This window comes from Malaya genurostris, chromosome 1, assembly GCF_030247185.1.
Source record: "Malaya genurostris strain Urasoe2022 chromosome 1, Malgen_1.1, whole genome shotgun sequence".
Classification (NCBI taxonomy): Eukaryota; Metazoa; Arthropoda; class Insecta; order Diptera; family Culicidae; genus Malaya; species Malaya genurostris.
The window spans coordinates 96945712-97089890 of NC_080570.1; the positions used below are offsets into that span (position 1 = coordinate 96945712).

Consider the following 144179-nt stretch of genomic DNA (forward strand, 5'->3'; position numbering starts at 1 on the left):
GGAAAAGTGATGGGAGCGTGTCAGTTTTTTCGTATTCACGACATCCAGTTATGTCTCTGACATTACCCACCCGCCTTTTTCAAGAAGTATATACATCGTATTCAGAAACTGACCGTGACGGTGAATACTTTTCTTTCATACCTGCATTTTTCAACTCCGTCATTTTAAAAAACTCATTAAAAATCGTAGACGCCTCAAAGCTTAATTTAAAAAATATTTAGTTAAATTTCCGTTTATTATTATTGAAAAATAAGACGCTAACAGACAGGCGCGTGCGCAGGAATCATTGATGGTGTGGGGGGAAGGGGGGGGGGGGTAGTTCAAGGGATGGATCAAGGGAGAGTTCAAGGGAGAGTTCAAGGGAGGGGTCAAAAGGGGGGGAGAGGTTCAAGGGGAATGAGGATTCAAAGGAGTGAGGACGGTTCAACAGGTCAGGAAGGAGCAAAAATTTGAAAGAAAATTAAATTTATTTGATCTTTTATATAAAAAATACTCTATTGCTCATGGAACATGGAACAGTTTGGTCCGATTGACTTGGAATTTTGACACAATATTTTTTAAATGTTAAACTACAAGAAAATGTAAGAACAAAACGATTTTCCGAAACTGTTTATTCCTTACTCCCCCTTTCATAAATCTACTTTGCCTAAAGCATGGAAGTCTTCTTTTCTTGTATCAATATTTAAATCCAGTAAAAAATCAAACATTCGGAACTACCCTGGAATAGCTATTATTTCATGCATTCCAAAATTATTTGAAAAATTTGTAAACGAAAAACTTTTTCACCAACTGAAGAATGTAATAACTAACAAACAGCATGGCTTTTTCAAAGGCCACTCAACTACAACAAATCTCCTAGAATTTATGACATTCACTCTGAACGCAATTAACGCCGGCAACCACGTAGAAACTCTTTACGCGGACTTTAGTAAAGCTTTCGACCGTACTAATGGTGTGTCACATTACTTCCATACAAACTACAAAAATATGGCATAGAACATAGCCTTCTGGAGCTTCAATCATACTTAACGAATCGTGTACAAGTAGTTTGCTTCCAAAACATGAACTCTGAACCAATTTATGTAACATCTGGTGTACCTCAGGTCTCTCACCTAGGGCCTCTTCTTTGCATTTTACATATACAAAAATCTAAAAGAGCTTATATATGCAAACGACATGAAACTTTTCATGAAAACTAAAAATATCAACAACTCTGTAATATTCCAGAACGAAATCAATATATTCCACATTTGGTGCTGCAAAAGTTACAATGTAAAAAATGTAAATTAATAACTTTCAGTGGGAATAACAAAACCTACATACCCACACGTAGATATGTTTTTAGGAAAATAGTAGAAAAAAATAAAATTGTACGAGATTTAGGTGTAATCTTGGTTTCCAAGCTAATATTTGTGGAACATTACAATAAAATAATCAATAAAGACCCATATACTATGAAATTGCTATACAGTACATATATCAGACCCATTTTTGAATATTGCAGCCTAGTAGGGAATCCATAAAAATATTATTCACAAAAACGCATGGAATATATCCAAAAACAATTTCTTTTAAATGCACTTCGTAAATTAAACAGGACAGCATTTCCTCTACCATCATATGAAGCACGCTGCATGCTCATCAATATACAAAAACTTAAAGAACGCCGTGACTTTGCAATGCTTTATTTTATCAGCGACATTACTTCTCAACGGATTCAATCAGCCATTACTATCGCACATTATTTTGTTTACACATGCATTTTACAGAAAATCAATTTTTTTTAATAACTATTTATTGGAATATGAGTTAAAATTAAATTATTAAGATTTAAATTGGGTGTTCAGCCACAAGTGGTGACTTTTCAGCCCTATTATATATATGATTTGGTTATTACCATGAGGACATTATTTGCTTCCGCAATTCTGAGAATTTTGTGTAAGGAAAATTCTAAACCTACTTGTATTGTGTAATGGGGAAAAGGAACTTATATACTAACTTACTAACTAATACAGAGAGCGAATTGAAGCGAATTCAATTGAAGATTGCATCGATTTTTGTCGGAATTTGCTTATAATATTATGTGACATTACATCTAATGGTTCTATATTTGTGAGTCTGTGTAACTCATTTGTACTAAACCAGGGAGGACGCTTCAAAATCATTTTCAGAATTTTATTCTGAATCCTTTGAAGCGTTTTCTTCCTGGTGGAACAACAACTCGACCAAATTGGTACTGCATAAAGCTTGGCTGGTCTGAAAATTTGTTTATAAATTAACAACTTGTTTTTTAGACAGAGCTTAGAATTTCTGTTTATAAGAGGATATAAACATTTAATATATTTATTACACTTTGCCTGGATTCCTTCAATGTGATCCTTGAAAGTGAGTTTTTTGTCATACGTTAAAGCTAAGTATTTAGTTTGATCAGACCATGTCAATTCCAAGACATTCAATTTGAGAATGTGATTATTGTTTGGTTTAAGAAAAGAAGCTCTTGGCTTATGAGGAAAGATAATTAATTGCGTTTTTGCTGCATTTGGTTTAATTACCATTTTGACAGATAAGCACTGAAAATATTTAAACTTCTTTGTAGGCGACTGCAGATCACTCTTAGATTTCTACCTGTGGCTAACAGACTTGTGTCGTCACAGAATAGCGATTTCTGACAACCAACGGTTAGATTTGGAAGATCAGAAGTGAAAATATTATACAAGATTGGAGCTACGCTCGAACCCTGCGGAACACCGGCTCGTACGAGTAGCAATTCAGATTTACAATTCTGATAGCTAACCTGAAGAGTACGATCAGTTAAATAATTTTGAATCATTTTGATCAAATAAATAGAAAACTGGAAATCAGACATTTTTGCTATTAAACCTTTGTGCCAAACACTGTCGAATTTCTAGGTCTAGAAGAGCAACTCCAGTGGATAACCCAGAAGATTTATTTGCTTTTATCATGTTCGTTACTCTGACAAGTTGATGAGTAGTTGAATGTTCAGACATCATTGTCAACAAGATATTTTTTTAAAAGTTTACTGATAGAAGAAAGTAAGCTAATTGGTCGATAACTTGATGTTTCTACTGGGTTTTTATCAGGTTTGAGGATAGGAATTACTTTAGCGTTTTTCCATCTTTTTGGAAAGTAAGCTAATGAAAAACACTTGTTGAAAATTTCTATCAGGAGTCTCAAGGCAACATCGGGAAGATTTTTAATAAAAATATTAAAAATTACATCATTACCAGGAGCCTTCATGTTTTTAAGTTTCCTAATAATTGATTTAATTTCATCATAATTCGTCTCAATAATGTCATCGTGTGATAACACTTGGGTTGAAATATGCTCATATTTCAGTGAGACTTCATTATCAATAGGACTCACAACGTTCAAATTAAAATTGTGTACACTCTCGAACTGCTGAGCAAGTTTTTGAACTTTTTCGCCATTTGTAAGAAGTATTTGATTTCCTTCCTTGAGAGGAGGAGTTGGTTTTGAAGTTTCTTAAGAACCTTAGAAATTTTCCAGAAAGTTTTAGATATGGTTTAATTTGTTCAACTTCTTTAGCGAAATTTTCATTTCGCAAAAGAGTAAATCTATGTTTAATTTCTTTTTGTAAATCCTTAACTATGTTTTTCATAGCAGGATCGCGAGAACGTTGATATTGTCGTCGACGAACATTCTTCAACCGAATGAGCAGTTGAAGATTTGCTGTGTCGATGTCCGGAGAATTTTCTAAAATAGTTTCATGATCCACATGATTTTCAATGTGAGATCGTTAATCCAACCAATTAGCTCTATGATAGTTGAATATAGAACTAATTGGATTAATTAAAGCTTCGTTGGAAAGTCTGAATGTTACAGGAAGATGATCTGAGTCAAAGTCAGTATGTGTAATCGGTTCACTACAAATGTGACTTTGATCCGTTAGAACCAGATCAATTTTAGACGGGTTTTTCACGTAAGAGAAACAAGTCGGATTACTGGGATGAAGAACTGTGAAGTAACCAGCTGAGAGTTGATTATGAAGTATTTTACCATTACTGTTATTTTGCCTACAATTCCACTGGACATGCTTAGCATTTAAGTCCCCTATCACGAAAAATTTCGGTCGATATCTTGTGAGTTTTTGCAAATCGCCTTTAAAGAAATTTAATTGTTCGCCGGTGCATTGGAATGGCAAATATGCTCCAGCGATGAAATAAATTCCATGAATGCTTTCAACTTCGATTCCCAAGTTTTCAATAACTTTAGTATTGAAAGAAGGTAAAATTCGATGTTTAATTTGCTGTTGGACAAAAATGGCAACTCCACCACCCATTCCAGTAAACCTGTCAAATCGATGAAGCTCATAATGTGGATTATTTTTCAATTTGACATTTGGTTTAAGAAAAGTTTCTGTCACAATGGCAATATGGATTTTGTGAACTTCGAGAAAATTATAAAATGCATCTTCACTCGATTTCAAAGATCGAGCATTCCAATTTAAAATATTCAAATAATTATTTAACATCACTGTTAAATTTTAAATTCATTATAATATTATTTGCAAATTGCCATCCGATTTGAAATGCTTCAAAAAGTGATGAAGTCGAATTCATTTGGATGATCATTTGAAAAAGTTGATCTTGTAGGTAGATCATTTTATTTTCAGTAATATCGCCTAAATCGACTTCATTTAAAGAAGCGAATGACATTGAAGAAATATTTGGACAGTTGTTCTTGTTTTCGTATTATTCACGCTCGAAAATGTCTGTTTATGTGCCCAATTCTCGCCATTTGCGGTGATGCTGTTCTGAGTGAAAGAACGTGTCGGGAGTGGTTTCAACATTTTAAAAATGGTGATTTCGATGTCGAAGACAAACATGATGGTGGATAGGAAAAAACCTTCAAAGATGAATAACAATTTAATACGAGCTCTTAAAACCGGGTGAAACCATCACAGGAGATCGCTACCGAACGCAACTGATGCGCCTTAGTCGTGCGCTAAAAGTAAAGCTGCCACAGTATCAAGAGCGACATGGCAAAGTCATCCTCCAACACGAGCTTGGCCTCACGTCGCAAAAGTGGTCAAAAAGTACCTGGAAACGCTGAAATGGGAAGTCTTGCCCCACCCGCCGTATTCCCCAGATGTCGCCCCTTCTGACTTCCACCTATTCCGTTCGATGGCACACGGCCTGGCAGATCAACATTTTCAATCCTTCGAAGAGTTGGAAAAATGGATTGCTTCATGGATAGCGTCAAAAAAGGACTCCTTTTTTCGAGCCGGGATCCGAAAATTTCCGGAAAGATGAAAGAAAGTTGTCGCTAGCGACGGACAATACTTTGAATAATACATCTGTAAGCACTTTTTCGCAATAAAGCTTTAAATTTTGGAAAAAAACGGCGGAAGCAAAGTTGTACACCTAATTGATGTAGTGGGTGTCCATTACACATTCACTAGACACAGACTGTTGTTATTTTATTTTTTTTTGCGATATTCACCCAACCAGAGACCATTTTTATAGAAACAGAAAATGAAAATTATAAAATGATGGCACTCAAGGGAAAGTAAGGATGTGAATATATAGAACGGAAAGGTGAGACGTGACAGAGGGTCATTTTAAGCAAGTAGAAATCTTTTGGTAACTTATCTTTTACCTTCTACCAGAGGAGTCGGGCATCTAAACAATGCGAATCACCCGAGTCTCTGGTATGTCGGAAAGTAGTGATAAAGGTCTTTTACCATCTACTATCCGAACCGGGTTATTTTAAATATTGGTAAAATTCACATGTCATTATAATGTATTTTACATAGCATTTATCTCAAGTCATGCTATCTTATATGATAATTTAATTTTTTTCACGTTTTCATTTAATAATCAAGGCTTACCATGAAAAATAATTATACGTGATGATTATATTGATTTTTGTCACCTAAACATCGTGAATATACTATGTATAGTTTTAGCATTACCTCAACAAGATTGTTTACTACATGATTGTATATTAGATTCAATATACAACGCGAAAAACAGATGGATGGACGCGAAAAACAGATTAAGGGAACGGTAGAAAAAAGAAATTGCGACAAAAAATCCATAAAGACGGGAATCGAACCCTTAACTTATTCTTATCCGGAAAAAACCATTATTCCAACAAACTACTTTCATGAAAAGTGCAATTGCTATTATTTTCGACAAAGTTAGTTGCACGATTATATGGAGCGGAAAAGCATCAAATCCGTTATCAATTCTGTTTTCAATAAATACACTTAATTAATTTGCATAACGAAACATAGTTTATACAAATTATATAAAAAGGAGCCGAAAAATAACAGTTTCTAAACATCTATAATTAAAGCAATATAATAATTCGGGAAAGAACGTTCTGCTCACGGACTCTTTGGAACACAAATCAGACTGCAGATAAAACGTGTCACACAAAGAAAAGTTGATGTTAAACAAATCGCCAGCTTTGCTGAACCGCAAATTGTTTGATAATGAGTTATAAATTCTCTGGACAAAAGATGATAAAAATTTAACAGTTTCGCATTACTGACTAGTTTTTAACTCGTACAACAAATTCTTAGTTAGCATCCCCAGTACAATGTAAACTGAACATCATCTCACCCTAATGAACTCGCGCCGTACCAGTCCACAGTTGCTTTCGACGTGGCATGTACTTTCAATGTATCACATGACGATCGCTGCCATTAAAATTTATTCGTCTAGATTGTTTTCCTCTCTCCATACGGTTGATTCCATGCAGCATTTCACCGTTATACATTGTATCGCTACTTTAGTAGTTTTATTAATTAAGGCAGAAACATTAGAAAAAATGGCGCATACAACATTAAGAAGTATGTATTTTTAATAGCTATGACAACTATGTTTTAAAAGACCAATAATTAGATGGTTATCGATACATATTGATAATTTGAGATGTTTTTTTGTATAGTATATTTCACCGGTTGAACATAGCATGGAAATTGGATACAAGCAGTGCTTTGGCGGAACATTGTGGCACAGATTGAATCTTGAAGGAAGATTAGGTAATGTAGTATGTAATAATCATTCTTACCACCCAGAACAACAGGGTAAGCAAGGTCTTACCAGATTTTACTAGTTCCGATTATCAGTTTTTTGGTAACTTGTTTTTAATTCCTCACTACTGACCCGAATATATTTTTGGTTTCCGGTTCCCTTTGTACCTTTTTTATAAATATACAAAGTAGGTATATAATTCGCTTAGGCCGCGGGTAGGGTCTAACGCCTTTGAAAAATCATTTATTATTTTCTTTATATTTTCTTATAGTAAAACATTTGAAGAATTTTCTGTGAAATTTTCAAGCCTATTGGAACGAAACTCTGGAAGTTATGGACCTTTATCTAAAGACTGTTCCAGAAAGTATGGACGCAAGCAAACACCGCTGCCATTTCGCAATGGTTCAGAATCTGTCAATTTTTATGGCTGCGTCCTGCTGTTTACACTCTTCTCTAACCACTTGTGCAGTTGTTATTCATTATTCGTTTTCATTAGTTTGTTTCGAAATGCGTGGACAGCAGCAGAACAACGAAGAAAAATGTGTACAAATGGTGCACAGAACGCGGACTGTGACTGAGAAAGATAGCAAAAATGGAAGGAGTAAGTGAAAAAGCCGTGCGAAATGCAATCAGGAAGTTCGGTGAGGATAAACACCTTTGAGGATAAACCGAAAACGGGTCGAAAAAAAGGTCCTGCTAACCCTCAGTTGGATAAACGTATAATGAAGGCGTTCGAGCAAAAAAAAGGAGGTTTCAGTTCGGGATGTGGCCAAAAAAGTGGGCACTTCGAAGTCAAATGTTCTTCGTGCTAAAGAACGTTTGAATCTTCGAACCTATAAGAAGTAGAAACAACCAAAACGTAGTCCGAAACAAGAAGCATCGATCAGGCCGAGGGTTCGAAAGCTGTACAATATGATTCTTGCTGGAAATTTGAACTGCATAATCATGGACGACGAAACCTACGTGAAACTCGATTATAAATCCTTGCCGGAACCACAATGTTATACGGTGCGTTGTCTTCTGGCCAGATCTTGCTTCTTGCCATTACTCGAAATCAACGGTAAAATGGTATACTACCAAAAATGTCACTTTCGTCCCAAAAGACATGAATCCACCAAATAGCCCACAACTTCGACCAACTGAGGAATTTTGGGCATTAACGAAGGCACATCTTAGGAAATATGTCTCGGTAGCCGAAATCATTCAACAGCTCGAAAAAGATTGGAAAAAAGTGTCAAAACTTGTCTCCAAGAAGTCTGTATGGAATTTAATGAGGAACATTCGCAATAAGGTCCCCAGCTAGTCTACAATGGCTAAGTAGCAAATGTTGAGAATAATATTCTGTTGTTGTAGTCTAATATTATCAGTATATCGAATAAAATTTGAATATCTAACACTTGTGAATTATTTACAGCGATTTCAAAGTGCGTCCATACTTTCTGGGACAGTCTTTATACTATCTCATTCTACGAAGAAGCAAGAGCTTGGCGCACAGGCCCAAGATTTCTACTTCGATTGACTTCAAAACTTGACAAAACATTCTTGCAATGTTTCGTTATAATAAATTATAAGAATCCGATGTTTTTTTGAAAATGTTAGACCCTAGGGGCTCCCTGGAGTAATTAATTGTTTCCATTGATTTTATAGACAAAAACCTTTAAGGCCATCGTCCAAGTACCATGCGCGCGAGTGGTTTTAGGAAATTTTCGATGGAAATTTTGAAAAATTTGAGAAAAACAAAAACATACAAAAAATTACAAAAAAAGCTCAAGAAAAAAATTACAAAAAAAGCTCATTTTTTCAGTGCTATTTTTGATAAGACTCGGAAAATCCTCCGAATTTTCCAGCCATTTTCACCCTGTAGATAGATAAAAGTATTTCAAAGGTCTGTATGTTTTTGGTTTTGTCAAATTTTTCAAAATTTCCATCGAAAATTTCCTAAAACCACCCGCGCGCACGGTACTTGGACGATGGCCTTAAATGCGTTTTCCTCGAAAGCAGGTTTTTAAGGTCCGTGTCCATCGTCATTCGAAAACTACTGCACCAATTTTTTCATATTTTGCACACACTTTCTACATGAAAAACCAGACCCCAACATTTTCCTTTTCGTTGTTTGTTACTTTGGGGAGGTTCAACAGCTACAAAATGGTGGATGTTTTCGTGAAAAATCGTAGTTTTCACTTTGAACAACCACCAAAAATTAAAAAAAAAGTCAAACAGAAACGTTGGGGTCTAGAAAAACTTCTACTCTAAATATGCTGCGTTCATTTGTTCACTTCTGATTAGTCTGCGCTGAGATACAGTGGACAACGGCAAATCTTGATTTTTAAGAAGCGTTCTCCAAAATACATATTCACCGACTTATTTCTCAATACTTTTCCACGAAAAAATTACAAAAGGTTGGTCGAATGATGCTTTTTATCATGAAAAACATTTGAATTTATTTCGTTGAACAATAATTCTGGAAAAAATTCACAAAAATGATGATTTTTTTCATCGTTTTCATATTGAACACACTTTACCCTATAACTCCGGAACCGGAAGTCGGATTCGGATGAAATTCAGGAATTCCGTACAGGACCGTGGGAATTCGGTCAAACCATCGCTAAGAAAAGTGAGTCCGATCTATTTTGGACCACTATTTCCGGTACTTCCGGAACCGGAGACCGAGAACCAGGATAGTCGGAATCGGTTTGTTTAGTGGCCTACTGATAATAGCTATCGATTTGTGTAGTTTTGAGACCAGTTTAGAAAATAAATTTACGTTTTTTGTTTCGCCGGTTTAAGTGACGGTGTCCAATATAGAACACACTTTTCCCTATAACTCCGGAAACGGATGTCGGATCCGAATGAAATTCAGGAATTCCATATGGAACCGTGAGACCATCCATTTGAATCTAAGTTTGTGGAAATCGGTCAAACCATCGCTGAGAAAAGTGAGTGAGATCCATTTTGGAATATATGACCACTATTTCCGGTACTTCCGGAACCGGAGACCGGGAATCAGGATAACCAGAATCGCTTTCCTTAGTTGCCAACTGATAATGACTATCGATTTGTGTAGTTTTGAGATCAGTTTAAAATTTTTTTTACGTATTTTGTTTCGCCGGTTTAAGTTACTGTGTACAATATTGAACACACTTTACCCTATAACTCCGGAACCGGAAGTCGGATCCGGATGAAATTCAGGAATTCCGTATGGAACCGTGACCTTTTCTTTGAATCTAAGTTTGTCAAAATCGGTTCAGCCATCTCCGAGAAAACCTAGTGAGATTATTTGACACATACACATACATACATACATACACAGACATTGATCAGCTCGATGAACTGAGTCGAATGGTATATGACATATGGCCCTCCTGGCCAATTATTACTAGTCAGTTTTTCAAGTGATTGCATAACCTTTCTATATGATAAAGGTAAAAAGATTAAAAATGTTCCAAATTTAGATACCTTATCATAATGTCAACCAATTGAGTCGAAGATTGTAAGAATCCGTCAACTATTCACGAAGATATCGATTTTTTCGCCATATCCCAGTAATTGAACTTTTGAACTAATCATGATGAAACTTTCAAACTCGAACCCGATCTTTTACCTTAAAATAGAAAACTTTTACCCTGTCCCGACTCGAACCCAAGATTAGTTTATCTTCCTGACCCGTACCCTTTAAAGAAACAAAACTCTTTACCCGAACCCGTTGAAACTGAAAAAAATTTGGCATCCATACCAAAACCCAACTAACATACATTTTTCTGTACCCGAACCCGACCAATACCCGTTGGGTTTCGGGTACAAATACCGTGTGAAAGGCATCGACTTACCCATTACGATATATCTGTCCCCCTAAAACGCGTTTTTTTGTTTGTGCTTTAGTGATTATTTTTGCAGTCTAAATGCCTTCAGGAGAATTTTTGATAGGAATTGTCTCATTCTTCAGATATAGGGTAAGGGCTCCCTATTTCATCTCATTTGTAAGGACGTCGCCTTCAAACCTCGATTTAGCCACTAAAATCACTATAACTATTTCATATTACTGCTTCATTCGACATTGCTCCACATTGAGATTTGATTCACATTCCTTGGAAATTAAAATAGTGTTCATAAAACAGCAAAAAACACTTATGAAATGTTCACTACTCTGCTCCTAATTTCATCTCAATAGATTATTATCCATCCTATCGTTGATCCTTTATTCATCCTATAAATTAGCAATGGCGACAGCAATCAAAACGAAATATTCCACTATTACACTCTCAGGTTCAAAATGTCAGAATTCTTCTTAAAAACGGCCAACTATGAGACAACATACGATATTTTTAGAACCAGTTTGAAATCATTTCAACGTTTAAAATTTTTTCAGTCATTTCCGTTACCTTTCGCTTTAAATTTGGTGAACTTTAAATAAACACAAAACTGTGATTGTTACTATTTATTCATTAAAAGCAAAGCCTTGGTATTACATTCCTGTAGTGGAATTTGACCTTCTGTTTCAACAGACTTCACAGCCGATTCAGAGTGTACAGAACCATTGCATGGCTGGTGCTACGATCCTACTGACACTACGAATCCTTCCAGGTCGAGGCTTATTTATTCATTAGCCCTTCTTAAAACAAAGTGTAGAGCCAGAGATGCGATTTATACAGATTTATATGTATTGTATAGATTTTTGCGTTAGCATGCTGATTTAAATCAAAGTACAGACCACTCGCTTGAAAATCGAAATATTTTCTGCGGATACGTCAAGAGAAAAAAAGGGAGTTGTGTGTTGGGCGGGATTGGAACCGCATGTGAGTTGGTGGCAAGTGCATCGACGACAAATAATTAAAAGAAAAGTGAATCGTAAGGAGAAGCCGGGAGGTTAGGTTCTTCTCGCCTTCTTGGAGACACATCGTTCACTTTGTGAGAGCATCGGCCGATCGCTGAGGGTTCACACCCGTCCAGCCGCATTCCGCAGGGGATCCTTGGCTCGAACGTGATAATATACGCATCACACAGCGTAGAGGGTTCCTGTGAGCGCTGGTGCTGTAACCGCGGCGGTCACACAGAAAAACTTGGCAAACCTCGCCGCGCGTGTACCAAGGAAACCGTGGAGAAACCTTTCGGTGGGATCAACCGTCGGCATCGATTCCTCCATTCCACAAATCACAGACCGGTCAATCGGACGCAATCGAGGTGGTCGAAGTTCGGTGGAGCAGGTGTCATTGGCAACGTCACGCCACAATTCACGGACCCAAGTGAACACGGCGGGTCATGTACAGGCGTAGTTTTCCTACGAGACTTCGCAGGCCGGCATCCATGTCAGATCGAGGGCATCCCAAGGAGTCAGCTCCCGAGTCATAAGGCCCGGATGGACTTTGGAAAGGTGATGGTAACACACTAGGTGAGTGATTACGCTGTTTCCCTCAATATTTGTGAACCCTATGACATCATGTTCATTCCTCTTCGTGCTTAGGAATATTTGTTCTGATTTGGGTAGGCAGAGAAACATTCAGTAACAGTTGTCAACTTTTCGTTTTTTGGTTTCTTTCTCTCCAATGCAAACGACTAGAAGCTCTGTTGCATGATGCAATCGCTCTTGTTTGAGTTGAAACTAGCTTTGCGTACAAACCGCAACGCATCCGCTCGCAGTGCCAAATGGTGCGAAACCGGTTTAATGCGTCTTCTCGTCTTGACGACCGGAAGGCAAATGAGAACCTGAGAATTGAGCGTTTGAGGTTTTTAACCACGCAGAAGGTGCGTTCTCCGATGCCGCTGTTTGAATGCGTCTTCTCGCCCCGACGTCTGCTTCCATCCAACGCACAAGAAGAAATGATCGATTTTCGATCACGGTTCCCCTTTTATAACGTTCAATTGAAGATATGTGCCTGAGTACCTCAAAATCGTCGTCCTTGCGCGAAAAACCCAAGCGAAAGTAAAGAGTTTTCCGCATTGTTTCCAAATTTTGAGAAAACTTAATCTTTGAGTTGTTTGTGGTTATATCACACTGTTCAAAATATTATCCTAAATTCCTGATCATATTTTTGATGAAATAGTGAAAGAATTATGTTGCTGCCATTAATACAAGTCGAGATATTCACGATTAAGTTCTGCCCATTCTTCCATATGGCTAATTTTGAAAAGACGCCCCATAGTAAAGTAAGTCGTATTCACGACAAAATTAGACTTTTCTCTCTGAGTATCTATTAGTATTTGATTGCAGTGATTCTTTAAAAGTTTATTAATCAACGGACAAATCACATGTGCAATGACTTACAGAGATATAAAGCACTATCTGTTAACATAATTTTATTAGTGAAAAAAGATAGAGCAGATATAGACTTCCTATGCAACGTAATACATATTTTCTATGAAAATATCTGGCATCTCTGTGCACAGCCGATGAAACACACACACTTCACAGCGTTATGTTGACGTATAGCGGAATGAAACCAGTGCTACTAGATTTGCCACAATCGTTATTTCATTAGTATTTAACACGCTCTTTCTGGTAATATTCGAAGCCAAAACAGTTTTATTAAAATAATAATATCAATAATATAATTAAACTAATGTCATGGATACCAAAAACATACTTTTTGATGATAATTTGAAGAAGAAAAACAATTTTTGTTTTGTAACATTATGAGATAACTTGACAACTTTGCGAAACCAAATGAGATGAAAACAAAGCGCAATCAAGTGAACTAAGTGAAAAATTTTCATCTCATATTTTTGAAGACTTTTATTGCTTGCCGGGTAATTTTTGAAGATTTAAATCGTTAATTAAACAAGTAACAAGTAAACATTACTAATTATGAAGTCATCCAGCATTCAATTGTAGTGTAATTGTGCGAAATAGTGATCATGTTTTGAGACGAATCGATTAGTAGATATTCATAAACATGATGAACTGTAAATCTTGAGACGAAAATGTTTCTTAAATTGAAAAGTGAGTTTTTTTAAATGAAAAAAACGATAACCGAAGAACTTAAAACCATTTCTTTCAATAGGAAAGTGTGACAATAGCTTTTATAATCGTTTTAAAACATTTCACAGTTTGGTTCAGGTAGGTTGTAAAATATTATTCATGTTCAAAGTAATGAGGTGAAGGGATGAGATGGAATTAGGAGCTCAGATGAAATAGGGATGAAACTGTTGCATCCATATTTTCATTATATTTTCAAACGTTTCGATATTACCACGGTTTGTTTTTAGCTACTTAATCTTTCGATTAATGGACGTCTTCAAAATAATACATATATATAATAAATAAATTGTAACGTATTCTCGGTAGCCAGCTACCCATGAATTTACTAAAAAAACAACCCCTTTCTGTGATACATTCGGACGTGCCAGTTTACACTATGTAAAACTACGTGCTATTCTTAAGCAAGTTGTTTAAGAAAAACTTTTTGCAAGCCTAATTGGTTCTGATCAATAACAGAGTAGCAAACACACGGGCGATCTCTAATGCTAATTTCTTGAAAATCATTCAACATGGGTATTTTTGGAACGGATTTGATGAATATGTGGCAGAAACCAGTGTTTGGGGTCGGTCTCGAAATCCATGATGGCTTCCGGTTTATTGGTATTCCTTGAAAACCCCATACAGTAAGGATATTTTCAAAACGGATTTGATGTGTTGGTACCGAAAACAGTTGTTTGAGGTCGATTCTATATCCAAGATGGCAACATCCGGTTTATATATTCTTTGAAAACTCTTACAATGTGAGTAAGGGTTTCCAAGAAATGTCGAAACACCGGAAGTTACCAGGTACTGAATTTCGAAACGAGCTCAAACATTATTATCCAATATGCTCCGAAAATCCCCTTAATTTAAGGGTTTTCAAGGAATATCAATAAACCGGAAGTCGCAATCTTGGATTTCCAAAATACCTCAAGCATCATTTTCCGGAATCTACTCACTAAACCCGTTCCAAAAATACCCATATTGTAGTAGTGTCCATGCAATATAAATGAACCGGAAATCTTACCTCTGTTTACGAAGCAGGTTAGTAAAAAAAGTTTACGTTATTTGGGATTTGTCTCGTACAAAATGATTTCGTTATTTGGGATTTGGTTCGTAAGAAGGGTTACGTAAAAAAGTGTTCATATATTTAAGGTGAAAAATACAAATTAAAAAAATACCATGCGATCACTTTACACATTAGTGCCTACATCTTCCAACCATATTCAAATATCTACTGTTCAAATGACAGGCCGCTCAATTCGAATTATTAGGACTCCAAAATTGTAGTACATCAGATTAAAATATATGATATATAATCTTAAGGACGAACGTCTTTTTTGTAAATTATAGGCGTTACGAAGCGTTACATCCGTTGCTTTTTTGTAAGTTATAGACGTTACGAAGCGTTACATGCGTTACTTTTTTGTAAGTTATAGACTTTATAACAGAGATAAATGAAGAGATCGGCAGGCTGAGGAACAACAAAGCCGCGGATAATGACCAGTTGACAGGAGAGCTGCTCAAACATGGAGGAAAGACACTGGCAAGAGCGCTGCGCTGGAGTACATGAAAAATCGACGAAATTCTGAAAATTTTGAGATTCTTCCTAAATTCTATGAAGTGTTACAAAAACGTAACGCACTTTTTTGTAAGTTATAGACGTTATGAAGCGTTGCATGCGTTACTTTTTTTTGAGTTATGACGTTACGAAGCGTTACATGCGTTACTTTTTTTGTGAGTTTCTGTCAGATATCGTTTTATCGAGGAAGTAAGATAAAGTTTGTATAATCGTTTCCTCAACTAGCATGTGTAGTAAATTTATAAAATAATGAAACACGATCTTGGAAGAGAGAGCTTAAATTTTGAAATAATCGATCCTGTTTTTAGTATACGTTCATTGTAATCAATTGATAAAATCGCCTTGCTTCGCGCTTCTTCAACCGAGGGTAACAAACGAGAACAACCACTTGAATCTGAACTGAGACAGTCTATTGAAAATCCTACACCCTGGCAGGAAACTGCTCTCAAAACATTCAATCAATGTGAAGCAGTGAAACAAATTGTATGAACTGAAAAGTTTTCGTTAAAAGCAAAAAGTTATTCACATTATGCAAATAATGGAGGGTACGAGTGTACGTAGTTATCTAACGATATACAATGAAATGGAAGAGTTTCGCTTTCATTCTCGATTTAGAGTGATATCCTTTTGAAGTGTAGTACTTTTTGGATGCTTTTAATGTTCGGTACATCTTTCTGGGCTGATGGAGTAAATTTTAATTTTTCAAAACTCCTTTTCTGTGACAGCTTTTTGTTCATAGTATTTTCAATTTATCCGCTAAACTCTTCTTGTTGATATGTGAAAACTGTTATTTGTGTTCTCCGTAAATTCTATCAGTATATCTTTTTCATACAATATATTTCGCTGCTTTAATTTAAATCACAATTTCACAAGCGCTTTGCGAAATTGCCATTTATCATTTATCGAAAACGTTTAGTGTATTTGTGGTGTAACAGCTGGCTTTCGGCTCTTTTCCGGTCAACGGGCATCAATGATCCGTGCCCCTCCGTTCACATATTACATATAGGACACGAACTTTTGGCACATATGTTTATGCTGTGGACGGAAATATGAAACGAGCGGATATTGATACGAAGTCAGGAAGAGATAATGGTCATTTCCAATTTTAGCTGGCTGGCCACCAACAGGCAATGCTTTCAAGTACGTGAGCCCCAGTCACATATCCGAATCATGTTTGCACTGTGAAGCCAACTGCCCGCAGCCAGCATGTGAACTTCATAATCAATGATTTTCACATTTCTTTTTGAACCCTTACTTCAATGGTACCTACCACACTACGGAGTGAAGTGTAATCTACTGCCAGTTTGGAGTATTGACAACAGCCAGCAGACATGGCACGAAGCCAAAAAGAACCACGTAGCTCGTTTATAATAAATTAACAAAACCATTTGGCAAATGCCAACACTCCAATAAATCATGACCGACTTTTTCGTCTCAATCAGAGCTTTCAATTTCAATGCCAACGGCCTTCTATCGTATGTTCACACATGACTCGACAAACTGATTAACCTCTGTCTGCACTGGAAGAACGATTCTATCTCCGGTATCAATGAAAAGCTGAACGTGAAGAAAACAGCTTATTCATACGTGAAAGTGAATTCAATCAACTGTTTACGCACGTGCTTGGTTTAATCAAACGTTATTCGACACCATACGATAAAGAAGAAAGTTCAACTATTGTGAAAAGGAGTTATTTATGCGTTGTAACTGATTTGAAATACTAACTTACGTTATACGTAAGATATTGATCATTTTTGTCTGTTTGACAATTTAATAGATTCGTTTTGAAAATAGACTGCCGGAGATTTCTGTGCTTCCGTTGAGCTGCCTCACTAAGAAAGGCTATGCAATCACTTGAAAATTCGACTACTGAAAATTGTGGATGTGTTATATACCATTCGACTCAGTTTGTCGAGTAGGCCAATGTCTATGGAGTAGAGTAAAGTTGAGTCTAAATGAAGAGAAAAAACATCATTTTTGCGTTTTTCAGAACCATTGTTCAACAAAATAAACTGAAACGTTTTGAATAATACAAAGCATCATTCGAAAAACATTTTGTTATTTTTTCTTGGAAAAATATTAGGAAATAAGTCAGTGAAGAGGAATTTTTAGAGTGCTTCTTAAAAATCATGATTTGCGGTGTCGTCTGTATCTCTGCGCAGACTAATTAGAAGTCGCCCAATCATGGCAGCATAGATAGAGTAGATATTTTTCTAGACCCCAACGATTCTGATTGATTTTTTAATTTTTTTTTCGAGTTTTTGGTGGTTCTTTAATGTCAAAACTACGATTTTTCTCGAGAAAATTGGCCTTTTTGTAGCTGTAAAACCTCTCCAAAATAACAAACAACAAAAAGGAAAACGTTGGGGTCTGGTATATTACATGTAGAAAGTGTGTGCAAAATTTGAAAAAAATGGAACAGTTTTTGAATGACGATGGACACGGACTCTCAAAACCTGCTTTCGAGAAAAACTCGCTCAAAGTTTTTGTCTATAAAATCGAAGAAAAATGAGATTTTTTCTGTTGTAATTTGCTATAATCAAATATTGCAAGAATGTTTTGTCAAGTTTTTAAGTCAATCGAAGCAGAAACCTTGGGCTTGTGCACCGAGCTCTTACTTCTTCGAATTATGAGATAAGCAAAGATAAAAGCTCATAACTTGCAGAGTTTTGCTCCGGCTTGAAAATTTAACAGAATATTCTTGAAATCACTAATAGTACTGTTGTTGTACCGTTGAATTCCACTATGTTATGTGACGTCATTACACTCTCACAAAGTCACTATTTTCACAGTCACTATTTTTCCGAAAGTAAACTTATAAAACCGATACACTGAAGAAGGATGCAAATAGCATTCCGAAATACGTATCTGTATTATAACGTTTGAAACACTTTCGAAAAAATAGTGACTGTGAAAATAGTGACTTTGTGAGAGTGTAATGACGTGACATAACATAGTGGAATTCAACGGTACAACAACAGTACTATTAGTGAGAACATTCTACTAACAGCTCAAACAGAAATTTAGTGATTCTTGAAATGTTTTACTATATAGATGATTTTTCAAAAGTGATAGACCCTACCCGCTCCTTAACGCAACGTTTGCATCAAATGGATTCAAACAGCACAGAAAGACTTTTGATCCCTTGTAAATAGCAAGCAATTGACGCGTATTTAGTTTATATTCTTAAGTTTTGAATAAATAATAAAGATTTTCAGTTCTTACCAATGCTTCAGTTAGTTTCAAATGTCCTGTTTCTCACAAATCGTATCCAAATTTTCAGTGTTCGGATCCAGCCAATTAGATCCTTGGAATCTTGCACACATCTGATAATTTTATTTTCTAGATGCTCCAACATAAAAAGCTAATAATAAGAGAAGAAATCTTATTTTTTTTTACATCGAATTCTTTTAGAATGAAACGAAACATACTAATTGCAAAGATTGCTACAGGCGGTTTTTATGAAAACAAGTTTACAAAAATTCTTGATAAATTAACACCAGCTCAAAACTACAAGTTTACAAAAAGTCTTGATAAATTAACACCAGCTCAAAACTAGAACATCAAGCCGGATGACTTGACCTGTTTGAAGGATTATTACCAAATTGATGATGATGGTTCATACTCCTACGAAGGTGTGAGCAGAACGAGTTATCTAAATGATAATTAATATTTTTGCACATATCTAACCAGTAAACAAAAGAAAACGATCTGATTAATCTAGCAGGTATAGATTCTTCTTCAAAAGAACGGCTGACCACAAAAAAATTCGGATTTACTATCCAGGGTTAATCAAGAAAATTTCCAACCCGAGAAGATCCTTGATCACATCAGGAACCGAACCCGATATCTTTACCAGTATCAGACAGTAATTCACCTGGCCCTTCCCGCCGGACCAGTTCATTGCTATACACATCAGCTACGGTGGAGTAACGAGACTGCGGATGAGCAGAGCAAAGCACAATTCCAACAACAACAATAATTTTCGCATTTCAAATAAGTTTTTAAATACCAATCAATTCGCACTCTCTCATTCTGCTACTAAAGCCGAAGGCGACACTCGTTATTTTGACCAAATGTCATCATAGATACACGAAAGCCATATATTTATCTCACCTTTTGATGACCTAGGCTCAAATGAAAGATTTGGTGGTTTAATATTGTGTTATTGAATTTCATCCGGATCCGTTTTTTATTATAGTGCTCTGTCGAAACCGGTCCGAAAGCGGATATAAGAGATCAGATAGGAAGTGATATTGCAGGCGGCTCTCTCACCAGACCTTGCCCTTTCAGATTATCACCAATTTGCGTCGTTGGCACTCGGCGAGTAGCATTTCGCTAACTTCGAGAAGGTCTTTGAATTAATATTTTTTTATGTTTTTTGGATAAAATTTCATACAATAATAGTTATAAGTTTATTTCCAGTTTTAATTTGTTACAGTCTAAAATAATGTTCAGCCCCCTGCCCGAATATCATAGAGTAATTCGAGGAAAGATGGAGTAATAGTGGAGATGGAACTCCTATTACTTATCGTGGAGTTTCTTATTAAATGTAGTGTATGTTTGTATGCGGATGTTTATTCATACAAAAACGAAACATAATACAGGGTTGCGCATAGGATCCGGACACATTTTGTTCTCCGATTACACTAGAACCAAACAAGGGAGGGAGCAACCGAAAACGGCATCGGAAAGTAGAATGATGGTTTATTTTCGTCTAGTAGTTTTCAACAATGGAGCCGTGGAGTGTCGCTCACCGCGTTATGATTTATTTTACACGTTTTTTAAGAATTACAACTATGAGTCATAAGTTACAACTATTCGTGAGTTTAAAAACCTGTTTTAATCCACCTAGTTGTGTGATGATGCCTTTCTCATATCAATCATACTTTCATATATAGTATTGTGGTATTCTTCAAAATAATTTTCTTCGATTCTTGAAAGAATAACCGAAATCGGTTTGTTTGAAAATCGGTTTTTCCATCTCCGAAAAAAGTTGGTGCAATTATTTTCACAATTTTTTCACATTTTACTCCACAACTCCGGAACCGGAAGTCTTATCGAAATAATATTCAGGAATTTTATATGGGACCACAAGACCTTTCATTTGTATTTAAGTTTGTGAAAATCGGTTCGGCCATCCCCGAGAAAAGTTAGTCCAAAAATGTTACATACACACATACGCACATATACACACATACGCACATATACACACATACATACACAGATATTTTGCGTACTCGTCGGTATATGCCTAACTTTGGCCTCGGTTCATAAGTCGGTATCGTTTCATTTCCTCAGAGATGTCCCAACCAATGCGGAGCTCCTCAATTTTGTTTGAATCCGACTTTCGGAATCTGGGTGATGAGTGTTTAAAATTATGTGCCGTCGCTAAAGATGACATTACAAGAACGTTAATATTCAGATTTAAAACCACTCCACTTTGCAAGACATATTAATTGACGGTCGTACGAACCGACTTCAACTAAATTGGTCCCCGGATTTTGGTTCCAGAAATGGTGGTCAAAGTTTCAAAATGGGACTCATCAACTGTTCAGATACAAATAAACCGATTTCGATTTTCGGTTCTGGAAACATTGAATGTAATTTCAAACCGTCGTTCATGTAAAGACAGTAAAAAATATTTTAAATGTGGTTGAAAACGGTTTCAATATTTAGGTTATGCTAGTTGATGATATTTCGCTTCTTTCAGAAGTCAGGGAAAATAATTTGTAAAATACCTCAGCGTTATATATGGAAATATGAGTGGTATGAGAAAGGTACATTACACCACTTGGAGGATTAACACAGATTTTCTTAACGACTATCGACTTGACTGCTATCAATATTCCTTTTTGCCTTTCTCATATAGAAAGGTTATGCAATCACTGTGAAAACCGACTTTTGAACCGAGGCCCGGAGGGCCGAGTGTCATATACCATTCGACTCAGTTCGTCGAGTACGCAAAATGTCTGTGTGTGTATGTGCGTATGTGTGTATGTGACGTTTTTTTGCACTAACTTTTCTCGGAGATGGCTGAACTGATTTTCACAAACTTAGATTCAAATGAAAGGTCTTGTGGTCCCGTACAAAATTCCTGAATATCATTTGGATCCGACTTCTGGTTCGGGAGTTATGGGGTAAAATGTGCAAAAAAAGAAAATATATGTTCTAACTTTTCTCATAGATGGCGCGACCGATTTTCATAAACTTAGGTTCAAATGAAAGGTCCTATGGTCCCATACGTAATTCCTGAATTTCATGCGGATCCGACTTCCGGATCCGGAAATATAGGGTAAAGTGGGTTAAAAATTGTATACCATCACTGAAATGGGGGAAAACCTTAAAAAATTTTCTAAATCGACCTCAAATGTTTTCCAATTGATAGCTTTTATCAGTAGACGGTCAAACAAACCGATTTCGGTTATTCTTTTAAGAATCGAAGAAAATTATTTTGAAGAATACCACAGTATTATATATGATAGTATGATTGATATGAGAAAGGCATCATTACACCACTAGGTGAATTAAAACAGGTTTTTTTTTCATTTTCGTGACGTTAAGCTAACTAGGATGTGAAGATATAGAACAGAAAGGTGAGAAAAATGAAAAATGATCATTTACATTTTTACTTGGCATTGTTGATGTTAAATGAAGTAGCTGACAGCAAAAATTTGATGAACGAAACTTAATTCGGAAAACTTTCTTAAGTCTTCTTGAATGCAAAAAAACGATAAAACGTTAAGTGTAAAAATCGGATGCGGATTTTGTAATTATAAATTCGTATGAAAATACCCCTTTTGCGATAACCACACAGAAAAAGTTTGGATGTAAAACCCGATAAAAACTTAGCCAGTTATTCTGAAACAAATGTTTTTCTTGCAATTCTTACATTCACAGTTTTGACTAAGCTAGAAGTTTTGACTCGAGATCGGAGAATGAATGTGTCCATCATCTTTACATACGACACGTGGTTCTTTATTTATTAATAATCTATATTGCAGCCATACATTATTTGAAGTTAGTTATGGGTTCGATTAGAAAAAAAAGAATAAAATAAAACAGTATTACAGAGCTATCTTTGTTCTGAGAAGCCGTTCCACTTAGGTTCCTTGTCCGTGTGTTTTTTGAGCTAAATCGGTTTATGTGGCAAACGAATCAACCAAATGTTAGAAAAATAACTTCCCCTTATTGATAGGAAGTGCGAGACAGCATCGACCCCATAGTCAAAAGAATGGTTTGCACCGTACCTTTATTCGATTAGGCTTTATGTAAAGTTTTCCTTGAAGCTACGGTAATGGATTTCAGCTTGCTTTTCGAAGGGGCCTTTCATTAATAGGTATTGATGTAAATAGCAAAAGTTTTGCTTTTTATTTCTGCTGTTTTATTCGAAATTGAATCGTTTTCATTTGTTATTGCTTTTATAGCCATTTGGTTAAAACCATTATGACGTTCAATAACCATACTAGATCGCAGTGTAATAGTGTATTGATAGCGGTTTATATGCAGGTTTTACAGCTCCAAAGATAAAATGTTAGTCATAGAATATCCAGTGAACGTTAACGATTGGTTAAGAAATCGACTTAGGTATTTTTATCTATTCGAGAATCAGTAACGGAAATGAATTAAAAAGTGCAAAAAATTCGGCAGCCAACTGCATTTTGGTTATACATAATATGCTTTTTTATAAAAAAAACTGATACTGAAAGTTTACTAAAAATTTACTATGTATCTCTGGAGTATTAATGAGTACAGGTATCAAATTTTACTCATAACTTTGAAAAATTTATTGAATCACACTTAAAGTAAAATTTTGTACATAGCGTCTACTGTAAATTGTTTTATATTTACTTCTCACCGATGCCCATTACCTGAACTTTTTTATTCAAAATCTGCCAACTCTTGTTTGCATCTTATTTGACAACCAAATTTCGTTCTCGCTTGAACTCTTTCGTGTCGCTTAAAGTTTCACCCTTCTTTTTCAATTTGCTCTTGCCATCCAGAACAAGATTTACTTCTTTGAGCACCACAGTGACACAATTGAAGTTGAATCATTGGTTGGTCATATCGAAAATGAAACACAATTAATTTAATGCAGCATTAGAAAAGGCAGCCGCCTGTTTTAGACGGGTGACAAATTTATTGTTTCATGAATTCGATAAATGTATCCAAAAATAATATCAGTGCATAATTGGAAATCATTTGCCACTCGTAGAATTTGCTATCTGAATTTCGCTTTTGTGTTTTACAATTGCCTACAGTTTTTTTGACGTCAGGTTTCGTCGTTAATCAATCATTGCACTTTTCGTCAACGGCCTTACTCATTTAGGCAATCACGAAGTGCAACTACGGGCGGTCTAATTCAGCACAATTTAGAATTTGTTGTGCATTTCAGTTTGTTACTATTTGGAGTAAAAAGTAACCTTCTAAATCGCATATTTGAGCAGACGTGTCAAATTTAAGAAGTGGAAGTTCGTTTATTTATTTATTTATTGAGGATCAGGAAAAAAACCCACTGGAGTTAGTTTTTTGTCAAACTTGCTCTCCAACAGGCATAAAATCTCCTCATCTTTTACATCAACAGATTACAATCATCCAAATGACACATTTTTATTATACTTAAGGTGTAAGGCGCTTCGCTGTGGTCAGGTCGAAGCGAGACAACTCAATGCTTCCTCTTGTTTTATCGCTGAAATTTCACCCTAAATTGCAAATTTCTCCAATACTAACCCATTCACGAAAAATCAAATACATACGATTGTAGATAAATGATTTTACTATGCATTTGGCGAAAAATATCACTTAACTATCGTGCGAGTTTTGTTAAACATTTTGTTGTCATGTGTGTTGACATTGTGAGTGTGCGATAAAATAAGGAAAAACTCATTTTCTCACAACTCGCACGAAAACTTTCTATAAAAACGTTTATCAGGTACAATATACAATATACGAATCGATAGAAAAACTAATTATCTAGAATCGTATGTTCTTGGAATTTCCGTTTTCATCCCCGTTCTCTCGCAATTTTGGGTAAAGTGCGTGAAACCCCGGGATAGGCAGCGAACTTCACCTGACCACGGCGAAGCGCTACCTTGAGGACGGATTAATTCGAATTATCACTCGACCGCACTGATGCAGACAATAGAATACGGAATGACCTTGAAAACAGAATAGTCTGAGAAATTCGGTCATACCATAGAAATCGATATCAGTTTATTGTCGGATTATTTTGTACAATGCTTCCATTGTTTCAAGACCCAGAATCTGGAGTCAGATATAGCCTAAGCGAGTTTATTCGGATGAAAACTATATGAATTTACTGACCGGCAGACGCGGCAACTATGAGGGGGCAAAGCACTTTTTGCCCCCCCCCCCCCCAAAAGATTTATTAAAGGGGCCATGCCCCCTCCAATATTTTGGCAACTGGAATAAATATTAGAAAATTTGCTAGAAATATCTTATGATATTTACCCCTCCGTAATCTTTCATATTTCTTAACTAAGTTACTAAAATTGTTGAACTAATTTTCTACAATGTGAAATGTGCTATACTTTCCCGCTTTCGAATATTGGTTATTACTGGAATAGTAGGGAAAATATTTGTGATTTTTACTTGGTTGCTTTGTTCTAACCTCTCCTTTTCCTTTATAAAAATGCTTTATATATAGCAAAGTTCAATGATCTGTAGTAATAATTTTTTTGTGCCCCCCCAATATTTCATGGAACTTGCCGCCCCTGCTGACCGGTTTGGGGAATTACGCTATTCATGCAAACATACTCTTGGTATTGAAATTTTTACTCATTTTACTTTTAATCAAATTTTATTTTTTGAAAATCGGTTGAACCGCTCTAAGAAAATTGAGTGAATTTTTTTTATGTTAAACATGGCTTTTTGGTCAATTGGTTTCTTGTCAAAACATTTAAACAAACGTATACCCTTCGAAACGTTGGCCCTTAACGAAAAATAAATGTTTTGACGAGAAACCGGTTGACAAAAAAGCCATCTTTTAATTTGAAACAACATCAATTGGTAAATCCATTAGTTCCTTCATTCAAGTATTTTGCTTCGTTACTTTTGACCACTTCTTCCGGAACCGGGAACTGATAGCCAATGTATCCGGAATCAAATTATTGATCATCGACTGACAGGACGTAAACAACACAAGAATAATATAGCGAGCCATACACCTTCAGTTTTCCGGAAAAATGTCCAAATGAACCTTGGGCGGATTAAAAAACTGAAAGATTATCTGAACTGAGCATGTGTAGCGTCAGGTCAGTTTTGCGTTTTGTCTTCATGTCAGTTTCATTTGTTTTTTCATATAGGCACATTATTCTGATTGAAAGAAAACTGACGGACTGAACGATTAGCTGAAGAACTGTTCAGTTAATCGAATGAAACTGAACTCAAGAGCTTCAGTCAATAAATCTGAATAATCTTCAAAGTTTATATGAGTTTAATTTGGATTCAGATTTCGTGAAATAAGTGAGTGCTTACTTTCCTGTGAAGTTATGATGAAATTCAGGTCACGAACTATCGTCCATTAAAAGTCGATGAAAAGTACACGCAATTTTCTGAGATCTCTAATATATCTAACGCCTAAAAAAATCAGTTCACATAACACAACTACACATACAATACTTTAACAAAATGCAGATTTCTTACCGTTCTTTTCCCTTGCGCACATGTGTTTTGTAATTTTTACTCAGTTGTTGCTTGATGTACTTTCGGATATATGTTATTAAGAAAACAGATTAACTTTTCAAATCGTTTATTTCATGTTATTTGTTGTCGGTTCTAGTGTATCATGACGATCTTACAGATATTCGTATTTACATAATTTGTAATCGCAGATACAGTTGTATTACAATTTCATTGTGTTTTATAACACATTTGCATTTCAATTGTAGGTGTTCTTCGTTGCCGAATCATTTTAAACAATGGTATAGTAATTCTTTTTTCTAGCGGGAATATACTTTTTCCGTCAATTGGCTAAATTTTTATGGTTGCATTTATTTATGTTGTTTATCTACCATTGTTCAGCATTGTTTCAACAGATGTTGAAATATGTGCCTTTGACATGAAATATGTTATAATTACTATCTCTTTACGTCGTAACAATAAGCGCCACATTTTTATTCTTAATAAAAACTTTTTTATAATATGTCATACACTCTCATATTTTTCATTCATAATACTTCATAAAATGATGCGGTTTAATATTCGTACTGAATATGAATATAGTTTGTATGAACGTGTGTGTATGGTTTTTAACGATACTGTCTTCACCTGTTCACCTATTTGAAATATTTGTTTGGCACATACTTTTAAAATATACAGTTATTTATTTCTTTGACCATGTTATGATTGAGCCAGCGTGTAGAAGCAGCTAGCGGAAGAGTTGTGGAAAACAGTCGCAAGTTCCTCGCACATTGGGTTGGATAGTGATGAGCAGTCTCACCGGGATATCTCAATTTATTAATGATAACAATTTCTGTCGCAGATGGAAAGCTGTAAATACATAACAGTAGAAGAATGTGATTGATACGCTTTAGACCAGCTGCCATTTTCAGACATGTTGTAAAGCAATCGGTTGGTTGCAAAACAAAGAAAATTAAAATCAACGCAGTTTGTCTAAAACAATATTTATTTTTGAGCAAATAAAATTAACATTAACAATAATCTTTTTGAAGCGAACATCAGTGTCATCTTAAGTATTTTCCTTTCATTTTGAAAATCATGGTAAAATTTGTTTTTTTCTCCCCGATTATGTCAGAAACAAAGAATTTGGATTGGGTGATGTAAAACCTCTATTGTGGAAACTCTGTGGTAGCGGAATTGATATAGATTTCGGTGTCTAGTTTATAACAACACTCCTTGGCTATAACAACACTCTTGATATAAACATACCATTAAACACATTTTCTCTACGCGAATTTGGAAACATAATCATTCGTCGTTTTGATATATGTTGACGATAAACTATTAACGGCCTAATGTGGATAGTCTTTAACTCATAGTTCTGGTTTTGAAATTTTCCAAAAATCCACGATGAAAAGTTTGCCGGCGTACTTTAGTATTGGTAATACTAGAGTGGCTATAACCAGAGTGACGACATCTCATCCGTAATGCTGGCAACAATTAAAAACATTCCATTGGCTTTACATTGAATTGACAGGTCGTTTGCTCGTTTGGAACTGGTAGCTGTCATTCCAAACGAACAGCTGTCGCCACTCTGATTATAGTCACTCTAGGTAATACCACCCTTTTATTTTTGTAGTGATGCCAAACATCATTAGAAAAAAACCCACTGCACTAAAAATAGTTTTATTTCCTATTAGTCGCACATTGATATAGTTAAAATTACGGATCAAAACCACTTTCGTCACCATCTAAAACTTCAATATTTTTTCAAATAACGATAACATTTCTCATTATTTCCATTTTAAACATTCCCTTATTTCCATTTCAAACGTTGCTTCCCCTTAAAGTTATCCGCAACTCCGTTGTTTTATTTATCGTCACAATGGAATGCAAAAAAAAAAACAAACAGTTCAAGTATTGCTATATTTTCAAAATGCCTCATCCATCTAAGAAAAGGAAAGCAGCGCTCATTCGCGACAATCAAAAGAAAAATAGATGGAATACGTAGATAGAGTGTGTTCCGGGTAGTGAGTATGTGCGGGACTCATCAGTTCAAGCAGTGGAAGAACTGCCAGAAGTGCCGGTTCAAAATAATACCACGGAATTAAGAAACTGTACTGGATCCAATAATTTAGAATCAATAGGTACACGCATTATTTAAACTCCACTATGGAAACACAAGCATCTTTACATACGTGTAAAGCAGAAACATGCTTAATGTTGGTTGTAAATTCCAGTAATGATACTGATAACATTTTTACTAGTGTTGTGAGAGATGATATTTATTTTGATAAATTATTGACTTTGCATTTTGTCGAAATTTTGCTAATTCTTCGCATTTGATGAAAATGCTAGATGATTTGATCAGCAACACCAGTAAATCTGAACCATTTTCAAAGAATTATTTTTGAAAGTATTTTTTGTAAAACAAAACTGCTGCCCAAATATTCAACCGTGTCTTGTTGGAAAGCGCATTAATTGATTATTATTAGGATAAATTTGTTTTATGGACTACACTGTATAGAAATACATAACTTATGATAAAAAAAGAACCGGAATTTTCATTTTAAAATTCCCGCGCTTGTCAAATCGATAAACTTTTATTCTCTCAACGTTGGCAACATTTTTATACACATTCTGTCAAATTTTGACGCATATCGTACGATTAGTTTTTGTTTGGCGTCTATACAAAGAAGTTGAAAAATTTTCGTGTGGCGATTTTTATAATGGATGAAAATTTAGAACAACGGCCTTCGAAGCGCCATTCGGTCGACTGTTGTGCGGTTTCGACGTCATATTCATAGATCCACACCTAATCACCAGTAATGATGCATTCGATGAATGTGGGGTCACTATCTGCGTTGGAAATCATCTCTTTGGCCACATCAACATGACGCTGTTTTTGAATGAAATTCAGCTTTTTTGGCACCAGCCGAGAAGCGACCCGTTTCAAACCCAAAACATCAGTTAAAATGTGTTCAGCTGATTCATAAGAGATGCCCAACAACACAGAAATCTCTCTAATCGGTACAGAACGATTTTGCAACACAATTTGCTTCGCCGATTCAATGTTTTCTTCAGTAACAGATGTTGTTGGGCGGCCAGGGATCTCATCATGATCCAAGCTTGTACGACCACCTTTGAAACGGTGGTTTTCTAGACACGATTCACCAAAGGCCTTTTCTAACATTTTCAACGTTTCGGAAAACTTAAATCCATTTGCAACACAAAATTTGATGCACGCACGTTTGTTCTACATTTTCAACCATTATAAAAATCGCCACACGAAAATTTTCAACTTCTTTGTATAGACGCCAAACAAAAACTAATCGTACGATATGCGTCAAAATTTGACAGAATGTGTATAAAAGTGTTGCCAACGTTGAGAGAATAAAAGTTTACCGATTGGACAAGCGCGGGAATTTTAATATGAAAATTCCGTTTTTTTTATCATAAGGTACAGTTTATGATATGCGAAAAAAACATCTTTCTCAAATAAAAATAGCGCAGATTGGGACATTGGGTAAATTTTCAGCATTAGGTTTTTCTCCAGTGTCTCATATACGTAACATTATATTCATTTTGTTGGGTAATCTCTTCTATATGATTGTTAATAATATATTTTAATACATTTCAAAACAATCATGGTCAGGGTTTTTTGCCGAAGCGTAACTTTTTCACCATTTTCACCTTTTTTATTAATACAAATAGGTATTTGATTTTTTATGAATATAAAAAATAGGTATATCACACCAACTTTGGAAAACTTTTTCGAGGCCCGGAGGGCATAGTGTCATATACCAATCGATTCAGCTCGACGAACAAATGTTTGTGTGTGCAAAAAAAAGGCGTTTATCTTTTAATATATATATATATATATATATATATATATATATATATATATATATATATATATATATATATATATATATATATATATATATATATATATATATATATATATATATATATATATATATATATATATATATATATATATATATATTTAAATATTCCTTGAAAACCCTTACGATATGGGTATTTTTCGGAACGGATTTGATGATTGAATGCCAGAAATCGATATTTTGGGTCACTTCGAAATCCAAGATGGCGATTTCCGGTTTATTTACATAACATAACATGCGTTTATTTATATAATATAACATGCGTATTTTTGAAAATGGTTTGATGAGTAGATGCAGGAAATTTCAATGAACCAGGTGTCACCATTATGAAATTCGGAACGATATCAAACAATCTTTTCCTGCATCTAGTAATCAAATTCGATCCCAAAATACCAATTTTGTAAACAGGAAGTAGCCATCTTGGATCCTGAAAAAAATCTCAAAGAAGTGTCAATAAACCAGAATACACACCTCAAACATCGTTTTCCGGCATCTATTCATCAAATCCATCTCGAAAATACCCGTATTCTAGGGGTTTCCAGAAAATTTCAAAAACCGGAAGTCGCCATTTTGGATTTTGATACGACCTCAAACATAATTTTCTTTCTTTTACTCTTCACATCCGTTATATTGCGTTTTTTCACATTCATTGCACAAATTTTTAAATCTTAAATCCCAAATAACGCAAACTTTTTTTTATGAACTAACTCGATTTATGAACCCCCGTTTATTTCGTAAGTGAAGGTTTCGGTGTATTTGTGTTCAAAATTTTCAAATCAGCTAAGAAACTTATTGTAAGTGAAATCACTGTCGAAATACACTTGGGGTTATCTCTCAATTTTTAAGCGAACGATTTACAACTTTCGTCAACTGTTCTAGGTACCAAAAGCCACCTACAACAGAAATTACGATCGATAGATAAAACTAGCGGATCAGAACTAAAGCGTGACATGCGTTGTTATTCAAGAATCGTCACTGTCTTATTGAAAAATGAATTTCTCTGACCGGTTCTTTCGATAACAAATATTTAGGAATCAGTCGGACCATAATTCGCAGTCGGATTATAATGTTCAATTGTTTGATGAGTTCCGGATTAACTCGAAAGTATCGTTGGCACTGAGTTCCAATTTAATGAGTTTTAATTCAAACACACTGGTAACGTACAAAACCCAGTCTTTGCTTTTCCACGTTTCGAATGGCATATCTAACGTTAGGTTGGTTTTGAATATTGCCAAGCTCGTTCCACTGAGGCACTGCGGTGTTTTCGAAAACTTTTTCACTTCATTAACTCGTTATCGTTTTACTTCTATGCACAGGAATGGTATGTTTTTTTGCATAATGCGGTAAACTCAGGTCGATTGTAGCTAAGGAAAATTTGAAATGCCGTACTACACAGGGCAGTGTTCAGTAATAGTGCAATTTTTTGATAATTGGGCTTCTAAATAAACTTCAGTTCAAATTTTTTCATTAGTGAATACATATTTTTTATTTTATAATAGGTATATGTGTATTTTGGAGCTATCACCAAAATGAAACGAATGCGATGTTTCTAGTTTAAAGTGGAAATTTGTAATCATATAGACATAGCAGTTTATTTGGCAAATTTTTCTTGATAAACTGATGTTTTTGGCTTCCTCGTAAAGAAAGGTTATGCAATCGCTGTGAAAACCGACTCACTTCGACGAAATCACATCACATACACAATATGTGAATCAAATGAACGAAAAGAGAACGAAAACTCACAACGTTTTCAAAACACAAGATTGGGGCTATTGTACCAATAGTCATCTCACCAGTAGCATCTTTTGCTTGAAATGAGTCTATCTAACAGAGACAGCAGATAACACTCTAGCTAATGGTTTTCGTATGAAATGATATGAGATCCAATCACAAAACAAGTTTCATTCTGCTGCTTGAAAAGTATTACCACCTATTTAACGTAAACTTCTTATACAGGATTGACAAGAGCACACGTTTTCGTTTGGTTTCATCTTCGATCAATCAACCAGCTTTAATTCTAACAAAGTCTTTGTTTCTATAATCAACATTTGAATGGAATCGTTTTTTCACTGAGCTTATTATATGTTGGCCAAAATGTCATAAAATTTATGACACAGACAAGTACGCGATTTTCAAAGCAAATTTTATAACTATTTGAGCTTGTAGGCCTGGCTATTTGATGATCGCAAAAACATTTTACGACTGTGACGGTTTCCGAGCTCTGGCTCTGGAACTAGATTATCAAAAACTCCATCAAAACTTGAATTTTTTTCAATGAAATGTTCATGAGAAAGGCATCATTACATCACAAAGTGGATAAGAACAGGTTTTTATCTTATAGAGTTATCTAGTATTAGCGTAGAAAACTGCTTCTGCGTTTTACAATAATGGCTGTTTTCCTTAGACTGTAAGTAAATCCGTAATCATAGACACTTTACAACGTTAAAGTTCACTTCTTGGATAAAAACACATTTGACAGTTTCGAGATTGTAAATCGCAACATAACAACTTACGTGAGCGGCGCTGGTTTCATCCCGCAGACTATGAAAGTTTAGTTGTGGTGCGAAATGTTTTTTTGTAGAGGAAAGCGGAGAATTTCAAGCCACACTTTAACTGTTGATCAAAAATCGTAGTTTTAGTAAATTGAAAGAATAGAAGTTGAACTTGATTGTTTTGTTAAAAAATATAGTTAAAACACAAAAACACTTTTGGAATTTCGAAAATCACTTGATTATCACAGAGAGTAAATGTCTAATCGGATCGAATGCTAATGAAATTATGCTGACATAATACTTTGGCAGAAGTTTCGTAAATCGATCTATAAATAAAATCAAATAATGACACATTGTTCGAAATTCTCTACCCACTCTATGTTTCGAAGATACATGTACTCATAATGGAAAAAAGATCTCTGGATTAGTATTATTTATTGCACGCCATTGGAATCGATGCATGTTGCCTTTCTTTAAAACTTTCTTTAAAACGCTCAAATGAGAATTTCCTTTCTACTACCCATGTTCGCCATAAATAATGTCGTTAAATTATTACCTGTTTCGTTCAATGACATGTGCACTGAATGAAAGTTTGATAACATCAGGTTATTTAAATTCAATTGTTTATTAAAGTCTGATACACGAAATGTACGCTACAAAAGGATTCACATGTATCATTAGCTTCAAATATTAACATCGTAAATCAATTCTAAGTGATTCTTAGTGAACAAGACAATCGCATTACATGTGCTATGATCCTGATAACTCTGAGAATCATTGTTCCCATTCACCCATAATAAACATATAATTCTTTTAGGGGTTAGCCAAATTTTGTGCTAGGGCACATAACCGTTTTTATTATTTTTACGTTTCGTCTTTGATTCATCAGTGCAGAGCAGTTCAAATTGAACTGCTTAGTGCTAAACTCGGCAGTTCAATTTGAACCGCTAAGCAGACGTAAAGTTTCTGCTACTTACAGAACACTTTTTGTTTTGCAACGAAGTGCAATGTCTTTTCTGACGTGCCGAACGAAAACGTGTTTTCGAATATTTCTGGCCGATGCAGATTTTTGAACTGCTCTGCACTGATGAGTCAAAGACGAAACGTAAAAATAATAAAAATGGTTATGTGCCCTAGCACAAAATTTGGCTAACCCCTGAAGGACCAAACCCGTATTAGCGGTTCAATGCATAGGACGCTGGTCTTACAAACCAGTTGTCGTATGTTCGAGCCCCGACCTGGAAGGGTTCTTAGTGTCAGTAGGATCCATAGCACTAGCCATGCAATGATTCTGCATACTAAGAATCGGCTGCGAAGTCTGTTGAAATAGAAAGGCCAAATTCCACAAAAGGAATGTAATGCCAAGACTTTGCTTAAAGGACCAAACCTGTATCGGCCAGAAATAGTCGAAAACACGTTTTCGTTCGGCACGTCAGAAACGACATTGTACTTCGTTGCAAAACAAAAAAGTGTTCTGTAAGTAGCAGAAACTTTACGTCTGCTTAGCGGTTCAAATTGAACTGCCGAGTTTAGCACAAAGCAGTTCAATTTGAACTGCTCTGCACTGATGAGTCAAAGACGAAACGTAAAAATAATGAAAACGGTTATGTGCCCTAGCACAAAATTTGGCTAACCCCTAAATGACCATACCTGCATCGGCCAGAAATAGTCGAAAACACGTTTTCGTTCGGCACGTCAGAAACGACATTGTACTTCGTTGCAAAACAAAAAAGTGTTCTGTAAGTAGCAGAAACTTTACGTCTGCTTAGCGGTTCAAATTGAACTGCTTAGTACCACCACTGATGAGTCAAAGACGAAACGTAAAAATAATAAAACATATAATTGTTAAAGGAGCATTTAAGTAAATGTATTTGAATATGACGTTTAAACTAAGTCCAATCACGTATTAGAGCTCTCTCTAAAGTTAAAGTTCGCCACTCTCCCCATTAGTTTTTTTTTATTTTAATGAATACATGAACATGTCCTTGAACGTAGATTTACGTGAAGTGACATTCCATTCAGGTGCATCTAATAAGATGCTCTAACCACAATGAAAAAATAATGTAATTTTACGTCTTGAAAGATGCGAAAAAGGAACGTTCAAGCACAATTCACATAAATTTACATACACGAGAATTTAAAAGTAAGTGTTACTATTGATCACAGCTAATTTAGCTGGTTTCTATATAACAACAGACACTACATTTCGTTTTAAATTTGGAACATGCATTGTTCTGTCATCAAATAAAATAATATGTCATGTTTTCGTTTACGTCATTTGCAATCTTAAATTTTTCCATGTGTGCACAGCATGAGAAATACAATAAAACAATAAGTAATTTATCAGGTCATGTTTCAAATTATTCTAACTATTCCAAGAATAATTAGCTGAATGAAGGTTCATGCTTGACATCTGTCGGCAGTTTGTATACTTTTCCAGTAATATGTATTATATGTAAGCGTTTAAAACACAAACAACAATAATTAGATTGAGTTCAAATGAAGACACATGAATTTTATTACTTAATCTCGGAAAAAGATGAAAATATGATTTATACAGCCGAGTACTTGCTAATTGTCTCGCAAAATGTATAATTACTGAGAACCTCGGTAACCCTAAATCTTTTAACTATTAATTATCGCCGAACTTATCCGCAGAGATTTTGCTTTTAGCTCGACAAAAGCGATCCGGATTGAATCATAAATGGACAAATCGTCAGTAATCGACTATAAAAAGGTTTTTTCTTTATTATTGCTTAAAATAATTATCACAAAACCTAAGGTTGTGGAAGAGGAGTAATTTATTAAAGTTGATTTTTATTCAACATACTAAAAAAAAACAAACCACAAAAAACATCACGACTTAAGATAATTATTTCTATTGTTTCCTAACGCCTTTCCCTAGAAATAAGTAGATATTTGTAAATATATATATATATATATATATATATATATATATATATATATATATATATATATATATATATATATATATATATATATATATATATATATATATATATATATATATATATATATATATATATATATATATATATATATATATATATATATATATATATATATATATATATATATATATATATATATATATATATATATATATATATATATATATATATATAAAGTAGTTAGTTTTTGATTTCATTTATCTTTTTACGAAATATTGGAAATATTAATGTTTTATACAATTTACACGTTTTCTAGCCCCACGAGGTGGTGCTGTGCAAAACTGACAAGTGACAAATATCTTACCGAGTTTCAGTAAAAGCTAACTCAAATCTTCGAAATCTCGGCGAACGGATTTGCTGATTTCGGTTTATTTGTTATTTATTGACAAGTTCAGCATAATTTTATGCCAAACTTCGGCAAGAACCGCGCTTTAACGGAATATCAGAATATTGCTTTAATGAATCTCGACAAAGGGCATGTGGATCACTAAACAATTAAAAAAAGGAGAATCTGTTTTAAGTGTGAACCACTGATAGCTGTAGAATAATGTTCATAGAGCTATTGTTATGAGGTTATGTCAATATGATGTCACGAATGAATTCGTGATGAATGAAGTTAATAGTTTTGATAGCTAGCTGTGGTTTGTTTTCGTTTTCCATAACATGTTTTCAATCATAATGAATATGTAAGCTAACCTTCTTTAGCTGTCAAATGATGTTAATTCTGCGAATTTTGTAAGGATATGTCATGTTCGTGTAAAACATAATTAGAATGGTTAAATAGCACATTTTATAAGGTTATGTGATGTACGACCTAATGAAATTTTGTGAAAGTTTTGATCAGTACATCTGAATTATTTTGGATTTAATTATTAAGTTCAAGTAAAGTGTTGTTCGATGAAACATTATCTGAATAAAAAAATACACTACACAACTGTCAGATAAATTTAAATTTTCTTAGATTAATTGAGTAGCATCAATATTGTGTTTGAAGATTTAGTTTTGTATTTAGTAAGTATAAAACCAATACTTACAACTTGTGCACACAGTCCATGGTATTTACACAACTAACAGGTCTACACATAGCTCATACGCACACCAATCAGCAGGGTTAACAGCGGCAATCACAACGATGAGTTAAACAGTACCGTCGACAAACGGATGATGGCACTGCAGCATCGGTGCCAACAGTTCGTATGTTGTACCGTTTTCAAGATTCGCAGCAGTAGCCGAATTAGCACTCGGCGTAGGTGCAGCAGCAGGACAATTAGGAGCTTCATCCCGCCGGACCACGATGATTGATTAAGCAGGCAGGGGTGAGTTCCGCCAATAACAATGGATCCAGCTGCACCAGAAGAACTCATCAGATCATGCTCCGTACCTTGCAGACCCTTGTACAGACGTCCGTTCTTATGGATTTTATTATTCTCCTCGGGTAGGTCAATGTTTGGCGTAGAGTTGATTTCCTATTAGTTTTCGTGGAGTAAATAGAAAGATTCATTATTATTGCGAGCAGGTTCGAGGGCAATGTTTTATCGGGTGAATCTTTGCAACATTGATTAACTATTCTTTGGTCTGATACTTACATCATTAACAGAAGAATCCTCAACGCTGTTCAGTCTATGTGCCGATTTGGTTTTTTTCTGAAGCTCCATCTCTTCAATGCATGCGTGTGGGAGAAATGGGAAATGTGATATACCTTTTTTTGTCGAGAAAGAAATTAAGCTAATTGTTTCCACAGCTTCATCAGTACTTTCAGAGTTTATAATCTCTTTTCGTCGATTGTGATGTGACGGCTCATGAACATTGTGAAAGACAATAGAACACGTTTCGTCATGCAGAACAAGCAGGGGAGCACCGTCGCGTCCTGCAGGTCAATGGGGAACGGAGTCCATTATCCCCGTCATTGTGACTGAGGTAGTGGAATTAATTTCTGGAATGTTAATGCCGAGCATTCAGTATTCTCGATTGTTTGTTTTGTTCACTGTTTGAGCACAATGGGAGCATAACTGTTACCTATGCCGTCGTGACAAGAGTCGGTGGAAGAGTAGCTGCAAAATTTTTACAAAAAATCAACAGAATGCAGCAGAGGTTGAGCGCACATATGCTTTCAAAAAAATGCGCGTTATCCTAGTCATGGTTACCATACCATACAATGGGGAACCACAGTATGGAGGAAAATGTGTGCATGATGATTTTTAATATTTCCATGTGTTTTTACATCGGAGAATTTTCCGCAGTGTGGGTGGAGTACTTTTTTGTTTGGACTCGTGCTGTGGCAGACAAGAGGGAATCCTTTCGCACATTCGAAAATCGTGGTCGTCGTCAGCGAGTAACATCAGGACTGCACGTCAAGTTTTTTTATTGCGCGTATGTTTGTTTGCTACCGTTCCGCTGAAAATGACGCACTAGATTTATCAGGGTTGTCCACTGCGTTTGGAAGAACTATGATAAAAAGTGAATGGATGTACTGAGTTTTCCCCGAACTGTACTTGTTTATCAGTACCATTTGTTGCGTTCGCAACAAATGAAAAAATGAATTATTGTTCTTACTTCGTCTCATGTCGGTCTTTCCATTTTCGTTATAAAACACGAATATCTACTTTCGATTTATTTCATGCCGGCTCACAAATAGAATAAATATCAATTCCTTTTTCTACGAAGTTCTACATTGATGCCTAAATTTGATCGTAATTAAAATTGATTGATTGTTTTAAATCACATGGAAAAGTATTCGGAAAATGAATTATTTTTATTTATAAAGCCGGGGCTAAATATACGATATATAATAATAATAACAATAGTTTTCATAAAGTCATTTTGTGAAGATTGCCTAAATTTAAATGACTACTTGAAAGAGATTGATTGACTACTTGGAAGGATTGATTATTGGAAAAAAGTTATTATAATGGTATTCCCAAAAAACAAACACTAAACTCACGCCACCAACTTTCGACGGTTGGGAGATTAACGTATAAATTCAAATGGCACTTTTGAATTCACCAGTCGAAATTGTTGCCCCGATAACATTTGCCATTTACTTCATGGTTTTTTCAGCGCTTGTTCCTGTACTTTTCACGGTTGCTTCTGTACTTTCTGTACTTATTACTGTACTTTTTGCACCAGTTCCTGTATTTTCTACACCTGTGTACTTTTTATTCTTGTTCCTGGCCTTTCTGTACTTATTCCTAAATTTTATATACCAGTGTCTGTACTTTCTGCATGTGTTTCAGTATCTTCTGTACCAGTTTCTGCACTTTCTGTACCTATTCCAGTGCTGTGTACTTGTTCCTTTACTATCTGTATTTTCTGTGCCTAGTGGAAGGCACATTTTTGACAGTATCGCGACCTTGTCAAAAAAAATGTAAAACTAACGTAACTGCAAAAATTCAGGATTGCATGTTTTGAGTTGTTGCCAACACTACGGATGAGATGCCGTCACTTAAGTTCCTCTTATTTCTGTAACTTTAGCTGTTCTGATGAAATTTGTATCGTTCAAAAGTTATCTTTGGATGGAAATTATTTCAAGCACTCACAAATTCAAAATAATCAAATGACCTATGTAAAAGTCAGTTTCAGAAGAGCTTGGTCATGATTGCTTGGGATTAATAGAGTAGAATATTATGTATTTTTTTTCTCGCACGGTGAGCAGTATTGTTTTTCTGTTCCGTCAAAATGAATTTCAATTAATTGGATTTCAGATTCAGGGTACCAGTACTATTCGAAATAGATTTTCGTGCTCTTACTTTAAAGGTTTCAAAATGACTCAAGTAAAATACATGCAAAAGTCGAAACAGTTTGTGAGCAACTGGATGAATCTTTTCAAAGAGGTGGAAAATTGCACGGAACAGTTCAGTTCAGAACAGTCTCGAATGGAATTAAATCCGTGTTTGAGCCAATTGAAGACGTTTGGCTCAAAAGAAAAACTGAACACAAACAAAATAAAATCCTTTCGAATTCAAATGAATAAGGCTGAGAGCTAAACAGTTTAAGTTAATGGTGATAATTTGACTTTACCACTTGCAAATCTCAATCCGGTTGTCTCTGAATGTATTATCAGCGCATTGTAATAGTAATAGTTGCATCCTTAGTCAAGACAGATATTCACATTTCTGGAATTTTAAGAAAATCTCAAATCATAAAAAAACATGCCCACATTAATCCCTTACTTTTCTAATAGTGGTTTTAAAATTTAGCTTGAAGGTGAACACGAAATATGGACGCATACATACATAATTGATCATGTGGTTCGAAATAGTGAAGCACATGGATCAAGTGACTCGGTAAAATTTCCACACCAAACAGTTCGTTTCGCGCCAAACGATTTTATTAATAATCTTGTATTGACACGTTGCTCTTTAGTTGGAACAACTCGATACGCGCCAAACAATCATCGAAGATCTAGCATGCATTAAGTGGAAATTTTTCAATTTCATGCAAAACAATTTTCTATATTTTCTCCACTTTCCGATGGATTTTATAGCGATCAAAGCAATTGCACGGCAGTTATTTTACTGATAATATCGTTCGGGACATTGTTTAAAATATAATAGAACTTTTTGGTTTGTTTCTTATTCGAAGATATTTATTCATGAATCTTCAATTTCCATTTTGAATCTTCAATTTCCATTTTAATTAAAAGATCCATATATAATCCGATCCATTTATCCAAATAGCTTTCGACGAAATGGCGTATTTCGGCAGAATGGGTCTTGGTGAAATGAAAATATTCTGTGATGATTTATTCTAAACTGTACAAAGGCAAATGACTGATTTGTCTGAAGAATTTTGTTTTGAGGGAAATTTGTTTATTTGTTTATTTGTTTTGAAATATTAGGAGTATTGGAAAACATTACCCGTGCAATTGCGCATTTGAATTTGATACATTCGGATAATAATCCTGTCACCTCCCTACAACAAGAGTAGTCCTGTTTGTGTAAAACTTCTGTGCTAAACATACTTTGGTATAAGCTACAAAGGGCATAGGAAAAGGGGGTGCTATACTTTGCGCCAGAGCTAACCCCATCTTCATCATAACATTGTCCCACACCACTTGAACCCCGAGCTCATCGTTACATATTACTTTTAATGCAAGCGATTTTTTCACCAGCTCCCCAAGGCAACATTTTTGCGCTTTGCTTTTCTCACACATCGTTTGTGCGGCAGAATTATTCATGAACAAATTTCTTTTTTATTGTTCCCTTGTTTGTTGCAAGCACCACAAGATCAGTGGCTCGTTGCACGCAGAGCAGTCTACTAAATTTTGCCTTCCGGTTGGCGCCTCAGCAAATGTATCATGAGACTCACCAGAACTATTTGACGTGATATTTCGATGGTGAAAAAAATCGAAGGTAATTTTCTAGTGTAATCTTGACTAGGCTATAGATCAGGGCGAATCTCTTCCAAAATATTCACAGAGTGCTTTAACTCGTTTAATTTTTGTTATACATTCTATAGGAACTATCTTTAAAATTAGAGTTTTATTAGAGTTATATTCAGTGCCAATGATTTATACTTACCGTACAATCGAATCGTACCCTCGGCATCACCGATACTGTTCTTCGATATGCATTTGTAACCTCCCATATCGGCTTTGTGCAACTTCCGTATAACGAGAGTCATCTGAACTGCGTACATTGAGCTTTCATTTTCATTCATCGAGTAACGATCGTTAGAGATTATCATCTCACCTGTCAATGAAATAATGGAAGAAGTATGAACCAATCTGATAATCGATGCTTCGAAGTCCAAACACAGTACTGTAGAGGATGTCTGTTTGTATATGTTCCTTGTGAAATGTGATGACATTAGGCAAAATGATAGGGGTTACTTCATTCATGTATTGAGTTTCAAACAGAAATTCCTCTCATGAGCTGATTTGATGATACTATGAACGGGAACATGAGTGGAACCCAAATGAATAACTGGAAAGTCGGTTGTTAAAACCTCGGAGCTGGACACGCTTCAAATGTTAACAACTTGTATTTGAACTTAATAAAATTTAGAGTCTTGGACAGTAATTTTGGTTCTACCTTTAATTAAACGAATGCAGTGAATATGAGCTGTTCTAGCGACGTCAATGCTTTTCGGTTTTGTTTATTGATGGTACGGATTAATATCAGTTAAGCTATTACAATACTAGTTTTGTACTGAAAGCGAAAGCTATCGATGTGGTCACAAAATGATCGAGAACAATGTAATGGTATAGAGACGAGTGATTCAAATATGCCAAAATCGTAGACTATCAATGCGTTATAGCAGAATTGTTGTACTTTTAGACCGCCAACATTTGATTCGGAACATCATTAAATGCGCTAAATGTATCTGGAAATTTCCAGTAGTATGAAATAGCCACAAATAATTTAAATTAAAGTTTGCTTAAATGTTGTGTATGAACAACATTAGCATTAAGGTGAAATTCAGTGCCAAAGTAAGGCGCGCAAAATCTCAACCGTATGAATTGAACGAATTATCGTACAAAGCGTATCGTGCAAAACCGACACATATAAATACGGAATATTTTTAGTGGTTGAGTGTAGTAAGCTTATAAATATAGATGAAGAATATTTTATCATTTCTGTATAAAATGTTCAAAACGACGTATGTGACAAAGAGAGATTCTCTTTGTTTATTTAGCAATCCTTCTCTCCAATCATTCACCGATAATAATAACTAAATCTATCATCTTTTAATCTGCTCTGGAGAAATTACCGAAAAAAGCAGGAATACTTCGCAATAATCGAAAGAGAAAGTAAACAAAGAGAATCTCTCATTGTCACATACGTCGTTTTGAACATTTTATACAGAAATGATAAAATATTCTTCATCTATATTTATAAGCTTACTACACTCAACCACTAAAAATATTCCGTATTTATATGTGTCGGTTTTGCACGATACGCTTTGTACGATAATTCGTTCAATTCATACGGTTGAGATTTTGCAGATTTCTAGTGTTTACACTTTTTGTTTACGCTTGGCGAGTGGATATCAATAATTTAATTTTTGAATTCTTAAATTCGGTTTGAGGGTATTCTTTCACATCGCTGCACAATTTGTATTTTCGAAATGGGTTTGAGAAGTAAGTTATTGAAAGTAATGTCATTTTTCCCTATTCCCAATTTAAATTTAGAAATCCTAGAATGAACAATGCATTTTCGTTTTAGTCGGTATTGTCCCCTTCCCAACCCTGTAATTTTTTGCTTTCGTGTGTTCCGCCTTATAATTGTACAAAATTCACACAATTCATCAACTAGTACGTGCGATTATCGATATACGGATGTGTGGAAAAACGTCAGTTTTATTTGTATTCATATCATCCAGTAATGTCTCTGACATTTCCCTTTCGTCTGTTTTTTTCCAAGCAGCTTTGAATCTTAAAAAGAGATTCTTATACTGTCAATACATGAAACTTTGAAATTTATTCGACCGAAGGGTTTGACATAATTTTCTCCGTCGACCAAAGCGCAGCCTTCGTGTTTCTTCAAAACACGGGCGTGTAAGAGCCGACTATTATTATTCATTACTCGATGCGTTTACATTGTTGCATTGAAAGATTAGGTTGCATATTCTGGATGAGAAAAACTACTGAACTTCCGTTCTGGACGACAGAGCAGGATATATTGACCTATAAAATAATAGGTCACCAATGCGCATAATCTCGACCTCAACTAAAACTGATTATTATCGCAACACCTGAAGCGTGACTCAACGTACATACTGTATTGTATCTCGTATTTAAGTTGGCAATCAATTTACGTAAAATGCGAATGAATTCAATTGATTGGTTCAAATATTTATATGAGTTGTTTATATACGATGTATACGGGAAATATCTGCATCGGAGGCACAAATCAGGGTGTTAGACATCATAAAAAAGTATAACAGATGTTGGCATAGCTAATACCAGGAATAATGACTTTTAAAATCAATTAAAGTCAAATCAAAGAAATATGTATCAGTTGTTCAATGTACATTACCAGTCGCAGTTTGTGTGTAGATTAACTTGGTTTCTGGTCAACCCTTATATCAGTGGACATTTTTTTAAAGTCTATATTTCTAGTATTATGAAATAAAATTACACTGTTATGATTTGAGTAGGATGCTAGACCACAATAGGTGACTTTTCAGTCCTTTCATTTACGATAATTTCACAAAAAACGAAATTTCTGCACTTAGTTTTTAGTGTGAAAAGATAGTTCGTTGCAATACCGCATAAGACATATCCATGATTAAAGGGCTAAATATATAAGCGCTTAGGGCATGTTCAGGAGTGTTCTAGTTCTAGATGCATAGTTTATGTCAGTTTTAAAATTTAAATCTAGAAATTATAACAAAATAAACTGGCAGCCCTAGCAGCGTTTTATCTGTGTTTCAAATATAGAAAAAATAGAACGGCAATGTATACCAGTTTTAAATTTGACAGTAGAACTGGTCGAAAAAATAAAACTAAAACGTATTGCTGGGGATACGTTTGTTTCAGTTTCATTTACATTATAGACCACCCATATGAATCTTGCAGCTGCTGAATTTGCTCTTAATATTCTTACTATTTGCTCGAGTTGGCAGTTCAATGCATAGGGCACTGGTCTTATAAGCAAGTTGTCGTATGTTCGAGCCCCGACCTGGAAGGATTCTTAGTCAGTAGGATCGTAGCACCAAGCATACAATGGTTCTGTACATTAGAGATGGTCAGGTAAACATTTTTTTAAAAACGTACTCGATAAAAAATTAAAAGCCAACCTATTTTTTCTGAACCCAAACCCGACCTGCTCCCAACGGGTTCGGGTTCGGGTCGGGTTTCGAGTACAAGTCTCAGGCATTTGACCTCTCTACTGTACTCTATGAATATGCGAATTCCGCAAGAGGAATGCAATACTAAGGCTGCTCCCTACCCTTACCAGTTTGGTAAACATTTTAAATTTTTCATTTCCTTTGCTGTAGCTTAAAATTACAACTATGTGTTTTTTAAATAATTTCATCGGGTGTTTTCGATTCATTGTTATTTTAATGAAAACTATTAATTTTAATAAATAAGATCAAAATTTTTGTAAGCTAAAAACTAGTAAAAATTGTATTCAGTGATTAGTACACGGAAAGACCGAAATCAGCATTTTTGTGAAAATATTAGTTGATTTTCTGATTTTGATTAGTTATTTTTTGAGACAACTAAAAAAATCTTTTTTTTACTAAGTTAGATTTCTAATTCCCTTAGTTCTAATTAATAATAATAAAATATTTGTTGAAATGGTTATTTTTTCAGTTGAATTCACCAATTAAAAGTGCTGTCATTTCTTAGCTAAGACACACGTCATTTCCATTCAACTAATTTTTTAGTTGAATTAGAGAAATAAAACGTTGTTTTCAACCAACGTAAATGGTTGAATTGGTTTTTGCAACTTGCAGCTATATGGCGCTCTGTCACCGAAAAAACGTTAACACCGTAATGACTACTAGCCACTAGATGGCATACTACTACCGAAAAAAATTCAGTCGCGATTGTATTTTCTATATTGGCAGGTATGAATACGATGTTGTATTGGAGGAAAAGACTCTCTCACTGAAAACTTTGAACATTAGGAAAACAAAAACCGAATACAAGTAGTACACCGGACGGCGTAGCCCGGAAGGTTGGAAGATACAAAAAAACATCATTTGACATATACAATTAGAGTGCAACATTCGAAACTCACTTCACTGTTTCGTGTAAAAACATTATTACGCACAATCGCTTCAAATGCGCACAAATTCTGCATTAATACACTTTTCACTAAGATTTTACGTTATTTTTACAAATCGATTTAGAAATTTATATATGGATATATCACAACACAAGCGAAAATCATCAAAACAATTTGCAAGCAGTTTAACAGGACTGTCCTTTTTAGATTTTTAATGGATTGTTTTGCTTTGACATTTCTCATAAGTTTTTGGCTAATAAACTTGTTAATAAAACCCATTTCATTTTTGTTTCCTTTTTGCTGTCCTTCAGTAATGATGGTGATAGATAAATAGAAACAAATTTTCTGATTTTAGTAACAAAATTAGTTGTCAATGAGAATTTCGTGTTGGATTGAAATATTGCTGGTTTGTGTCCAGGATATTCGGCAACTGAATAATAGAGAGAGTTTTTTTTCAACAAAGTAAATTCTGAATTTTAACTAATTTTATAGTTATTTTGGAAATTTTGCTGTTTAAATCAACTAATTCAAAAACAGTAATACGAATTAGGCGCAGAGCTAATTTCGATCGTTCCGTGCGAGTATCATTTTTGGTTTGGTTCAATATGCGATATCAACTGATTTCTGATCAATCACAGGAAACTCATGGGTGGTCAACCGAGCTAAGCTATGCGAAAAATTATTACCAAATTTGAAAAAAAATGTACAGAAATAGTGTTCAAAATTTCAAAATGATCGGTGCAGTAGTTAGTCAATTATTTATTTATTGATTTATGTCCATCGAAAATTCATTAGCATGTTACGTAAAATAAACGCTAACGAAGAAATAGTTTTTATCCTCATCGGCGATGACTGAGCTGCCGGCGTGTGTATGTATTGGAATCCCGGATCTGGGATAGAATCCATTTGGTTGTCGCCGATATTCCTCGCCGAGTTTTCTCCAGTGCCGACGGTACTAGTACGCAGTATTCTTGAATACGAAGTTACAATTTGGGCTCATGTTAACATTGGCCTTTGCTGAGCCCTCATCAACCTACCGACTCTGCTAAAAGACGAGTACTTCTTCAACTCTAATAGAAGTCAATGAAGAAACATAAACGTGTAAAACAGTTTGAGATTTTGAGCACTCAAAATTCTGTATCTCTGGAACCAGAAGCCGGATTGGAATGAAACCTCATCAACCTACCGACTCTGCTAAAAGAGGAGTACTTTTTCAACTCTAATAGAAGTCAATGAAGAAACATAAACGCGTAAAACAGTTTGAGATTTTGAGCACTCAAAATTCTGTATCTCTGGAACGGTTTCTGGTTCCAGAGATAAAGATGAAACCTTTCATTTGATCCATTCTACCGTTTGTAAAGATCGGCCTTTTCATCTCAGGCAAATCTATGTGCGTTATGTTTTGAAATTTTTGGCCGCTGCTTCCGGAACCGTAAACCGGAAACCGATAAAGCCAAGTTTGTATAACAACATAACCTTGAAATTGAAACAGTTTTGAGCCAAGTGGAGAAGATTGTTCTATTTTTGTTACATCGTTACTTCTAATGACGATGAAATTTTCACACACATCACTCTGTGTTTCCCGACCTAGAAGTTAAATCTCAATTGAATTAAATGTCGTATGAAATAATAACACCTTCATTTAAATATAAGTTTATGAAATTTGCCTGTGCTTCCGAAACTGGTGAAATCCTCGGTACGGGCCTGGTGACATATGCTAAAGGCACTAAACGTAAGGTTATAAAATACTTAGAATTATCTGTACTGAAATGAATAATTCCAGGAATTTCATAATTTTCGTTTTTTACATATGCTATGTTGAGTTTATTCCGTTGCGTTCTTGTATGTTTGTAGTTAACCTTCGCAATGGTAATGTCAAGGAGGAGTCTGTCATAGTGCGAATATGGCACTTTTATCGGAGAATCCAGTATCATAATGTTATGAAGGAGCAAGACTCTTTGCAATCGTATGAGTAATGTCCACAATGTGTGCGAAAAAATAAATTCCGGCGCTTTTTTCTGATTTTAATAAATAAATCTCCCATATGGTTGAAAAATAAATTCAAGAAAAGCGAAAGTAATTGTCTAAAACTCTTCCGTTTTCCTTGAAACTGCTCGAAAAAAGTTTTTTCAGTTTCAGCTTACTTCCCACATACATAGATCTATGACATGCATACCAAATTAAATGTACGTAATACGCAAATTTTCAACTCAAGTTAACCAAATAAAATGTACGTAATACACAAATTATCAACACAAGTTAACTTGGTTTACTCTTGATCCTGAAGGATATCAATTGCGTGTTAAGGAAATTGATAGAAATGGAGATTCAATCAAGTTTTATTTTTATGTAGTCAATAAAAATGTTTGTAAAACATAGTTTATCAGAGCACTCTGTATGTTGTGAACAAAATTTTAATAGTTTTTATCGTGCCGGTCCGAATGCTAACGCATTTTGAAGAGCAGAGGGGCTCTAATGATTCGTTCTGCATAATCAATTGAAAAACCGTATTCCGGCTATCTATCATACAAATATATTTTCATACACATGGTTAATTTCAATGGGTGTAATTGGAAATAAATGGTAAACAAATATAATTTAGGATCTCAGTGTTACTGTTTGTGTTTTTGTTGCTAATGATATTCATAAAGCTACAAATGATGCTAATTTTAAAATAAATTAATTTTCTATCGAAGACACGCAGATGCGAAAATATGACCTTCTGTTTCAAATGACTTCCCAGTAGATTCGTAATTGTAGAAGATGATTTGAATGGCATCTGGAAACAATCTAAAAAAACTTGCTCTAAGTAATATCAGACTGCTACCAACTAAAGGAATTTAATTTACGTTTTGCGTGGACAATGCACACGCTTTGCAGGAACATTTTCGAAAGTGCTGTGAACCATTCTAACAAGTTACTTAGAAAAGGTTCTCAGATATCTGCAACTATTGGCGTCATGTTTTGTTTGATAGCTTTTTTAGTGATGCACTTTTATATATCATAGCTTGTTGAAATAAACTTTTCATAATATTGAACATAGTATACAGCTAAAAATGTGAATTGGTATCTTATTGAATTACCATAAATGAAGCGTCGCGGTTCACACAAAGAGCATGTAAAACTTAAACCCGAGATCGTTAAAAAAAACGTCGTTTGGCAGTTCTAATGCTAACATTTAAAAGATTACATATTTTGTCCATACATGCTGTCCTACTTATTATTTTTGTTTGCAAATGCTTTTACGTTTTGCAGCAATCGTTATTTTCCAAATATAGTAAATTGTGCCTTAGTGTCGAAATCTCCTTCATTGAATTTTCGAAACGACTTTTCACATATTCAAAGTGTTAGAGCACGATCTCCATAAACAGCCACAAGCGCACTGCGGCTTCTGGACTCTTTTTTATCTTGATTAAACATTAAAAGCAATTTATGGCACATATGTTAAAATTTTGGTCCGTAAGCCGACATATTTGATGCGCGGAAAGTGTCAACGATAATTCAGCAGTCAATGCAACGAAATGAAATGGCACTTATGTTTTACAACAGCAACAAAAACATCTTTCAGAAGAAGCCGGAAAGTATTTAGTGCACATGATTGTTGTCAACAAAAATCTATTTCTAGTTGAAGATTTACACTTTCTTGAGTTTTTTCAACTAAGTTTTTTGAAATTTTCGTTATATCTCAAAATTTAAAATGGAAAAAAAGCATGATTGAAACCTTGTAGAAAATGCATCAACATCAATTACAGAACTTTATTTTAGTCCAAAAATTTACATAATGGAACAGACAAACAATCCACAGTTTGGTCCAGATACTTCAACTTGAGTCTAGATTGAATATACTTAACGTTATTTCTATTTTACAATTCACGTAGGGCGCCGTTGTTTTTCAAATGTTTGGACTTACCGTTTTCCCGTTGCCAGTAGTTAATTGCCTTCGGTGATGCTTCAACGTTGCAAATTACCGTGACATCGGTTCCTAATGGGGCTCCAACAAGCTGATTCGGCACCTGTATCAAAGGATGAACTGCTCGGAAAATCGGGAAAGAGGAAAAACAATATTTTTCAAAAAGATTCAAAGCTGTTTATTGAAATGGGATTTTTGTTCAAAGCGCATTATGCAGAGGTACTTCAATATTACGAGATCCATTTTTGAGTGTCTAGCTCTATCAGTAGAGCTATACGGGGTTGAGGTATGAAAAAGGGTTGTCTTTTTAACAGGATTGTGCATACATTTTTAACGAGGGTGTCTGGTACCAAGTAATCGTTTACACTATGGACTCGTGAGTGCTTCTGTCGATAGGTGTTAGGTGAAAATCTAATTCATTTATGAAAAAATGTGAAAACAAGTCCGAAACAACGCTACAGCACTTCCAGAGTCAACTATTTATTTCTTTTAAAATTAAATAAAATGCGATTATTGCAGGCACTTAGTATAATTCATTACATAAAACTTGTGAAAATAGCGAGTTTTGGTGTATAACTGTATAGAAAAGCGATCGATTTGACTATAAATCAAAACAAAAGCTGATCTGAGGGAAATAGTCATTTCATTGATCAAGCTACCACATTATTATACCGTTTGTTCGAGCTTCAATCTACTGAGGGAAATGAAATCTGAACCGGTATCTTCGCTATTTGAAAATATGTAAAACTTCTGACAACGCGAAGTGACGAACCGAATCTATCAATTTTCATCTTCATCTTTGAGCCACGCTTATGGCCTGTTGTTATGCGGCAGGCGTAAAGGCATTAGGTTTTATACGAACATGACTCAACCTCACAAAATTAACAGAATGAACTTTTTTTGACAGTCGCCGGTGGTTTGTTTACAGTTAAAAAGTTTATCAGAGGTTCATCGTTTGAATTTAAAAATTGGAAGTCGCCTCACACTAAACAGATTTATACAAATATCGTTCCTTGATGCTGGAAACGCATACAGAGCAATCTTTTTAGTTCTTTTCACTGTGGAACACGTTTTTAACCCTTTCACGACTATGAGATGTTATATTCGCAAAATCCGGCACATAAGCTTTAAAACAATTGTGTTTATGTTTATTGTATTATCTGCGATCTGCGAAAGTTTCATTCGAATATGTTTATTCGTTAAAGAATAATAGGATTTTATTGAATAAGTGACAAAAAATTTCACTTCACAATAACTTTTGGATATTTTTTCATTGTTTCTTTTGGAAAGTAATTTGATTGGTCAAATAGAAGCGAATCATACACACTAGAACAAATCATAAAAATAGTAATTTCTGCAAATTCTACAAATTCTGATCCATATGTGGTATTGTGGTATTCATGCCATATAATTTTATTGAATTATGACGACGATTTCAATTATGTTACCTCTTACCTGACTTTAGCCAATCATTTGAAAAATTGTTTGACCTAACACAGACGATGTATTTGCTATTGAATTGAAAAATCTTCAAAGTTATCGTCGTATGTTTATGTGGGGAAAACGACTCAAATTATGTGGGATAAAATGCATAATGAATAAGTTAATGCATAATGGTGAACAATCTTCCATATGGAAAGCATTCCTTTCGCGAAAGGTCTAAAAGTTTTTTGAATTAAAAATAAACCTTTTTGAGGGTGTATTTTACCCCGTTGGTGTTGCGCAGTTGCCCTGTTGTTTTGATGAATTTTGACAGATCACCCTACCTCTATGTTCAGATACCTGTGACTTCACGCAATTTAAAAGAATATTTTTCACGTCTTAGTATTTTGTTCGGCATTTGTATAAAGGGGAAATTTTTAATGGTTTTGAAAAATTAGATATTTTATATATTTTTCGTAATTATTAGAAAGAATAGTGATTAAAGGTTTTCATATATGGAACAAAGTTTTAATATCATTAGTTAAGATATGAACGACCCGGATAAGTGTGATATAGTTTAAAAATCTTGTTTAAGTATTTTGGCATGCAAAAACCGTATAAAAACCTGAATGCAAAAGCCAAACACGGACTTTTCAACTAAAAAATCATTCCACAACCTCTCTTTTACAAGTACCGGATAAATGAATGTTTTTATCCGATTCTTGCATCCAAAGTTTTTTGCAGACAGCCGAGAGAAATGAGATGCGCTTTTTTTCAATTTCGATCATGTTTTACAAGAATTTGGGTTATTTTTACATTCAAATTGAATCGGGCCGTTCATAAAAGTGATTTCTTGTTTTCGTCACTTATAAGATTATATCTCTGGAACAGAAAGCGTCAGCCATTTAATCTTCGAGCTTGATCAATGATCTAATCGTTACTTTAAAACGATTCTAAGTTTGTTGAAATTGTGCTTTTACACGAGCCTCAACTTGTTGAAATCGGCTTAACCATCTTCGAGAAAATTTAGCGAAGAGAAATAAAAGTGCTTTTTGTCGGTTACGTCACTGATATTATTATATCTTCGGAGCCGGAAGAGCTTTGAACTTGATCAATAAGACTATACTAGCTTTCGAACGAGTCTAAACTTGTAGAAATAGGTTCAGCCATCTCCGACAAAATCGATCGGAAATAACAAAAGGGTGTTTTGTCGGTTAAAGACTGTCCCAGAAAGTATGGACGCAACCAAAAACCGTTGCCATTTCGCAATGGTCCAGAATCTGTCAATTTTTATGGCTGCGTCTTGTTGTTTACACTCTTCTCTAACCACTTGTGCAGTTGTTTATTCGTTTGCTTTAGTTTATTTCGAAATGCGTGGACTTTCAGCAGAACAACTTCGAAAAATGGTGTACAAATGGTGCACAGAACGCGAACTGTCACTGAGAAAGATAGCAAAAATGGAAGGAGTAAGTGAAAAAGCCGTGCGAAATGCAATCAGGAAGTTTGGTGAGGATAACACCTTTGAGGATAAACCGAAAACGGGTCGAAAAAAAGGTCCTGCCAACCCTCAGTTGGATAAACGTATACTGAAGACGTTCGAGCAAAAGAATGAGGTTTCAGTTCGGGATGTGAACAAAAAAGTGGGCACTTCGAATACAGATGTTCTTCGTGCTAAAGAACGTTTGAATCTTATAAGAAGCAGAAACAACCAAAACGTAGTCCAAAACAAGAAGCATCGATCAGACCGAGGGTTCGAAAGCTGTACAATACAATTCTTGCTGGAAATTTGAACTGCATAATCATGGACGACGAAACCTACGTGAAACTCGATTAAAAATCCTTGCCGGGACCACAATATTATACGGTGCGAGAAGGGCAAGTGTTAAACCAATCCGAGACATCGATTGAAGTCGAAAAAATTGGTAAGAAATCTTTGGTCTGGCAAGCAATTTGTAGCTGCGGTAAGATTTCGAAACCCTTTATCACCACTTCTTCAATGAACAGCGAAATATATATCAAGGAATGTTTACACAAACGACTACTACCCATGATTCGAAGCCAAAAGGATCCTGTTGTCTTCTGGCCAGATCTTGCTTCTTGCCACTACTCGAAACCAACGGTAGAATGGTGTACTACCAAATTCGTCCCAAAAGACATGAATCCACCAAATTGCCCACAACATCGACCAATTGAGGAATTTTGGGCATTAACGAAGGCACATCTTAGGAAACATGTCTCGGCAACCGAAACCATTCAACAGTTCGAAAAAGATTGGAAAAAAGTGTCAAAACTTGTCGCCAAGAAGTCTGTACGGAATTTAATGAGGAACGTTCGCAAGAAGGTGCGCCAGCTAGTCTACAATGGCTCAGTAGCAAATGTTGAGAATAATATTCTGTTGTTATAGTCTAATATTATCAGTATATCGAATAAAATTTGAATATCTAACACTTGTGAATTATTTACAGCGATATCAAAGTGCGTCCATACTTTCTGGGACAGTCTTTACGTCATTTATATCGTTATATCGTTTGCGTCCGTGTATGGGTTTTCAATTTATTTTGTCGTGAATACGGCTTACTTTATTTTGTGGTGTATTTTTAAAATTTTGAAAGAATAGAACTTAATCGTCAGTATATGTCGTTGTTCTCAACCCAATAACATATTTATTGCTACGTGCTTTCGGAAATATAATCAGCAATTCATGATAAAATTTTCAGCAGTATTAATTAATCACAAATAACTCAAAATTGAAGTTAAAATGTTTGGTTTCAACGAGTATTAAAGAGAAAAACTCATGACGCTTGTTTGTCTTTTTCGTCCTTGGATGATGGTTCTGATGCAGTGAGCGACATTTCATTTTTGGGTTACCAACTGGGTAGGTATAAAATGTAAAAATGGATGTTTCATTCATTCTAGCCTGCACAGTTGACTTTTAATACCAGTAAATTAATTTTAAAAGATTTTTTTGATATTTTCCTCCGTTCAAATTATTGTAATGCGTACCGTGCGTTCCTCAGCAGGCGATAAATTTTTTACTCTCTTTTGCCCTGTCTGATAAACTTGTGTATTCGAATAAGTGAGTCGTATTTTAGTATAGGTGCACCGTTACAATTCTGGAAGTAAAGAAATAAAATCATGCACAATTCTCACAGTATATCAACTTATGAGAACTATTTAAGATATTCAGAAGTATGAAGTTTTATTCGTATTCACGTCATCCAGTTATGTTTCTGACATTGTCCATCGACTTTTTTTTATACAATTCATGCATTCCAAAATACATTCAGACGTTCAATTAAAACTCATGAAGCCATATATAAATTTATTATTTGATTGATTGACTACCGGGTAAAAAAAATCATAGAGTTGAAACAATTATGTTGCAAAGCAAAACTGGAAACTCAGGCGATGAATATATAAATATTGAGCAAAATCTTAAAGAAAAATTACAGTCAACATTACAAGTGGCTGTTCTACTCGGTTTCTTGAAAATATCGGTAAAGAAAATAATCTATAAAGAAGTAGATTCATCATACCACTTTAAATACTTATTGCAATTAAATTATCAATTTTCAAAACAATTGAAAGTTTTATGGAATATGGATTGTTTGCTCTCTGAAGTCATGGGTGACAAAATTGCAATTACATTCATAATGCTTTAATATTACAAGTCCCTGAACGTGCCGTTCTGAACAGTTTATGTTCATCTTGAAGTTGACAAGGGTCAAACTTTTATTTGCTGCAAATCGCTCCGCTTTAAATTAATTTTGGCCTATAAATTCCGAACACGTTTCGCATAGCAGTGCCACGTTCAGGACTACCGCCCATCATTTGCATGGTAATCTTCGCTGGCACCCCATTCGTTTGCTGTATATGAAAGCAACCCACATGGGTTTGGAGTATTATAGTGTGTTCCACTGTGAATCTTGACAGTAGCTATTGCTGGCCATATCACACAGCAGGGCTGTGGAACTTTGAAGAGCGTGATGAAAGCTGTTTCTACCGCCCTTATTCATCTCAACTTGAGAGCGTTCGCCACTCATATAGAAAGTCAGGTAGTTCCCAGTCGCAGGACCAGTATGGCAAGTGTGAATTGAATTAAATTGAAATTTTACTCTTCATGGTCTGAAGTAGTGTGAGATTTTAATGGGTTTGTCCTGGGACAATGTTGCCATATCTGTGAATTAGATATCGGTAGTCTATAGTCGACGATTGACTTGATTAGTATGAACTACCAGATCTTCTCTTATCAAGGATACACTGGGTGGAGTACAACACCACGTGAACTCTCATATGCATACGATGCATATGAACCGTTTCTCGTTGTAAAATGGATCTCGGCAACAGGGTCGTACTTCCACAAGAAGAAAAAACACTCCGAAATATGGGAAAGAAACCATTAAACTTACAATGTACTTGCAGTTTCATCCGCTTACTAACGGATGGCGGAACACCGTTTGACGCGATGCACATGTACGCACCCATTTCCGAGCGTGTCACCTTTGTAAGCGATAGCATCTCACCTTCCACGATTGTGGCTGCAAACACGAGGAAAACAAACAGCAGTTGAAGAAGCCAGATTAAATTGCAACATGAAGCTCAGTTACTACTTCGGGTTAGTTACCTTTCATCTTCCCATGAGTGCCGTTACGTGCGATTATCTCTCGCCCATCCTCTCTTCGCCAGATGATCTTCGGTTTCGGATAGCCACGTGCTTTGCACACTAATTTGGCCGAGCCGCCCTCTGGAACCATCATATCCCCGGATGTCTCTTCGTAGATGACATCCGGTGGGATCACAACCTCTAGAAATGCAGTCTGTTGAGATTATAATGGATGGTAGTTGTTAGAATTGATGAAGATCCTATAGATTTTCTTTTGAGTAAAATTCAGCAAAACGAATTTTGTCAGTTAACTATCGAATGGGAAATTAAACATAAGACTAAAAAAAGCAAGATCAGAAGATAATGAACAAAACACAATGTATATGATAGAGACAATTTAAATAGTTGATCGATTTTGTAGGGAAGTATTGATTATTGGGAACTATTCTGATGATGCTAGCGGGAAAAAATTAAAATTTATTTTGTCGGATAGTCAAACAAATTGGTGAAAAATGGTTACTTTAAAAAGCATCTTATTTCGATTATGTAGTGTTTTCAGAATCTCGCAATAATATTGGCTTTTAGAAAGTAGTTTTAATACTGTTTGTCATAATGTTCTGGTATCGAAAGGTTCGAATGAAGAAGACAGTGATTCAATTATTCTGAGAGTAACATTTATACAGATAAAAAAGTGAACGTCTCACAATTTTCTAGAATTTCTCTCATTTATTTGGTTCAAATGGAAATAATTTTTTTTTATTAAAATTATTTACTCCAAGAAACTAAAATTTAGTTTGTATTGAGATAAAAACACAGTGATTAAATAAGTTCCCACTTAAAACAATCAATCTTTTTGAGATGTATCCATCAGAAGACCTCTCGAATGTTCTAATGCGTTCGGCATGACCTGAAGTATTGGTATACGTATTCGCATTTGATTCGTTTGCAATTCCTTTGTGTATCCGTAGATTGCAATTGGAAAATATTTCAACAACTTAAAATTCGGATCAGCGATGGGTCGTACTATTAGAGACAGATGTCAAAGAACGCGCGCGGAAAAAACGAGATCATGAGCGAAATCAAGAAGAACTCAAAGGATCATGAGAAACCTTTCAGCTCTCAGTTTCCGTTTGTAGCACAGGGATACTAAGGGGGCCTTTATTGTTCGGGTGATCCGAAGCATTTTTTACAAATGTGTTGAAATAGAAGTTTGCTCTATTCGGCTGAATTGTAGAGCAACTTATATGAAGTAGCTTTGCTAAAGGCATCGTTGTGGTATCTCTGGCGGTTATAGCGTTTTTTTTTAAATTTTTCACTTCTCGTACTTGGTGTCTTTAACATTTTTCAGAGTTTATTAACACTAAATTTCACAACTTCTGAGAAGATTAAAATATTGAGTGCGTGAGTTAGAATTGAGTTTCATGGGACTTTGAGGATTGTAACCTTCTGCTCTGTTTAGCTTTCGTTAAAAAGAGACAAAAATCAATTTGAACAAGAAAAAGTTTTTGATAGAAAAATGGTTGAAAGGGTACTTAACTATCTATCTTGGGACAGAGTTTCATCGAAATAAAAAAAAATACATTTTTGGTAAATCGTCTTTAAATTTTTAAAATCGATTTTTTTCAGTGTAAGACACAATAATTTGATTAATTTAAATCACTCATGTACGACTTTGTTTTGTAGAATTCGTCATTTTTCAACTACACTCAAACCTTTATTTATGCGGGGAAAACGTACTTTATTAAAAAATCACATGCAAAATATCGCAAGCCTTCCAAAATTCGATAAAAAACGTCGAGATCTAGTGCTATCTAAAAAAATTATTTGAAAAAAATCAAATATTTTTATGTTCCAGATCTTTCGTGACAATTCTAAGACAAAACAAGAAAACCGCATTTAAAAGAAACGCAAAGCTTTGATTCACATGAAAAGCCGCATTGATAACCGTATAAAATCATATAAAAAGAGACTTGAGCGCATAGCTATTTGAAGAAAATTGGTAACGATTTTCAATGGAAATATTTGAACAAAAATTAAATAAATTAGAATTTTCTTGAGAGCGCTCTATTTTGATTGATTAATAACTGTGGCACTGAAGCCGCTAGAGGTATTACAAAGGCGTCTGCTGCTTAATATGAGTTTCTCTTTAATTTTGCCCAAGCGAACCTCTATCTCAATATATTCGTAAAATAATATTCGGATCAGCAATTTTAAACATTGTTTATAGAAATTCATTACCTAACACTTGGATCAATAAGTCCCGAGACTAACAATGGAAACAACATTTTTTTAGCAAAATTTTTTTTATTCATCAACATAATCACTTTTTAGGGTGATACAATGGTTCCAACGTTTTTCCAATTTTTTCATGTTTATAAAAAAAATTATCTTTCGCTTCAAAATAAGCTTCAGTTTCAGCGATGACCTCCTCATTGTTTTCATCGACTTGTGGCATGGTGCATTGTCTTGATGAAAATGGATCTTTTTCTCTGCATGTGCGGTCGTTTTTTGCGATTTCCTCCTTCAAACGCACCAGTAAATCAATATAATAATCACTGTTGATCGATTTACCTTTTTCGAGGTAGTCAATGAAAATCGCGCCATGCGTATCCCAAAAAACTGACGCCATGACTTTGCCAGCTGACTGTTGCGTTTTCGGACGGACGCTTCGGACGGCTTTCGCCAGCTGTGCGCAACTCAGATGACTGCCGCTTCGACTCTGGAGTGTAGTGATGTATCCATGTTTCGTCCATGGTCACGTAACGACGCAAGAAATCTTTTTTGTTGCGAGTAAATAGCGATAAACTGCTTTCTGTATCATCGACTCGTTGCTGTTTTTGTTCCATCGAAAGCCAATTGGAAAAAAACCTTTTTCATGCTCAATTTTTCATGAAGGATAGTAAATACACTTCCATATGATATCTGTGTCATCTCAGCAATCTCACGGAGCTTCACTTTACGATCTTTCATTATAATTTTTTGTCACTTCACTCACATTTTCCGGTGTAACGGCTTCCACAGGTCTACCCGAGCGTTCCGCGTCATTTGTGTCGGTACAACCACGTTTAAACTCCGCGAACCACCGACAAATCGTTGCTTTTGATGGACAAGAATCCGGATAACATTTTTCAATCTATTGTTTCGCTTGCACGGTGTTTTTACCCATTAAAAAAACAATGTTTTATCAAAACACGAAACTCGTTTTTTTTCCATTTTTTAAACAAACTACAAAACAACTTTACTTCAACCTCGATAACTCAGCTGTTTCTGGTCGGATCGACTTAAAATTTTGACCCGTTTCAAGCAAAGGTTAGTACTCAAGAAAGACGTGGTTACTGGTTTACTACGAGCGCCATCTCTGCTTTAGTCTCGGGACTTATTGATCCATGTGTTACAAGATTAAGCGACCCAACGAAAGTTGGCACTTTCATATTTTGCTTGAGAATCCGAATTATCATAGCGATTAGACTTGAAACTATGATAATTTACTTTAAAAATAGACTGACTAGGGATAGAAATTATTTGGCAAAACGCATTAGCATTTTGTAAAATGTTTAGCATATTTGTAAAAAAATTGTAAAATGTAAATAAATTTGTAAAATTCGATTTATAAAATTTTAATTATGTTGAACTGTTAGGTGGCGTTAACAGCTCAACGTAAACTGCTGACGCACTGATGAGCTGAATACGAAACGTAAACGTTTAATTCGCCTTTTTTAAGTTCAGTTTTGCAATGGCTGAGCGGAGAAACAGATTGAAAAATCCAAATTAAAGAAAACTTACAAAAAGATGTTTTTTTGGAAAAAAGATACGCTCAGAAGCAGGACTTTAACCTGTGCTCTTACGCATTCTGTGCATATGCGTATACCATTTCCGCCACCTTGAGCTATGGTAGACACAATTCTACAACAACAGCAGTGTACATCGAACAGGTTCTAATTATAGCCGCCTTGGTAGGAGAGTATTTTTTATATCGTTTTTTGCCTTCTCTACTGAGACAGTCGCCGATGATTTTTTTGGAAAATGGTAGGCCCAAAGGCAGTACTCAAATCTGCGATTTTACGCATTTTGTCCACATTCGTTTACCATTTTCGCCACCCTGAATTCAGTTACTTTAAAATTTACTTCTTTTTGCGATTCACAGTGAACATATCAGACCAATTAGTGAAAAAAGATTAAAATGAAGCTATAGGAGTAACTTTTGTTTTTTTGAATAATTCGAAAATTAAGAATTACGAAATTCAAATGATGCAGATTAGAATAATTTGCGTAAATGGAGAAAACATATTTGGCTTTGTTGTTACAAAACATTGAAAAACTAACGAATAAATTATGCTACTAAGAAATTAACAGACTACCTAATCTCATGAAGGATTTATACCAACCTGCATTTTCATCGGATCGGTATTGACCTGGCACATGTACAACCCCCGGTCTTCCATCTTGACATTTCGTATCACCAGTGTCCAGGTGTTGTAGTCATTGTGTGTCACCGATAGTCGTCCGTTATTGGTGATCACATGCTCATGGATTGCCAGGATCGCTTTCGCATCCGCCTTTATCCACGCTACCTGTGTTGGTTGAGTGAGTCAGGTTCATTCCGTATGTGTATGGAGGCAGGGCGATTGTTGCACGACGAGGAAGATTGTAAGCATGAGTTTCATTTTGCAAAAATAGTCTGGCAAAGTGATAAATTTCCAAGGTTTGATGTTTGTTACATACATAAAACAGTAAAAAGGCTCGCGCTGGAGTGCGCTCGCGGGATACGAAAGTTTGGTGTTGATTCAATATGGACATTGAATAGGGTATTAGAAGGGGTGTGCGATGTCGGTGTTGAGTCACTCGGATCTGGGGAAAAGTCGGGAGATAAGCGTTGAGCATGGTGCTGTGCGGTGCTAAAGTGCAGTGAATTATACATTTTATTAGTGGATTTATTTATGCTTTTTGTATCTACGTACAGAATAACAACCAACGGCACAACATATAGAACTACTAGCTAACGGAGAGTTTTTGTACTGAAGAGTGGGAGCAATAAAATGGTTGGTACGAAAGGAAATGTGCGTATGGAATCTTTGTGGTTCCAGACACCAGTTAAACATGCGAGTTTGCATGGGGTCGGATGAAGGTAGATAATTTATAATGGTGCAATTTCGAGGGAAACGCTCTGGATTGTGTTTGTTCGATAGAATTGAGTTTAGAGGAGAGGTAGAAGTGCTCTGTGTGCATACTGTTGGGGTACAGGTAGAGATAGAAAATTAAATAAAATCATTTATATTTGGAGTGCGGTTTCTATGCATGTCGGTTGATATATGTCCTAAATAAAAGTGTCATCACTACGTACCGATACGAATCGATTGAAATAAAGTTGTTGTGTTTTTATTATTTACCTAAACGATCAATACCCCACCAGAGAAGAACAATGTTAATATGTTCATAATTTTGAGCTTATAGCATTGAACTTTTGGACATGTATTGTGGATTAATATGCTTTAATTTGTTTTCAGTTCATCATTTCATAATTTCATCCGACGATATCTGTTATGTCTGAAAGCAATCGTTACCACCAATGAAAACTGGTTAAAATTGGCTAGAGAACTGTTATTTTTGTTGTGCAAACCATTCAGATAACTGCTTGTGAAACCAATTCAAAAACCTGAAAGGTTTATGTTCCAATTCAGTTTTCTTTAAATGACTGTACAATATGTTCAGTTGTGTAGTAAAGTACAGCATTGAAAAGTCCTGGCATTACGTTCCTTTTGTGGAAGATAGCCTTTCTGTTTCAACAGACTACGCGGCCGATTCTTAGTGTACAGAATTATTGCATGGCTAGTAGTACGGTTCTACTAACACTAGGAATCCTTTCAGGTCGGTACACGAACATACGACAACTGGTTTATAAGACCAGTGCCCTATTGATTGAAACGTCAACCCCGGTCACGCGCGTTAGTAAGTTGCGCTTTCCCAATCGCACAATCGTTGCGAAATGAGTTAAAGTATTGCTAATTTCAACTTTACATTACACAAACAAATTTTTGAGAGAATTCAAAATAATTTTATTTACCAAGATAGCAGTAGTTATAATGACGGCTTTCGAAAATCAGTTTCGGGAATGGCATTCAAAGTGGTCGAAAATAGACCTCACATGGTTTTATCCGAAATTGATGAAATGATTAGAATTAACTTAGGTTCAAGTGTAAGCTACATTATGGCTGACTGCTTTTAAACTTTGGTTCAAGTTGCTAATTTTTCCTTACTTTTCAGTACTTTGTTTTTTCGTTTCGACGTTATACCGTTTAATTTTTCGAGAAGGAGAGTCGCTGTGTTTGCTGAATAGATAAAATAGCAATCAGTTGCTTTCATACCCATCCAATGGCAGGATGCCGATGACATGTGCTTTAAAACCCGAGAATGATGACTGACAAGTACTAATAAATTTAAATTTATATTTGATATAAATTTTACAATGTTTCCAATTTTCGATTTTCCAATAGCGCGCTAGAATACTCGAAATGGCTGGAAGCAGCACTACCTACAGAAGAATAGGAGTGATACAATCAAGTGCGATCAAGCGACATATATAGGTCGTCGGTTCCTGATCTCCAAAATGTCAAACATAAAGTTGCTGGTGTGGACCAACTACCGGGGACATTCCGATTTCGCGTACAGTAAGAGACAATCCGGTACCAGCCTGAGTGGAAAATAAGCAATTAAGCGATAGAGCACTATTTTAAAGTAACAAATTTGTGTTCATTTTTTGAATTGGATGCTTTTTTTATGTTAAAATTTGAGGTATGAAATTTTGACTCATTTAATTGAAGTCATAACTTTTAAAATAAATTTGATACATCGGACAAAAAGTTCCCGACTCGACAAAGAAAACGACACTTTTTTTCAAAATTCGATTTTATCCATCAATGCATTTTCCTAGAAAAGCTATAACATTGTTCGTGCGACGGTCAAGCATTTCTACGACAACACTTACTTTAGTAAGCTTATTTTTAAACAATTCGAATTTCATTGCATGAAATTCAACCATCGTTTATGATCAGCTGTGAGAAAATGCAGCATACTCTTTGCAAACTTATTTTTTATATTCAAATACTCATACAGAATATTGAATACGCTTTCTTTTGATATCTTTGCAATGCCAGCTATTTCTTGAAATTTTACTTTTCGATTTTGCATTACGATGGGATGAGCTTTTAAGACGATTTCCAGAATAACAGCCTCATTTGCACGACTCCGTTTGGATTCAGCAAATACCAGTCAATATTATTTGATTTGCTTAAAGCATTGGTCGGATAATACTTATTGAGTCATTTTTCAACATGGACTCCGTACAAGAATGAGTAGGACTTAATCGTGACAGTAACATAATTTTTGCTTCATACTACCGGAAATATGGTCAGCAATTTATGACAAAATTTTCAGTAGTATGAGATAACCACAAGTAACACAAAAATGAAGTGCTCTAAAATGTTTGGTATGAACGATCATTAAGGTGAAATTCAGTGCCAAAATAAGGCGCATAAATTTTCAACTGCATGAATTGAGCGAATAATCGCACAAAGCGTTTCACAATACGGAATATTTTCAGTGATTGAGTGTAAATGGCTTACGACACGTTTTGTTCGCTAGTAAAAGAGATACTAGCTATGTATAGTTGCCCTCGGCATCTTAGAGCTTAGGCGTTGAATTAAAAACAAGCTGCTTACAAACCATGAGTATTTTGAATTGACTAATATGAGGGAGACACATTTGTGAATGTTCTTTAAGACGATAAATTTCGTCATTCAATTCACAACCAAACTACTCTTATAATTGATATTCTCGCATATAGCAAAATTGTTAATTCTTTGTTGCAGACCGAAATCGACGACAACGACCTGCCACTCGCTAATCAAAACTGTATCATAAATCTAACTACCCCCCAGTAACTGGTAATGTCAAAATAAGAATGTTCAAACAATATTCGAAACTGGCAACCCAGATTGACTAGCTGATGATATTTAACCATAACCATGGTTACTGCTCGTCAATTTAACCTTTAGGAACATAAATAAAACAGAATTACTGATATACGCCCTTATTCTGAATAACGGCGTATTGATTTTTCGATCGAATATGGTTCGGTCGAGTCCTAGCTACCTTTGATTTTGCTAGCATTATTAGGAATACGAATGAAATACGATCAAAAAAACGATAAGTCGTTATTCAGAATAAGGGTGATAATCCTAGTTTAATGGACGATCATGAAAACGAAACTTTAATTCTGGTGCCGATGTTTTGGAAACATGTATAGGTATTCTCATTTACAGATATTTTTTTTGAAGAGGTAAAAAGTAATTTCATGTTGAATTTCAATACCATCGTGATTCATTTTATCGCAGCAGTGCTTTAACAAATTTTTTGGAACACCTGCAGTGGTTACTGGAGGAGTCTCTAGCGGAGACCTACATCTCTCAGAAGTACATGATCAATTTCGCAATTGAAGAATTATGTGTCCATCACAGAGTCTGTGCTGTTCAACACTCGAGAAGTAGCAATTACGATTGAATTACTTTCATTTGAACTTACGGCCACTGACAAATAATTCTTGGCCGTATTGATCGTCTTATGGCAAATACTTATTAGCAGTTTCAGAGCAATCAATCAATCCAATTCATGATGCACAATCTGACGAAAATCCCTCTCATCCGTAAACGACACTGACTGTAATTTCAAAACAAGGCTCAGCAATTTTGCTGGTTCTAAACCTGGTCATTCCGGGTACTTAGTTGTGTCATCGTTCTATATCCTAAACCCTAAATCCTAAACTATTTCAGTTAACCTTTCTCAGGAGCGGGTTTGATTCGACGGTTTGTCTTACGTTGTATTCAAGATTATGCCTAAAACTAATTTTTTAGTATACGGAAGCGGCTTCAGTAAAAATCGTGATTTAAACAGTGTATCTATTTATTATAGCGATAAATCTAGCAAATACTAACTCACCCATTCTGGTTAACGACGTATCGATTTTTCGATCGTATCTCATTTGTATTCCTAATAACGCGAGCAAAATCAAAGGTAGTTAAGATTCGATCGAAAAGTCAATACGTCGTTATTCAGAATAAGGGTGACTGTTATTTATTTCACAGGAAACGAAGGTCGAGAGGCATTCCTCGGGATTCCTCGATTATATTTTGTCATATTGACACCCTGCCAGGGCAGCGGCACTTTCCAAACTTTTTTCTGCATTAAATCCTGTCTTTGGTTTTAATTTATATCAAATTTATGAACCACAAATTTTAAATTCGAAACTTTTCATTAAAAAAACGAACATGTCACTGTTTATTTATTTCGATGCAGTAACATGGCGACTATTTCGTTTGGTATAGCAACCAAGACAGTGCTGCTCGAAGAGTATATTTTTTATCATTTCAAGGGGTCGTTCAACATTTGGTAACTTGTGGTGAATCGCTAACAGACAATTTTTATGCCGATTTTTTTTCGGAGTGACTGGTCGTGTCGTCGCTGAAATGTTTTGCATGATGACAGTATAATTTAGTGACACTTTCAATTAGTGACACCGTGTTCTATCAACTATAAAATAATGTTTGTCACTCGAATATGTCGGTCTCAGAAGACGCAAATTTACATGATTTTTTCTAGGTCGGAATCGCAAGAATGAAAGCAGCTCATTATCTATAGTTGTAGTCTTCATTTGAAGCATTCCACCGAATTTTAGTTTGTAACGGAAATTTACAATTTCATATAATGTTTTTCATTTATGTTAGGCATTAATTATTGAAGTTGATTTCAATTTAGTTTTGTTTCAACAGGATTCTATGCACTATAGATACGAAATTTGTTGTTTCAAGCATGTTCATAGTTTTGAGAATTAAACAATATCAACGAACATATTTATATGCTACAAAGTAAAGTGAAATAATAGTCTATAGCTAATAGTTTTTATTGCAATACAGCAAAATTCATTGATTTGTGGGTTTAACGCTGGGAACTTTTTCAACAAGGTCTTTGAATAGGATTTGCGGAAGTGAGTGATGCAATTCAACAGTTAACGGTGCGCTTAATTAAGGTGCAGTAATGGTGCATATTTGATTTGATGCGATTACCACAGTAAAACAGATATAACAGTCCAAGCCAGCGACATAGTAGAACTTTCAGTGTGTATGATTTATTTGTCTGTTGAACAAAGCTCATTGTAAGTTGCTCAATAAAATATTTTGTGGAGGAAAAATGAGATGAAATACGTGAACTGTTATGTCTGCTTGCCTGTGCGACATTTTCCTCAGTTTGTGATTCAACTACGGTGCGTCACTAATTGTCTCTGTTTGGTGCTGGCTCTAAACTAAATTCAAAATAGGTATGTAAAGCAACACAGTGCCGTCGATAGATCAGTGATTCTGTGTACATTAGTAATATCACTGATTCGAATGAGGTGCATTTTTTTGTGGTTCCATACGGTATACTTGCGTGGTGCGATGGTGTTGTTTTACTTTCTGATCAGGTGCGCTGGTGCAATTGCTAAGTGGGGCTTTGGTGCACAGGTGCAAGTAACAGTGCCAGATGCCGGGTATGCGGAGGTGCGAAGAAGTACAATACGGGGGAAACGGTGTTTCGACCACAAAATCAAGGAAGAATTTATACCATATTGAAAAAACCGATACATACCCTGGCAGGAGTTGCCTCCCCACTCACCCTATAACCACCAAGGTTATTCACGACGCACGTAAACGTGGCGTCACGTCCTAAGGAAATGGGAGAGAAAAGAAACGGAAGCAGTTTGAGTTATTGTAAATTTGTCAAAGATTTATTTGGCGCTGCAGTGTAAATTAGTACTGAAATGCGACATATTACAAGACTGTTATCGTTGCAATGGTAAATAGCAGCAGAATCAGTATAGACCGGGTACGAGTTCAGTGCTGGATTAATTGTCAGTCGTAAGAGGTCGCAGTAGTCAGCGCATTCAACTGTATTCACTAGTAGCGAGTCATGTTTTATGTGGCCTTTGATGGGATACAAACCTTTTGCTACCGTAACATTTTCCAGTGGGTATACAAAATCAGGCTCAAATGCTGCCACTGCTGTTGTGGTAATGCGGTTGACGGGTTGAAAGTCCAGTAAGCCATTGTGAAGAGAAAGAGGTAAATTGAAAATCCTACGGTTGGGTTGAAGAGCATTACGTGAAAAGTAATTAATTCAATCTCTTCGCGTTGGGTTTCGATGAAATGTATTGCTGTTTCGTTGTGTGTAAACATTTAGTGAAGTTGAATGTGAACTAAAATAGATGACGTTTTGCTGAATCCTTATGAGGAACTGATTCAGTACTTTTCGTATGTTATAAATTGAATATGTGACTTTCCTATTTTAATTTTAACAGCGAGTATGTGTTATTTTGTCCTTTGACCTCTGAACACCCGACCTTCATTTGATGATTGAATGGTTTTCAAAAATAAACTATTTATAGTTAATTAATTAGATGCTGGTGACGATTGTATAAATTTTTGTTGATTCTATACTGAGTTATCAGTGGAACGATGTGGTTCCAGTGGAACCACAACCTTTCCAGCCAATACATCGAAGACAAGTTTTGAGTGTCGTTTACAAACGTGCATCAAACAAAACAACGAGCCAAGCCTGGCAAGGCATCTGTTCCTCTGGCTAGAAGAGCGACATTTACTTCGCGACTGGGACCATCAACCAGGAAATTTATTGGCAAGTGTGCTTGACAAATCGTCTATTGCCTTTCTTCAAGCACCAATATTCTTCAATTATGGAAACCTGCTGTGAAATTATGCGCCGTGAACATTGTGGTGAAATGAATTCTCCCAACATATCAGTGTTCCGCTAAAAAGAGAAACATTGGCAGTTGTCAGTGAGATTAAATTCAATTGGAGCTTATGCTATCCTAAAACCTTTCATTTGAACCTAGGTTTGTGAGAATTGGCTCAATCATCTCTGAAAAATGGGTGTGTGTTCCATTCTGGGGTTCCATTGAACTCTATGTCGGTACTTATTGCACCGAAAACCGGGGTTCAGTTAAATGAAATAAGTTCGTTCGGCCTTTTACTTACAAGACGCGTGCAGAAGAGGAACATATGGACCGATTTTTTATAATTGCTGAATTTTACGTCTTCATTTATGAATGCACACGTTGGAAATTTGTATACACTAATTATTGTAGTTCGAATTCAGACGAATTTTGAGACTACGAGACATTTTATTTGACTCTAAACTTGAGAAAATCAGCGTAGTCATTACGTAGAAAAGTAAGTTGGGTCCGATTGATAAATTTTTCCATGGCATGGCTAGGCTAAAATCTCCAAATAACAAGAGAAACGTGTCACTTGAGCTAATTATTTCTTATTGTTTAAATCCAACTATCTCGGAGAAAATAGAGTGCATATTTTCGTTAGACACACGTACACACAGACCGATATTTTGCTATATCAAAGAATTGAGTAGAGTGGAATATCACACCTGGCCCTTTGGCATACCCGTTCTATGAGAGTTGTGTCCTTAATTATCTGAAATAGTTTTGTATCAAACTACGAATCTTGTGCACCGTGCATAAACAATAGAAAAGAAATGTTTCATATTATGTATATACATCAGTTCTCAGAATTGTTTGTTTACACACATCAATTGGATTACCGATCTCAGCTGTTCGAATCTCGACAGGTAAAAATAACGTTTCATTTCAGCAGCATTTTAAGGTACTGTTGCCAACAAATAAATCAGTAGAATGACATATTAGTACAATAAAAATGTTCGGTAGTTCTGCTGACCAAAACTCGTCAAAAGAAGCAAAACTTACCGACCGAAGTTTAGTGTGTATGGCCCTCCGGCAAGACAAGAGGTTGGGACAGGTCTAGGGAGCCGCTCGAAAAATACTCGTCAGAAACAATCAAGCAAGAAATACTGACGTGATTGATCGAAGTAACAACGGACAGTGTGATGTGTTATATCCGAGTATCTGGGACGCTCTCGAGTCCCTTGAAATCTCTGAGAGGGCTACGGAAAGGTGATGGACTCTCTCGTCTCTCGTATAATATAGATTTGGAACGTGTTATTCGAAGCATGAGTATCGACACGAGTGGTACGATCTTCTGAAAGTCTGTACAACTTTTTGGCTTCACTAACGACGTTGATATTATGGCACGTAATTTTGAGAAGATGATGAAAACGTATATCAGACTGAAAGCCGCAGCTAGGCAGATCGGACTATTTTACCCAAAATTTTTAATATTCAACTTCTGTTTGATCACATTATCCTATAATTTTGTTCAAATCAGTCCAGGACGCAGTATACGTAGATTCCTCGAAGGTTTTCGATCTGGTTCATAACATTATTGAATCTAGGAATCAGTTAGTCCCAAAATCTCAAACTATATTCAATTATCCTATTATTGATCACAATCTTCGAGATCATTTGTTCGAGCGTTAGTTCGTCGTCGAAAATATCAAAAATGTTGTAATTTTGCTATGAATTCCATAGTTAAGAATTCATAAAAGGAAATAAAACACAGGTTTACTCTTTTGCGAAATGAAAATTTCACTCACTTTTCTTGCCTTGTTGAACGAATTAAACTATATTATTAATCTTTCTGGAAACTTTCTAAGGTTTTTAAGACCAACAGTAAGTTACAGTTACAAATTTGATGACTTTACTGAGACGAATTGTGATGAAACTATTTTATGTTTCAAATTAATGAAACTTAAAAACATAATAGAATTTTTACTATTCTTTTAGAAAATTTTTCCATTTGTATTAGACAGTGTTTAGCACAAAAATGTTCCAAAATCACATAGAAGAAATCTAAGCGAAGTGTAATAAGCAGGCGCGTACACAGGGGGGGGGGGAGGTTTAGGGGTTCAAACCCCCCCCGAAACAAAAAATTATAACCCATGGGAAACATTGTGATATAAATTGTACATGTGTTGATTTATCACCATGTTCTAAAACCCCCCCGAAAATTTTCTCTGGCTACGCGCCTGGTAATAAGCATACTAAATATTTATATCCTCGTTTAAGCAGCTCTGTCTTAAGATCCATTTATTAATTTGCAAACAAATTATCAGACCAGCCATGCTTTATAAAGTGTCAATTCGATCATGTTTCATCAGGAAGAAAATGTTTCAAAGGATTCGGAATGATATTCTGAAAATGATTTTGAAGTGTCCTCCCTGGTTTAGTTCCAATGAGTAGCACAGCATTTTTGGAATCATACACCGGACACGGATTTAGCAATGTAAACAACAACTCATTCGGTTCTTCTAATACAAATGCTTTTTTCCGATTTTCGCATACAAAGTTTTTACCGACTGCCCCTGTGGAACGCAGTATTAATCAAGCTGCCCATAACAAAATAAACGATTCAAGCCTTGTCAATAGCGGCAGACGGTAAAAACTTTATGTAAAAACTGCATGGTTTGGAAGTTAAGTTTTTATCCGGCTTTACATTGAAAGTTGTTTATCTTGTAAAAAAAAGGTGTTTCAAAGAATTATTGCAATGCAAAATCTATGTCCGGCTTTTGCTCTCAATGTTTTTATCCGAATTTTGCATTAAAAAAATATTTCTATACGGATCTTCAAACTAAATTGCACTTTTGCTTTCAGCCGTTCAATAGATTCAACTCGCCGTTTGTTTCAGTTAGTAAGTTACAGCTACAAACTTCTCTACAACAATACAGAATTGTCAGAATTGAAGGTCATATATGAACGTAGTATCATACTACTGAAGTAGAATGATTTTTAGTAAATTGCTATTAACTATGGAATTTAGTAAATGCATATTTTGGTTTCAGCGGAAATTAGATAACTTAAAATATCTGCATCTGCTTGATTTTCGCCATTGTATAATATTATGTATATCAGTTGTATTGCTATTTTCATAGACTTTGTACATCTGTTTTGAACTATTGCTAGATTCAAAAATCGTTCACAAGCTGAGAATTCTAATTAACATGTCAAAACAATAGTAGAGAAATTCTTCAAGTGTATATAATCAAAAACCAGTATCTTACCATTTGCTATAATTACTACAAGTGCTATGTACAACACGACCACAGTTTGTAGTAATTGTGAACGAAAGAACTTTATACTAAAACTAATTGGATGGCTACAACTGCTGTTCTGCTGATGGATGTGGCACTGTTGTTCCCGTCGTGACCGTACTGTTAGTGATTGACCTTCACAGTTACATGGGTTGGAACCACTAGTGCCCGTTGCAATCCCGTCCCGTACAGAAAAAGGGAAATCTGCTTGGGGCACGGCTTCCAGCAGCTTCGAGGCTGCGTCACATTTCGCTAGCTCACCTTCACCATCGTCATAATCTGCACTAGTTACCACCTTTTCCGGTTTCACCCGCCACACGGCACCACTGTCAACCACTGTACTGGGAGGGAAATTAATTCTACGACTGCTGTCACTGTGATGATGTTTATGATGATGTTTATGTTTGCACTCGTGAAGTTTTATCGTCATCTTGACTGTTTTTGCATTATTTTACATTTTCTCTCCCGACCGGCTTACGCTAGTTGGCAGAAGAATGTGGGATGTGCTTTTTTTCTGATATCTGTCGCAAACCCAGTGCTGAAGTAGAATTTCTGCCACTATGTGTCTCTAGTGCTCTACTCTAGTTGGTTTCAGGTCCCGTCTGCAACGGAGAAGAAAAAATAATGTTAGTATTTTCGACGGCAGAACGTACGGCGGATAGACGCGTCGAATACAAAATTTATATCAAAAAAGTTTCTCTTCCGTTGTATGGTGAGCTATGGCGTATAGTTTTCAGAAGATCGCTCTATGAGTGCTGTTGCAAACGAATTCGAAAAACGTGGCGAAAAGAATCGTAATGTAATATTCAACATGTTGCAGGATTCTTTTCCCTCGTCTGTCGTCACAAGATGACGCGCTATGATGGTGGTGATTATGATACTTTTATGCTTTTATTTGCGGTTTCGCTTTTTGTCCTTCCGTCTGCGGGGTACACGGATTTATTTTTATGCTTATGATTTGGTCAGAAATGGATCTGAAACAGGTTTCGGAACAATGAAGAATGTTCGGGTTACAAATCAGTATCTTAACTAAGACCTCTAAAGACTATTCTGGGGAAATGGAACGGAATTAACCCATTATAATCCGGTTATTTTGAAATTTGAATCAAATGAACTGATATCATCAGTTCCATCATATTATGTGTTGAATATTATGGAAAACAGAAAACCAAAGGTCTTATGGTCCCATAGATCGCTATTGAATTTTATTCCGATCCGACTTCCGGGTTCGAAATAACAAGGCAATATGTGCAAATCTATGAGAAAATGCGCACTCAATTTTCTCGACAATTCCTCAGCCGATTTTTACAAACTAAGGTGCAAATGAAAGGTCTTTCAATTCTTCAAAAAGTCAGTCAAGTTTTTATAAAATTTACTGGTAAATTTACCTAGTTGGCAGACCTAAAACCTAAATCTACTTTGGGACTGCTAGTGCCCGGTTTCCGCTTCCGAACGCACCGGTAACAGTTAAGAAAAGCTCCAAAAATGGACCTCACTTCGATTTCTCAGCAAAGGTTAAACCGATTTTCACAAATCATGTTTAAATTGAAGCTCTCAGTGTTTTAGTTTTTAATCCAGATCCGACTTCTGGTTCCGAAATGATCAAACTGTCATACAAAATGATGCAAAATCGGTACGAATTGGTACGTGCTGGTCCGGAAGAAGAAGAAAACGCCTGCATCTAGTACACAGCGTGCTTTGTTCAATTTTGTATATCGTGCAAGGTTGCTACATTTAAATCTATATTAACTTGACATAACTGTTTACAAATTGAAAGGGTGATGCTGGTTTATACCAACGAAAATTTTTGATTTTATTCAAGTTTGAAAAAAAACTCAGACCAAATACAAATAATAATACCCCTAAGTCCCATATAAACGAATCGCCAATGTTTGGTTCATAGCATGAACAAGTAAGCCTAGCAAATATCGCCCTTTCGTTGCGATAGTGTGAAAATGTGAAAGGAGATCGTTTCTGGCAACGCTTTATGCTAGTTGCTACGGTGCAAAACAAACTTGTTTGTTTATCGTTGCTGTATTAAACTGCAACAATCAGTCTAAGTATCGCCGTTTAATAAACCGAGAAGCTTTCGAAATGGTGAGAAGTTGCTTAGTGACACACGAACAGGGTCGTCCGAAATTTCGCTCCATAGTTTTCCTAAGGATTAAAATATGTAAGTAATATGTTTACATATTTTTCACTATAATAAACAGTAACTATAGTGAACTTGTTCTTACCCTTCAGTGTTTATTTATTTATTTATTTATTTATTTATTTATTTTTATTTACTATTATTGTGTCCATCGGATACAAGATCTAAATGGACAATTAGAGTGGGAAAAAACCCATTTGAGTTGAACTGTTCGTTTGTCATTCTCAAACGGGCGCAAAAACCACTATCTTTTCAAGAACATAAACGAAAGTAATGAAACACAATGTAACTTAAAGCTAGTATCACAAATGTCACTAATAAAATAACTTAAAAATTCAAATCACAGTGGATCGTTTCAGTGTTGCTAGTTTTATAGAAAATTCGTTAAAGTACATTGTCACTCTGACAGTGTATCATGACAATGTACCGCACGATGCAAAGTGTGTCCTTGAAAATTTGTCGGAGTACTCCGTATTATAATTTGTATTTGCTCAGACATCGTTACACTACTAGGTGGATTAAAAGAGGTTTTTGTTATAGTGCAGCTGTTGGGTATTGCAGTTTCACAGTGAATATGTTTTGAAAAACGTGCTAAATCTACCTAGCAGTGAGATGATACCTTTTTTTTATCAATCAACATGTGTTTTTCACGTGAATGAATTAGTATGACGAATAAATTGAAATAGTTTTGTGCCCAAATTTGAAGATTTTTTTAGTATCGTCATCTTCTATGACGTGTAATTTCAAAATTGGAAGTCAGAATCGGATATCGGATAATATCCATCAATTTTGTATGGGACCATAAGCTTATTTTAATTTGAATTTTTGTTTATTAAATTCCTTTTGGTTTCTTTTAGTTTCTCTATTCCCGATACATTCAGATACGGAACTCAGAAATCGGTGTAACCGAAGTCAGTTAAATTCGCCAAATTGATTGTTAACCATTTCATTAGATTCGATTTTTTTTAAATAAGTGTAGCCATCTTAAAGAAATCGTAGTGCGTTCTGATTTTTGGGTGCCTTCCTGGATCGAAAATCGAATACCGTTAAAACTGAAATAAGTTTATTTGGTCATCAACTCTCAAAATCTGTGAACCCGTTAATTAATGTGAAATTTTTACACACCCTGTGTCTCCTGAACCGGAGGTCGAATCCGATTAAAAACAAGCAGTTTTTATGGGACCTCAAGATCTTTTATTGGAATGTTAGATGGACGAAATCGGTTCAGCCATTTACTAGCAAAATGAGTGACATTGTTCTAATTTTATTACATATATTAACCTGTAGTTCCTAAACCAGAAGTTGGATCCAAATGAAATTCAGAAACCTTATATGGGAGCAAAGGACTGTTCACATGAGTGTAAGTTTGTAAAAATCAGTTAAGCCATCTCCGAGAAAAGTTATTGAATTTTTTTTTCACACACAAATATGCTTCTCTCGATAAACTTCTTCGAATGGTAGAAGGGTGTAAGAAGTTGTGTTCTTCCAGCAATTATTGTTGCAAGCAGTATAAATCAATAATATTGAATACTGTTTTGAATTTGAAAATACTGCCATCTTTCTAATACATATGTCATATTCGAACGATTATGTTGCCAAAAGCGAACTATGCTAAAATTGAAACGTCATAAAAAAGGGTGCAGTGTCTTTTAGGTACCAAAAAGCAATTGCATGAAACAGTTTTGAAAATCCTGTTTCACTTTGCTCCGAAACATCGTGTCATCATCAAGCGCGTAAAACTCATATTACTGGAATAAGACGAAAAGTCGCTTGAACAAAAATATCGATATCTCCGTTAAAAATGGACGGATTTTGACAATCTATGGCTTGTTGGATAGCTATTACCGTGCGGAATTCAAGTCTAAAAACATATCCTGTTTTCAAGGTCAAGTGTGACAGATACAGTCGAAAACTGAAAATATTGACATAAATCATCATATAACTCAAAAAGTAAACATCCGATCTCAAAACCATTCAATAGCGTTCTGGGTGACGGGGAGAGCTTTCATTTGCGACTAGTGTGATCAAAATCGGTCCAGCCATCTCTGAGATCTCGACCTCTTTGTTGACAACACACATACAGACACACACACACACACACACACACACACACACACACACACAAACACACACGGCCATTTGCTCAGTTTGTCGAGCTGAATCGATTGGTATATAACACTCGGCCCTGTTTGAACGAATTCTATACCTATTTTTTATATATATAAAAAACGTGCTTAATCCACCTAGCAGTGAGATGATACCTTTTTTTATCATCCGCATGTGTTTTTTGCATGAATATTATTCGGTGTTTTAGTTCGCATGACATTATTTTAATGATGTTCAAGTGGCAATTTAAAGTTCTATTCACTCATTACCCTGTAATGTCGAAACTGTAAATCGGATCGAATTTTAATCTTAACGTGTAATAATCGATTGAACCTTCCATGAAATGTCAAAATAATTTCCATTTTAGAGCTCACGATTATTCACGGTACTACCAGAACAAGTATTCAAGAACCAGCATAAAAGAAAACGATTCGTATGGCCATAAATTAATATGACATATAAATTGTAATAGTTTTGAGTCCAACTTTGAAGCTTGTTTGGAGTGTCATCTTCTATATCGGTATGAATTTTAAAAACTCATCACTCTGTAATTCCAGAATCGGATAAAATTCATTAATTTTGTATGGGACCATAAATCCTTTAATTTGACTTTTTGTAGTTGAAATTTGATTTGGACTTTCGTAAGATTGAGCTTTGAAAAACGATTCGATATTGGAACCGGAATTCTAAAATCGGTGTAGCCGAAGTTTACATTTGATTCAAACTGTTTGAAAATCAGTGTAGACATCTTTTAAAAATCGTAGTGCGAATAAATTGGTTGTGTACCTTCCGAATCGAAAAAACTGAGATAAGTTTACAGAATGTTGCCAATGATTTTTTCGGGAAAGAGCTAGATATCTTGTTCATATGATGTCTTTGGAATTAATTAGTTTAAAAAGAATAAAATTAATGATTAATTGGATTCAAACGAATGTTCAAATCAACCCTTAGTTTTGTTTGTACTACAACCGGATCTCACTTTTTTTTCGCAATTACAGGGTGATGAAGGCAAAAACCTTTAAGCTCAGAAATATATTTTTTAAATTATTCAGGGGCCATTTTTTTAAACTTGCCAGTTAATTCTTTTACAAGCTGATGCGGTATATTTCGATTTTTCTAAAGCTTTCGACTGTTTTCCTCGTGTACTCACTGTTGAAAAATTAAGACGAAATGGATTCCCTGATTGAATAACAAACTGGATTCTTTCGTATCTTTTATATCGGAGTGCCTCAGTTCGAGTCAGAATTGTACGTTCTAATCTTTTTGATATAACATTAGGCGTTCCCCAAGGAAGTCATTTCGGACAACTTCAGAATCATCACAAGCCTTCTAGATTGTTGTGCGCTACAAATGGACATTGAATATATCACAGATTGGTGTGATAGAAACGGTATTAGTGTTAATGATAATAAATGTAATATCATAACATTTTCCTGGGATTTATCAAACGCAACACTAAAGACTTTAACGACGTTTTTTATCTCAAGGTACGCAGTATTCTAGAATACGGAGTTGTAATCTGGGCTCCATACCACAACGTTCACATCAATCGGGTGCAGAAATGTTTTGTCCGATTCGCGCTTCGAAGACTTCCTTGGCTTAATCGGCTTCAGCTACCACGTTACGAATATCGCTGTGCTCTCATCAACTTACCCACGCTGCTGAACAGGCGGATATTACATCAACAACTTTTCGTTTTTGATTTGCTTAATAATAACATCATAATAATATACCACGCTTCTCAAAAGGATTCATATCAATGTTCCGGGAAGATCTTTGCGAATAACGATCATACGACATCAACTCATCGCACACAGTATGGACAAAATAAACAAATGGTAGTTTGCTGCAATCAATTCAATAAAGTTTATCATCTGTTTGATTTTGATATGAACAAAGTCACATTTAAATCCATCATATTTTTGAGTAAATGTTATTAGTTAGTTAGAGTATTAGTTAGATATTCTTAAGTCTGTTCAATCACATTCGAACAATTATTTTGTCATGAATAGTTAGGAAGTCTATGAAATAAATTATTTATCAATCGTTTAAAGCGAAAATGACGTATGATTGCTTTTTGTTAATATTCAACATTAAAAATTGTAATTTGAGTCTTATGACCAGTACCATTTAGTTTATTTTCTGTTCATTTTCTACTAACAAGAATGATGTTAGTATAAAATGAACAGAAAATAAACTAAATGTTACTGGTCATAAGACTCAAATAATATTTTTTTCATATTGAGCATTAACGAAAAGCAATCATACATCATTGATTGATTAAAACATGACGATATGATAGAATCAGGACCTTTCGTGTATTTCAGGAAAGGAAACAGTACGCAACCAGAAGAAATGTTTTAATAATCATATCGCAGTCAAAATACTGCACTAGACAAATGCCTCCAGCGTTGATCCTTTCTCTGGCAGTCCAAATAAAAACAAGGAAACAATAATAAACAGCCCTTTCTCACGGACTGGATATTGCTATTTGCACGTTGTCTGCCATGTCGTTCCTCCATAGCAGAATGCTCAGTCTAGTAAGGCAGCTGCGGTCGAGTGGCTTCTATATTTCAACACTACGTATAACAAAGAATGGTTACATTTTTGTAGGAAAAGTGCTTCCTTGGATTTTTCCGGCTTAATGGTTTTCTTTTCCATTTCTAGCACTACGTTGGCTGAAGCAACGTACACTATTTGCTGTTGATTCATCGCACGTCATCGCTGTCATCACGATCCAAGGGAATCGGCCCCTCTGCATTGAAGTAGGGTAATTGTAGTGGCTTTCAAGCAAAGATAAACCGAGATCAAGTTGATGAAAATCAGCAAAAAGGGTAACTTAAGCCAACAGAACATAAATGTTTGTCTTTGGAAATGCTGCTCGGTGGGAAACGAAAAAAAATGAACAAGCCTTATCACTAAAAGAGTGAGGTAATATATTCATTGAATTTTCTCTAAGTTGCTATAATCACGAAATGTTCCATTAAACTATATATTATAATTATAATTATTATTATTATTATTATAAAATTTTTTAAAAACCTATTTAGATTTTTAATTTTCCATACGTTGGGTTGTTCGCCTCAGTCCTTCAAAAACAATTCACTTCATTTCTGCTTGTGTTGTCTGTAACAGGAATTGTCCAACAACGGATGGAACCAGAGCTTAAAATTTTCAACGAAAGAATACAATCCAATAGCACCTTTCTCATATTTTTACTGTCTCATTTGTGAATGATGAAATGATTTTCGTCTCTCACTGCAATAAAAGAGAGTATCAATGCTTATGTTACGTCACACGTTCCCCTACGATAAGACAAATTCAAACTAACGTCTGAAGCAGTCACGTACCCAGAGGGGGGGCCCGAGGGGCCCTGGCTCCTCCCGAAATCAAAAACGATATATAATTATTTAGAAGATCTCAGACATTTGTTACAGAAATAACAAGACAGTTAACGTAAAGAAATTGTCTTTTAAAAACACCCGTAAAAGGCACTCCGAAAATTAGGTACATAAGCAATCTTCAGAAACATTATTCTTTTATCTTTGGGCCCCTCCCGAAACGAAATCCTGGGTACGGGCCTGGTCTGAAGGAGGAATTAGTTGAATTTCAGTTCTCATTCTTTCTTCGATATAATGAAAATCTTTGAAGTTTGTCTATAAAGAGTGTCTAATATGTGATAAATCGAAGTAATAACACTCCCGAAACTCTTTGCAAATCAAATCTACGAGCACCAACAGTGTATCGTTTTCTGTCATTATCGATTCATTGAAATCCGAAAATGACTGAGAGAGTACACATAATTTTGAAACTATTCTGCTTTTGTTGTTGACTGTACATGAATCTCGTTCTTAAAATTCGCTAGCGTTGATGAAAATGAAATTTGTTGTTAGTAATTTTCGTCCATTTTATGTTAATGAAAACGACTTTTATAAGCCTTGATTGAAACACTTCTCTCACGATTTCAACTAATTTAAACTCGAATTGTATTCAGTTATTTCCTCTTTATTCCTTTGCCGTTTGATTTACATTTGAATTAAATTGGAATAAAAAAACCCTTCCTAATCCACCTAGTGGTGGGAAAATGTCTTTCTCTTGTCATTTTCATCTCCGAGAAGCTCTGTTGCATTGGAAAACACTGAGATTTGTCGGTTACGTCACCTATATCATTATATCTCTCGACCCGGAAATATTCGCACTAAAACTTCCAAATTTGATTTACATTGTTAACTGTCAAATTAGCCTGAGTTTATTGAAATTCGTTGAGTCATCTTGGAGAAAATTCAGTCGATGAAAAATGTGCGGTTAGTCGGTTACGGCGCGTATACTATTATATTTTCAGAACGTTAAAAATACAACGCGTTTTGTTGGTGCGTCACTTGTACCATTATATCTCCGGAACCAGAAGTGACAGCCATTCGATCTTAAACATAGATTAATGGTCTAATAGGAGCTTTCAAACGAACCTAGGTTTGTTACAATCGGTTCAGTTTCTAAGAGCATTAAGAAATCAAACATTAAGAAATCAAATCAAACAAACCTAACATATTTCCTTTCCTATTTGTCGTTTTCGTCACATCTACGATTATATCTGCCGAAACGAAAGCACTAGCCATTTGATCTTCGAACTTAATCCAGAATACAATAAAAGCTTTTAATCGAGACGAAGCTTGTTGAAATCGGTTAAGCCATCGCCGAGAAGAGTGAACGTATAGAAAAAACACGAAAAGGTGCACACACATATACAAACACAAGACATTTTCCGATCTCGTCGAGCTGAATCGAATTGTATATAACGCTTGGGGTCTCCGGAGCTCCGCTCAAAACTCGGTTTCTCTAGTAAAAAGTCTGCGAAAACGCAAATAGTCTGCGATATTAACTTACACCAAAACAAAAATTTGGTGTGAAGGCACAATAAACATAAAGTTACTTTACAATTCTGAACGTTTCAATATAATTTAATCGAAAATCTAAGTGTCATAGAAAGATAGAGTTCTGTTCACTGAAAATTCAATGCAATCCAATTTAGTTTTGCATCGACGATGGTTTTCAACCAATTTTCCGATTCAACCCATGTCTATTCCATGTTACTATTGATTTACATGTCGTGTAAATTTTATTATTCCTTTCTGTGTTGGCTCGGATTGAATTGTTTGGTTGATTGATCTTTTAACAAAAGTATATTAAAAAATAAAACAAAAATAGAGTAAATTTCCATTCAATTGCCTGCACCAAATATGTGCATGAAAATTGATGTAAATTCACAAAATATTTATATTTGTGTAAACTGGATTTTAAACCGGCGAACTCATTAGAGATCTTGTTTTACTACACAGAAAAAATAATGAAATTTACACGACATGTAATTCCATGATACTTTGAAATAGACATAAATTGAATCAACAATGTGATTGAGAACCACTATCGATGTAATAGTAAATTAGAATGCCTTGATTTTTCAATGAATTATACAACATGTTTTAATTTACGCTTAGTTTTACTTTCAAAGTATATTGCAAAGAAAAGATCTGAGTAGTAACTTTGTATTCAATTTCCTGCTCCAAATATGTGCATAAAAAAAGATGTAAACATTTTTATTTGTATAGTTTGAAAGTAAAGACTTTAGATCGATTTAAAAATCTTTAAAAACAGATTTTTACAGTTATTCCTAGAACGGCAATCCAAAGTAACTGGAACTAAGATGGGAGTTTATCTATTTTCCGGGAGGTTGGAGCTTAATTTTTTTTACTACTAGGGGCAAAAAAGAGTACGACTTTGTTTATAATTTCAAAATTCTTTATTTATCTCTATTTCGTTCCCCTCAAAGTAATTCCCCCCCGGCTCCAATACACTTGTGCCAACGTTTTTTTTTTCAATCCTCGAAACAGTTGTTAAGTAGCGATTCACGTTTGATGTCTTCAATTGATTCAAAACGGTTTCCCCGGAGCGGTCGTTTGAGTTTGCTGAAGTCACGGGGAGCTAAATCCGATGAATACGGTGGTTACGGAACGATATTGGAAAAAAATAACGAAAAATCAATGCAGTATGCGACGGTGCGTTATCGTGGAGCAAATACCAATTTCGGCCTATTTTTATGAATAGCTTCGCGCGAATGACGCATAACACTCAAATAGTATTAATTGCTGACAGTTTGGCCGGTCAGAAGAAATTCGGAGTTCACCATACCTCGCTAATCAAAGAAAACTGCCGTCCTGGACGCGGTTCGTCGTCAAAGCGTTCTCGAACCTTTTTGAACAACTTTCACCAATCAAAAGCACTCGCTCCCGACATACAATTATCCCGAAGGCCTTTTGCAACATTCTGAACGTTTCGGAACCAGAAATTTGATTCTGCACACAACATTTAATGGAATTTTTTTTGTTGAGTAATTTCACTCATTTTAAAAATCACCGATTGCACATTTAATACTTCAGAAAGACAGACGTATACTAAACTCTAACGAATATTTTGACATGAAACTTGGCACAGATGTCACTTACAGTTATACCAACCTAGGTTTCCGCGCGAAATATAATTAAAAAGTCTTACTATTTTTTGCCCACAGTAGTATCTTTTTCTCCAAAAGACATAAAATCTTATATTTAATACAAACAGATTAACAATACACAAATGATCAATGTAAAGGCGTATAACATAATCACTAACTAAACTTGAGACATGGTATTACTGAAATGAAAAGTTTGTTTTCACCACAAAGTGCAAAAAAGTGTTTTCGCGCAGGTTTATTTTTGAAAACGTGCAAAATAAATACTGACCTGAAAAAAGCTCACTGTTCAGTATTGATTTAAATCAAAATAATTTCTGGGTTGTAGATATTTTCTCTTTGTAAATGAGAATAATCTATTTGAAAACTCTGTCATCGAAGTTCTAAGGCTTTACGTTCTATTGAATAAATGTTACGCAACGTTAAATTAAAGATAAACTCAAACTAGGGTCGTCTATGATTTCTCAAGAACCATAAAAATGGAACCTTTCGATGAACTACAATTAATAGATTCAAAGCATTAAGCGTCTGACACCATAACTATAACATTTCATATGCATGACAGATTTTTTATTTGGAGTGAATCGAAAAATATTCACACGTGTTCCATCTATCCCCAAGCCTTAATTTATACTCGTTCACACATCATAACATAATTGTTAATTGATTACATCACACCCAACAAGATAAGCGACTCAGTAATTTACGAACAATTGGTCAAATGCCGGACAGTTCTCTTCCGGAATCCGTGTGACTTAATGACAATCACCACCCGGTAATTATTAAAATTTTGGTCCAAAATGCACTCTATGCCAATGACAACCTGCAGTGACATTAATTTATTTGCGTTAAACCCGATATGAATAATGTAACACTCTTTAATTTTTAAATTAAATATTTCAGGCGACCCACGGCTGCGGTAGCTCCACAAGATAGTTGGAATGGGATGAGAGATTACCTTCTGGACCTATTTTCCGGTTTCGGTGGGAGCGCTAAAAATTGCTGCTACTGAAGGGGATCCGGTGTTTGATGATATGTGCGGCTTTCTGCAACCATCAGCATCCGCGGATCATCGTAAAATGAACCAACTGCGGTACACACGAGCTGTTAGCTTATAGCATTTCCAAACTTTTTCTTTTCTCTTTTCTCAGCGACCGTCGCATTTCGGAAGAGTCAAGTGCATCCGTGCAAAACGATGATTTTCGCGTGCAAAAAAGAAACCGTCTCCCGGCTAAGGTTTTCTGGGTAAGACACAACATGAAGCACAAAAGGCTTTAATTCCACTGAAAATTCTAATTGAAATTCCTCAGATGAAATATTTATGTTCGCTACTTTTTTTGGACAAGCAATTTTCGGATAGCGCACGAAGTTTATACCGAACACAAAATAAAACGCGTTTTGTTGCATGCAGAGCCTTCCGCTATCTTTACTCTTTTGTTTGAGTTTCAACCGGTGTTTAAAAACCGGGTTGAAGTTTCATGGCGGGGATGCAGAAGCGGGAGAACGGGGTTTTCGAAATTTAGTTATTCCAGGCACCATTTCGACTATCCGATGTCTAATAAGCTCTAAGCCCATCAAACTCAAAACGCAACAAATGCGTCGAAATTTATCAAAATCTTTCCGAAGGTTGGGAAGTTTACATAACTTTTTGTGTTGTTTTTTGCCAAAGATCCTTGAATATGAAGCATTGGGATAGAACTTGAGTGATGAGCGCTATATACGCTGTACGAGTTTAAAAACAGGACGCTGCAACGCCGAGCATATGCTGCAAACATGTGCTTCGGTACCATTTTCTCTTGTTTTATCATCGTCCCCATCAACTTTGATTTCACGTGTTGTACATTAGGGATATTAGTTTTTTGCCACTTCCATTTCCCTGGATGCTAGTAATGTCTAAAGGATTTAGAGAATGGCATAGGGTGTTTTTGTGTAATTTATTCATCTTAAAAGTGTGCAAGGATTGAAAAAATGTTCATCGATCCGTTACTACATTCAGCGTAGTATGTCTAGTTTAAAAATTTTAGAATATCAAATGAAGACCATCACAGGCAAAGTCATATAATTGTGATAGGGTTGGCAGCCTTGGGCCGGCGGATGCCATGGGCCACTCGTATTTTATAGAGAGGTATTGAAGGAATTTATTTGATTGTTTTTTATTGTAAGTAAAATGAATATTTTATAGATTTCATTACAATTCGAATGTTGCAAAAAATGTCTTATAAATAAAGATCTCAGAATGCACAAACGGGTGCCTTGGACCTCATAGCAGTAGGCAGCCTTGGTCCACTGCTCATGAACAGAGAAAAACCCTGTTCTAATCCATCTAGTGGTGTAATGATTCCTTTCTGATTTTCATTTTCTCCTTTATATTATAGCAGAAATTCTCCGAAATACTACAATTTTAAAAAGTTTAAAAAATTTATTTGAAGATACTACTACATTAATACACAACTATTGATATACTACTGCATTGATATACAACATTTGGATTTAAGTTAGTGAAAATCTGTTCATTCATATACGAGAAAGTGTATTGAGCTCCATTTTATCTCATTTGATTACTATTGTCGGTACTTCCGGAACCGAAAGTAGGATAACGGTATAATGACATTTAGTTTATTCAACCATACACTAATATAAACCACAATATTATTTACGATTCACTATGACGATTTGAATTTTGGAAAATAAATGTACCGGTAGTCAGACTTGAATAAAATTCAGCAAATCATTGATCAATGGCTTATTTGGAGTCTCATGGTCTACAAACTAAAGAAAATCATTAGCCAATATAAAGAGGTAGCTTATGAACAAAGTATTCCTGAAATTTACGTTTTCATATTGAGCACCCTATCTCCGGAAGCAGGGGTTTGATCCGAATGAAAATTGGGATATTCTTATGGCATCTGAAGAACTTCCATCTCCGAGAAAAGTGAGTGACATTATTTTCACATTTTCAATGCACTATTTCTATATTTTTGGTACATATCACCCTGTAATTTCGGAACCGGATGTTGGATACATATGAAATTCCGGAACTTTGTTTGGAACCATAAAAAAGCAAAGTCTTGGCATTACATTTCTTTCGAGGAATTTGGCCTTTCTGTTTCAACAAACTTCGCAGCCGATTCTTAGCGTACATAATCATTACATGGCTAGTACTATGGGTCCTACTGACACTAAGAATCCTTCCAGGTCGGGGCTCGAACATGGCTTGTAAGACCAGCGTCCTATGCATTGAACCGTCAACCCGGGACAACCATTCGACCTTTAAGTTAAATCTCAGTTCGTGAAACTCGGTTCAACCATATTCGAGGAAATTAAGTGACATTAATTCCATATTTTTGGTTCATATCATCATGTAATTCCGGAACCAGAATTCAGATCCAAATAATATTCAGGAACTTTGTATGGAACCGTAAAACTTTTCATTTGAATCTAAGTTTGTGAAAATCGGTTCAGCCATCTCCGAGAAAAGTCAGTGAGATTATTTTTCCACTTATGGTCGATATCACCCTGTAATTCCGAAACCGGAAGTCGAATCCAAATGAAATTCAAGAACTTTGTATGGGACCGTGAGGCTTTTCATTTGAATCTAAGTTTGTGAAAATCGGTAAAGCCATCTCCGAGAAAAGTGAGTGACAATATTTGTCACACACTCACACACTCACTCACACACACACACGCGTGCGCGCGCCCACACACATACATACACACATAGACATTCGGCCCTCCGAGTCTCGGTTCAAAAGTCGGTTTTTGCAGTGATTGTATATCCTTTCTATATGAGAAAGGCAACAAAAATAAATTATTTCCTCTTTAAGTTTTCATTTTCAACTCAAATGAGAAACACCACCCTCTATTTATAATTCTACATTCATGACCTACAACTTTTTTTTTATGATTCTCTATGGTGATTTGAGTGTTGGAAAAAATTGTACCGGTAGTCGGACTTGAACAACGTTAATCAAATCATTTATGGGACTATCAATGATTTATTTGGTTACATTCTATCATGGTCTGCAAACTAGAGAAATTAAGCAGCAAATATTAAGAGATAGCTTGTGAAAAAAATATTCTTGACATTGACATTTTTATACTAAGTACCTCCGAAACCAGAAGTTTGATCCGAATAAAAATTGGGATATTTTTATGGCATTTCAAGATCTTTCAGATTTGTGAAAATTGGTTCAGCAATCTCAGAGAAAAGTGAGTGACAATATTCTGAATATCGTTTTCTCCATTCCATTTTGAAGAATACCACAGTATTATATATGATAGTATGATTGATATCAGAAAGGCATCATTACACCGCTAGGTGGATTAAAACAGGTTTTTTATATTGATCCATCTACGATTCACATCAGATGCGTTCTAGATTAGGCTAGTGTTAAATATCTAACTGACACTCGGTTTCATACAGCTTCTTTAATGCCAAAAACAACTGTCAAAACTCAATGTTTCAGTTGAATCGAGATATTGATTTTTTTCTTATGCATATAATGCGTAAAGATAACCCTGCTCTGTATGGTTTGTGCTGTGGAAATCAACAAAAACTAATTCATCCAAGTATCAAAAAGTGAATTGAGCTACAAAATATAATATATCACAGTTTAATGAGCTAATGGAGCGAAAGCACGAACAATGAAAGTGATGGTTAATGCATTAAAAATATTAGCAACACTTAAGATGGAAGGAGTGAAATGGTGGAAAAGGTTATGTAATTAGTTTAAGTCTGGCGAAACAAAATAGATACATTCTGCCGTAAATGTTGGAATAACCACGAGGTAGGCGCATAATTTGTGACCTTCCATAGTAAATTTCTGCATTTACTGATAAAGTGTGCAGCACTGGGGCGGAAATGAGTGCATAAAATTTGCCCATAAATTTTGATAATGCTCAACGGTCTCCCACCAGCAGAGTGCATGATCGCAAGTAAACTGTATATCGGATTGAAGCGCTGCTCGACAGAATACTGTGCAGAAAATACCAACAGCAACAGGCAGAGCTACGAGAAGATGAAATACATTTCATGGTGGGCATTTCCCTGCACTTAAAATATTTTTAATCAAAATAAAGCGATCTAATAAATTATCAGCACCGATGGTGTGTCGACACATCTTTTGACAGATCATCACATAAAGCAACACTAGAATTTTACATTTAAACCTATCGTTTTTTCCTATTAATTTCTTTGCTCTATTAAAAAATCTTCTTATCGCGGTGGTATGTAACGGAGCATTTAAATAATCCTTTTAAAACTACGCCACTTTTCGGTGAACACGATACCCTAAAACAAATGAACCGATTAATTCAAAAATGATTTTTTTTAAAATTTTTTTTTAATTTTTTTTTTAAGTTTACGTTTTGTCTTCGACTCATCAGTGCGTCAGCAGATTATGCTGACGCAAACCCCCGGATCAACATAATCAGCTGAGCAGACGTAAAGTTAATGCTATTTGCAAGACACTTTTTTATTACACAAAGGAGTGTAACGTCTAAACTGTTTGCGTCAGCATAATCTGCTGACGCACTGATGAGTCGAAGACGAAACGTAAACTTAAGAAAATGGTTATGTGCACCTAGCATAAATTTGGGGGTAAAAGCAAGCTTTTTCCCCTTCAAATTACCACAATCTGTACAGCCAGTAAGCCGAAACTTGTTTCGTTCGAGACGTCAGTTTAGACGTTACACTCCTTTGTGTAATAAAAAAGTGTCTTGCAAATAGCATTAACTTTACGTCTGCTCAGCGGATTATGTTGATCCGGGGGTTTGCGTCAGCATAATCTGCTGACGCACTGATGAGTCGAAGACGAAACGTAAACTTAAGAAAATGGTTATGTGCACCTAGCATAAATTTGGGGGTAAAAGCAAGCTTTTTCCCCTTCAAATTATCAAAAATGATGTTTTAAAATACTATAACTATAACTATTTTCAGCTTTTTGACAATATCTATCACAACTGACCTTGAAAACAGAATATATTTTTAGGCTTAGATTCCGCATGGTAATATCTATCCAACAAGCCATAGATTGTCGAAATCCATCCATTTTTAACGGAGATATCGATGTTTTTGTGTAAGTGACTTTTCGTCTTATTCCAGTAGTAGGAGTTTAACACGTTTCATGATAAAGCGCTGTTTCGGAGCCAATTGAAACACGATTTTTTATACTGTTACATACAATTGTTTCTAAGTACCAAGAAGACTGTGTATAGCATCTTTTTTCATGGCATTTTGCCTCGGACCGATTTTAGCACGGTTCGTTTCTGGCAGCATAATCGTTCGAGTGATGCAAACTGTAAACTAGATGATGGCAGTGTTTTCAAGTTGAAAACAATTCCATAATTATTTTGATTTAAACTACTTACAGTAATAAATGCTGGAAGAACGTAACTTCCATATACAATTCGACTCAGTTCGACGAGATCAGCAAATACGTATGTGACAAATAATTTCACTCAATTTTCTTGGAGAGGGCTGAACCGTTTTCTACAAACTCAGATTCATATGAAAAGTAGTATAATCCCAAATAAGGTTCCTGAATTACGTTTGGATCCGACTTCTGATTGCGGAACCACAGGACGATATGTGAAACTCATTTTTCTCGTAGATGGCTGAACCGACCTAAGATTCAAATGAAATCTAAAAACCATCTATGATTCAAATGGGAGGTCTTAAAATCCTATAAATCATTTTCTTTTTAGTCAGATCCGACTTCCGGTTTAAGAGATACAGGGTGATTAGTAGAAAAAGGTCCATTTCACAAGGATTAATCAGGTTTATCGGGTTGGCAAATTTGGATAGTCGATTACCGAATAAATTTATTTCAGTTTATGCGGTGTTCAGTTTTCGATTCGGAAGGTACCCAAAAATTTAATTCGCACTATAATTTCTCAAAGATGTCTACACACTCCTCAGGTGAATTTAACTGATTTCGGCTACACCGATTTTAGAATTCCGGTTCCAGTATCGAGTCGTTTCTCAAAGCTCAATCATTTTCTCAAAAAGGCCAAATCGAACTTCAAAATCAAAAATTCAAATTAAAGGGTCCGATACAAAATCGGTGAATTTTAACCAATTCTGAATTTACAAAATGATGATTTTTTAAAATTCATACCGATATAGAATTTCAGGCCATTCGAATCATTTTGGGTTATGCTAGTTCCTGAATACCAGCTCTGGAAGTACCATAAATAATGACGAAAAACTCTAAAGTGGAAATTACTCCGACATCTCATGGAATGTTCAATCGATTGTCACAGTTTAAGATTCGAATTTGATACGATTTGCAGTTTCGGCATTACAGGGTAATGAGTGAATAAAATCTCAATTTGCCGTTTGAAACAACGATAATTAAAAAAAATGTCATGAGAACTAAAACACCGAAGAACATCCATGCAAAAAACACATGCGGTATGATAAAAAAAGGTATCATCTCACTGCTAGGTGGATTAATAACGTTTTTTCTGAAAAAAATATTATTCGAATGGTGACAGAGGATTTGGCCAAAATCTCTAATTTTATCAAATTGGGGTGTTAGTAATCCAGACCAGTGCGGTAAAATTTCATTTACAATCGAATAATATAAGATGAAAACGAAATTTATGGCCGCTGACCGTCAGCATATCCCTACTAATTCATTTGACTTTTGCTGCCATTTTCAAGTGAAGCTCCCGGAATTCATCGTCAGTTGAATAATCGTTGATAGTCATTTGAAGTTTTGCTTGCTCAGTTTCAAGTGCGGAGTAGTGTAGCTCCTTCATTGCCTTCGCTCTTGGTAGTAAGCAAATTCGAACGAATAGAATTATAAATGGAATAAAGTATTAAAAATGAAAACTGAAGGAGGAAACAATTAATTTATGTGTATTCTGTGATTGATATTTCAGCAATCTGGTTTGTCTTTCATCTATTATCTTGAACCAATTGGAATGTTTACATGAACCTCATTTGAAAGCCGCTCTCACACTATTGAAAGAGATATTTTGTTACTTCAAGAGATCAACTGACGGTGGTTAAACTGAGCCTCGATTGAAGAGAAACGATTGATGACTGAATGTTCGGGCCGTCAGCAAACATTGTGTGTGTCAGAGAGTGAAGTTTACTGCATTCGAGAGATCGTCAATGTGTTCCACATTCAGTTTCAATTGAATTGAATGAAGTTTTACAGCACTGATCCAGACTTTCTCGATGTGGAATTTTGACTGGTGGCCCCTCCTGACAATTTCCTAACTGAAAACAAACATCAAAATCAAATAGTAGGCTTGATGCTACATACACATCGTTTAAACAAGGGGTGTGCAGATTTTCGTTATTGTATGTTCGTGCCCCGACCTGGAAGGATTCCTAGTGTCAGTATGATCGTAGTACTAGTCATGCAATGATTCTGTACGCTATGAATCGGCTGCGAAGTCTGTTGAAACAGAAAGGCCAAATTTCACAGAAGGTATGTAATACCAAGAAGTTACTTTGCAGATATTTATAATGCCCCCCAGGCAAACATAACCTTGAATCCAACATAATTGCTGTCAAACGGTTTGTCAGTCAGTCAAACGGTTTGTCAGTCAGTTTCGAATCTAGTTTCAACGACGTCATTGAACTTGAATGCGAATCGAACTTGATTCTTTCAACGGGTTCGTTCACATTTCCATTGCTAGTTGGTTCTCAAGCGAAAACAACATAAGTTTGGAAATTTGTTCACTCATTTTGTATTTAGCCTTTCTCTTGTAAGGTATCACACAAGCATGACATAATCTTACAAAAACAAAATTCGTTGAATGAACATAGTATTGTTACCGATACCCACATGAATTGGATTTAGCAACAGGGTACTAAACTAAAACTTTCATTTTATTGAGTTTAATAAAAGTATTCGAAGAACTTTTTCCAATAGCCAGGAGAACTGGATCGAATGGAAATAGAATGACGGATTTGGGAAAAATGGACGCAAAGGTTGGCCTGTTTATTCAAGCGGAACTCTGACACCAAGATGTCCAAGATGTCGCAAACGAGATACAATTCAAGGCAAACTGGCAATCTACGAAACCTGGAGAACCTGAAGACATAAAAACTCCACAATCAACTCCTGCAGCACGAACGCGTGTTTTTATATGATTGAGACCACTGTGCAATATAGTGATCAACAATATCTACATACTAAAACTGACAATTTACTAGCGTTAAGTGAACCGTGATGCTAGAATTACCAATTATCAATAATTGTTCTTCGAACTTACTTTCAACACTTGTGGATGAGACTGGTTCATTCGAAATGCTATAGTCAAATCATGGTCATTTGTGCATGTAATAATCATATTGTTCAAACATCCAATACAGACTGGTTATGTCAGCAAAACTGGTGGTGGCACACAGAAAGAGTTAAGTACCCGACAAAAAGCAAACGTGGTGAAAAGGACCACGTCCGTACCTATTTCCGCAATTATGTTGTTTTAATAAAGTGCAAATGTACTGTTATTGTGTCATCAATTATTATCACCGCAAAACACCGACTGCAACTGTCAGTCTCTAGTGGAGCGGGGAGATTCAGGCCGCTCTCGTTTGGTTTTCCTGTTCATGTTCACAGGCAGTGGCACAGCAATCACTGTCAACAGCAATCGCAACACTGTGTGCACCTCCATGCTCTGTTAGAGTTTTCTCTGATTCGACAGCCTTCGCTTAAAAAGGTTGTGTGTTGAACTGTTCAATGTGGTGTGTGATTCCTACTAGTCTCATGTACCTTTGCATATAAAACTAACCATTGTGGATACTTATCGAGATTTTCCAATAATTATAGCCTTCAAAAGATATGGATAGATGCATAGATTTTATAGTCTCCAAAATTTTCCTTTGATGCATAAATCTCTGTTATGTATGTATGCATTGTATTATTAACGCGTATTGGCTACAATATCGATAATTTAAATTATTTATCTGAGCATTTGTCTGCAGATAAAGTCATGTACAGTAGTTATGAGTTAAAATTGTGCCGGATAATAACGTAAAACCAGATTCACTTTGCTGAAAACAAAAGTATGAAAGAACAGTTAATATTTGTCAAAAGTTTTTAATTTAGCACCCATATTCAAAGTAGTCTAGAGTATAGACTCTATTGAAAACTAGCGACGTTAACGTAAAATGTTTACAACAGACACTTCCAGCTCCATTGTTTGGTACACTCCGTAACTGAGCTTACGTTTTCAGTGTCACATCTTTACTTGTATGAAAGTTCACTAACAAAGTATCGAAATACGTGATTATATCCACCTTCAAAAGCTATTGGAGTTCTTTGGTTTTCTCTGTTAGACTTTATTGTACATTTTTGTAAAACTATCACCATTGGATTGATAATTATGAAATTTAGGAGCGCATATGACCCTTTTAGTTACACGGATAAAAATCCATTACCGGCACCATGATTGAGAAATTATGAAAATCATGAACCGTATTTTCTCATGAGATCAAACTTATTATTAGTGATATTTTGAGCAAAATTTTTTAAATCATGAAAATTTCTATATGATTGGCTTATAAAATCATCAGTAATAGGCATGGTTTCGTTAGAAGTAATGTTTCATGATTTTCATAATTTTTTACTCATGGTACCGGCAATGGATGACGTGCCCAGAGAATGAAACCAATTGGAGGTTTTGGAATCTCACGGGTAGCCGGTTTGAGCAAAGTGCACTTGACTGTTTTAGTTACATTTACGTTTTGTCTATTACATTGTTCCAACATAAACTGCTATTGCACTGAAGAGTCTAAGACGAAACGTAAAAGTAACTGAAAATGATGGTGTAATTACTCATAATTCAATCCGGTTTATCATTTTTCATCTATCGGAGAGTACCATTTGTTTTAAATATTTTACTTCCAGGAGAGATTTATAGCCATTTCGACATATGTTGTGACCGAAAAAAATATTACAGCATTTAGAAAATTTTGGATAAGTTGCATAATTGTTATAGTTACTACCTTTTAACATGACGTTGTGAAAATATTTGCAAAACTTCTACAACTATTAGTGAAACATGCACAAGTTGGTGATTTACTGCACAATTAACATATATTAGTTCCTCTACATGATTTTTTCGGTAGCATAGTGTAATTTAACAGTGATAAGTAACACAACCGATTTTAATATGTTTGGAAATCTTTCTGAAGATATCTAACATACATAAAAATTCTAAAAGATTTGTAGAGCACCTTGAAATTTCAATATGTTACATCTGCTACTTGGGAATGATTAAAAACTCCCAAACGGATTTCGCATCGATTTCTTATAAATAGTAAACGTTATTTAGAGCGCATCATTACACCACCAGTTTATTAAAACAGATTTCTAAGAGTTGAAATTGGTTTCAAAGTTTTCTGAAGAACCTTAGAATGTTTCCAGAAAGCGAACAATCATTTAGTTTTTTGTCTGACGTATTTTTTTGTTGAAAATTGGTACGTGATTTCGTGCATTGAATGAAAGTCTATTGTATACGAGTTACCACAATCCAAGCTGCGAACGATATTGCGTTACGTTCGAAATGCCGTGATGCCAGCGTGATGTTTCCATCGAACATATACGTGAAAAATAAAACCTAATTTTTTATAGTTTCTATTAACTTCGTATTAGTAACTGGTATGGTAACAGAGGTATTTTGGCCACTTCATATATTTTGGTTCATCTAACAAACTTTATGAATTTAACCGATGTTAAGTAACCGATGTTGCATCAATTTGAAGCTAATCACATTAATTTACCTATTGCGGGAGAGTTTTTCAAAGATATTACAACATTTGGTGGATATTTTTACAAAGTGGGCCAAACTAAAATCAATCCTAAAGTGAGCCAAAATACCTCTGTAACCCTGATTTATTACCGAAGAATGCTATTTAGGGAGGCTACTCAGCTGAGACAAAATAATGAACATCACGATTTGAGTTAGAGCGGTGCGACTAATGAAAATAAATCTAACGGCAGAGACATACTTTAATGCATCCAGTTCAAGCTACAGGAGAGCAACGATGAATCGTACTAATGCACGTGATTAGATTTACTGTGGAGGATATTTATACTAATTATATTTAAGGCTTGCTTGATGGGTTCAATGATGTTTACTGTCTTTGAAATCTTCCACGAGATTTTCATGAAATTTGGAGATTTGTATCTTATAGAAACAATGTAGAACATATCTGAGCAGCCTTTTCGGTCCCTATCTCTAGTTACATATATGATATTCTTAATTCCAAAAAATATCAAATAGGAAACTTGGCATCTGAACTAATGCTAGAAGACTTTTCTGTAAACAAGACGCTTATTAAATTTTAACGTCTGATTCGATGTAATGATTGCATGACGTTTTCTCGTTGTTGGCATTTTCCATTCTCACTTCCCATTCTGTAAAGGAGGGAACACAAACATTGCCAAACAGAATATCACTGCGAAAACCGGAAGGCGACATTTTTCATTCCGTCTCTTCTGTATAAAGCATAATAGCAAAAAATACCACTCCATGAGGGTTCTACTCAGAAGGAACCGGAGATTTCAGTCAAATAAAAGAGAGTTAATATTTCATTATCACTCCCGCGCCATTCGAATTCTAGATTGAGACACAGTGTCCTCTAAGGCAATAGATGAAATGAAACAAAAGTCTCGACAAAAGCAGCCATCAGATAAATAGCGTTTAAATCTGTTTCTCTTTAGATTATTTAATTTGTAGAAGAAATGGTTATGCTTGAACGATTTTTTTCACAGAATCCTCTGCATTGCGTCTTATTTATAAATATGATTGCAGTCGCTGATGTATTTGTCGGTCTGTCGATTGCACCGTTAATATTTTTTTCATCACACCGTCGGTTTTGTTTGATCGAGTCAATGTGAATTTAATGAATATTAATGCATTGTGGATATTGACGAACCTGGAAGGATTCTTAGTGTTAATAGGTCAATAGTGTGTGTGTGTTACGGAATTACATGATAATATGCACCAAAAATATGAAATTAATGTCACTTAATTTCCTCGAAGATGGTTGAACCGAGTTTCACAAAATTAGATTTAAAGTAAAGTTCGCATGGTTCCAAACGAAGTTCCATATATATCGAACATACGGTTCCGAAATTACAGGGTGATATGTACCAAAAATATGAAAATAGTGCATTGAAAATGTAGAAATAATGTCAATTACTTTTCTCGGAGATGGAACTTCTTAAGATGCCATAAGAATATCCCTATTTTCATTCAAATCAAACCCCTGGTTCCGGAGATAGGGTGCTCAGTATGAAAACGTGAATTTCAGGTATACTTTGTTCATAAGCTACATCTTTATATTGGCTAGTGATTTTCTCTAGTTTGCAGACCATGAGACTCCAAATAAGCCATTGGTAGTCTTTTATCCAAGTCTGACTACTGGTACATTTTTTTCCAAAATTCAAATCGTTATAAAGAATCGTAAATAAATTTGTGGTTTTTATTAGTGTATGGTTGAATGAATCGAATGTGCTATGTCGATATTCAGCTTTCGGTTCCGGAAGTACCGGAAATAATAATTAAATATGATAAAATGGAGCCCGGATTGGCGGTGCAATGCATACGGCGGTTCAATGCATATGGTCTTACAAGCCAGTTGTCATATGTTCGAGCCCCGACCTAGAAGGATTCATAGTGTCAGTAGGATCGTAGTACTAGCCACGAAATGATTCTGTACGCCAAGAATCGGCTGCAAAGTCTGTTGAAACAGAAAGGCCAAATTCCACAAAAGCAATGTAATGCCAAGACTTTGCTTTGCTTTGTATAAAATTTAGCACTTTCTCACATATGATTGAATAGATTTTCACTAACTTAAATTCAAATGTAGTTTATCAATGTAGTAGTATTAGAAATCTATTTTAAACTTTTTTAAATTGTAGTGTTTCGGGGAATTTTAGCTGTGATAAAGACTGTCACAGAAAGTATGGACTCAACCAAAAACCGCTGCCATTTCGCAATGGTTCAGAATCTGTCAATTTTTTATGGTTGCGTCCTGTTGTTTCTCTTCACTCTTCTCTAACCACTTGTGCAGTTGTTTATTCGTTTTAATTAGTTTGTTCCGAAATGCGTAGACTTTCAGCAGAAAAACCTCGAAAAATTGTGTACAAAACGTGCACAGAACGCGGACTGTCACTGAGAAAGATAGCAAAAATGGAAGGAGTAAGTGAAAAAGCCGTGCGAAATGCAATCAGGAAGTTTGGTGAGGATAACACCTTTGAGGATAAACCGAAAACGGGTCGAAAAAAAGGTCCTGCTAAGCCTCAGTTGGATAAACGTATAATGAAGGCGTTCGAGCAAAAGAAGGAGATTTCATTTCGGGATGTGGCCAAAAAAGTGGCACTTTTAAGTCAAATGTTCTTCGTGCTAAAGAACGTTTGAATCTTAGAACCTACAAGAAGCAGAAACAACCAAAACGTAGTCCAAAACAAGAAGCATCGATCAGGCCGAGGGTTCGAAAGCTGTACAATACGATTCTTGCAGGAAATTTGAACTGCATAATCATGGACGACGAAACCTACGTGAAACTCGATTACAAATCCTTGACGGAACCACAATATTATACGGTACGAGAAGGGCAAGTGTTAAACCAGTCCGAGACATCGATCGAAGTCGAACAATTTGGTAAGAAAGCATGGTCTGGCAAGCAGTTTGTAGCTGCGGTATAATTTCGAAACCCTTCTTCACCACTGCATCATCAATGAACAGCGAAATATACATCATACATGATTCGAAGCTACAAGGATCCTGTTGTGTGCTGGACAGATCTTGCTTCTTGCCACTACTCGAAATCAACGGTAGAATGGTATACTACCAAAAAATGTCACTTTCGTCACAAAAGACATGAATCCACCTAATCGCCTACAACTTTGACCAATTGAGGAATTTTGGGTATTAACGAAGGCACATCTTAGGAAACATATCTCGGCAGCCGAAACCATTCAACAGTTCGAAAAAGATTGGAAAAAAGTGTCAAAACTTGTCGCCAAGAAGTCTGTACGGAATTTAATGAGGAACGTTCGCAAGAAGGTGCGCCAGCTAGTCTACAATGGCTAAGTAGCAAATGTTGAGAATAATAATCTGTTGTTGTAGTCTAATATTATCAGTATATCGAATGAAATTTGAATATCTAACACTTGTGAATTATTTACAGCGAAATCAAAGTGCGTCCATACTTTCTGGGACAGTCTTTATACAGGAGAAAATAAAAATGAGAAAGGCATCATTAGACCACTATGGGGATTAAAACAGGTTTTTTATTCTTTTATCTTCATATTTTCTTTTATCTCTTTGTTATGTTCACCATCGACTTTTTAAAACTGGAAATGCAAAAATTTTGTGTGTTGTTTATTATTCGGTTCAATCACAAAGTGTTGTTTGATACTAAATTAGTTAAATGTTCCAAGTGTAAGCTTGAGGTCATTCGCTTCTTGGGTCTGGAAAAGGGTTTGGAAATCGAACCCATTTGTGTCTCCCACGGTAGTCATCTCAGACCGTCCTCTTCCTAATGTTATCGAATTTCTTGACAGACAGCATGAAGCTATCGTTTACGGATGCTTTTAAGCTGTTCAATAAAATTGAAAACACATTCTGTCTTTCAAATTTATGTGAAGTCCACAAAATGATACTAAATCCGTCCAAGTGCCCTGTAATCTCCTTTAATCGCGAACACTCCATAATGGATTTTGCAGTTAGAAAAGATTTAAAATTGATCTTTAAGGAGCACATAGAATACATAATTTCAGAAGCTTCTTGGCTTCTTGGTTTGTTTCGTATTTTTAAGAACTGTACTGTAGCTTGATCTACTCTAAATATGTATTCGTCGTTTGGTCATTCTTCTAAGGAATCCTACACAATATCATCTGTTTTGCACTCCGACATCGTTCATGGAAAGACCCATTTATCCTTTCCAGTTACGAAGATCGTTAAGCTTTTTGATCTAGATCTTCCTGTTCGACGTAACGTTTGTAAGGTTACTTTGGCTGCTGTTTTACTACACGCATGTATAAATTGTTCAGATCTTCCACAGTTATTACAATTGGACATTCATTTACCTTACTATCCATTTCCACTTCTTTCTAAGGATACCCATATTCAAATCCAATTATGGTTATTACGAGCAGTCTTGGCCAGTATGGGTCACCTATTCAATAACTGTTCCAATGTCTTTGAGTTTTATCATTGCCGCAGTCACGTACCCAGAGGGCGGGCCCGGGCCCCTCCCGAAATCAAAAACAAATATATATTTATTTAGAAAGTCTAAGACATGTGTTGCAGGAATAACAAGACAGTAAATGTAAAGAAATGTAATACAACAACAGTTCCAGTGGAAAAGTTTAAAGTGTCTGTTAAAAACACCCGTAAAAGGCACACCGAGAATTAGGTACAAAAGCAATCTTCAGTAACATTATTTTTTTTCTTTGGGCCCCTCCCGAAACGAAATCCTGAGTACGGGCCTGCATTGCCGCAAGGTTCGGAATGGTTGTTCTTCAGTTTCCTGTCTTGTTAGATCAACAGTAGTATCTAGATTAGTATCTTTAGTTTTAGTTTTTTATATATCATTGTATAATTCCTATGTTATAATTTTAGGTAATTATGTACCATTTATATCGATGAAATCTGATCAAGGCAAAAGACGAATGAAGTAAAAAACCGGTTGAAGGGGAAGTTTCAAACTAAACTAGTTCCAGCGAACTATTCCACAAAAAAACAACAATTCACATTTTTTTGTTCCTAATACAACTACTGAAATATTTACTCTAGGCATCATACATTAATTTGTCAATAACAGTTGTTTCTGAATTATTTATCTTGCGATACCAATAGTCTAAAGTGTCCCTGGACCTCTTACACCAATGCTATAACAGTCATGGAAATCAGCATGTTGTATACATGCATTGCATTGAGCAAAATCAGTACATCGGATAAGTATCGCTATCAGAATCATACAATCGAATACTGAACTGAAGAAGAGTTCTCGCAGCGCTATTTTTATTTTCAATTTAAATTATTTGCAGCTCACTAGATACGTCGTCGACAAGAAGCGAAAGGCGAGATCTGCGAGAAAATGGAAAATCAGGTTTGACTGTTTGCTGCTTGTTGCAGCGCTACTACAGTTGAACGTTAGACGGCCGACAGTCGACTCTTTCTTGAATTCTTTTGAATTTGAATAGATGATTCTTTTGTCTGCAACGTCTGCATGTCGGCTGTCGTCGCTGCAGAGGGCTGTTAAAATATTCAACAAATTGGGAATTGGCCAGTAAGAAAAGGTAAGTGACAACTTGCTTTCGGTATCGTCAGTTGGTTTAGATGGGGATGCACTATCTCTATATTCGTTTGATCAAAATTTCAGGAACAATCATCAAGTAGCTTTTTGAAAAAATGTCATAGCCACTTTATGTTATTTACATTCCATAATAATCTTAAATGTTTGAAATTAAATCCTTCATAGTGAGCAACTCCACCGCAAATGACAGTATTTTTTTGAAATTTTATTTTTGTATTTTTAGTTTATGTTAAAATTTTATATAAACGTTATTCATGGCAAATCGAAGCAATTTGCATCATCAATTTGTCCTTATTACTATAGCCTTACTTTTGAGAAGAAACTAAGCAAAAATCCCTTGAAAACTTCCAATAATATTTTTTTCAAAAACGGTGGGCCCGATCGATCGAAAAAATTTTTTTGTTTGGTTTTATTTTAAAAAGAACACTTTTAATCAAAATATCTTAAAATATATATTTCTGTGATTGTTATTATTTTTTTACGTTTCGTCCTTGACTCATCAGTGCAGAGCAGTTCAATTTGAACCGCTAAGCGATTCATGACGTTTGGAGTTGAACAAACGTACTGGTCTATCTAGTAGCGATGCCTTATCAAGTACTAAGGAGGAAGATATTCGAAGTCAGGAAACAATACAAGCAACAACAGAAACACCAATAGAGTCAACATATTTCAGCATGATTGTTTTCAGTCAGGCAATATTAGAAGCGACGTCAGCAACATCAATATAGACAACAGACTCAAACGTTCCAGAAATACAAATGGGATTTTCATTCTCCTCTACTCCGGTTCACATGCTGTGCGTTTGGCTGTCAGCTTTCGTTTGTTCACTTGTTTGTCCGGTTGAAATTCTGCGTTTTCAAAATGTCGCGTATTGAAAACGGAAGTGAAAATTAAGTTTCTTGACACATAGCTAAGTGAGAAGGGTATTACTATGCGAAAATTGTCGAAGCGGTTCGGAATTTATCATGCCAGTGTTAAAACCATCATTAATAAGAGTACCCGAAACTGGACCAGAGAGTGGTATCTTTGATTATGAAGAACATATCAATGTCAATACGTGATTTGGCCAAAAAAGCAGAAACGAGTGTCGGAATGATCAAACAAATCAGTAGGCGAAATCACCTGAAGACCTACAAGAAGCAGAAAATCTCGAAACAAAGTGTAGAACAGAAGAAGCGAACAGCAACAAGGGCACGGAAATTGTATTCGCGTCTTTTTCAGGGTCCGGATGCATGCGTTTTGATGGTCGATGAGACTTATGTAAAAAAAAGACTCAAAAACCTTTCCAGGTCCACAATACTTTACTGTCGTCGTTGGGGAGGATGTGAGCGATGCGGACAGGTCGATTCAAGTGGAGAAACTCGGTCGAAAGGTACTGGTATGGCAAGCAATATGTTCCTGTGGTTTGAAGTCAACCATTTTTTACACTACCGGAACTATAAATGCAGAAATCTATCGATCTAATTGTCTCCAGAAGAGATTGCTGCCTTTATATAAGAAGCATAGTACACCTCCACTGTTTTTGCCGGATTTAGCGTCGGTTCACTATGCCAAAACCACTCTCAATTGGCTAGCGGAAAAGGGTATAAATTTCGTCGAGAAAAATATCAATCCACCAAATTACCCTCAGCTTCGATCCATCGAAAGTTATCGTAAAGAGGGTCTTCAAGAAGACTGGTAATGCAGCTGGGAACATGCAGGAGTTCAAAACAGTTTGTGCTCAAGCGTCCAAAAAATGCAATGCAACACTTGTCCAGAACTTGATGAAGAGCGCTCGATCAAAAGTTCGAAAATTTGTGAAGGAATAACTTAAATTTCATTCGGTTTTCATTATGCTCAAGTTTAACCTCGTACAATGAAGGATCAATTTTTAGTTTGAATAAAATTTCGTTTTTTTTTAATTTGAAAGAAAAATTTGTGGATAGCTTATTTTTGATACACTCCTTATTAACAGGCTCAGAGACTCACAACGTATGCGTATGTACCAATCACGAATTCAAAGTGTAACAGTAGAATGCTTTTTTACGTCAATGCGAAAATTGCATAGATTAAGCCTCGTTGGAAAAAAGTTTATTAAAATAAAAGGATGATAAATTTATTGATGAAATTATTTTTGAACAATGGGGCACAACTGACAGATGCAATATAGAAACGTTTATGAAGCAGAAGGAAGAGTTGGTTTCCTATTTTGTTCAAATATTAGAGAAATTGATACCACATAATTTAATTAAAAGAGAGCAGTCTACTTTTTTGAAAAATACAAAAAATAACTTGCAAGAAGGAGAATTTTTGACTATATGTGATTTTTCAGAAAACCACACTTTTCTACTGCAAGATGAAGTTCAAAATCACCACTGGAATGCGCAGCATCTGTCAGCTATTTATTTTAAGTGAAACGGCATGCTCAATCATTTAAGTTTTGTAGTAATTCAGATTCACGATTCTATATCCATTAACTTAGTTATCTAAAAATGATTGATTTTATTCGACAAGAAAAACAGTTACATGTGAGTAAAATTTATTTCATGTCTGATTAAGCTACATCACAATATGAAAATAAAAAAAAAACTTTCCAGTCTCTGCCAATAAAAGAATAACTATGATATAGATATTGAATGGCATTTTTTCACAACACCGCGTGGTAAAGAACTATGTTATTTCGTAGGAGAAATAATAAAACGCATGACTACAAGAGCAAGTCTTGCTAAGGAACGTGAACATTCCATTAAAAATGCAAAGAAACTATAAGTTTGGGCTCAAAAGCGAAAGGAGGAGAAACTAACACAAATTTTCTTTTCTTATGCAACTACATTAGAGTATGAACATACCAAGCAACATTTTAATGAACAATATTCAAAAGCAATTACTATTCAACATAAAGTTACCATACATTAATTCCAATTCCAATCCTAATGCTAGTATAAAAATTGTAGATATTATTAAACAATAATAAATCTTTAATGAATGCGACTCTCGAACATTGTATAACAACTTAATCTAAAATTCTTTCAGGAAAAAGCTTTTTTTTTTAATAAACTCAAATAGTCTCCAAAAAATCGTTACAAAAATAAAAAAAATAAAATTCAAGCATAGCATATAGCATAATTTTAATTAACATCGTTTTAATTGTAAATTTAATGTTCTTTCATGAAATATTTTTTAAAAATAAATAAAAAGAATTTTTTCAAGATTATCGAAAATTTGCATTCTTTTGAAAGTATGTAACATTTTCAAATATTTTTTCTCTATTCTGGAAATTTGACAGTATTTTACTTTGGACATATAAAAATATAATAAAAATCAAAAATACCTTTTTAGAGATATTTGAATTATAAGTGTTCTTATTATAATGAAAATCAAATAAAAATTTTTTGTCAACGGTGCTAAATTTTTTTATAGTTACCTGATTAATATTGCAGAAGACACTAAATGAATCGGACCCACCGTTTCTGAAACATATATTATTGAAAAATTTTAAGGGATTTTTGCTTAGTCCCTTATCAAAATTAGGGCTGGAGTAAATATGGCAAACTTATGATGCACATTGTCTCTTTTAATCATAAAGAATGCATATGTAAAATTTGAGCCAAATAAAAAATACAAGAAAAAATCGACCTTCAATTTTGTATGGAATTGCTCTAGTGCCAAACCTAATCAAAATAAACTTAAATGAAAAGTACATTGAAAAAAGATTGCCGCATTACCCGCATTGAAGATTTTGGTCACGTTCAAAATACAAACAATTGAAATCATGAATCACAATACCGTATTTATCTAGTCTTATTTCTGGTTTGAACTAGCGAAAGGTTTTTCGTTCGTGTGTTCTTCTTGGTAACGGCGGACAAATCCTAACAAAGGCTAGCAGCTTAATATCGCAAAACAAAGCTTCAAAACTAACCATGGAAACATACCTGGATATTTTACAGTGCTATGGTATTTATACATATGTTGAAAGCCTTTTATACACGTTCTAAATCAATAACCATCAGTCGCTTGCGGGATAGTGATAGACGACAAAATTCTGTTGACACTGAAACTAATCACATGCTGTCAGTAGATTTTGCTGTCCTCCAGAGGGGCTGTTTTTTCCAACTTGCTTTCGAATGTAAACAGACATCCAATCGTCATGGGTGACCTCGTCAAACCAATAGGTCGCGTCAATATGCCGGGGACACCAGTCAGTGGTTCGCAAGTGAGGTAATTGAAAAATGTCGATGGTTTACGCCGTTTTTCCGTTTGGCATCAATCGTTCCCGATAGTGAGTGTGCAGGGCTTCGATCGGTTGGGAAACATAAAGCGGTTGTACGATGAATAAAATTGTCGATTTATAAACGATTGAGAAAGTGGACCGATGCAAGACCGATGTATGTGAATGTTAATTAATTTTCTGCTAGCCCTATTGGGTCCACTTGAATGAGATGAGTGGATGGTTCTGTCTTGACGTTTTTGCTTTATATTGATAATTAAACTAGAAATATAGAATGCATTCGAAATGCTTCGCTAAAATGATCGTGGCCATGATGGTTGCACTCAGAAGTACTCTTCAATGGTAGGCGTCATGCATAAATTATGTGACGCATAATTTAAAAAACCTCAAACCCCCCATTCCACTCATGTCACAATTATTTAATATTCCGGTCGGACCGGAACTCCAGACCCTGAAGTCGTACGTTAATAAAATGCAATTGTAGTATGATATTGAGCGATGTACCTATCGTTTGAATCGCAGTTTTTTTAAATTGAGTTATATACTACCTGTCATTTTCATCATCGCAGTTTGTCATCTCCGAGAAATCAATGTGAGTTCTATTTAAGACTCTTCCGGCCGAAACTTCAGAAAATTTCGGTACTGGTCATTGGAAACCAATTTGCCAATTGGCACGTCGATTGTATATCCAAGACATACAAAACGACTAAAATGGGATTTTACTAACCAATCCCACTCAAACATTTATAGTTTGCTTGAGCTTGAGCTTGAGCGACCACCCCTGGTTGCTACTCCGTTACTGATCGGGATTAGTTGCAATTTTACAGGGAGTTTCTAGATGATCCATCCTGGGACTGGTAAATCATCCTTCAATGTACATCTTCTGGTAATCCCAGAATTCATTGATCAGTACCAGCGCCGGCCAGGCCCGAACGTAGATCGTCTAAGGAATGGGAAGGGATGTTAGTCCAACACTTGTTGTTACTAGAGGCTGTATATACTACTGCGCACTCCAAAAGTGTCACGGGAGAAGGATATTTGTTAGTAAAAATTTCAGTATTGATATTATTCGCGTGCGACTCAGTATGTTCCGGTTTCAAGATGCTCGGATGCACCACTAAACTCACTGATTTCCCGAGTGAACGTTTCAACAATATCCTATATTAAAGTCCCGGAAAGTCTTGATTCACAGCTCTTATTCGAGAAAACTGAAGAAAAATTTTCAATACTAAAAACTTCCCTACTTTTTATAAATGAAATTACGTGATACAAAATAAACGAGTGAATAGGATTAAGACAAAATAGTTGATTCATTGCATTGATATATTTTAAACAGTTGTTATAAAATCATTTTAAATCACCAAATAAAGGTCATCAGATTTCACACGCGTCTTGATTCTGTTTTATTTCCGCTTTATTATTTTAATTATTTATTAAAATTAATAATTGGTTATATTGGCAGCCGGCTACCGAGAAAAATATTAATTTATTGTTTGAAATATTAATATCAAGTATTTTTTACTATGCATTCAATATACCGATATGTTTTCTCTGTTATTAACTTTGTAATATGAACGGCTTTTCGCAATAGTTGATTTTTATCATTCAATTTATAATTCTGAAGGACACTCAATAACATGGAAGAAAAAAACATTCAATATAAAACTTTTTTCCGAAGTTAGACGGAAATTGAGAGGTTGAATGAAGAGATGATTTAGTAAAATAGAGTAATCAGAATTGTAACGTTGAAAATATCTGATAACTGAAAGGAAAAAGAAACTCCTGCAATTGTCGCCTTTAACGACATGGAAGCAGGAACCCAGTGGATTTGGTTAATTTTTTTCCGCCGGAATTCCACACGGCATCTAGGCTGGTACTGTCCGGAGAGAGCTAATAGGTACTATCAATCTTCTAGTGGACCAGCCCCTTCAAAAAAGTTGTATCATACTGCCGCAAAATTTATTTACCGCTTATAATCGGCAGTGACATACCTTATGATCAAAAAAGAACCGGAATTTTCATTTTAAAATTCCCGCGTTTGTCCAATCGGTAAACTTTTATTCTCTCAACGTTAGCAACACTTTTATACACATTCTGTCAAATTTTGACGTATATCGTACGATTAGTTTTTGTTTAGCGTCTATACAAAGAAGTTGAAAAATTTTCAAGTGGCGATTTTTATAATGGATGAAAATTTAGAACAGGAAATGCTCATCATATCATTTGGGGCAGCCCAGATATAAATTCGAGAGACTCTGATATGATGGAATTTGGGAGCAGTACAAACCTGCATATAGTCAACGCAGGAAATCGTTCAACTTTTGCGAGATCTGGAAGAGAAGAGGTTTTGGACGTAACGAGATGAGTCGGAGGCATTCGTGTCGGCTCGAAGGGCTTACAAAAATGGTCTTCGATCGTCTGAGCGAAGTGGTTGGAAAACCCTTTGCACAAATGTCTCTAGTCTCAACGAAGCTAGCAGATTAAATAAGTTACTTTCGAAATCTAAGGACTTTAATGTCGGTTTCCTAAGAACTTCAGATGGTGAGTACTTGTCTGATGCAAGTGACGTACTTCACTAACTTTTTAACACTTACTTTCCAGGATTTATGGAGCCATCACCGACAGTTGTTCCTGAGACTATTTCGGGTAGTTACGATTCTTGAGCCCTTGCTCGAAGCGTTGTGACGATTGAATCGGTCAAATGGGCAGTTGAGAGTTTTCCTTCGTACAAGTCTCCTGGATAGATGGAGTTTTCCCAGTGTTACTGCAGAAAGGGTATGAACATTTCAAACATGTTTTGAAGAAAATACTTACTTTTAGTCTTGCGACAAGATATATTCCAAGAGCTTGGCAGGAAATAATTATCACCCAAAGGCGGTCGCGACACTTATGAGGAAGCGAAAAGTTTCAGGTCCAACCAGCTTAGCTCATTTCTTCTTAAAACAGTGGAACGCATAGTCGATCACTATATCAGGAATGTTAGTTTGGGCGTGCATCCGTCACATGGAATGCAACATGCTTACCAGCGTGGAAAGTCCACTACAACCCTGTTACATGATGTTATGCACAACATTGAAAAAGCTTTCTCAAAAAAACAATCTTGCCTGGGAGTTTTCCTAGATATTGGAGGTGCCTTTGATAACGTGTCTTTCGATTCAATTCTGGAAACAGCCCGTGGTCATCGCATACCTTCAAGTATCACAAATTGGATACACGCAATGCTTAGCAATCGACTTCTTTGTTCATCGCTTCGGCAAGCAGAGATTAGAAAGCTAAGTGTCTGTGGGTGTCCTCAAGGTGGTGTACTATCCCCACTTCTATGGAACCTAGTCGCTGATGGTTTGTTAAGGAAACTTAATAACCTTGGATTTCCGGCTTATGGTTTTGCCGACGATTATCATACATTGATGACCGGTATAAGCATTAACCATCTCGTGGATTTAATGCAGCAAGCCCTGTGATCTGTTGAACAATGGTGTTGTCAGGTTGGATTATCTGTAAATCCGGGCAAAACATCAATGGTGCTTTTCACTCATGGTAGGATAATCACAGGAGTTCGTCCCACACTCGCTTGTGGTCTCAAATGGTTACGTGGGATGAGTATTTACTCGCTCCTAGTGACCTAACTCTCACATGCAGTTTTCCTTTCAAAACATTCAACGTGAGTTATCCTCTTCATGGGGAATGGTTGTTTGGTTATTTGAAACGATAAATTGATGAACACATAGTTTGTTATACGGACGGTTCTCTGTTGAATGGTCGTGCTGGTGCTGGTGTCTACTGTCGTAAAATGAGGTTAAAGCAGTCTCATTCACTTGGCAGATACTGTACTGTGTTCCAAGCAGAAATCTACGCGATTTTGTGTGGAATACAATCGGTACTTCAGCAGAGAATCTGTGGTAAACGAAGTTATTTTTGTTCCGACAATCAGGCAGCTTTACAGGCACTCAGTTCAAATGATTCACGGTCGAATCTAGTGATCGCATGTCGAACTCAAATTGAAGACCTCAACATTTCAAATGCTGTTCACTTCTTATGGGTACCCGGCCATTCTGGTATTACTGGAAATGAATGGGCAGATCAGTTGGCTAGAGCTGGTGCAACGAATGATTTTGTTGGTCATGAACCAGCTTTACCACTTTTAACTAGTTGGGTGAAGCACAATATTCGTTCTTGTGCTGCATCCAAACATGCCAGCAACCGGCGCAGCTTGCAAACTTGCGCTCAGACAAAAGTAATTTTCCAGATTTAATCTGAAAATGTCAAAGTTCAATTAGTTCTGATTCCTTCAAAGTCAATTAGTTCTGATTCCTGAGTGAATTCAAATTTGGAGTATATGATCATTATTTTCGGTGCTTCCAGAATCGGAAACTGGGAACTGATTTTTTGACGTTTCTGACGTAAATACGTCTTACTGTACCATTGGCACTTCTTCAAAATTGTACTGAATACAACAATCATAAATATGATCAGCAATTTATACTAAAATTTTCCACCATGTGAGCTAACTATTATAACTCAAAAATTCAAAATTTTGGTACTAACTTCGGAACCAAGGTTCTAGTCCATCTGAATTTTGAACTTAGTTTCAAGTTTAGAATTTAATTTCAGAAATCAGTTTCATAATTGTGTTCTAGTATACAGGTTCTGGATTTAAAACTAAGACTCTGGAACCGAATCCTAATTTTGGAATTAGATTTTTGGAACTGGAACTTGTTTCCATCCATACTCATAGGGGAAAGCTTTGTATTCGTGCTAATTTTCCACACTTGCATCAATCTTTCCCAATCTTATTTTAATCCTTGATAGCCATGCTCAGTTATTTATACAGTCACCGTCCGCAACCTCTCAATTGAACACGGAAATACAAAATTTATATGTTTATAGCTTGTAACGCTATGAGAGAACTGCTGTAGAAGCAGAAGTTTTGAAACGTTTAGTCATAACGTGGCTCCGTGTAGAGTATTTTGTTCACCAGATTCATATTTGTAAGGGAATAAACTGTAGCAACCACATGAGTTGTTCGTGCTAACATAATTAGTTTATCGCTTCTACGGTTCTTATGAACAAATTTCACGGTGTAAGAAACGCAGTATTTCGCTCTATGCATCTTGTACTATGGTCAAGGTAGAAGGGACGATGTGCGTTTTGAACGATTCAGGTTGGTATAAAGTAGTACGTTGAAGCGAGCTGTTACCGTGATTGCTTCAAGTGTTGCTTAGATTTTGTGGGTGGGTCGTGAGCCGTATGAAACATGACTGGTTTTCCCTTTATGCACCAACATCTGATGTTGGCTGCCTAGTTGAATGATTGGGCGCTTGGCAGTGGTGGATGGCTGGTGTTTGTGTCGAGAAATGTTATGACCAATCATTTAAATTAATAACTGCTTATTGTTTACTGACAGGAAGAACAAAGGAATCGGAATTGGTTTGCTAACGGCGTTAAGTGTTTCGTTTGATTGTATTAAATTGTTTCAAAATTTGATTCTGTATATTAAATACTTTACATATGGATTGTGATCACCGGCATCTTGTTTCAAAATTGGTAAGAGCTGTCAAAGACTGATGTGGTATAATTATCTAATAATTGTGTTTTTGGCCGAGCTTGACTAACTTTTGCGTTATTACGTTATCAGTAATGTTACCTAACTATTGACAGCGAATTTACAAAGTAAATGTGAAATTCCGTATGGCGAAGCTATACTTAATTATGTTTTACTATACTATAAAAATTAGATAAATTGTTGCTGAGGAGGAAATCCTAATAGTTCACGGAACCACCCGCGATCCCATTTCAACCAGAATATTAGTTGATTTTCTGAATTCAATTGGTTAAAATTTGGTACAACTAATCGATTGTTGTTTTAACTAAACTGTCATTTTTGTTTTTCGATTAGCAGAAACGATGGTTGAAGCAACTAATCCAACTGTTTGAAAAAAAAATGCTGTCAATTAGTGAGGACACATACCTTTCAATTTCAACAAATATTTTAGTTGAAATAACTGGTGTTGTTATTGAAACAAAATTCTGTTAGTTGAAAAATAAATCGGTTTTATTTGTTTGTTTGTTTTGAGATTAGTAAAGATCTAAATTCTAAAAAAATACTTCTGATTCGATCGGAAATGATTGTTGTAGAAAAACGTTTTTAATCAGCAAAAGTGCCCGGAGGGGCGAGTAAATTAGCGAAATTATTAAATTTACATAAAATGATGCCTTCAAACGGTTGAACTAAAGCTATGCACTGATTTTGGTCAATTTATATGAGCTTGGGTGCATCAACCGCTGGGAATTGGAATTTTGCGACGGCAATTCAAACGCGCCATTCAATCGCAGCGCGTTCTTTGTGTTTGAAACCTTTCGCTCCTGTTACTTTTATAAATTAAATACATTTAAAAAAGCGTTTTATGGCTAATGCATGAACATCATCATCGGTATCAAACAGCTGGGAGTAAAACAGTCTGCTGGAAGTAAATAATGATCGAATTTGAAGTATAAAATTTTTGCGCATACCTGAAAGATTACGAGATGATCATTCATTAAAATTTTCTAATTTGTCACCAAATCTTTTTCATCTTAAACAAGGTTAACTTTATCACAACACCGCTGTTAGATAAACACTTGTTATCATAAATTTCTCAAATTGAATGAACACAATTTCACCAAACGCTTTAACCATCGATGTTGTTTTCATTGACATTTTGTTTTGCTTCCAACTGTCTCCTGGATTTGACAGCATTCAAAACAACATATTTTTCAACTACTTGAATATATGCAAATCAAAAACTATTTTGGTTGAATCAAAAAGAAATTAGTTAAATCAACTATCGCAAAAATCAAAAACTGCGATATCGCAATTTTATGATCGAAGGGTTCTCCGTGTTTATTTTATTTTTTTCAATCCCGTCTGCTGTAACTATTTTGCACAATTTTCTTTTCATTCCTCCATTCATCAGTTTTTTTCCGAATTGTTTTTCTTTTTGATAAAAACATGATATTCTATTTGTTAATTTTATAAATGTTGTAGAAGACGCATTTTGTTCCAAATCATATTGAAAATTGGTAGCACCCTTTCATATTTAAAACAAACTTTATGGGCATATAGGCATTGTCAGAAGAAGCCATGTTGCAAACATTGATTTTTTTCAAAATCGGTAAATGACAAAGCCTACAAAAAAGTATTGCAATGGTAACGCAAAAAAAATTCTAAGCACCTAAAAGAAACGCACCCTTTTTCATGACATTTGCTCTTGTTTCGATTTAAGCACGTTTCGTTTTTGGCAAAATAATCGTTCGAATATGAAAGTATTCTCAAATTCAAAACAATTTCATAATTAGAACGATTTAAACTGCATTTAGTAATAGTTACTGAAAGAACAGAACTACTTACACCCATATAATGAAAGGTCTTAAGATGCCAAAAAACTTCCTGATTTGAAATCAGATCCGACCTTCAGCATTCATTCAGCACAATTCAAAAATTAGAAGAACTCAACTATTAGTGACACTCTCCAGTGAATGGAAAAGAAAGAATGTCTTGTGATTGTGGGAATACCGTAAAAAACTCTTGATTGCTATACAACTGGATAGTTGAACAAACAGATAGGACTAGTTTTAAACTCAATTCAGAGATCTTTATTACAATTGGATATTTAACCCCTCTGAACATGGGATTAACATTTTGAGCACTGCATTTGGTGAACTGATTTTTGAAACGGGATTCGGGGGACTTACGACGTCTTGTAAGTTACCACATAAATTAATATCGTAAATATCGGTCCTCGGAATTATCGGCAGTGATGCCACTTTTCGCTGAGGTAAGATCCGTAGAGTTTGTTTCAAGTGTACTTCTACTCGTATATTCACGTAAAACTAACAGCTTGCCATTCTAAACCACAAATGCAGGCTCCTATAATTAAGTGATCGGTGGGGAATCTTTGGTGGTTTGGGCTATTTCAAATACTAATGGAAAAAATTTACTAGTATTTAGTTATTTTTCATTGAAATATACTGAAACAATGAGAAATCTAGAGGTTTCAGAAGCATTAGTACAAAATCCGTAGATGTCAAGAGGTTCATCCGTAGATCCGTAAAAAAGACAGAAAAGATGCGTGAGTGCATCAAATTTTGTGTTGCAAATGGATTCAAGTGTTCCGAAACGTTGAAAATGTTAGAAAAGGCCTTTGGTGAATCGTGTCTAGGAAAAGCACAGGCATACGAGTGGAACGCTTCAAAGGTGGTCGTACAAGCTTGGATCATGATGAGATCCCTGGCCGCCCAACAACATCTGTTACTGAAGAATACATTGAATCGGCAAAGCAAATCGTGTTGCAAAATCGTTCTATACCGATTAGAGAGATTGCTGTGTTGTTGGGCATCTCTTATGGATCAACCGAACACATTTTAACTGATGTTTTGGGTTTGAAACGCGTCGCTTCTCGGGTGCCAAAAAAGCTGAATTTCATTCAAAAACAGCGTTGGTTGTGTCGTAGTTTTTGGCCAAAAACTCAACCAATATCATCAACCAAGCACCGTACTCTCCAGATATGGCCCCGTGTGACTTTTTCCTCTTCCCCAGACTAAAATTGCCATTGCGGGGAACGCGTTTTGAGACCATAGAGACCATAGAGACCATAAAAGAGAATTCGCTGCGTGAACTAAAGGCTATACCTTCGGCGGCCTATAAAACTTGTATGGAAAATTGGATCAAGCGTTGGCATGCATGTATTGCCGCGGGAGGAGAGTACTTTGAAGGCGATAATAAAGAAATTTATTAAAAATTGAAATTTTACGTTTTACCTTTTTTTATATATATAAAAAATAGGTATAGAATTCGCTCAAACTTCCGAAAATTTTATTCTGTTACATACAAATGTTTCTAAGTACCAAAAAGATTGTGTACAGCATCCTTTTCCATGACATTTAGCCTCGGACCGATTTTAGCACGGCTCGTTTTTGGCAACATAATCGAACCAGATGATGGCAGATTTTTTTTAAATTATATTGTTTTAAACTACTTACAGCAATAAATGCTGGAAGAACATAACATACATTTACCATTCGAATCAGTTCGTCGAGATCAGCAAATGCGTGTGTGACAAATAATTTCACTCAATTTTCTCGGAAAATTTCTTTTCTACAAATTCAGATTCATACGAAAAGTCGTATGCTCCCAAACAAAGTTCCTGAATTATGTTTGGTTCCGACCTCTGGTTCCGGAACTACAGAATGATATATGAAACGAAATCAAAATTGTGTAACTCATTCTACTCGTAGATGGCTGAACCGATCAAAGATTCAAATGAATTCTAAGAATCATCTAAGATTCAAATGAAAAGTTTCAAGATTTTATAAAACATTTTGCTCTTCAGCCAGATCCAACATCCGGTTTCGGGGATACAGGGTGATTGGTATAAAAATGTCTATTCCACATAAATTAATCAGGTTTATCGGGTTAGCAGATTTGGATAGCCGATAAAATAAAAATAACTTTTTGTCGATTCAGAAGGCACCTAAAAATTTAATTCGTGCTATGATTTCTCAAAGATGTCTTCACTGATTTTCAAATATTTTGAAACAAATGTTAACTATACAGCTATTCAGGTGAATTTATCTGACTTCGGCCATACCGATTTTAGAATTCCGGTTCCAGTATAAAATCGTTTCTCAAAGCTCTATCGTTTTCTCAAAAAAAGCCTAATCAAATATCAGAAACAATAATTCAAATTAAAATAAACTTATATACAAAATTAATTAATTTTATACATACATACAAAAATTAATTAATTTTATCCAATTATGACTTCCGGTTCTCGAATTACATGATGATGAATTTTTAAAATTCGAACCGATATAGAAGATGGGATTGAGCTTCAAAGTTGGACTCAAAACTGTTGTAATTTATTCGTTTTATGGCCATACGAATCGGTTTGGGTTATGCTGGTTCCTGAATACCGGCTCTGGAAGTACCTTAAATTACCGTAAACTCTAAAGTGGAACTTACATATCATGGCATCTTTAATCGATTATCACACTTCTAGATTTAAATTCGATCCGATTTGCAGTTTCGACATTACAGAGTAATGAGTGATTAAAATCTCAAATTGTCGCTTAAAACGACGGTCATTAAAATAATGTCATGAAAACTTAAACACCGAAGAATATTCATGCAAAAAACACATGCAGATTGGTAAAAAAAGGTATCGTCTCACTGCTAGGTGGATTAAACACGTTTTTTTTAAATAAAATTCCGGATCTTTTTTTAACTTAAGGTATAACTACAGAATGAACGTTTAAATAATCAATCGCTAACGCTTCTGACCTCATTATGGTAATAAAAATTCTTGCGCATTATTCAAGGATTGACATTTTTATTATTAGAACAATACACTTCGAGCTATTGTGTATATAACAATAGCAATAATTTTTTTTAATTACAATAAACCATTTTAATAGCCTTTTGTCTTTTCCATATAGATACCACTGTGAGATCATAGAGGGCTGAGTTTCATATACTATTCGACTCATTTCGTCACCTAGTTTTCTGGGAGATGGCTGAGCCTATTTTCACAAACTTAAATTCCAATCAAAAGTCTTGTGATCCCATACAAAATTCCTGAATTTCTTCCGGATCTGATCTGCGGTTCTGGAATTTGAGATAAAATGTGCAAAAAAATGAAAAGATGTGCTCTAACTTTTCTCATAGATGGCCGAATCGGTTTCAACAAACTTAGATTCAAGTGAAAGGTATGAAATTCGTATAGACACTTCCTGAATGTAATTTGGATCCACCTTCGGTTCCGGAATAACATGGTGATAAGTGTGAAAATTTCAATTTCGATTCATTTAGTTTCGCCGAATTCTGAACCGATTTTTACAAATTCAGGTTCAAAAGAGTTGACTTACAGTTCCATACAAAATTCTTGAATTTCATTCTGATCCAACTTCCAGTTTCGAAGTAATGAAATAACAAGAAAACTTAATAGAAACTATCAAGGAAGGAAAAATTTCCAAAACGATAATTTAAATAGAATCTTTTATATTAAGTGTTAATGTTAGAAACTTTCAATATTGTCTGTAAATTAGTATTATCGCCAAAATATATGAAGGATGAAAATTACCGTGTGTTTGTAATGTTCCGTATGTTAGTTGTATGTGTTGCTAATATTTAACATGGTCGAAACAGAATAGTCAGGCAATAAAAAAATCTTCTTCTATACTTCAAAATAAAGAGAAACGCCGGCGACTTCAATCGGTAACAGACGAGAAACCATCGTTGCCTCTTGGGCTTGTAAATAGTAGCAAATACATGGAGCTGCAAAGTTGATCACTCACAGGTTTGGCACGATTTTTCCGGAACTGAGGTCGGATGAATTCTGCTTGAGAGTATAATCAGAAATCTTCTCAGTTATACATCAATTACGAATTCTTCTCGATTAAACAGCGGCGGCCGTCGGGCAAGAATCAATCTGAATCATTTCATACACACACCACTTCAAATCATTATGAGACACTTGACAATTCACTAAGAAATATTTGATCAATTCGGGTAATATGTGAAGGCATGAACACTCATTGAGGCAAACTTTCAAACCGTCACTCGTCCAATCAATAAATACATTAACACATTAACGCATGCTGATTTCAATTCAATTCCACATCTCGTCATTTGCCTTAAGCTCAAGATCATCAATGCAGCTGGTTCCTTTTGCTAGAGGTGCACATACGGCTTAATACCGAAACATCTCCACTATCCGCTCGATTGTCAAACTCAGATAACACAGATGACTTATGTCCAATGTAACCTCAAAAATTGTTCCTAGTACTTTCGCGCACGTATTCCACAACGATTTTGCACATCCGACCAACGACACAGCTGATGAAGTACTGCAAATGATTGCAAATTCCAAATATTTTGCACTCTGTTCTATCGGCATGCTGTTTTCAGTGACGAATTCCGAACTCGGTGAGTTCCACTTCGGTTCGTTTGGGCGAAAAGTTCATTTTGTGTAGAGGGGTGGATGAATGTTGTACCGTTATCATTTGGTAGGCTCCCCTGGATGCAAGGATGTAGTGCGCGTGACCGGTGCTATCTTCCTCACAAGTATAATTGAACGAAGTGTTTTCCAAAATAAAGAAAAGGAGAAGTGAAGTAGCTTCGTGAGTAGGAATATCTTAGTGAATGTACTCTCTACCACTAGGATATGAAACATACAAAAAGCGATATTGTTGTTATTGGACAATTTACACACTGGGATGAATTTAAAAAATCCTATTTTAATCCACCTAATGAAATCGAGACAAGTTTCATATTGGATATTTTGAATAAGTGTTTCCGGAACTAGAATCCGGAGACAGTTCCAGTTGCAGTAAGTTTTTAGCACCCAGTAAGTTTTTAGCGTCAATCTGATTCAAAAATTTCGTATTTTTTGTGTCGCCAACTATACGAAGGTTAGAAATTTTAAACTTCTATCAAATATCAATGTATATCAATATTGATCACTCCAGGGAATCCAATACAAATAGAACAAGACATCACAGTTACACCATCTCGTGACGGAAAAGGTTACTTATTTATTGTTTTAATAGTTTGCGGTTGGTATGCACAAAATGAGAACTTTTATATCTTTTAGGTGTTTTTTTTCTGCTGAAATAAAATATCACCTATGAACAATGCATCAATCAAAATAACAAGCCGTTAAAAGTTCTGTGCATAATTAGAATTAAACTTATCGTCTTCACATTCAAAAGTTTATTTTATATTAATACCACTAGAATCGAAAATCATCATCATCCTAAACTTGAATGCAAGTGGATTGATTTCTAAAGTCAATAAATTATAATACTTTCTTCAGAAATATTGGCGAAAGTCTGGAATTAGCATTACGATGAATTCGTTACGTTCGGAGTTTTACATAAATTGAAAATAATTTTTTACCCACACTTATATCAAAGGGGATTAATGATTTATGGGGACTAACATGATATAACAATAACATCACTTGCATAAAACCTGCTTTGTGATTAAATTTTCATCAATTTTGGTCACAGCATAGATGTAAATATTAGAACGGCTATAACCAGAGTGACGGCAGCAGTTCGTTTAGAATGACAGCTTTGTTCCATACGAGCAAACGGATTAGATGGTTATTTACAGTTTTGATTGACATCATTACAACACCGATACGATATTACCGTATTACCATACATATATACATCGCGAAGCATGCAATTCTGACAAACATATCTTTTCAAATAAACTTGAATCCATTGAAATTCTTTCTTTCTTTAGGGCGCACATCTCGGCTATGGTTTGTCTCTACATCAGCACTGTGTTTAACAAAAATTACACACCGGTAACAAACATTCGTGCCTATACTGTGATTCTGTCTCTTCATAACGGTTGAAAACTCGTGCTTATGAGTGCTCGGTGCCGATGGTCTTGCTTGTATTTTGAAAACCGAGCTTTGGTTTTGGTTTTCTTTTTTTTTACTGCATGCACGAAATCGAACATCGCACACAGCATAGTTCGTTCGTAGTAGCGGTGTTGTGTTTTCTTCTTTACGTCCCGGTGCGCTTTAAGCACTATTCACACTAGGCCCTGACGTATCCGGAACGGGACTGGACCGGATCCCGTCCAGACTACGCTTCAAATTTGTTTAATGCAGCTCCATGTGAATATTCTGACTAGACCGTGTCGTACCCGTGTCTGTATCGACAAACGTCCGAAGCACGGTCAAAGCATGCGTTGACTCAAAGTTACTATTGGCAGGTACTTGAATCAAATACAAATTGTATTTGTATTTGCTTGAATTGTCACATGCTTTCCACCCAATGCTCCAAGACACAGCGGGAAATTCAACAAAAATCGTTAGCAATCTTCTTCCACATATCTTCTGTTGGTTTCGGCATTCCATCGTCGAATAATTTTTCGGTAATTACACGACATACCTCGTGAACAATCTAGTAGACAGCCCCAAGTCTGTAACTAAATGCTATGCTTTTTTGCTTTTATCCTTCTGCTAAATATCTGAAATCATGAGACAAACGCAAACTATGAGCCATCTCAATGATCGTTATACAATTTTTGGTTGGAGATTTCTTGACATTTACAAAGAAATCTTGTTAACAAATCAATGAAAATATCTTAAACAAACTGCCAGCCTCTCTCGGGGAGTCACTGCTAATAGGAATGTAGTGTCATGTTTTTTAAGACACGAATGAATTTTACTGAACAGCGAGTGGAAACAGGCTTCTGACATTCGGAAATATTCTTTGATCTCGTCATTCACAAGCTGCTTATATAAGGTGGTGAATTCACACTCAACTGCACTTTTTCGCCAAAGTTCGTGCATCCAAATTTTCGTTTTTTTTTTGTTTTTAAACTGATTAAATTGATTATCTTCGTCATTCAGAGCAATGGCAATTACGGCCAATTCTTCGTTGGAAAAATGTGGAACAGAAAAACTTCAAATGCAACGATTGTGTATGTTACTAATAGAAACGGCAGCGACACGGTACACGGTGTCGGTATGATGAGAATGTTTATGAAATTCAGGAGTTCCGTAATGATCTTTCACTTGAACCTAATTTTGTGAAAATCGGTGAACGACCATAATTAGGCTAAAGCCGGAATACATATGAAAACACTATTTCCGATGCTTCCGGAACCGGAAACCGGATACTGTTTTAGGAGGGATGGAAACGTTTGGCCGTCAACTGACAAGGCCAATCAATTGGAACTTATTTGATCCCCCAGCAACGCCATTTTTCCGTGTTTTGTATCACTGCTCCATATAACTGCTTGAAATTTTCAACACTGTTAATCCTGGATTTCCGGAACCGGAAGTTGGATCCAGATGAAAAACAGAATTGTTTGAATTTGAGTTTGTAAAAATCGGTCACGCCATCTCAGAGAAAAGCGACTAAGTAATTTAAAATTGCAATTTTGACACTAATCACCCTGTAATTCTGAAACCGAAAGTCGGATCAAGATGAAATTCAAGAATTAGACCTTATGACCTTAAGATCTTTTATTTGAACATAATTTTGTGAAAAACGGCTCAGTCATCTCTGAGAAAAGTTAAGTACACAAATTTTAATTTTGATTTGCTCATTTTACTTCATAATTCCGAATCCGAAAGTCGAATCCAAACAAAACTCAAGAATTTTGTATGGGATCACAAGACTTTTTATTTGGATCTAAGTTTGTGAAAATCAGTTTTGCAATTTCCGAGAAAAGAATGATCCAAACAATATTCAAGAGTTTTGCACGAAATCACAAGGCCTTTTATTTGAATCTGAGTTTGTTCGCACTTTAAGAAGCACCCCTAACATTTACTTTTACCGAATGTTTGCTAGTTCGCTGAAATAAATCGATACTGTTTTCCAACCCGGCACGTTTCACTCGAACCCACGCCCAGTTACTAAGACAGTAGTTGAATCTCCCTTGGCCTGTGTGCAGTACAATGCATAAGCTCAGCACCATCTGTTGCATTCTGTAGCGTGTTCTACACATGTTCACATTCACACAGTTTGTGGAGTGTCTCCCCGGAAAGGAGAAAGGTGATGGTTCGAGTCCTTCCTCTGGGCGATACTTTTTCGCAAAATTTTCATTTTTCGCAGTTTCATGCATTTTCATCATTTTCTGTTGGTCTGTTGCTCGTTAGTAGTTATGTGTATAAAAAAAAACAAAGAAAAAGCTTTGAGCCATCGTGGTGTCTACGGCCCTTGTTATTGTTTATCTTAATTATCATATTTCAATTGTTTGTACCAATTTTAGTGATTTAACTTGTTTGAATTAGTAAGCTCCTTCAATCTAGAAAGTGCATAATGTAAACCAACTTGTAAAATCTCAATCCTTGAACAATATTACTATAGAACAAAACTCTATTCTAAGCCTCCAAAGATTCACACTAATAGCGGGCAAAAAATACAACCCAACCTAAACTGTATTGAGTCCCCTAACTCAAAATAGAATCGGAAATATCGCAAAGTAGAGCTTTGGGAGATATCACACTTTCTTCTAGCCTACAGAATCATTGCATAACCGGTGCTACGTTCCTACTGACACAAAGAATCCTTCCTGGTCGGGGCTCGAACATACGACAGCTGGCTTGTAAGACTAGCACCCTATGCTTTGAATCGGCAACCCGGGTCAACGGAAGTACTGCATTCAACCGATAGTAGAAGATTGGATGTTGTCAAACCATTCAAGTTCTAAGCTTCGAATTTCACGTAATGCATAACTTACGACGCACGTACGTAATACACTACTTCAAGCCAATGAATCCATGTAGCGTGATAAGAGCAACGTTTGTAAATTCTAGTTGGGACCCTAATAATGAACCTTATTACTCTTTTATTCATAAATCCAAGCATACGTTATGCATTGTCAATAGTCGCTGAAATGGTGTACGTTAGATTCTCATGAAAAAATGACACCTTGACATGCTAAAAACATTGAAATTGTGTGTCAACGGTATAATTAAAAAAAACACGCTTCTCGTATTACAATGGTTCTTGGCATAACATTTCGAAACCCCGGGGAACTATCAAGTTTTTCACATAACATACATAAAAGATATCAACGAAGTGCTACAACTCATGATAATAAGAATAATGGGTAAGTGCTACAGCTCTTGATAATAAGAAATATTTTCAAGTCTTTAGCGATAGCAGTTTTACAGTTTTACCACAAGGCTAATAGATTGTATTTCAAAAGTGGAAAATGAAGAGATCTTACCCAGGTAACCAGTAAACACTAATAATGGTATTGAAATAGTTGTTTATGAGCACCAAAAATGTTTATAACTCTATATCTATAAGCTGAAAGCTTATCTGTTGTAAATCAATCAGAATTCAGCTTTCAGAATACACACCAGCATTAAGTGATGTGATGTGATGTGTAGTGAAGCCACCATCAGTTCAAGGACTTGCCAGTGGATCCGGGTAGACTGACAGTAGCCCCGATATGACTCATCCATTCACCTTCTTACTATAGCTGTTACCGAAAAGCGAACAAAAAGGGTTGGGCGGATATGTAAGTAGAGTCACTTACTCGTATTCCGCGGGAATAAAAGATGCTCTTCCAACCATAATATCCAGTGCATGGATGAAGCATATCGCTATACATGCTTGAGCCCGCCTGATGGTTTGTTTGAGAAGGGCGCGTCAGACTCATTTCAAACCTTCAGAAGGAAACAAGTTTTCTTCAAGTGACTTGGGCTGGCTATCCACAATCCCTCGTCCAGTCATCAATTCGGCCGATGCCCTGATGCTCCCTCCCCTTTACGCCCCCGTGCAAAATGTTTTATATTGATAAATACAATGAAACATAGTGTAATGAAATTATATAACATAAAATGATATAATAGATTACAAAATAGAAATAATTATTTTAATTTAATATAATATAATACAATGTCATACAATATAATATAATATATTATAAAACAATATATAAAATAACAGTTAATGTAGAGTGTCAGTTATGCTCTTCTATCTTCGCAATACTGCAGGAAGTAGAATATTTCTCTTCTAATAATAATAATAATAATATCCACATCTATAAAAATAATATATGTTATTATTATTGATGACAAATTAATAATAATAACAATAAATATAATAATGAAAATAATAATAAAAAGCAATATAATATAGTACAATGAATTATATAATAAATAATAGAATGAATAAAATGATATGTTGCGATATGCTATGATATTATATTACTTTAATTTATATGTCATTTCTCATCCTCTCATTCTGCCATCAACGCATTCCATCGACCAATTGTCACCACAGACACACGTGTAGGCATGAAACCGGAACCAGTGAGGACCAAGCTCACCTTGTGACGACCTTGATATTTAGCTAAAAGTTACTTTAAAATAATAACTTATAAGGAAATCAAATTTATATTTTGCGCAGAGGTACGTAGTACTACTCAAAATAAACCCTATAATATAATATAATATAATATAATATAATATAATATAATATAATATAATATAATATAATATAATATAATATAATATAATATAATATGATATAATGCAATGCAGTATAATACCATACAAGTATATAATAACATAAAATAGTGTAAGACGATAATATATGAAATAATATGCTATGATACAATATAACAGTTAATGTCGCAATGTAAGTTACGTTCTTCTAATAATAATAATAATAATAATAAAAATAATAATAATACATGATGTAATAAACAACAGAATTATATGTTGTAATATACTATGATAAACACTGCACTTTAGGATGGGCTTCAACCTACAAGCCATTTCGCACCCTCTCATTCTGCTACTAACGCAGAAGGCGATAGCACCCAGTCGACGCCGTTCTATTGACCAAATGTCATGATAGACGCTCGGGGAGGCATGAGATAGGGACTTGTGAGGACTTAGTTATCTCACCATTTGACGACCAGAATGCACACCAGCATTAAGTAAGCATTATCTATGAATAGCCGTTTATTTCACCAAAGTCGGCCTTAATTCAGTCTCAAGTGCGATTGAAATGCCAATAAGCGATTATTTGCTGTCATTATGTGACATTAGTATGTACTTTTTGGTTGCCGAGGTATTGTGTTTTTTAGAGGAGCGCCTATAATGCTTGGTTAGTAAAACATCGTTCAGGCTTAAGTTTTATGATCGGTGCAAATGATGACAGTCCGAAGAACGCTGGAAGCTGCTAATATAATGGCGACAATCTGACAGAGTTATTTTGATGAGGAATTAAAACATCTTTGATTTAGTATCTCGCGACGTTGTTTATTGGTAGTTTACTATGTTTCATTGGTATTGTTTATATATTGGAAACAGTACAAAATATTTCGAATCAATGTGGAAACTTTCCAGTTGCAGCGACAAGCTAAAAATATATGTTAGTAACTTGTTAAAATATCCTGATGATGATGATATCTGGTGTATAGCAGAACTCGGATTTCCTGATGGCTGAAATGATTCAGACTCTCCGTATATTTAGTTCACGTAACATGTTCTTAAATTTACTTATAGGAAAATACGGTAGGAAAATTGTGAATTACAGTTCAAAACAAGTGAAGACACCTTAAAATATCGCTTCAGGATCTAACACAATACGCTATAACTTTAGCCCATAGTACTGTCAAAAATGCAAAAAAAAAACTTTCTAGTTACCCCCACAACAAAATGCATTGCTGACAAACCTACAACAGGAGCAGAACCACGGTCAAACTAAGAAACTCGAAGCACGTCCCTATGCGCTTGTCGTCGATTTTTTCTCTTGTCGCTTAAAACAGAGGCTCCTTTGGCTAGGGTGTTTCGCTTATGAGGCTGTCCGTCGAACACGTACGTGGGTAGATCCTTCCATTGTTCATGACAGTGTCGTTGTGTCCATCCTTTTCAGTGGATGGATCAGGGGTGGAAAATTATGAAACGATTCGGTCAGATTACGTCGGCATAGTCAATTAATGCTAAGTTATGTGTTTGAACTTGGACCAGTTTTTTTTCGACGCGCAGTTTCAGTTTTAGCGGAAAACGTTTTCGGAAGTCACGTAATATGGGTTATTTTATTATTTGGTCTGGTGTCGTTGAGGGTGCCTTAAGGCAAATTTAATTTGGGTTCCCCCTGAGTTTAATGATGTGTCGACAGCAGATTGAAAGTTTTCTTTCAGGGCGGGGAGAGGAGAGACATTATGGTGAACAGTCAGTCAACTGACTGATCTGACGGGGAATGACAATGCAAATCCCAAATCCTGTAACGATAGGTCTGTACTTCATTCTAAAAGGGAAAGAGAACAGAGCTAGACCGAGACCGACAAGTTCAAGTTTGTTTATTCAAATCTACGTGATGTGTACCTCAGATTGTAAGAGGATAAAATGAAAATCGATTTAAAGATTGATACGGTTGATAGGGTGGTTTTAGAGTATCTATTAAATGAAAATATGGCTTGCTATTTACTGTAACTATTACTTTAACATACAGCGTGTACTATTGAAGAAAATACGTCATGCTGATTGAAAAGTGATTGGTTTATCAATACCAGAAGAAGTAGCTAAAGCTGAAGAGTATCTTAGAGATAATTGAAGCTGCGAAGCATTAAAGCTGTTATGTGAATATGATTTTGATATATACGTATTTGAAACAAGTATTCATTGAAACAGCCAGCTACACTTATCACGAATCTGTTCTTGTGACCACAACAACAGATTTTTTTCCATAATTATGTTTACTTCATAGGCAATATACATAAGTTTTTCTTCGCCGTGGCATCCACAATACATAGTACTTTAAACCTAATACATTTCGAATATCAGATTAGTATTTTGGTATTCACTTAATCTAAACACTGCTTTTATCAAGCGATTTGCTATTATAAACTACAATAAATAAAATACATTCATTCTGTACATTATCTTATAACTAAATTGTAAATGATATTAGAACTTTTTCTTCCGCCTACACCGGTTTTCTAGAACATATGACTGAACACTCCGTCATTGAACGATCTTCAGGAGTTTATTCTTCACGAAAGGGAACAAATAGAAGTCGTTGGGTGCCAAGTCAGGACTATACGACGGGTGATCCATCAATTCCACGTTGTGGCTTCTTAAATATCCGGTTGTTTGAGCCGATATGTGAGAGCTCGCATTATCGTGATAAATAATGATTTTAGTTCTTGCATTTGTTTTCCATATTTTACGAAAAACTTCTTGTAAACAAATGATGGTATACCAATCAGAAAAGACGGTCTCACGATCCAGCGATATGTCCGTTTATACCGAAAAAAAACTAGCAACCATTTTCTTCAAAGTGCTTCTAACGCGAACAACTTTTGTTTTCTTCGCGTTTCGCCTTCGGCTCATCAGTGCTTAAAGCAGTTCAAATTGAACCGCCATCTCCGCCTAACAGTTCAATTTGAACCGCTAAGCAGACGCAAAGTCCACACTATTTATGTGACCCTTTAAGGATATGACACTAGGTGCCATATCCTATCTGACGTCTCGGACGAAAACGAGTGACGACCGACTACTGGCCGCCGCAGAATTTAAACATTTAGGATTTTTTTGGTTTGTACGTAAAGTACATATTTAGTTTCGATTTCTTCGCGTTTCGCCTTTGGCTAAGTGATGGCGGTTCAATTTGAACTGCACGGATGAGCCGAAGGAACGTACAAACCAAAAAAACCCTAAATATTCAACTTTTGTTTGATTTGGTTCTTTTTGAAACAACTATACAGTCTGATGTTTAGTGTCGGGCTCATATGAGTAAATCATAATTTACATGTTATACACTAAATTTGAAGCTCCCCGATTATTTTTTTTCAGTATTTCTTTGCACCAATCGACTCGATTTTTTTTTGAAAGATTGTTGAAAGGGATCGAACGTGAACAAATTTTTTCACGACTAAATGTTCATGCAACATAACATATAAGCCTTCCACATAACAGATAAGCTGCTTACATTTATTCAAAGGCTGGCTCCATTTCAAGGTACGCGATCTTCTTATCCGATTTTTCACTGCATCGATGGTTTCTGGCAAAACGACTGGTGTTGCCAAGGCTAAAAACACAAGCAACAACCTACGTATCTGAATGTCGAGCTTATTTAACTACTGCAGTAATCCAGCAAATAGTACAGTTGGTAGCAACATTCGCGTTAATGTTCATGAGTTCGTATCTAATTTTTTTGGGTTTGGGTCAACTTGGAGATTGATAGAATTTATTATCTTTCTTCGGACAGGACCAGCCGAGATGTTGTGTGGAATCCGGCGGGTAAAAAATACTTAATCAAGAATAGATTCACTGGGTTCCTGCTTCCATGTCGTAAAAGGCGACAATTGTCGAAGTTTCTTTATTTCTTTACATCATAGATCATTTACATCACTATAGATGAACATAAATGGAGCATCGCAATTCACTTAAAGTTACCATTCAAAACATGTAAAAATGAATCATATCATTAACTTTACAGCTAGTATAGCTGAATTAACATCGAGACAGACACACAATTTATCTTCACTTGCTAATAGATGTAATATTCTGCCAACGCCCGAGAAATTACGGCATGCTTGAATTTACGTCAAGTGTAAGTTTCATTTATTCTAAGAGTGCAGTTATCTGTTTTTTTCAACGGTTCACATCTGGTTATTCTATAAAGGCTGAGATTTAAATGGAGATACATAGTAACAAATATCTTTCTCCAGGTTGGACCAGCCGAGAGGCCGTGTGGAACCCGAAGGCAACGAAATGTAGCCAAGAGTAGATTCCTGCAAAAAAACTGTAGCCAAGAGTAGTTTCCTGCTTACGTGTCGTAAAAGGCGACAATTGCAGGAGTTTCTCTTATAGTACTTTCAGTTACCGGAACTTTTCTGTTTTATTAAATTATCTCTTGGTTCAACAAAGTGTTTTTATTTATTTTATTTGTTCTTTCGAGCATTTAAGAATAATCTGAAAAAAAACTTTTTTCTTCAAGAATAATCTGAAAAAAAATGGGTTTTCAAATAATTAGATCATATTAACTATAATATAAATCCTGATCATTACATCGCATCACTAACACCACTCCTTCTGTGACACTCGTGGTGAGGCATTTCTTCCCACCAGATCTATGTCGTTCTTTAGTCATTTCGTTCTCCTGCTCCCTTCTTCCAGTCCGTTATACACAACATTTATTGCCAACATCATCACCCACGAAAATCTGCTCCAGTCGACGACCAACATGCGGGCCACCCGGCGAGTCTTCGTAGCCTGGTGGCCCGCATGGTGTGCCTTAAAAAAAATATATTATTGAATAAAAAAAAACATTCCTTCCCTTCCCACAGTGACCTGCATAGAGGTGGCCATCTACGTTATTGATCATTTCATGCTCTTAGCCAGTGTAGGTTGCACGTTGAGCATGATCTATTACTCCCAAGTATCATGGCGCCCTCAGGCGAGTCTGCATCGAGTCTCATATATAGAAGTAGGGGAGAGAAATGTCAAATTCGTGCGCGCCAAAATAGCAGCACTGCGCACCCATACAATTTTTTTTATTCAATAATATATATTAAGGCACACTGCGTTAAGCTATAAGATGCCGAGGGCATCAATTTTACTACTTAAAATTAGAGTAATTTATTCTATTTCGTGATGTGATTTCGAGGAGATCAGATTTCAAGGATGTAGTCTCCAACTATACCCATACAATTGACATGATATATTGATATGTTGATGCCGTGTGATGGCGTTGCTGAACTGAACATTGATTTCCCTTCAAGCTGACAGGGTCTGATATAGCACAAGTTAAAACAGCGCGAGGCTCAGACTTTTGTTGGCAACTCATTATTTTTAGCTGTCAAACTAACATAACATAATAGCTTTACATCAAACAAATATAACATTAATACTTTAAAGAAAGTAAAACTAAAATAAATTAAATGCAGTCTTCATCATGTTACACAATTTCCGAGAAAATTAAATGTATTGGGATGCGTTTCTAGTATTGTACCTATGCCAGTTACGCCTCATTTAAAATTTTGAAAATGAACACCATTTTTAAATTATATACTTCACTGAAAACCATTGTAATGCATTCAATTGAAGATCAGAGAAAGTAGAGTAACAGCACCAGTAGTTACTCAGCTCCAGTATTTATCTTATATACGAAAATGATTATTTAAAGTGAAATCTACTGTCTCTGTTCGGTAGATTGGCCTTGAAGATGAGATGAAAATAGGTGCATGAGCTTCGAGTTTTTGCATCGCTATAACAGCAGTATTGAACAATTGTCGAACCATTTTTTCTATTGTGTTACTTCTTAGAGCCGAAGTAAAGATATTGATCCGATTTTATCACAATTTTTTGATTGAAAGTCAAACAATCGGTAAAATAATATTGCGACTTAATTATTGAGTTGACTATTGGTACAATTGCCCTATTTTCATCATACTTAAAGCCTATCGAACAGAGACAGCAGATCTCACTCCATTTCATTGTTTTTGTATATGAGATGAGTACTGGAGCTGAGATGAATGGGGGTTCCGTTACCCTTTCAGGTTTCGCAAATTCAGTTCTAATTGTTTGAATTTTAACCACTGAGTCAGAGAATGTAAGTATTCGTTTGAATGTTTAAACGCTTCATCCAAATTCTAAGCTGTAATGATCAGAACAGTATCTTCATAAAACGAATTTGATCTTCAAAACCACAATACACGCTTCATGCCATTTGTGTACATAATAAACGTAATTGGTCCTAAAATACTGCCTTGTGGTAGTGAATTTTTCTGGAAACTACATACGAAATCGTTAAAAACAGTTCGTTGTGTTTTATCAAATAAACTAGGAATATCAATCGGCTTTACCGACCAATTCAATACTTTGATTTTACACTGTTGTACACGGTTCATTAAATAACTGTTCAATATTATTGATATCACTTATTCTGAGTGCTCTTCTATACCATTAAATGTTAAGGTGTTGTTAAACTGTGTGTAAGGTTTAGCAATTGTTTAAGAATTTTTCATAGCTTCTTGCTGTATTTCTGATTCGGATCAATCATATAGTCTTCTTCAGGGCTCATGCATAAATATTCTGTGCATTTTATATCCATGCTAGTAAATTTCAGAGCCTCGTGTACTGTGTATCCCCCTCCCGTTTTGATTGTAATAGGTCCATTGAGTACCAGCTACTCGAGCTGCTCAAACTATCGTACTTTTCCGTTACTAATTTATTTATACAAGTTTTCGATATGGCTACTAGCTATGTAAATTGCAATTGTGCAGTGAACTGCTCCAAATGATTCGAGCTTTGATCACTGAGCCAATCGATGTTGAATACTCCCGCAATAATATTTAGTGAAATCTGCGGAGTTTGCCACCATCTCTCTAGAATTTACAGTAACTGGCTGTCGCTTGAACTAGGGAATAATATACAACTCCATAATTTTCTATCTCCGTGCTTATGGCAGCTGATATATCCAAGAACCAATTATTTCCAACTACTTCGTTTGATTGAATGCTGAATTTAACCTATTGTATGGCGTAAATGACTGAGAATCCTACTTCAATGGTTTATTTTTCTTGCTACCTTACCTTCATCCGATTCCATGAAGGTGACACTTTGTTTTGGCATCGTGCCATCACGTGAAACCGGTGATAATGATCCATCGATGGTATCACAGTAGTGAAGGAGGCCAGGAGAAAAGTGTGCAAGAAAGGTTGAATAAACTAAATTATCAAAAAAAAAACGTGCTTAATCCACCTAGCAGTGAGATGATACTTTTTTTTTTATCAATCCACATGTGTTTTTTGCATGAATATTCTTCGGTGTTTCAGTTTTCATGTCATTATTCTAATGTCCGTTTTTAAGTGGCAATTTGAAATTTTAATCCCTCATCACTCTGTAATGCCGAAACTGCAAATCGAATCGAATTTGAATCTAAAAGTGTAACAATCGATTAAACATTTCATGATATGTCAACGTACTTTCCACTTCAGAGTGTATGGTAATTTAAGGTATTTCCAGAGCTGGTATTCAGGAACCAGCATAATCCAAACCGATTCGTATGGCCATATGACGAATAAATTGCAATAGTTTTGAGTCCAACTTTAAATCTTTTCGGGATTGTCATCTTCTATATCGGTTTGAATTTTAAAAATTCATCATCCTACAATTCCAGAATCGGAAGTCAGAATTGGATAAAATTGGATTTATTTTAATTTGAAATTTTGTTTTTGAAATTCGATTTGTTTTTTTTTTTTGAGAAAACGATTGAGCTTTGAGAAAGTATTCGATACTAGAACCGGAATTCGAAATTCGGTGTAGCCGAAGTCAGACAAATTCACCTGAGTAGCTGTATAGTTTACATTTGTTTCAAAATGTTTGAAAATCAATGTAGACATCTTTGAGGAATCGTAGTGCGAATTAAATTTTTGGGTGCCTTCCGAAACGAAAACTGAATACAACCTAAAATGAAATAAGTTTATTTGGTTATCGACTATCCAAATTTGCAAACCCGATAAACTTGATTAATTTATGTGAAATAGACATTTTTATACTAATCACCCTGTATCTCCGAAACCAGAAGTTGGATCTGACTGAAAAACAAGATGTTTTATAGAATCTTAAAACTTTTCATTTAAATCTTAGATGATTCTTAGATTTCATTTGAATCTTAGATCGGTTCAGCCATCTACGAGAAAAATGAGTTACACAGTTTCAATTTCGTTTCACATATCATCCTGTAGTTCCGGAACCAGAGGTCGGAACTAAACATAATTCAGGAACCTTGTTTGGGAGAAAACCGAAAAAAATTGAGTGAAATTATTTGTCACACGCATTTGCTGATCTCGACGAACTGATTCGAATGGTATATGGCTGTTATGTTCTTCCAGCATTTATTGCTGTAAGTAGTTTAAATCAATATAATTATGGAATTGCTTTCAACTCGAAAATTCTGCCATCATATGGTTTACATATGGCATATTCGAACGATTAGGTTGCCAAAAACGAACCGTGCTAAAATCGGTCCGAGGCAAAATATCATGCTGTACACAGTCTTTTGGGTACTCAGAAACAATTGTATATAACAGTATAAAAATCGTGTTTTATGTTGCTACCAAGCATTTCTTTGCCAGGCAGCGCTCAGAACTTCTACTGCTGGAATAGGGGAAAAAGTCGCTAACACAAAAATTTCGATATCTCCGTTAAAATGGACGGATTTTAACAATCTATGGCTTGTTGGATAGGTATTACCGTGCGAAATCTAAGTCTGAAAATATATTCTGTATTTAAGGTCAATTGTGACAGATAATGTCAAAAAACTGAAAATTTTGACATAAAACTTCGTATAACTCAAAAGTAAACATCCGATCTCAAAACCATTCAATAGCGTTCTGGGTGACGGGGAGACCTTTCATTTGCGACTAGTTTGATCAAAATCGGTCCAGCCATCTCTGAGATCTCGACCTCTTAGTTTACAACACACATACAGACACACACACACACGGACATTTGCTCAGTTTGTCGAGCTGAATCGATTGATATATGACATTCGGAAAATTTTTCTAAAGTTTGAGCGAATTCTATACCTATTTTTTATATTTATAAAAAAAGGTGAAAAACAGCAAATATGTGTTCATTGATTCACAGAGAGTTCCAGTAATATCTGAATGAATTTTTGGTGATCATTTTTGTGTGTTGCATTTTTGAGTACAGTCTATACATATGCATACTATATAGTCTTTCTACATGCATACTATCTTGACAAGTAGCTAAATGTACAAGTATACCTCAAGAACAGAATTTATTATACACTAAATATTTCGTGCAAACCATCGATGTACTTCGAATATCCCTGTGTTTATCAATCAATTTACTGTAGCTTCATAACCTTTTATCTTCAGTAATTCAATTACCAGCTTGCGGGATATGTAAAGAGCGCTCCAAACCCAAACCACATCAACTGGAAACTGCACTTTTATGCAGTAGTGCTGGTATACATTAAAGCTTCAGCAGCTTGAAAATTGGTTTGCGGATCGTGGGCTCAGCTAATTAGGGCGTCATTACAGAAGCTTTTCGGCATGCATGCAACAATCAATTATCGAAAATTTGACGAGACTGAATCAATTAACACAAATCCAGTCACCATAGCCGCTCTAAAGTGGCATACACCAACCACGGACATACCGCGTGTGCCTTATCCATTGTGAACCGACAAATGGATCCCGGTGAGTTGACATGCTGAGCAGAGCAGCAGCAAAGCACTTGTCCCGTTGTAATTCCAAAGGGATAGTTCGATATTAAAAAATGGATTTTTTACGTCGTGACAGAACTGCAGCTTAAAGGGTTTTGCGGTCGTTAGAGATGAGTTGTTGATTGGGCATAACTCGGTGAATCGTTTTTTTTCTACATCGCTTGTATCCCAAGGGTATCAACGTCCGCTCTTACCGGCTGTCGTTTTTGTTTTCAACGTACGACCCGATATATCGATTGATGATGACGGTGGTGGTTTCTGCCCTTTTTCCGGTATTAGGTCTCGCGCTTGTTCCACAGATTTTCATTCATCATTCATCGTTGAAATGTGCATAGGACCTTTCAGAAGCATATGCTGTATGAGTATTAATGAAAATGGCTCTACAATTTGGAACCCCTCGAATCTGCCCCACTTGTTAATAGGTGGGTTATTTGAAGGTTGAGTGAGAGTTTTGGAGGCCTCTTTAAATATATGTCTTGGCAATTCTCTATTTCAAGTACATAACAAACATGTTCGTGTTAAAAATAGATACCCATACACAGTTCGAACAGTTGAAAAAACATACATATATGCTTACTTAATAGTTAGTGAATTTCGCCATAAAATTATCATATCACCAAACAAGCTGAAACATGATGAAATCTCACACCTTGCCCAGGACAGGAACATTCCGACCCTTCTGTCACAGCCACTTGGTGAATCGAAGTGAAATTGACTGTGGAATCATAAACAGTGGAAGAGTGATACTACCAAACGTTCAAAGTGCGCTCATAAAAAAAACAAAACCAGCGACCCTCTGGAATTCGCCCTGTAATCCGCTGCTTCAGGTCCACCCAGCTCTGTTCGTTTAACGGGCTTCTCGCTGACTGTCTGAATCAAAGGAGTCGTAAACCGATGATGATAGGATCACGCGATACCGATTGGTGGCTGGGGAATGTGAAAACGAGAGGAAGAGGAAGTGCCAATCGGAATCAGTCCAGAAGCTGACGAAGAAGCCGTTTCCAACCAGAAATCAACCGGAAAAGAAGCAGCACGTATCGAAATGTGGAAATAAATGTTGAATCACCAGAGTGACTGGGGAGGGTTAATCGCAAAAGAGGCGAATGTCCTCTTTGTATCCCCAGTTTATTTGCTGTCCATGATAATAATTCGACCTAGGTAGGATAACTGGAAAAAAATTAATTTGAATATTTTTTCATTAATTGGATTTATTCATCTGACAAATATATGTGACTGTTTCAATCCACCTAGTGGTATAATGATACCTTTTTCATATCAATCATATTCTCATATATAATACTGCGGTATTCTATTCAAAATGTTTCGCTTCGATTCTTGAAAATAGATCGAATAGATCATGAAATACTTGTAACAAAAATATCCCGACTAGGCGCTTCGAGAATGTTTGTTAAATGGCTGAGCTCTTATTTATGCGACAGAGTGCTACGTGTGCAGCTAGGGTCGTGTATTTCTTCTCCTTTCACGAATAAATCTGGTGTTCCTCAGGGTAGTAACCTAGGTCCACTATTGTTTGTGCTGTTCTTTAACGACGCTACTTTACTACTTGGTGTTGGATGCAGACTGGTTTACGCTGATGACCTGAAGCTGTATCTGGCAGTTCGGTCTAATGAGGACTGTGTTCGTCTCCAGGAACTTTAAAATATTTTCGTTGGCTGGTGTAGAAGAAATTTTTTAGTTATTAAAAAAATATCAAGTTATAACATCCATCGCAAAACCAACCCCATAATATTCGACTATCAAATCGATGGACAAACTCTTGGAAGAGTCGACGTTGTCAATGACCTCGGCGTTTTGCTGATAAAAACCGCATAAAAAGACTTCTTGAGAATATGAGTAATATTTCACTACTAGGTGAGTTAAAACATGTTTAATATTCTCACTTTACATAACGGTTTGAAATTCTCTTTACCCTGTAATTCTGGCATCGCAAGTCGGATCTGGATAAAATTCAATGCCAGTTTACAGGAACTATATGACCTATCATTTGAATTTTTTATCGATGTTAGATCTAATCATTAGTATTTTGATCTCTCTTTCCGGTGCCAAAATCATGAATCGCTATAGTTATCAACTAAAAAGTCTTAACTTTTCTCACGAATTCGAAGAAGTAGGCTCTTGGTCATATCGCCATTTTAAAAACAAAAACAATTGGAATTGAAATTATTCAATATTGTTCCAGAATTAAAGGACGGATCGAAATAAAATTCAATAGTAGCCTATGATAAAGACTGTCCCAGAAAGTATGGACGCACTTTGATTTCGCTGTAAATAATTCACAAGTGTTAGATATTCAAATTTTATTCGATATACTGATAATATTAGACTACAACAACAACAACAAGATGTGGTAAATTTGGTAGATTCATGTCTTTTATGACGAAAGTGACATTTTTGGTAGTATACCATTCTACCGTTGATTTCGAGTAGTGGCAAGAAGCAAGATCTTGCCAGAGGACAATAGGATCCTTGTTGCTTCGAATCATGGGTGGAAGTCGTTTTTGTAAACATTCCTTGATGTATATTTTGCTGTTCATTGAAGCAGTGGTGATAAAGGGTTTCGAAATCTTACCGCAGCTACAAATTGCTTGCCAGACCATAGCTTTCTTGCCAAATGTTTCGACTTCAATCGATGTCTCGGAATGGTTTAACACTTGCCCTTCTCGCACCGTAAAATATTGTGGTCCCGGCAAGGATTTGTAATCGAGTTTCACGTAGGTTTCGTCGTCCATGATTATGCAGTTCAAATTCCCAGCAAGAATCGTATTGTACAGCTTTCGAACCAACGGCCTGAGCGATGCTTCTTGTTTCGGACTACGTTTTGGTTGTTTCTGCTTCTTATAGGTTCGAAGATTTAAACGTTCTTTAGCACGAAGAACATTTGACTTCGATGTGTCCACTTTTTTGGCCACATCCCGAACTGAAACCTCCTTCTTTTGCTTGAACGCCTTCATTATACGTTTATCCATCTGAGGGTTAGCAGGACCTTTTTTTCGACCCGTTTTCGGTTTATCCTCAAAGGTGTTTATCCTCACCGAACTTCCTGATTGCATTTCGCACGGCTTTTTCACTTACTCCTTCCATTTTTGCTATCTTTCTCAGTGACAGTCTGCCTTCTGTGCCCCATTTGTACACAATTTTCTGATGTTGTTCTGCTGAAAGTCAACGCATTTCGAAATAAACTAATGAAAACGAATAAACAACTGCACAAGTGGTTAAAGAAGAGTGTAAACAACAGGACGCAGCTATAAAAATTGACAGATTCTGAACCATTGCGAAATGGCAGCGGTTTTTTGTTGCGTCCATTTTTTCTGGGACAGTCTTTATCATACATTCTTTCATTTCAGTTGATGTTAGTTGAATACGGTTCAGTCATCTCTGAGAAAAATGAGTGACATTATACATATTTTTTACACTTATCACCCTGTAACTCCGGAACCGAACCGAACCGAAGTCTTTTAAAAATATTGGTTTGTGATTCTCTTAGAACTTTTACTTTTTTAAACTATTTAATATGACGTTTTCTTTCCGACAGTGATTATTTAACCAAAGTCAGACCAATGGTGGGTTTGTCTAATTGGAACTACTAGAATAAAATTAAATGATAAATACGGATATTTATTGAATATAAGTTTCACATACACGTTATTCACACATTTTCTACCATATGAGCAAACTGTATAAAGCAATATATCATACTTTGAATAAAATACTCAATATCATTCTTCCCAACGCAACTTGTAACTTTACAAATAAAAACCTAATCCACTTAGTGATGTAATAATTTGCAGCTTTATTGCAAAAAACTTTAAGACTCATGCATCTCATCAGTTTATACAAATTCGCGGAGTCATCTCAGAAAATATTGAGCCAATAAAGAGAGGGGGTTTTCCCCGGTGAACGACCAAAATGGTTAAAGAAGTTCGTCGAGATAAGCAAATTTGAGTATGAAAAATCAACTGATTTCTAAAAAACTTAGACTCATATGAACAGTCACCCATATAAGATTTCTGCATTTCATTTGGATCTGACTTCTGGTTCCGGAACTACAGGATGATATATGTAATGAAATTAAAATAATGTCACTAATTTTGCTTGTAGATGGTTGAACCGATTTCTTCCATCTAACATTCAAATGAAAGGTCTTAAGGTCTCATAAAAACTGCTTGTTTTTCATCAGATCCGACTTCCGGTTCAGAAGATAGAGGATGATTGGTGTAAAAATTTCATAAAAAAATAAAAAAACTAGGAATATAATTCGCTCAAATTTAAAAACAAAACTCGACGAACTGAATAAATTTCTGTGTGTTGTCAACAAAGAGGTCAAGATCTCAGAGATGACTGGACCGATTTTGATCAAGCTAGTCGCAAATCAAGAGTCTCCCCGTCACCCTGAACGCTATTGAATGTTTTTGAGATAGGATGTTTAGTTTTTGAATTATACGAAGTTTTAGGTCGAAATTTCCAGTTTTCTGACAATATCTGTCACAATTGTCGTTATAAACAAAATTTGTTTTCAGACTTAAATTTTCTCACGGTAATAGCTATCCAACAAGCCATAGATTGTTGGAATCGGTCCTTTTTTAACGGAGATATCGATATTTTTGTGTAAGTGACTTTTCTTTCTATTCCAGCAGTAGGAGCTTTGAGCGCTATTTGAAAAAGTGATGCTTGGGAGCAAAGTGAAACACGATTTTTAATACTGTTACATGCAATTGTACTTAGAACAAAAAGACTGTGTAGCACGGTTCGGATTTGGAAACAGAATCGTTTAAATATGACATATGGCAGCAAAAACCATGAAAAAAATCATCATTTTTGGGATTTTTTTTCCAGAATTATCGTTCAACAAAATAAAATCAAATGTTTTGCTTGATAAACAGCATCATTCGAACAACATTTTGTAATTTTTTGTGGAAAAATATTGAGAAATAAGTCGGTGAAGAGGTATTTTTGAGAACGCTTCTTAAAAATCATGATTTGCGGTGTCCACTGTATCTCAGCGCAGACTAATCAGAAGTGAACAAATGATCGCAGCATAATTAGAGTAGAAGTTTTTCTAGACTCCAACGTTTCTGTTCAAATTGAAAACTACGATTTTTCACGAAAAAACACCATTTTGTAGCTGTTAATCCTCCCCAAAGTAACAAACAACGAAAAGGAAAACGTTGGGGACTAGTTTTGTATATGTAGAAAGTGTGTGCAAAATATGAAAAAAATGGTGCAGTAGTTTTTGAATGATGATGGACACGAACTTTCTAAACCTGTTTTCGAGGAAAATGGGTTTAAAGGTTTTTGTCTATAAAATCAATGGAAACAGCTAATTACTCCAGGGAGCCAGTAGGGTCCAATATTTTCAAAAAATCATATTTTTTCTTTTATAAATTTATTTCAAGAATGTTTTGTCAAGTTTTGAAGTCAATCGAAGTAGAAATCATGGGCCTGTGCGCCGAGCTCTTACTTCTTCGTAGAATGAGATAGCCAAAAATAAAGGTCCATAACTTCCAAAGTTTCGTTTGAATAGGCTTGAAAATTTCACAGATAATTCTTCATACGTTTTACTAAAAGAAAATATTAACAAAATAATAAATGATTTTTCAAATGTTTTAGACCCTATCCGCCCCTTAAGCTACTTACAGCAATAAATGCTGGAAGAACATAACACCCATATACCATTCGAATCAGTTCGTCGAAATCAGCACAGGTGTGTGTGACAAATAATTTCACTCAATTTTCTCGGTGATGGTTCATCCATCCTTTACAAACTCAGTTTCATATGAAAAGTCGTATACTCCCAAAACAAGGTACCTGAAATTCATTTGGATCCGACTCCTGGTTCCGGAACTGCAGTATGATATGTGGAACAAAATAAAATAATATAACTCATTTTCCTCGTAGATAGCTGAACCGATCTAAGATTTAAATGAAAGGTAGCTTTCTTTTTCTCAGATCCGACTTCCGGTTTATAAGATACAGGGTGATTAGTATAAGAATGTCCATTTTAATCAGGTTTATCGGGTTTGTAGGTTTGGGCAAACCAAAAGATTTTATTTCAGTTTTTGCAGTATTCATTTTTCGATCCGAAAGGTACCCAGAAATTTAACTCGCACTGCGATTTCTCAAAGATGTCTACAATGATTTTCAAAACTTTATCGTTTTCTCAAAAAAGGCCAAGTCGAATTTCATAAACTAAAATACAAAGTAAAAGACTTATGGTTCTATAAAAAATTGATGCATTTTATCCGATTCCGACTTCCGATTCTTGAATTACATATTAATTTATGGTCATACGAATCATTTTGAGTTATGTTGGTTCCTGAATACCTGACTCTAAAGTGGTACTTTCTTCAACATTTCATGGAATGTTCAATCGATTGTCAAACGTTCAGATTCAAATTCGATCCGATTTGCAGTTCCGACTCCGAGTAATGAGTGATTTGTTTCAGAATATTAGATAACTTAACCAATCGATTATTGAATGTTTAATAAGAGCTCGACATCGTGAAATGTTTAAAACATACCCTAAGTGTGATGGTGTTTGTTATTTAGTTTATCTAGGAAAAATAAATTGCTTAACGATTCTTTTGAACGTTTACTGAAACTGTTGATGTTTCTACCATGACAGATATGTGATTTACGTCGATTGAATATTTCAGTTGAAATAAAAAAATCGTTTGATTGGTTATTGAGGTTTTTGGTCGACGATTACTATTCGACAACAAAACTAATCTAAATTATGCGACCATCGTCTATTGTCTTTGCACCTCTAGAAGCAGCGCTATTTTTCTTTTTCATTAGATGTATCCATTTCTCCTTACGTCGTTCATGCGTATTACGCATATCTTCTAACAATTTTCCCAACGGACTTGTTCTGGTCCAACGATACGAAAGCAGCAAATTCCAGGCGGGAACCCATATCACTTCTTTCGCTGAAGGGCAAATTGGCGGGGATGTATGTTTTTCAGCACAATAAAATATTCAATTCTAGCATTCACGTTTAAAATTCAAAACATCGCTTGCCGGCTGGTGGAAAAAGTAACTTCATTCGTGAAACCAAAGAAAAACGACCGCTGAATGTCGAAAGGAGAGTTGTGCAATATCATCGCATTCCGGTATCGAATGTAGCGCCAGAAACAGTATTGCTTCCCACTGGCACTGGTTTATAACATTGATGTCAGGCGCCGTTGATTGCGAAGCAGTGGAATAGAGAAGGTAATTGGGGGAGCTGAGCTTAGATTTTCTCAACCATTTCCACCTATCTACTTATGTTTGATTTGGTTCCGATTGCTTTCATGCTTGATGAATGGTGAAACAAGATAATCATCGCGTTAAGTTTTTCTGCTGGGGGTGTAGGGAAAAGCGCTTATCCTATGTTCGCCAAGACGGTAAATCATACTATTGGAATAGATGTAAAATCAGCTTTAGTCGTCTGTTTAGGAAAAATAATTAAAGTAAGCCTCGTGTCGCTGTTATTCTTCGAATAAGAAGCAAATTGCTCAACTGAATAGAAAATCCCTAGACAATAGAAAATTAAGCTTCTGAGAGCTCTTCGTGTTGCTTTTCATGAATCGTAGAAGAGCCAAGGTTTTAGGTGACAATCTCTTCTATTCAGCTACGCTGCGAAGAACATAATCATACGAAACGGTTTCTCTTTTTAACATGTAAAATTAAATCTCCCACTTTCGTTTTATGAGGTACCTGGTAATGAGCTCGATGGTGCGTACATCGAACTAATTTGGAGTACACTCATATAGGTTTGGAATCTCATGTTCATGAAAATTGCTTAAATTGAATTAAGCGCATTTTAGTAGAAACTTGTAGCAATCAACCTATCTGTACAGTAATGAATTTTTGCTATATTGGTTCTTATGATTTAGGACAATGTATGAAAGAAAAAATGCTACGCTCAGCAAATACAGTGACAGCGATCAGCAATAGCAGTGGTGTTAATTTACAAGAACGATGCAGATAACAGGTGAGTTGAGCCCTTCCTAGTCGAGCACAGTCGGTGCGAACGTCCTTACACTGCACCAATCCTTTTTAACACTTTAAATATTCTAACCCAAGTTCGCGTATTGATGAACGCCTCATTCTCGGTTAACATTAGATTTGGTCCTAAGTGCAAATGACAGATTCTCTGTCACTAAATTTCTGTTTGAGCTGTTAGTAGAATATTCTCACTAATAGTACTGTTGTTGTACCGTTGAATTCCACTTTGTCACGTCATAACACTCTCACAAAGTCACTATGTGTATCAAACGTTATAATACAGATACGTATTTCGGAATGCTATTTGCATCCTTCTTCAGTGTATCGGTTTTATAAGTTTAATGAAAGAATGCTGCAGTGAAGTTTCTTTTATACAAACGTAAGTAGATAGAAACGTAAGTAGGTAAACCACAAAAGGAACAAAAAAATTGAAAAGGTAAAAACAGGTAACAGAAAACTGGAAGAGTTAACAGATCGGCTGAGAGGGCGCCACTAGAATTAAATCCATACCATTTTCAGTTAGTACCAACCTTAAAAAAATACGTGTATAAATTTGACAGCTGTCTGATTAATAGTTTGTGAGATATTGCATTTTGAGTGAAGCTACTTTTGTTATTGTGAAAAAAATGGAAAAAAAAAGGAATTTCGTGTGTTGATGAAACACTACTTTTTGATGAAAAAAAGTGCCGCCGATACCAAAAAATGACTTGATGACTGTTTTCCAGACTCTGCACTGGGCGAAGCAACAATTCGTAAGTGGTTTGCAAAATTTCGTACTGGTCATATGAGCACCGAAGACGATGAACGCAGTGGACGTCCAAAAGAGGCTGTTACCGATGAAAACGTGAAAAAAATCCACAAAATGATTTTCAATGACCGTAAAGTGAAGTTGATCGAGATAGCTGACATCCTAAAGATATCAAAGGAATGTGTTGGACATATTATTCACGAATGGATATGAGAAAGCTTTGTGCAAAATGGGTTCCACGTGAGCTCACAATCGATCAAAAACAACAACGAATTGATGATTCTGAGCAGTGTTTGGAGCTGTTATATCGAAATAAATCCGATTTTTTTCGTCGATATGTAACAATGGAAGAAACATGGCTCCATCACTTCACTCCGGAGTCTAATCGACAGTGAGCTGAGTGGAACCGAACCCAAAGCGTGGAAAGACTCAACAATCGGCCGGTAAGGTTATGGCGTCTGTATTTTGGGATTCGCATGGTATAATTTTCATCGACTACCTTGAACAGGGAAAAACCATCAACAGTGACTATTGTATAGCGTTATTAGAGCGTTTGAAGGACGAAATTTAAAAAAAAAAAAACGGCCTCATTTGAAGAAGAAAAAAGTTTTGTTTCATCAAGACAATGCACCGTGTCACAAGTCGATGAAAACCATGCTGAAATTGAACGAATTGGGCTTCGTATTGCTCCCTCATTCACCGTATTCTCCAGATTTGGACCCCAGTGACTTTTTCCTGTTCTCAGACCTCAAGAGAATGCTCGCTGGTAAAAAATTTAGAAGCAATGAAGAGGTAATCGCTGAAACTGAGGCCTATTTTGAGGCAAAGGACAAATCGTACTACAAAAATGGTATCGAAAAGTCGGAAGATCGCTATAATCGCTGTATCGCCTCTGATGGCAATTATGTTGAATAATAAAAACGAATTTTGGCAAAAAAAATGTGTGTTTCTATTAAACGATACGAACTTTTCAGCCGAACTGTTAAGTGTTTACTATGTTTGTTTTTATCTTGGATATGGGTAGTAACTGGAAAAGCCAATAAGATCTATTCCCTTGGTCTCGGTTTATTAAAGAGATAGAGTTATTTTTGAATATTTCTAAACTTTCTGATGAATCTAATTTCCATGGATTGGAAATTTGTCTTTGAATTTTTATGTCATTAGTAGTGAGTTCATGATCTTCAAAAAAGGCATGTTCTGCTACATTTGACTTGAAGTGATGTAGTAGTTCCTTTTCCAATTCTTTTGATGCTTTCGCTATTTCTGAGATATGTTCCTTGAAACGAATGTCTAGTGTTCTCTTTGTTTGTCCGATGTATATTTTATCGCAATGAGGACACGAGATTTTGTATACCCCAGACTTTTTCAAATTCTTTGTAGGATCTTTTGTAGAACCTAGTAAAGTTTTCAATTGGTAGTTCATACTGCTGAACACTAAATCTAAACCCAATTTTTTAGTTTTGATTTTATTGGATGTGGAATGTTTCGATTGAAGTCCACCGATATTCTTTTAAAATTTTCAGAAGGGGGGGGTTGTAAGTGATTGTTTTTTCAACAGTCTAAATTTTTTATCGAACATGGTTTGAATTGTATGCTCTGGAAATCCATTGAAAAAAATTACGTTTCAAAAATTCCACACGCCGACCCCCAAAACCTCCGGTACAGCTTTCAGAAGACTTCCTAATCAATCGTTCATCTCAGAATTTTACCAACGAACAAACAAAACTTCTCAATCTCGGGTTAAATTATGCAATTTCTTCTAAAGTACACCTCGAACAAGTTATTATAGACGTAGAAACAGGCCTAAATAGCTGTAATCTTTCTTTTTCTCAATTTAATGATGCCAGAACTATTGTAGCTGATATCATTTAAAAAACTTCATCGAAAAATCAACAAAATATGGGTGATAAAGAACTAGTAAAACAATTGCGGGAAAAGCCTGTATTCTATGTAAAGGCTGATAAGGGAAACAAAGTGGTAATTATGGACAAAGAAGATTATGAAAACTTATAACCCAAAAAATCAATAACCTTATACGAAACAAAGAGTCACTGCACTGGGACGTTTCTAATGTTTATCGAGAATTTATTGAATAATGTTGATTCGCGAAACTAGAAATGCTCAAGCGGCGGACACTGAGAATTTACTGCCCCAAAATCCAACGATATTGTCCAATCTTGGCGCCGTTTGCATATCATTGTCAGTGTTATCAGAGTTCTATGGAATGTGTGAAAATCTACAAGTCAAGCGGAAAATCTTAAATTGGTCTACAGCAAACCAATTCGCGAGTGTTTGTTTTATTTTATTTTTTTCAGTAGTGGTGCGTCATCTTGCGCTGCGAATACAATGCGAATAGAAGAAAAGGGATACTGGTGAAATTGTTCCTTAGAGATATTTTATATTTTTCTATCTTATAATTATTATATTTCTCCTGAGTATCAAAAATCAGCTCTTGTTGAGATCATAATTTCCTTCTCCCAAGCTTCATTTTATTTGTCATCTGGTGAACCTCGTCCAAGCACAACAATCGGCTGGAAAGGTTATAGCCTCGGTATGTTGGGATGTGCGTGGTCTAATATTCATCGACTATCTTGAGAAAGGAAATACCATTAACAGTGAATATTATATAGCGTTATTGAAGCATTTTAAAACTAAAATAGCAAAGGAACAACCGCATATGGCAAAGAAAAAAATTATGTTTAATCTAGACAACGCACCGTGTCACAAGTCAATCAAAACAATGGCATAACTACATGAATTGAACTTCGAATTGCTCCCACATCCACCGTACTCACCAGATTTGGCTCCCAGTGACTACTGGCTGTTCGCAGGCCTGAAAAATGCTCGCCGGTAAGCAATTTCGCACGAATGAAAAGGTTATCGCTGAACTGCATTGTTTTGAAAACGAAAAAATAGATTCATCTAAATGGCTGTCACTTTTTTTTACAAATCGAAAAATAGTGGCTCTTATTCTGCGAGTCGAGTGAGGTGAGATAAGTCGAGTCACCCGAGTCACGCGATTCTGACAGTCGAATGAAGTGACAAAGGTCATCAGGATGAACTCTCACCGTATTCCTGCAGTCGAATCTGGGTGACAAAAGTCACCGGGGGTGAGTTTTAGAGTCGATACCTGTGAGTTAAGTGACAGCAGAAATATAAAACGAAAAATCGAGATTTTCAAAATTTCTGCTATAAAAAGGTGAATGATGTACGGAAAAGGATTTAATTGTTTTTTTTAGGCAGAAAAACCGAAATTGTTAATCTTTAAGTTTTTCTCAAAATATGCGATCGAACGGAATCGCTTGCCTAAATCGGCTAAATCAAGTCAATTAACATATTTGACTGGATATTCTGAGAGGAGGAGTATTAACTATTCCCATTTTGTTATGAATAAATAACGGCTATCAATTCAATTTTGTTTTATTTGCAATGTCTCGAGAAAATAGAATGTATTATGAATTGCCATTGAATTTTATTGATAAGCTTTGTAGTTATACTTACTATCCTTGTTCGCCTATTTGTGATAGTCAAGTTTGGTATATTTTTGCCTTTCTCATACAGAATGACTATGTAATCACTTCGAAAACCGACTCAGAAATCTTGAAGTTTCAAAGTCGATATCAGTAGGTTTAGTACGAAAAGATATTTTGAAGAAAATTTTCTCAAATATTTTGAAGAAATTTTTTTAAAAGTCACAATAGTGAGATTTGGACACACACATCAAAACGACGCAGAGAAGCCAAACTAGGCGTACTTTGATATTGATATATTAAGATTAAAAAGTACTTTTTTTACATTGTCTTTCAGAACGGAATATAGATCCGGATGCGGTACAATAGCATATTGATACAATAACATAGCTACATTGAACCATGAGACTTTTCATTATATCCAACTTTTGTGGAAATCAATTCAAAAGTATTCATGCAAAATGAGTCCTAATGTGATTTTATTAAACATTTGACCTTGTGAATCAAAAACCATTTTGATTTGAATTCAATTTAACAGTACACTATGTTACTACACGATCTTATCATTTTATTCATAAATAATTTTGGAATACTTTTCTATGATTATTAATATCAAGACCATTAGTATTATTTCGTCTATCCGAATAATGTTCGGATGGGCCCTATATCATTCATGAGTTCGTTCACCTTTCCGAATCTAGGAGTAGATTTTTTTGTTTGTGTAAAAAATACATAAAGCAATCTTTTTTCTGTAAACCGCTTTCAGACAGTTGGGCTGAAGTTTTTCATGTCAACTTAAATAATACCTGCATTTAACTTATCGAATTTGCTACTTGTGGCGGTTACAACTCCCGCTTGATCTGTCAGAACCAATATTTAATTGCAAGCAAAATCATATCGTACACACCTCCTGGAAATCGTCGGAAGCGTACTTCACCAACATACGACAATCAACTTGATACGCTAATTAGTGCGGTTGTGTTTTGCAACAATTTGCTCTTTGAATTTTTCACCGCGTCACTGGCTATCAGTTTATCGAAACACGTAGTAAAATCGAGTGTACCGGTCATCGTAACCAAATTCATGAAGGAAACTAATCAAATATATTTTGGCAGGAACTATCAGCGGCTTCCACGGCCCATTAGGCAAATTTCAACTGTGTTGCAAATCATTTTCGATGCTGGAATATTTATCGCGAACATGCACTAGCGTATTTGTTATATTTGTGCACTCAGATTATTTCTTATATTAGAATAACGCATGCAAATAACAAACCCTGCAAAAATATAAAGATTTCCATTGAATAAGTTTCAATGGAAATATGTAAATATTTTATTTACCTCACAACAGGCGATTGTTCAATTGTTTTGACGTTTGGGAAATGAATCGTTTGTCGCTTGAGGTACATCTTCTCACTCACCATGGAATGAACCTCACCCGAGTCGACTTTGACAAACTTTCCCTTTGCCTTGAGTCTCCTCTTCATGCTTGCCCAGTATTTCTCAATAGGGCGAAACTGGGGGCAGTTGGGTGGGTTAAGGTTTCTCGGAACAAACTGGACCCCTTTCTCTGCATACCATTCTTGAACGACTTTGCTGTAATGACAGCTTGCCAAATCTTGCCAAAACATTACGGGATGGTCGTGGGATCGAATGAACGACAAAATTCGTTTTTGAAGACACTCTTTTTGGTATAGTTCCGATGTC

The 144179-nt window shown here is 35.6% G+C and overlaps 1 protein-coding gene across 3 annotated transcripts; it reads right to left on the reverse strand.

Annotated features, from left to right (window-relative positions):
- Positions 1-26313: 26313 nt before the first annotated feature.
- LOC131425195 (lachesin) lies at positions 26314-114391 on the reverse strand. Of its 3 annotated transcripts, none has more exons than XM_058586859.1 (12): positions 113845-114391; positions 70218-70849; positions 66215-66274; positions 65889-65938; positions 59573-59758; positions 55209-55401; positions 54994-55122; positions 49163-49282; positions 41092-41262; positions 37159-37229; positions 36607-37038; positions 26314-27070 (listed from the first exon to the last, which is right to left on the reverse strand). In XM_058586859.1, exons 2-11 carry the CDS (start codon positions 70675-70677, stop codon positions 36697-36699), a joined length of 1782 nt encoding a protein of 593 aa, XP_058442842.1. In that variant the 5' UTR covers positions 70678-70849; positions 113845-114391; the 3' UTR covers positions 26314-27070; positions 36607-36696. The 3 variants fall into 3 exon arrangements, with proteins under 3 accessions (XP_058442842.1, XP_058442840.1, XP_058442841.1); XM_058586857.1 differs by having other exon boundaries at positions 65862-65938; XM_058586858.1 differs by lacking the exon at positions 113845-114391 and adding an exon at positions 113631-113824 and having other exon boundaries at positions 65862-65938.
- Between the last annotated feature and the right edge of the window lie 29788 nt (positions 114392-144179).

Bases quoted from the DNA above. Each gene is read 5' to 3' on its own strand.
- LOC131425195 (XM_058586857.1), bottom strand. From the start codon at position 70,677: ATGACGATAAAACTTCACGAGTGCAAACATAAACATCATCATAAACAT. The intron at 55,402-59,572 runs GTTGGTATAAAT...TAATCTCAACAG, and splicing joins CCGATCCGATGAAAATGCAG to ACTGCATTTCTAGAGGTTGT. The intron at 49,283-54,993 runs GTAAGTTTAATG...TTTTCCGAGCAG, and splicing joins GATGAAACTGCAAGTACATT to TTCATCCTTTGATACAGGTG.